Source organism: Ixodes scapularis, unplaced genomic scaffold, assembly GCF_016920785.2.
Source record: "Ixodes scapularis isolate PalLabHiFi unplaced genomic scaffold, ASM1692078v2 PGA_scaffold10__122_contigs__length_95168666, whole genome shotgun sequence".
NCBI lineage: Eukaryota > Metazoa > Arthropoda > Arachnida > Ixodida > Ixodidae > Ixodes > Ixodes scapularis.
In genome coordinates this window covers 20171382-20315560 of record NW_024609836.1, presented here as the reverse complement: position 1 = coordinate 20315560, position 144179 = coordinate 20171382, and the positions used below count along the sequence as shown (strand labels likewise).

The 144179-nt window shown below is 47.3% G+C and overlaps 1 protein-coding gene and 1 non-coding gene across 2 annotated transcripts; both read right to left on the bottom strand.

Moving 5' to 3' along the window:
• Positions 1-46951: 46951 nt before the first annotated feature.
• On the bottom strand, positions 46952-142643 carry LOC8035819 (exportin-5). The gene is made up of 33 exons (XM_040218121.2): positions 142349-142643; positions 141937-142058; positions 141756-141828; positions 130949-131086; positions 128886-129068; positions 123903-123938; positions 122186-122371; positions 108747-108823; positions 107440-107542; positions 107284-107355; positions 105592-105717; positions 104012-104102; positions 102877-102999; positions 100003-100115; positions 85172-85228; positions 78489-78584; positions 77230-77361; positions 74903-75009; positions 70994-71086; positions 69788-69887; positions 69571-69636; positions 65601-65710; positions 63974-64074; positions 63797-63890; positions 63181-63317; positions 62489-62586; positions 60475-60521; positions 57073-57164; positions 55164-55294; positions 52604-52708; positions 51447-51659; positions 47710-47808; positions 46952-47147 (listed from the first exon to the last, which is right to left on the bottom strand). Exons 1-33 carry the CDS (start codon positions 142448-142450, stop codon positions 47004-47006), a joined length of 3567 nt encoding a protein of 1188 aa, XP_040074055.2. The 5' UTR covers positions 142451-142643; the 3' UTR covers positions 46952-47003.
• On the bottom strand, positions 123392-123473 carry Trnas-aga. Its single transcript has one exon. It is a non-coding gene; the product is annotated as a tRNA-Ser (tRNA).
• Positions 142644-144179: the final 1536 nt, after the last annotated feature.

Genomic DNA, 144179 nt, shown 5'->3' with positions numbered 1-144179 from the left:
AGTCTTTTACCTGCTTTAGAGCAGTTTGTACCTGTTAGTAGGTATGTCTACTGAAACTGCAACTTGAAACTTGGGGCAGTGCCAGAGGGAAAAGAGAAAAATTCGGGCCTCTTCCCAATGTAAAGAAAACCCACTATGTTCTCTACGTAAAAAATTGGTCTCAGTTCATGCATCTGTGGGCAGGTAGAAAATCTTGCCCTAGTTTATTCACACCGCATGATGAGCGCAACAAACTCACACGAGTCACACGAGATTTACAGGAAAACATCGGTGGTGACTTAAGTTTCCCTGAAATTCTGTATAACCGGTCGTTTGCGGGACCGAATCATCTACTCGAGCGGTGTGCGTCGCTGTGCGAACACGTCGCTGTGCAAATGCAGTCTAACGACACGAAGCATAGAAACGGCAGATTTAGGGAAACTATCCGAAGTCCCTTGTTCAATTAAAACGACGTAATTTTGTTGAAAACGTCCGCAGCATTTTACTCACGGTATGCGTCGGGACCTTCCACATTTTTAAACGGAACGAAGGAAGATTTACTTTTAAGAACGCTCGCTGCGTCCTCCCCGACCAACTGGACCGGATCAGCTGACGACGACGGGGCTAAACCCGTCAAACGCAACCCCACAACAACCAATATGAGCTCCGCGTTAGTGCGGGTTTCTACCTACAAGCACTGCACCACACACCACGAACGTTTCGGCCCTTTCTCGCATCGCCGTGTTGCCCCAAACAGAACGAGATCGCCGAAGAACGCAGCGCTGTCGTGAACCTGGGCTTGTGGTTGCGCACTCGTGGACCCTGTGACTCCCCTCGCTTTCAAAGCACACACGACGAATGGTACTTTCCGTCTTCCGGGAACATCACAGGGGCACTTCTCCGGTCACGTCTTCACTATGTGCTCGCAAACTGCGAAGCTCTATGCGAAGCTTCTCGCGTCCCGTGAAACCAAAACAATAGCGGCTGCCAGAAATTTCTCCGGTCAAACAAAAAGAACGAAAGCCAACCGGCTCTTGCTTCCACCGTACATCGACGTTGCGCGTGCGCCATGGCCAGATCGGCCAGATCGCTTGCAGTTGAAGCAGTTGAAGGTTGAAGCAAAAACGAAACCAACTGCAATGTCACGTGTTCACATCGAAGACACGCTTTTTATATCCATTTTAACTGTATTGAACGAATAATTGGACCCACGACTTTATTTGTGGTGTGTAAGAAACTATTATCAAGAGCCCTAAACTAAATGCAAACATGGGCGACATGAGGGAAGCCGCATTGCCATCGACCAGAAAATGGCGGCGAGCCACGGTAAGCGCGGGTTTCGCCAACGTCCCGCGACATGGCGTAATTGCTTTTGGTGCATATCTGTTTCCGAGACATGTTTCTTTCCGCGGCATTTGTCTCGACGGTCCTTTCTAAGTGTGTCCCCAAGCATTCCGGTGCTTCGATAGCCGGCAATGCCGCGGTCGTCGCCGGAGGCGATGCGTGTTATCGAGGTCGGCTACACGGTTATGCGTGTATGACCGAACCAAAACACGTTTTTTACAACCTCGCATGATATCTGAACGTATTATCCGTTACTCATCGTGTAAATTTCTGGTAATTTGTGTAAATAGCGTGTTTTTCACCCCAAATATTCACCAAATACACGGCACTTGCTAACAGTGTAGATAAAGAGCTGCGCGGGGCCTTGTCGAGTCAGTCTCGCTCTCGCTTGCTTGCTGTTACGCCGCCAAATCGAGGCCCGCCTTTCCTGCTCTCTGGACGCTCGTTCTTTATTTTGTTTGGCACACGTTCGCCGAATAAACTTTTATTTGTAGTTCGCCGTTCATCCTCTCGCCGTCTTCAGTTGTGACACTATTAGGCACGGTCATCGGGAATGAATGGTGCAGCAGGCTTTAGATTTCCTTACCTCGCTTTAAAGGGGCCATGAAACTATTTTTCTACTTTTGCTAAAAACTACTCAGAATCACTCCCTAATGTTAACAGTAGAATAAACTTGCTTTAGTTTTTGTTTCTGAGCAACGGCAGACGTCAAATAAATTCGAAAATACGAGCATCGCTCAAACTCTCAGCTCAGAGACAGAAAAAGCGGCCACGGGGCCTGGTGCCTATGCTATGCCGCCAACGTTAATCTTAGCCACGCGCTCTCATTCGTGACAATATGTTGTTTTGGCGCATGTCCATGTGTCACCTTGCTGTCTTGAGCGTGCCCTGCTGTCCACGTGGTGTTTTGGCAAGTGTATTTTGACGGCTTGCCTTTTTGACTGTGCTACTTGCCCGTGTGTTCCTGAATCCTATTCGCCTCACACAAGCAAACACAAACGAGTAATGAAAGCAATAAAATAATTTTGTTTGTTTAAATTGCGGGAAGTACGTCAATCCCAGGTGGCGCTTAAAGGAGCAATGCAACAATATTTGTCCTTTGCGCAAATACCGCTTAAAACGGATCCCCAACGTTAACGACCTATGAAACACGCGTTCGTTTTTCACCCCACGCAATAGAAGTGCCAGAAAAAAAATTAAAGAAAAACGAGCAGCGTTCACCCCCTCAACTCGCAGCCAGAACAAGCGGCCACGTGATCTGGAGCCGATTATACGCCGCCAGTGTTGATCATAGCCACGCGCTGGGATTGGCAAAGCGCAGGACACGCGCTGAGTTCCAGACATTGTTATGGCTCGGCTGTTGTCGTCGTTGCAGCGATTGGGCACGGGTCACTACCCGGATGCTTCTCGAGCTAGCAATTATCACGAGCCTAAGTCGAGTGCCCACGCAATGCTCGGGTACAATCTATGAACCGCATTCAAATATCGTCACTTGGGTGTACTGCGATCCCCACGTTACGTCATCAAATTTTGCAAAGGAGAGATTGAATGAAAATGATCGCTTTTGTCCTTGAAATTACACCGCAACAAGGGAGTTTCTTGGCCAGCGGCGTTGCGTGTGGGTATCCTTGAGTCCCAGTTGTGCCAGTAAGCGCTAGTCAAGTGAAAAACATTCCAATTGAATATGGTTGCACTGCTCCTTTGAAGTCTCCGCTGCAAATGCGAGCCAGTGCAGTACTAAAAACTGGACTTAAAAACAGACTTGTGCCTAAGTCAAATACTCTACTCAAGATACAGTATTTAAAATACTTTTTGAAGTATCTTGGCATCTTGCAAACACTTTTAATCGAGTGTATTTGATACAGTATTTTAACTACATTTCTGAGTATGTTGTACTCATTATCTCAAATACATTTTTGACATTCCGCCATTTTTCGAGTTTTTCGGTATCAAGCGGCGTGAGCGTGGCACAAGCAAACATGAACATTCTTTCGAGCAACCAAATCCTGTTGCTAGCTCTGATAAGCTACGGTGACTTAGATTGAGCTCGTTAAAACATCGCTTTTGTGCCCATTTTGACTCATATTTCACGCCAACGTTCGTAGAATCAGGGTTAACCCCTCGCCTTCCCAAAGGCGCCTTTTGTTTCCCAGAGTTTTCCCTAAAAATGCTCGAACAAAGGGGTTGGTTTTACGGAAGTAAAACCAACCTCTTTGTTAAACAACACGTTCAGCAGCACCATTTGATGCTGGGTGCCTTGATGCCCCGGATGTGATTCCTTCTGTGGAACTCGAAGAATATCTCTCTTGTAAAAGCTGTTCCGTTGTCGGATACGATGATGTCTGGAAAGCATCATTTCAACCCACTTGGAGTAGGCATCCATGACGACCAAGAAGTAATTACCTTAAAAAGGTCCACCGAAATCAATATGCCGTCTTGACCATGATTTTCCGGAAATGGCCAAGGTGTTACTGCACTGTGGTCGTAAGTATTCCCAGGACTTCACGTTGTCGGCAGTGTCTTCCTCAATGTGCGGCCACCATACGTGGCTTCGGGCAATAGTTTTCATATTTTCGATGTCCGGCTGACTTTTGTGAAGAAGTTTCAAGACTTCCTGTTGAAGGGACGCGGGAATCACGACTCTTTTTCACCAAAGACCACAGTCTTTTCGTGAACTGAGCTCGTGCTCTCGAACTCTGAAAGAGTAAATTCGGCCTCATGGGGCCGAATTTACTGATTTTGATGGCAGGTTGCCACCTTCCATCAAGAGTTCACGAAGCCTTGACAAGCGAGGGTCCCTTTCGAGGCCTGAGTTACCACGGCTGATGAAAACACTCAAGGATAGCACCCCTCCAACATCAAGGTGTCGGTTGGGGGCTCTACGGTGCTGTGTGTGCTCTTTAAAGCAATCTCTTCAGTCCATCTACGTGTCCAATTGTCTTGCCTGGACGGTAGACTAAGCCGTAATTGTACGCCGATGATCCCACCCTTCTTGACCATGAACTTGTGCTCTCGAACTTGAATAATGGCATGCTCTGGAGCTCCAATTTCCGCCTTGCATATAATACGTGTTGTATTTATCCCTCTGTGTTTGACTCTGTTCCTCCTAGTTATCAAAACCTTGTCCTCAAACAATAGCGCACGTCCTCTGGAGTTTCCAAATGTTCCCTCAGTTTTATTATTCGTTTTCTTTGCCCCGTACCTTCCTAACGCTGGTTTCATCTGCATTCTCGTTTCCCACATTTCTCTCCCCCAGGCCTTCGAATCCCAAAGGCCGGCGACGCGATGCTGCCATCAGCGGGCAAGCCGGTGCTGGTCGCCTGCCTGGCCGTGCTCGTGTGGCCGTCCCAGCCACTGCCCGTTGGCCCCGGCCGCCGGCGGCAGCAGTCCTCGTCCCCGGTTGAGCGGGTGCTCCGCTCGGACGGCGGGCCCGGTATCGTGCTGGGCCGCGCCGTGGTCGTGCGCGACCATCGGAGGTCTCCGCCGCCCCGCCGGGACTGGTGCCGCACCGGCAGCCTTGTGCAGCGGGTCCGGGAGCCCGGTTGCCGGACGGCGCTTCTCAGGAACCGCTACTGCTATGGGCAGTGCAAGTCCTTCTACGTTCCGCGAGAACACGCGGCCAACGGCAGCGCGGCCGGCGGGGCCTTCGAGTCGTGCGCCGCCTGCCGGCCGGTCAAGTTCCGCTCAGTCCGCCTCACCTTCGTCTGTCCGGGACAGGTGCCGCCCATGCGCAAGAGGACGCTCCACAGGGTGCACCGGTGCCGCTGCCTCGCTGTGGCTGCGGCCGTCCAGAGCTGATGACGTCGCGCTGGGCCAAATCCCTCTAGGCCGCAGTACTTCGGAAGCTACGGGCGAGAGAAAGAGACTCTTTTGTACAAATTCTGAGGGTCCGAGGGAGAGAAAAGCGATGTGGGACTCACGATTCGTGCGTTGTGCGACGCTTGCGGCGATGCTGACGCGGCGCTGCGTGGGTCCACAGTGATGTCGTCTTCTAGGTGGCCAACACTGGCCTGGCCTTGTGCGCGGAGCAATCTTCCAAGGGCTTGTCCACGTGGAACAGGGACTTTGTCTTAGCGCGATCAAATGTGTCGCTGGCAAGGTCAGTTCCGCTGACTTTGACGTGGAGCGGTGCCGGCGTGCACGTGTGTAGTGACTTGCGTTGTGCGCGTTCACGCCCCCCGTGTCAACAGCTCTCTGGACCTGGCCAAATTATCTCTCTACAGCGATTACAGAAAATGTATCGAGGAAATTCGTAAGAATTTTCATTATTCATATCCCCACGAACGTCGCGAGAGAACGTGATACTTTTCTAGGACGCATTTGATTTCAATATTGAAAAAGTGATCGTTTACACATTTGGCTGTTGCGGACTGTATTTTTGCGATGACAGTCTGACTTGAAAAAAGCAAAAGGTGCGCGTATGCTTTGACTCTTCTTGTGGAAGTGACCAGCTGAACAAAATAGAAAAAATACACACAAAAAAAAACGCTGGACTACACCCCCTATCACAAATGTCTGCAGTAAACACGAATGTATGGTGGGCTAAAAGGGGAGATGTGACAATCACTCGCTTCCTCCAGCGGGAGAAAATGACAAGGCTGTTCAGCGCGCAGCACTAGCATTGATATGTAAAGCCCCTCGATACAATTCACGCTTGCCACTGTTGTCGAAACGCGCCAGACACGTGACACGTGGGTGTGCTCCGCCGAGATTCGCTTCCAAGGGCCGCTCATTTTAGTGATGCGCCGCCATTTGCTTGCAAGGGCCGCTCGAGACACGGGTATCGTGCGCTTGCTTATTTCACGCTACTTGAAAGAAAAACGCAAACGCATCGAGGGGTTTTAGTGATATGCCCGCGTCAGGGCCACAACGGCACTCTGCCCCACTGTGAACACCAAAGAAGAAAATGTCTTAACGGTTGATAACACTTGTGAAGTGCCGGATAATGAATCTTTCCTCGAAATGCAGCTCACTTACTTGCGACCTTGTTTCTTAAGATTTGCCGGCGCCAAGTATAGCCTCTCCCATGTCAGGAATCTTTCGAGTTCTTTCGGAACAGCAAACAACCTCTCATTTTTTGCCCCCAACAACCTTGGACGGAACAGTGGTTTCGTCGCTGCCTGTTAGCCAGTACGAAATTGGGCACGGGCCATTGAGCTTGACACAATGAAGAGAGGCTGCAGTCTCTTCATTGTGTCTCTTATGGTGGGCTTGTGAAGCCTCTGAATGTACTTCTTTTTTTTTCACTTTTTATATCCTGCAGTGAAAGATGGCGCTGCCATCGACCTATCGATGGCTCTCCGCCCCGCTATAACCCACCACAACTCAGCATGCTGAACCACTGAGTCACTCTCGCAAGCGCCATCGTCACAACTCCCCCTTCTAGCTTACCACAACGAAGGTACACCTCAGCTCAGCAGGGTGCTTTTGTTTGTACGAGAACCCGTGCATATAAGATACTTCCAAAGCCAAACACTCGTGCCCAGGCCTTTGTCTGGACTGCAGATGTTTGTGAGATGGAGTATAGCAACTGTTTAATACCTCTTTTCACTTATTTTTCCTTCTTTAGGTACTCTTCCTTTTCATTTTTATTTATCGACATTCGCCCAAGCTGTTGAAATGAAGGAGCTTGTCACTGTTGTTCATTTATCGGAGTTCTGAACATCTATGGCCCCCCGCAGGAACATTCTCTCTTTCTGGTGGAGTGCAACAGAAGGGGCACTGACGCAATCCTCTCCCTTCTCATGAAGAGATTGCAGCAATTCTCGCCCAAGTTGGTTTCGATGTTAGCCCAAAATGCCAATTCCGAACCGTCTTGCCTCACATTGGCATTTACCACATACCAAGGGTTTGTCATAGACAACCTCTTTCTGGCAATGAGCATGCCTGGTTTTCTGTGCTGTGTTACTATTTTTTTTTTCGTTGGTCCTTTCGCCTTTATTTACCCTGCCGCACATTTTCTATTCTGTTCAGCTGGCCACTTTCATAAGTAAAGAACCAACTTTCTCAACTTAAGCTTTTGACTCTTGGATAGTGCAGCATAGTCCAAACGTCTAAAGCCCTGTTCAGATCTGGCCAAGCGTATGGTGTAACACGCAAGACCAGAGGTAAAAAGATAGCAAAATGAAGACTCGTACATTTCTAGAATAAGTGCTGAACTTTGACAAAAACAATAACAGAAGAGGAGCAGGACTAAAGTGGAGAAACACCCGCCCTACTGTGTTAGTGCCAGATGTACATATTTTCTCAAAAAAAGTGCACATTTATGCGAACAATGATGTGACATTCCTTTGCGTGAGTTCTAGTCTGTATCGAAGATCCCAACCGAAATAAACGTATCAACTTCGTGCTCACTGAGGTCTCTTAAGCCGCGATCAAAGTGTTAATACAAAAGACTGAAGTTGTCAAGTTTATTATCAAGTCTCCGGCACGGCGTTCCAGCAGATCACTGGCCGCGCTTTCATGGCTCAGCCAAGGCAAGAAATGTCGCACCAGTCATCGCATGCAGGACAGTTGCATACCAGCCGCAGAAAAACGGACTGACTACGTAGACGTGGAGCACAAAACGTAGTACCAAGTGCTGTCGTATGTATGCCTTCGCATACTTACGACAGCCTGTGTGCCTTCGCGTACAAACTGGGATCACGTCGTTCGAGCTAGCACACGGCAAAGAGTTACCACCAAGCTGGACGCCATGCTGCATCACGAGCCAATCGACAATGGCAACGATAACACTAAAATAACATCTCAGCGCGTGGAGGAGGCTCGTCGACTGGCAAGGGTCAGGGTTCGAGACCAGCGGCGGTTCGACACACACCGGTGCAACCTTCGCCGTCTCGGTGAGACGCTCATGAAATGCTACTTTAGACTCAACAAGGTTCTTCGCCGCCTTGGAGATTTCAGCTACGACGGAAAGCGCCCCGCATCACGCTGCCCGCCGAGAGCCGAGGTTGTCCACGTCGTTCGCCTCAAGCCGTACTAATAGGACTCTGCATGACGCGTTGTTTTATGCATTCTTGTTGTTTACTATTATTGTTAGTGTTGTTATTTTTGTTTGCTTAACATCAAAACAAAGCGTATTTATGATTTTTTTTTTTATTTATTTAAGTGGGGAGAAATGCCGCGTGCGTGGCCAGGGACTCTTTTTCGGGCACTCACCAAGTCGCAGAATGGCTGGCTCCAACGGGACTGCAATAACGGCCCTTGGTTGGAACTATGTTTGTCTCTTTCGTCCGCCCTGCTGAGCGAGCGCGCGAGTGCGCATGGGCAGAACGCTCAGGCGGGAGGCTCCTTGCATTGACGTCACATCGCACACATTTGCACACCAAGTAAAAGAAGGAGAGGGAAGCTGCTTTTGTAAGAATTTTGAGTGACGGGTTAATCTTCTATAATCTTCTGGGAGGAGAATAGCGACGCCTGTGCAAATCCGGAAGGCACAAAGGAGGGTCCTGATAAGAGGGGAGCTCCTTCTCCCCCTCTTCTCTGGAGGGTATCGGAAATGACGTCATGTGCAAGGAGCCCTTCCGGTCTGCTTTCGTGCGAGGGGTCTCCAAACCAAAAACAGAAAGAAGAAAGCGTGCACTTTCAGCGGTGAGTATTCCCGACGCGTTCCGCTTTATCCCGTTTCTTGACGGGGGAACCCGGGTAGAGCCTTGGAATGCGTGCGTGTCGAAACCACTGGGCGCAAACTACCACAGGGACAAGGGAAGTGGAGAGGAGGTAAAGGCAAAACAGCAGGTGGACAGAGACCTTCTCATCGGTACTGATCGGTATGTCATGAGTGACACGTTTTTGACGACTCACTCGACGTCACGCGCACCCTCTCTCCCCAATCTCTCCGTCCTGCTCCTACAATAATCATGTCCAAACCGAGAAACGGAACGAAGCGTTCCTGCTTTCCGCTAAAAGTGCACGCTTCCCGCTTTCCGTTTTTGGTTTTAATTAAGCGGAGCACGGAGCGGCGTATGCTTGTCTTACGTTTTGAGCCAGTCCAAGATTGCTGTCGCCAGCACTCCCCGCACGCCTGCGAGCACCATGCAGCGTGTCTTCGACCGAGTTTACTTGGAGCAAAGACCTCGAAAGCGGTTTACGGTTGACAAAGACTCGTGCTTGCTTAAAAAAGTTAAAGCAAACTCGTTCCAGCACCCGGACATGCGGCCGCAAGTGTTGAAGAATGTTCCGCTCGCAGTGACGGGAGAAATCCAAAACCATGTCCAGCCCTGTAATGGCTAGTTCCAAGCCAAGCCGCTGTTGTTTTTTTACAGCGGTGCTGTTGAGGGCTATAGTTAGGGGTGTCGCGAACCGGCCGAGGTTCGAGTTCGACCTGGTTCGACTTTTTCGAACTTTTCGTGGAAATTTCGACGAACCTTGTATTGAGGTTCGACTCGTGTGCGCATGCGCGACAGGCTGGCCAGTTGGCTTCAGATTGGATGGTAATGGCTAATGGATGAATTAAGGGCACCGCTGGTTGGTTATTTCAGTTAATACAGTACAAAAAAAATTAAGTTATTAACGTCTTTAGTGAATAGAAGTGGTTTCTTTTAATTCCAACTGTTCATAAAATAAAATAACCATTTGCATAAAAATAAATTCTCCAAACCTAGACATGCATCTATCAAGGTCTGGCCACACTGTCCGCAAAGTCGAACCGGTCGAATCTGGTGAAAAGTTTCGAAGGTTCGTCGAACCGGTTCGACCCAGTCGAACCCCGAAAGTTCGACCTAAAAATCCGGTTCGACAAAAGTTCGCGACACCCCTAGCTATAGTTTCCGTAGGATCGTGTCCCCCACAAAGATATGAAGACACCGAACTCTGGACACCTACCGCCATCTATGAGCGACGGCGGCAAGCCCCGTATGTGGTTGCCGCCGTCGCTCATAGATGACGGCAGCCTTTCCACTCTGGCTTGCCGACTTGCGGCCGGCCATTACTTGCCATTGTACAGCTCCGCTGGTCTTCCTTCTTCACCAGAGTGGAAAGGCTGAACGTTTTTTACATCCAAGGTTCATATTTAAACGATACACTGCACATAGGCAGTTATCACATCAGGTAGTATAAATCCATAAATTTAGCAATACAGTGAGTGAAAAGAAAATCTGATACAAAGTTTTCTGCGTTTTATATTAGTTTCGTTTAATACTTTTAATACAAGCAACTGGCGCCACAAGCGGCACAAAGGCGTTTTTGTTCGACTGCACCAGGGAAACGACTAGCTAAACATATTTTGAACGCGCCGTTCCGGTAAGGCTGAGCGGGTAACCATAAGCGGAGCGGACCGCATGAACGACCAGCTAAAACCATCAAGTGTTGCCGCCCATTCCAATGGGAGCAACAGTTTTAGGGCTGCTTCACACAGCACTGTTTTCTTACGTTCTCTTATGTTGCGTACAAGTCCCCGAAACACATCCGTGTCTCGAATTTCGCGTGCCAGGTTACCTCCATGAACTGGAAGCCACGCTTAATGGGAAGCAAAGATGTCCCGGTGACTTCCGTGTAAGGTTTCATAACTTAACGTAAAAAAAGAAAGCCGTTTACAACTCCCTGTAACGCCGAATTAGAGCGCAGCTCTTGAGGAGGAGGATGGAAGGGTACTGAGGGATGGGATGGTAGGGCACTGAGGGATAGGTCACGTGACCTCGGCGGGGGAGGGGTCACGTGACCTGAGGGGGGTCACGTGACCTGAGGGGGGTCACGTGACTTCAGCGGAGGGTCACGCGACCTCAGGGGGCAACCCTCATGACCCTCGTGAGGGTAACCCTCGTGACCATCGTGAGGGTAACCCTCGTGAGGGTAACTCTCATAACCCTAGTAACCCTTGTGAGGGTAACCCTCGTGAGGGTAACTCTCGTAACCCTCGTGACCCTCGTGAGGGTAACCCTCGTAACCCTCATGAGAGTAACCCTCGTTACCCTCGTGTGGGTTACGAGGGTTACTCTCACGTGAGGGTAACTCTCATAACCCTAGTAACCCTTGGGAGGGTAACCCTCGTGAGGGTAACTCATAACCCTCGTGACCCTCGTGAGGGTAACCCTCGTAACTCTCGTGAGAATAACCCTCGTAACCCTCGTGAGGGTTACGAGGGTTACGAGGGTTGCTACCCTCACGAGGATCGCAAGGGTTACCCTCGTAACCCTCGCGAGAGTAACCCTTGTAACTTTCGCGAGAGTAACCCTCGTAACCCTCGTGAGAGTAACCCTCGTAACCCCCACGAGGGTTACGAGGGTTACGCGCGGTTACGCCGACGGCGACGGCGACGCCGACGCCGCTCAAGCCGGAAATGGGCGCCTAAGAGCTGCGCTCTAAAACAGGACCGTGTGAACCAGCGCCAGTGGCGTCACGAGGGTCAGTGGCACACAGGGCGCCGCCCTTCCCCCCTCCCCCCCCCCTCCCCCCCCCCCCCCCCCTCCTAGTAACGCCACTGATTATTGCACTTCGATTTGAAGGGGCGTCCGTATCGAAGATTTCGCCAGTAACTGAAGCGCTGCGCCATGTTGTCTGAGATTGTTTCGTTCGGCGCATTTCAAATGAATCACGTGTGGATGGCGACTCTGTGGACGCCGGAAGCCAAGCAGCGGCTCATGGAGGCCAAGGAACTAAAGGGTAAAGAAATCCGTTGCGTCGCCTTCGACCCCTGCTGCACGGAGGTACCCGTGCGTCTGTACCGAGCTCCGTTCCACGTGCCGGACGACGACGTGCGCAAGCTGCTCGATCCTTATGGCAAGGCCGGCGGTGTAGAACAAGAGAAGTTACGTGTCGAGGGGTTCGAAGGCGTGGAGTCGAAGGCGGTGCATACTGGAAAGGGTAGTGGGATCAGGAACCGACGAGCGGCGAGCGTAGGAAGGTCTCGGATGTACGCAGCGGCGCTGCGGTCGTATACGGGCTCGAGGATCCAACCGGTTCCGAGCGTTCCGAAGGCCTTCGGCGAGCAGGTTTGGCTTGCGGTTTGGCCGTTTGGCGGTATGGCAAAAGTGGTTCCCGTTCTGAACTGATCCTTACCCCGTGTTTGCTTTCGTTTGTGGCCAATGAAGTGTCATGCCGAATTAGTGTTCAATCGCGCAGCAAATGCAATGCGAGCCACCCTGGCTGCCCGCTTCATATATCCTATCCAGAACATGCTTTAGTGGTGCCCTCTCGAGCCGTCGACACGGAGTGCAGCAGCCGTAAGCGCTCGCTTAGCTCACTACCCCTCCTCTAGTTCACGGCCGCTCAAGCGACCAAGGACGTCATGAAGGAGGTTATTTTTTGCTTGTTTCTTGTAATTTTAGTTTGCCTATATAACTTTTAAAATAAAGCGAAATTCTAGAAAAGAAAAGTTTCATTAAGTTACTACGTTCAGTACGCTCAGGTTCGGTGAAAATTAAAGACCAGTCAAAAAGTCCTAGCAGGGCTCCTTTAAATTACGGTACAGAAACTTGATAATTAATTTCGAGCTCCTCGATCGCGATTTAGGATTGCTGCGATTCGAAAAGTTAAACTTTGTCGCCCGTAATTTATTCTTATATTAGGTACTCTGCGTTTCGGACGCCGCATGTGATTGTTCGTTTAATCATTTGATGTCAGGTAGGATTTATTTCTATGGATTAATTGCAGCAGTTTGAAATAAAAAGGCTCGAGGTACACTTAAGCACTTCTTATGAGTTGTGAATGCGAAAGCATGCAAGACGCTCTTTCGCTTCCTTATTTTGTCTGCTGCGTACTTTTCGTCGCCGGCCAGCGCGCGCGCCTTGGAGCGCTGACCTTGGAGACAGAGAGAAAGAGAGAGAGGGAAGTGTTGAAAAGAAAGGAAGCCTGACCTTGGACGCTCCGTGTTAACGGCGTGCCGACGGACACGCAGCGCCATGGGGTGAGCGGTCGTTGAAACTGACGCGCAGCAACCAATGGGACTCGTCCACGCGCTCCAACCAGCACCACCACCCCCATGAATTTACAATGGTAGGCATAGGCAACTAAAGAAAAACAACTTAAGCCTCATGAAAACAAGACATTTTCACTGTTTAACAACCCAAATCGCACGTTCCATAAGTTACAAACAAAACCATTTCAAGCTGCAATAGTAAGGTATGAAATAAAGTCCAATATTGACTACAGTTTATCATTAGGAAATACAAATGTTTCAAGTCCCTGTTTAGCAAACAAAAATATTCCAATAATCTGAACAGAGTACAAATCAAAAGTATTCCGACACTCAACAGAGTACAAATCTACTCTATCTGATAAAAGTACAAATGCAAAATATTGAAAACTTCAAGATACCACCTATACCATTCCTGCTCATACATACGCACTTAGTTAACCCCCACTAAAACAGGAATGACTGACTAAAAAGGAAAAAAAAAGCTTGTTTAGGAGTTTAATAAAAAAAAGTGACTGACAAAACTAGCAAGTAATACCATAAAACGGAAGGTTTTCCTTAAAGGGGCACTGACACCCCAAAGGTCGTGTTTTTTTTTGTTTTTTTTTTATGGTCTAAAACGGTGCAAGTTGTAGTCATAACAAAAAAATAAAACGCATCGCGAAAAAACAATTTTCCGGGCGCGCGCGCGCGCCTTTTTATTTTTGGTCGGTCACGTCAAAAATCAGGAAATTTAGAAGCTTTGTAGGCGACATTTCTATAACATGTAATAACGGCAATAGTAAAACATGTTTTTTTAACGCAATTGCGAACGCACCACGGCCCCTCTTTTTGAAATACCAAAAATCAGAGTTCGGTGAGACGTCGCTTCGTGGATATGTATCCTCCCTCGGAAAACTTGGCTGCGCTCGAGCAGAGGATGATCGGCGAGTCGGGTACGAAACCGTTTTTTTTTCCCGTGCCGGCGCCCTTCTCCTCGCTTCGGGTCGCGGTGGCAATGGCGCTTTGCTTCGTAGCGTGGAGCGGAGGTCCGAAAGAAAGTCAGTCGCAGGAGATCACAAAATTTGACTCACTGCACTGGCGCGGATCGCGCGGGAACTTTAAATTTAGCATTTGGAAATTGTTTTTTTTTTTTTTTTTTTTTTTTTTCAATTTAGAATTACTGAATTCCTAAGTTTTGAATTTTGAGGGTAATGTCTCGGCATCGTCTTCAATCGTTTCGGATAATAAAAAAAAATATGATTTTGATCTGTCAGTGCGATTTCGCCGCTCATTTTTCGGTCTATATGTGTTTAAAGGAGCAGCATCACATCGAACATACCAATATCTTGTTAAAAAAAAGTCTCGAAAAGGAATTTTAAAACGAATTAAACGATTAGCAAAGAGCACCTGGTGGATGTCGCTAACGCCTCGTTTGTAATGCTCGCCTATGAACCTTGACAGCTAGTGACGGAGGTTGTCTCGCCTCCGGCCACGACGAAAGAAGAGGGGAAGGAGGAACTCGCCTCTTTCCGAGAATGCCTTTTGTTTGTCGCAGAAGTAGCTATTGTCCCACAAGATTATAGAAGATTAACCCGTCACTCAAAATTCGTACAAAAGCAGCCGCTTCGGTGGCTGGAACGACTAGGCCATCCTCTCGACGTCAGCCTCGCCGTAGCTTTGCTCGTCCTGAGACGACCTACGTCACGATTGCGTTGGATGTCACGTGGTCTCCGCTGGGCCTTCTCCGAGCGCTTGTCAGAGTGGGCCGTTTATACACCAACTCATGTTTACAAACAAACCGGAGCGCCCCTAGCTGACGCCACCGGCGCCGCGCGTGCGCGCTGGGGGTGTGGGCAAGAAGCTCGCCGTCGCCCATAAACAAACTATTGAAATGCGATGTTATCGGCGTCTGTGTGAGTCCCCTGCCCTTTTTCGCGTTCGAATTGTTGATACGTCTTCCGGGGAATGTCTGACTACTTGAGCGGCCTCAGCGAAATTAACAAGGCTCGTTACACCGCAAAACTCCGCGTCAATAATGTAACCATAGAGTTATTATAATGTACGTTAGAGGTTCAAGTGGCGAGTGTGCTGACGCAAATTGAAGCAGACAGCAACCAGTCCAAAATAGACTTCCGGTAATGCATTTCAATGGGAAAAAGTGAGTGCATTTTCTCCCTGCGCTCGATCATAAGAAGAAATATCCCGAATAATTCGTACGTACTAGGTAGCTTGGAACATTTCTCAGTCAGGCCGACGAAATAATTGGTCAGTTACGGCGTTTTTCTTTAAAATTCATCGCATTAAAAACGGCGCTAAAACGGCTTCGTACGTGTATTTATGTGCACTGTCGGACACTCTTAACGCGAACGCGACGTCGACGCTTTTTAGCATGAGGGATATGGGTGTCAAACGAACGAAGGACATCTGGAAATTAAAGGAGACGGCAAGAACTACGCAGTAACACTGGATCAGTAACTACCCACACATGTACGATAAAAATAATTGGAAGGCCACGTAATATATTCCGATTTAAAATAAGTAAATACCGCCTTTTCCTTTCTGCTCTGTGTGAACTTCTATGTTCAAAATATCGCCAGCTCGATCGAAATCTTTGAGAACAAGTGCGCGATAAAAGCTGTCCGGCAGAGAAAACAATACGAAGAGACACCTTTCTTAGCCCACGTGCTTTATTATTTACGTTTTGAATGTTTTTATCCGCTCATGCACGACGGTGTCATTTTCATGTAGTGACAGGACTGGCATATTAGCAATATATAAGCGACACCGGAATGCTGGCGAGCATTGAACACACTCCATATTCCTTTCGATTGCAATTTCGCTCTGGATCGTCGCTTGTTTTTACATACGTGCTGCGTAACACACGTTTGGGATTGAAATGTAGCGAAGTTAAACATCGCTCACTAATGAAGAAAAATGCGCTAACTAAATCAATTACACTTTTACAATGTTAATCAAGGTACATACTATTCGATACGACCCAAATAACAAAAACTATTCGTGCTATCTTCCGGCGAAGAGACAAAATGCACGCGCGTTTTCCCATAGGAATGCACAGGAGCACCGCCAAAGTAGACTGGTTGCTGTCTGCTTCAATTTGCGTCACGGAAGTCGCATAGACACTAGCGCCAGTTGAACCTCTAGCGTACATCATAATAACCCTATGAATGTAACATGCGGCGATTCATTCCGCGTGGACGCCGCAAAATGTACGCTAAAGCCTGATTCGTATGATGAGATTTCGCTCGCAATTTTCAGTCGCAACGTCGCTCGGGCTGCAAGAGCGTGAACCGTAGCTGAGAAAGTCGACGTCGATATTGAAAATCTAAAGCAGAATCGGACCATGCCAATCAGGCCTAGCAAGTGGGTGATGGTCACTGGTAACAATGATCAACATCTCCTTGTATCTGCTGTTTACATCGAGCCTGCTTACCAACCTTCAAATTTAAGCCTTTTGAGGCGTGCACTTACTTCTTATCCCAACGGGTCAAGATTTGGTCTACGGGCCGGCGTCGTCTAAGAGAGCAGGCGACAAGCAGAAACGTTTGAAAGAGCAGACGACAATTCGAACGATCAAGTGGCCGTTTGAACTTGAAGACGCACTAAACGTAGTCGGCAGGTGATCCGCACAACTTGACGGTTTTCTGGCGTTCTTGTTGGAACAAAACAAATACATCGGATGACCACAAGTATCCGTGAATTCAACCCAAAGTGCTTCCCGCCCAAGCAATCGTTGTCCGACGGCGTCTGCTTTTCCCTCTTCACGGCACATTCTCGGACGAACCGAGCACGTAAAAACTGACCTTCAAACCTTTCTCGACACTTTTGGTACGGCCCTAGTTGCGGCCTTGTGACGAGAAGGCAAGTTTTTGTCTTGTTCCTTTCAAAGCAACGCAGGAACAGGGTTGCCAGGTAGTTTCTAGCTTAAACCGCCAAATGCCAGACGGTGTCGCCCAAAAGTAGCCAAATGCAAGATATTTATGTAGCCCAAAAGTAGCCATATTCTGTAGAGCCCAAAATATCGTGCGCTGGAATGTACGAGCTCAATTCGAAGGCACTGCGTCTGCATAGGAGCAGGTTGCAAGATCTACGACTTCTTGAAATGTATTGAACGTTTTATTTCAAACAGAAAAGTACAAAAACTTTCCACACGCGTTTTTACAGTCGCATAGTTATGAAGCACTCTCTCGTGCCCGGCTAACTCGCCTCATATATGATTTCCGTGTTAAAACGGGCAAAAACTTCTTCAGTATGGTTTATGTCCTTACAGCACTCGTTCTTCCTAAGGAAAGCAACCTTTACATAGAGGATGTTTTGAAGAGTTGGAAGAAACATATTCTTCCTTAGGCCTGACTTTGTGGGGGACACGTGACTCAATACCCTCTCCACGGCGGCATTCCACATAGGCAGTGTCGGGAGCGCGATGGCAAGCTCGGATAGCAAAGGAAACAGGGCTGCTCCTGCGCATCGATCTTGGCCTTGTTCGGAATATTCATTGTCCCAAATCTGTTGTCTTTTGTTATGGCTCATTGTGCTTTAAGAATCGTCAACGTTTGGCTGAAAAGCCTCCTCTGACACATGCGGTACAGCACGCGTTATCAGCCGACATCAAATTCTGCAGGATGTTTTGAGTTGCCTTTAGTGTCATTTTTCCTCGGATGAGGTGCCTCCTGTGGGAGGATGGTGGGAAACTCGAGAAAATAAGAGACGTCAGTAGGAAGCAGAAAGAACTCGGGAGCACAAAATAAGCCACAATTAATACAAAAGCGATGTCGTCGGAGCTGAATCTAGGCCACGGTAGCTCATGCCCACTCATCTTTACGCAGAAAATCCCCGAAAGCGGGAATCCAGAAAGGGTGGACTGTCGCCTTGTGTCCATGCTGAAGTGTCTTTTGTACATCTACACTAAACAAAGCAAAACAAAAATTGCCGCGTTAGGATGTGAAATAGCCCAAAAATGCCACATAGCCAACCGCCAAATTTCGACGCCAAATGCATGAAAAAGTAGCCCAATTTGGTTATTAATAGCCCAACCTGGCAACCCTGCGCAGGAATACACGTCTGGCATGGGGACTTCTGCCCACAGCTCCAGACCGGAAGTGCGACCAACGCGCCACCACCGCGCCGTGACGTAACAGAGATGAGTTCGTGTATAACGAAAAATACAGCCACCAGGATCTAAATACAAACGTACGATTGTCATGTACGGATATTGTGGATCATATTCAACCTATTTTTGAACACGACGGGAATATTTCAAATTTCGTTGAAGTATCCCTTTAAGTCAATGCGGAGCGCAAGTTCGTCTGCTTCTTGCACAAGGGTTGCGTGGCGTCAAAACGCTGAGCTCTTACTGACTGATTAAAAAAAATAGTGGGTATATCTCAAGGCCCCTAGCACTGAGGTCTACCCACTATCATTTCAATCAAAACCAATCGGAGCTCGGCGTCGTTCTGAAGTCACCGCATCTCCTGTGCAAGAAGCAGACGACTTGCTCTCCGCATTGCTTGGATGCGTTCTAGCACAACGGTTTAGAATTTGCTTCGCTCAGCAAAACATTCCCACTGTTCTCCTCGTCCTCCCGCCGGCTTGCTGTTTGGGTGCCAGCAGGTGTATTTGCCATGTACGTCACTTACAAGAAACTCTACAGATGATCGAGGCAAGGCAACCAATTATCGCTTTTATATGTTTCGTTTACGACACGAGTGAGAAACGCGGAAGCGGTCTCAGCAAAAGCACCCCAAACACGCGAAAATAAATATATATTATGCCGAATGTTTATTTTTAATAGAGTAGTCATTGCTTTCCCCAGAAATTAGATAATAGGTGAACAAATGGCAGCAAGCTCTTATGTACATTTATATACCATAAGGTCCTGAAAGAATGCCCACCCAAAATGAAAAGGTAAATTCTGTGTGTGTGTGTGTGTGTGTGCGTGTGCGCATGCGCGTGTGTGTGTGGGGAAGGGGGGGGGGGGGGGGGCACTACAAGCTACTTGAAACGGAAACTCTTCAACTTCAAAGTTTCTTAATGTTTCCCTCACCACAGTCTCGGGTTTTAAAAAACCTGATTAACAATCCCCAGCTCGCCTGCGCACTCACTGTCTTTTTGTTACTGATACATATCACAGACACGGCGAACTCGCGTGTGCAATAAGTGTGTGGGAATTCGCTAGGAACTCTCCATGTAGTCACGGGTACGGCAGCAGAACGCGGACGCAGCGCATTCGCGTTCCACAAAGCGATATAGACGCATGAACCCGGCCCCCTCAAACTCGGGTGTCACGGGAACCGATATCGCGCGCAAAAATCACAGACAAGAGAAAAAAAAAATGCGGGAACAAATTTGGAATATGCATGTCATGGGAAGGGGTACCCCGCATAGTACGGATGAAGCGCCGATACCGTAAATCACGCAACAAATAAAATTAAAAAAAAAAAAACGTGATGTGCGATTATTGGGGGGCGGCCGATCGTACGAGACTTCACGGCAATTTAATGCGTGTGTGTCGTATTTCGAATACGCTCGGTCACGCTCAGTGCCACCGTGCAAAAAAAAAAAAAAAAAGAAAAGATTAGGTGAATGACGAAACGATGCATCGAAGCATCGTCTTGCCGTTTGTCAGAGTTCTGATGAGTACTCTGAACAAAGCGACCTGTGCATGTGCCATTTTTGGAAATCAGGCTTACACGCCGTTGACACGACCACATCGGTATGGTGGTTTCATAGCAATAGGGCCTTTTAGCAAACCGTTATCGCGTACCGCGCACTACTGGAGCCTCTGAAGCATGCTTTTAAGCGCGCGCCCTGCGCTCACGGTATCACTCGGGCGCGCGCTTAAAAGCATGCTTCAAAGGCTCCGGTTAGTGCGCGGTACACGGCAATGGTTTGCTAAAAGTCCCTATTTTTGTAGCGTGAGCTACACTTGCGGAGGTTGAGCAGTTTCGCGTGGCTCGCATAATGAACCGTGCTCTGTGCGAAGAGCAGTGACGTCACACAGCGCACAGCTGGCGCGCCTCGCCGGTCTCCGCATTTCCATGACGCCGGTCTCCGCGTCTCCGTGACGTCATCAAGCATGTAAAGCTTCTCTTTTTTTTTTTTTTTCAATTTTGTTTTCTTTCCCAGGGAGAGCACGGGTGGCGCCAGCGCTGTGAGAGACGTGAGTGACGCGCTCGGCCGGCCCGGCGCTCGACTATTGATACTACCATCGCCTCGTTGAGCGCGGCTTGTGTGTTCAGTGCGCATACTTTTGAACACCAAGTAAAAGGAGGAGAGGAAAGCTGCTTTTGTAAGAATTTTGAGTGACAGGTTAATCTTCTATAATCTTCTGGGAGGAGAATAGCGACGCCTGTGCTAATCCAGGAGGTACAAAGGAGGGTCCTGATAAGAGGGGAGCTCCTTCTTCCCCTTGTATATCGCGTGGGTGTACATGCTTAGTGATGCCGAATATACAATGTTGTCCGGCTTTGCCACCGTTTCGGTCTCGGTTTGTGATCATGGCTAGAGTAAAATTACACGAAAAATATTTTATTTTTTGCGAAACAAAGAATTGGGGATTGTTTTTGAGTGCTCCAAAAAGCAAAATCGGCCACTATCTCAAATTTTTTTTTAAATTAAGCGGAGTTGCCCTTTAAGCTTTTTGGCTCAGAGGAAGCGAAAACACGATGGGAGCGAAGAGACCTGCCACGTACAGCAATGAATACGGATGAGGTATAGCTCTATGAAACCGCGAAGACATTTGTGTAAAAATAAAAAGTCTCGTGCCTGCCTCCTTTCGAAGAGCCAATGCAGGTTTAGAATTTGACAAACTTCTTAAAACCGGGAACACTATTGCCGAGTCCAATAGCTTTTCTATACACATGGTTTGGTCAAATTGGTCTTTTTGTTCTAATATATACTGGCCCATATATATATATATATATATATATATAAAGTGCCGGTTCATTCTATCTGCAGCTTGTTGTCCTCGTACTAAATTTCCTTTAGATTACTGCACTTTTGTTTTCTTTTTGATATTTCGTTCACCATCCCCCACAACTTTATATAGTCTTCATAAACGCTTGCAACCTTTTCTGGATAATACGCACGTTTTGCTTTTTTTTTTTTTAAATCCGAGCTTAGTTTGTTTCTCTTCTTGAATTCAAGAAGTATGTTAGTATCTCTCTTCTGAATATGCATGATACATTATATTCTTTTTTTTTTATACTTTTATACAGTTCAGCGGTAACCCATGGCTTATTTCCTCTGCTTTTTCTTTCTAGCTTTTGTTGTCTGCATGGGATGGGAAAGGCCTCATTATAGCACTTTCTGCATTTTTCAAAGAACAATGAAAAGGCTATATCCCCATTTTCCTCGAAACACACAGCACTGCAGTCTGTATTTTCAAATATGCTTTTAAAATATGTTCAAGTCGCAGTATTTATGGCTCAATGAAAAACACTTAGCTAGTGATAATTTTTTTAAGTAGCACTTAAACAAAATTATTAATGTCTTCAAAAAAGATGCTTGATGCAGTATCATTTGCGTCTAAATTAGTAAGGCAGATCTGAAGCGAGGTCGACGTGTCAGTGGTTACTCTTGTAGGTAGTGTAATCAAGTTACGGCAGGCAGATCGGCTTATCAGGTCATGATATTTCATCCTGTTTGTATCTTGAGAGATGGTGCTTATATTAATATCTTCAAGTATCATAAAATAATAATTTTTTGAATCCATAAAAAAAAGCAGTTTGTTTAGAAATTCTAGAAATGCTAAAACATTGCCCGGTGGTGGTCGGTAAACTACAGCAATACAAATATATGGTTAGTTCTTATCGCCATGCATTCAACGTTTGTATCGGTTGTGTTTATATTGTCGATAACGTCGCGCGATAAACTTTGTTTCGTATAGATTGTTACTCCTTCTCCTTATCTCTAATCAGGCCCATCATAGCTATAATTTTCTATATTTGGAGCGACGTCAATATTTCTCAACCATGTTTATGTGAACAAAGGCACATCGAAATTTAAACAATGAGAACAAAATTAAAACACGTTAAGTTGTTTACGTGTAACGTAAACAAATTACGTGTAACGTAAACAATAACGTGTAAACACGTTATTTCAAATGCTTCTCACATTTATCTGCATAACGGAAAACTTTATTTCACGGCGTTTGAATTCTTCGCTGAAGGTTAAACGGTCAGCATATTTACACTCAGGCAGTCCATTAGCCATTGATACGTCAAGGGACATTGCCAATGAGTATCAGAAACAAGTTCTCCTAGTTCGCAATTTTTGCAATGTCATCCAGGCTTGTAATTCGGAACGGGTCTGTAGTCTCGTTTCTGCGTGCGAAAATCTTGCCGCCGGTCGTCCACACAATTCGCCATCCCGCTGTACGCTTCCGTGCGATAGCGGCACCATTTTTTTGTCGAGACTCGTCAAATGTTTATTAACATACGCGGGACAGGGAGGCCCCCCATAGTTGAGTGACGCAGTAGTCAGCCTGTTTTTTCTTGTATATTCAAGAGCTCTGTTTCTCTTTGCTCAGTTTGAGAAGCGGACAATGAGGTTTTGTTATGTCTGGTTTGAAAGTTTGGACACGATGGCATATGTCAATCTCAGAGTCATCAATTGGCACGTCGATAAGGCTACCGATTCGCTTCACTACGTCAGTTGGGTCGCCCTGAACTGGCACCACCTTGATTTCTGAATTGTTCAATCGCTGGCACTGTTCCAGGTCTTCCACCATTGCATGCGCTGAGTCTACGGTTTTATGCGTCGAGTACTTCGTTCCTCTTGGTTAGTTGCTTTATTAGGGGCGAAGCTCCTTGGGGTCTAGCCTTGTCCGTCCGGCGTCCGTGCTCACATCGATTGCCATCCCATCTGTCTTCTTAAAAATAAGAAAAAAAATGTTTACAGAGTCGACAGACTTCGAACCTGTGCGAGGAGATCCCAATGGATTTCTAGTCCATCGCCTTAAAGGTGCACTGACACATCAAAATCATATTTTTTATTATTATCCGAAACGATTGAAAACGATGCCGGGACATTACCCTCAAAATTGGAAATTTAAGAATTCAGTATTTGTGAATTAAAAAAACAATTTCCAAATGCCGAATTCGAAGTTCCCGCGCAATCCGCGCCGGTGCATTGACGTCAAATATTGCGGATTCTTGAAAGTCCCCTTTCTTTCACGACTCCCTGCTGTTGCCATGGCGACCCAAAGCAAGGAGGAAAGGAGCCAGCGCCGGCGGACCGGTTTTGAGAGGTGTCGCCTGTTTTCCGTGGGAGGATACAAATCCAGGAGACGGCACCACAACGAACTCCCGATTTTTGGTATTTCAAAAAGAAGGGCCGTAGTGCGTTCGCAATTGCGTTAAAAAACATGTTTTAGGATTGCCGTTATTAAATGTTATAGAGATGTCGCCTACAAAGCTGCTAAATTTCATGATTCTTGACGTCACGAATCAAAAGAAGCGAGGAGGCGAGAGGCGGGAGAATCAAACGCAAAAAAAGGGAAAATTTTTTTTCGCAATGCGGCTTTTTTTGCGAGGTTATGACTGCAAATTGCATCGTTTTAGACAATAAAAAAAATACGACTTTTGGGGTGTCAGTGCCCCTTTAACCACTCGGCTATACGACTGCGGGACAAGTAGGGGGCTCTGAGATGTGGTAGTAACTCAAGAGCTGGGGATGTCATGGATGAAACGTTGAATGTAGCCGCTCAACGTCTATACAGGAAAGGGCGCTGCGGTCAAATGCGTATATAATCGCGTTAAACATTGCATGCATTGGCTCAACGTTTGTGGACGAGAAGGCGCTACGGTCAAATGCTCAAATGCGTATATAACCACATTCCATACCACACATTCTCTTTCTGACATGGACCGTTGACTTAAACGGTGGAGATGCGTTCCCACGGCTTCTAGCGGATCCAAGCTGATCCGCTAGAACCACTGGCTCTGCATTTCACCGACCATAAAGCAGTAATAATGAAGTCAAAACGCAACCCGGAACTCAGCACTACCTATGAGCAATAAAAAAATCAGCACCATCAGCACTACCTATGAACAAAATCAGTATCATCAGCACCACCAGAGCTTCGCCCCAATCAACATCATTCACCACGTGGAGATGCGGTCATTTTTTCTTTCCGTAGTTCTTTCATTTCATCTTGAATAAGTCTCCTGCCATCACAGAATTTGAAACTTTCCTAAGGCTTCGCAAATCCGCCCCGACCTCTCGGTGGAACTCATGAAACGCCTTTGCAAGACCTCCCCGCTCGTCCTTGCCCATAACTAAGCTTCAACATATACAAACAGAGCACAACAGCAGGCAACAGCTACAGCGAAAAATATCAGTTTGGAAAACAAATGCAACGGTTTTTCCCCCTATAAAAACGACTGCCGCCATTCTACGGACATCTGACCAACATTCCATCGCCCTTATAGCCATTCTATCGCCCTCGCTTGAATTTTAAGGAAGCGCTATCGCTCCTTCATCGGCGTTTGGCACTGATGCGGTAGGCGCTAAAATGGCGAAAGAACCCTTTAGCGTCTTTTTATAGACAAGTGTACTCCCAAAACTCGGGTATCGTCTTTTATAGCTATCCTCTTGTCAATCTAGCGCCCGAGTTACGTGCCGGAAGGCAGTGCTATATCGGCCAATTTCTGCAGTAAGTGAAGCAAAGTTTAAGAGCAAACTTTGCAAACAGCGGCTAAGGGCCGGTTGCATCAACGTCGCTTACCTTAACCCAAAGCGGAACTTTCCTAAGCCGGCTTAGTGCCCTAAACCGAGCTCAAGCTCGGGTTTAAATTCCGGTTGCACCAATGTACACTCGGGTTTACAGACGCGCCCGTAGCTAAACGCTGGATTTGCGTAGGGACTCTAGGGACAAAGAGAGCGAACTAGGGAATGCTCAGAGGGACGAATACGATTGGCGGAGAGAAATCACGTGATGTAAACAACTTTTTTGCCGCGTTCGGCGGCGGCGGCGGTTGTTCTTCGCTGTTTTTCTCCGGCAAGTAGCAGATGAAACATTGATTGAACAACTCTGACACCGACTTTTGTAAACTAGACAAAAACATATTTGAAAACTTTAAATAAATACGAAAGATCTGTACATTTGTCTACGTGTGGTTTCTTATGGATGCTAGCAGAAGACTGCCACTGAGAATCGTTTTCACTTCTGCTTTCCAACTCGAAATGAAGGAAACGACGCGTAACCGACCTCCAAATTTCACTGAACGCGAGAAGCATTGTTAGACCTAGTGGAAGAATTTAAGAACATTGTACATAGCAAAACAACCGATAAGATTACAACGAAAACCAAAAACCATGTATGGGACCGAATTACGCTAAAATTCAATGCCGTCATGGGTGCTAGGCGAAAGGCGCATCAACTAAGAAAATGTTACGAAAATATAAAGAAGGCCCGGAAAGACTTGGCCGCTAACAGGCTGGCCGTCAGGGCCACTGGTGGGGGGCCCTGCCCAACGCCTCTAAGCAGAACAACCGAAAGGTTGACAGCCTTCATCGGGCCGCTGCTGGAGCCTCTACCAAAGCGCCTCGACTCCGACACTGTGCCCTCTGAAGTTAATTCAACCTTGGTCATTTCTAGCTTTTATGCCCTTCCGTAGGCACGTATCTAGTAGTATAGAGGTTTTTTGCGCGACACAGGGGACAATTACAAGCGAGTAGACACGGACAAGCGCTTGCGCTTGTCCGTGTCTACTCGCTTGTAATTGTCCCCTGTGTCGCGCAAAAAACCTCTATACTGCATCATTGCGCTTGTCCGTGTCTACTCGCTTGTAATTGTCCCCTGTGTCGCGCAAAAAACCTCTATACTGCATCATGAACCAACTAGGCCAACAACAAGTTTTAATTGACGTATCTAGTAGTTTTTCTATTATTTTCCGTTCAGTGCACGAAGACACTCAGAGCATCACAACAGAGCAATATTACCTGCCGTGGGACCCTGAGTTCGAAGTCTCGAACCCCAGTTCACAGGTAAACATATACTCGAGAACACACGACAACGAGGCCGTATTTTTTTCCCCTAAAGTAATTAAGTTTGAAATAACACCTGTACCTCCCCCTTTCCCTTTTATTTTTTTCTAATAATCAGAGTTGCTTTAGCAAGCTCCATAGCATGGCTGTGGAGTTTAGAAAGTAAGCTAGAGCAACCCAAATAATGATATCCTAGGCTCACAATTTCTAAGCAAAATGTATTTTTATACAATGACTTAATATGGTGGCTACACACAGAATTAATTAAGACATGTGGTTAAATATGTGCAGAAGTAGCAGGGACAAAAGCACACAGTGTTTGTTTCCTTTATCACTAATATTCTGTGTCATAAGCTCCATCTGTGCTGCTTTTTCTTTACAGTGTTGACATTTTTCAAACATGTTGAGACATGAAATAGAGATCTTCAGGAAGGCATCACTGAAGGGCCCAAATAAATGTTTGTCCCTGGCTTTATTTCTGTCAAGGTAACCATTTGGTTAAAATTAACACTAGGTAGTTGTGCATAACTAAAAATTGGGAAGTAATGAAAACATGCCTGTCATTATATATCTTCTTTTTCTTTTATTTGCCCCCTGTGGGATTTTCTCCTGCTTTATATTTTTGTCTTCAAGACATAATGATCACCTTCTATGCTTTTTGTTACATAATGATTGCATAAAATATGTTCCATTTGTTTGGTTTTACTGAGTGTTATACTGCTTAAAATTATCTTAGAAAAACTTTTCCTTGTTAATGAATGGGGTCTTCATAACTGTTTCCTTGGTTTATTATCAGCATTACTTTTACACAAAGTTCAACACCCTCAAATCACTGTGCGAATAGACCGTTCCAACAAAATCATTATAACCAAGTAATTAAAGCCAAAATTTCTTAAAGGACACATGCAATGGAAAAAAAACACATTTTTTTTAGACAGCTTAGATGGAAAAAGGATGTCATAAAACGATTTTACAACGAAGAAAAAAAATTTTAGAGCTATTTTTACGGCGCTATACGAATTTGTAGTTGACGCTCGCGGAGCCGCCGCTGGTCACGTGGTAGGCCCGCGCGCCGCCGCGCTGCGTCGCCGCCGCACGCTGAGCGCTGTGCGAACGCCGCTTCAACACGTTTCTCCACGCCACCGTCGCCGCCGCCGCACAAGTTCGTCTGCTTCGGGGCGCCGCCGCCGTCGTCTGACCGGCGCACAGGTCTATCACGTCTGCTTGCGCTTTTTCAGGAGTTTCCTTTGGGCTCTGAAAGTTACTTATTCATCTTAGTTTTTTGTTATACTTCAAACAAAGATGAATAAGTTACTTTTAGAAGCTTCCGAAAGAACGCAAGCACCACGTGATAAATAAAGACCAGTCACGTGATAAATACGGGCCACTTTTCCGCGGTGCCCGCGGGTGCCGACTACAAATTCGTCTTGCGCCGTAAATATAGCTCTAAAAATTTTTTTTCTTCGTTGTAAAATCGTTTTATGGCGTCGTTTTTCCATCTAAGCCGTCTAATAGCGAGTTCGTTTCACACGCACTGGCACCGTTCGAGTTCTCTCCCAGAATGCATCGCACTCACAGAGTGTTGCACGGAAAACTGGACTCAAACGAACTCGCCAAATGCACCGAGTGCACAAGACTGACGCTGCCGCCATCTATGTTGTGGAAAAGGTACCGACTTCAAACCGAAACTAGCGCCTTTCTGCTCGGAGTGATGCGTGGGAATGCGAGAATGCAGTCGCTACCAACGTTTATCTACAAACGTTGGTCGCTGCAAACTGTAGTTTATCGTTGCGATGACTTCAAGCAGCTAGGCTGCCGTAGAGATAATTACAGACGGCGTAAATTTCCGCAACCAGCTGTCTACAAAGCAGCTGGTTGCCATCTTTCAATTCTTATAACCGTTTACACTGAAGAAAACTGATGATGCTGTCCGAGCAGAAGCTTGATCCGTTTGAGCATGGTATTATTCGTGAACCACTGAAAGGGTACGGCTTAAAACCATTCTGTTGGAATATCCAGCAAAACTAAGACTTTCGATTTGGATCGTCAGGATTAGATATTAGCCTTGGCGAGGGCGTCGAGAATGAGAGCTTTCTCGAACAAAATACGACGGGGTACGTTAGCTGACGTAGGTAAATGTTAAACATGATGATGTTGCCCAATCCTCGGATAAAGTCTCCATCTTTAGCTTTCTCTGATGCTCATTGGGCAGTCAGAGGTTTCTGCTGGGGGAGTTTTGTCGAAAATTGTTAAATTTTTCACCCGCACACGGATGGTGATAGACATCTCGGGGGCCGCTGTTGCGTTTGTTCTGAGCATTTCTTTACACACTGGTATATTTCAGCGTTTGTGCGGCAACATAGCGATTTAAAACCTGCAAATAAATCACGGGTTGTCAATTGCTTCCTTCGGGAAATAGCAGACGCTCACAATTCAAGCTCGCGTTTGATTTCATGGCCCGCGGGACGCGATATCTATGAGAAAATCTACTTTTTTTCCCGTTCGGTTCCGCGACACATCGTAGCAGTCGAACCCTCGTCGTCTGCTCCCGCTCCTCGCCGGCCCCACCGGAGCGAGGCATGATGGGATTGCATTTTGGCGCACTCCCGATTTTCTCGGTGCAGTGAGTGTGCATGCACGCGTGGGGTGTCAGCGCTGAAACGAACTCGGAGAGTGCAACCACTCGTGGAGTGCCGGCCGAAACGAACCCGTTCCACGCTGCGAGTGGGCACGCGTGGGCACGAGTGCCGTGAAACGAACTCGCTATAAAAAAAGTGTTTTTTTCCTTTGCATGTGTCCTTTAAAGGGGTAGTGAAACGAAATTTTAGCGCCGATCTTGTTGCATAAATATGGGCTAGGGACAGGCACCACCTCGGAAATATAAATATTGCGCTGTAAAACACAGGAGAACTAACTTTAAACATAATTAAACGATTTCAAATTCTCATCTGGTGGATGGGGGGAAGTTCTCGTGACATCACTTGTGCCCAGAGCCGCTTGTGCCATAATAGCAGCGCCGTTCTGCGGCAATACGGCGTGCCGGCAGAATTCGCCTAGGCCTGAACGCGTTTGCAAAGCCTTGGCGGAGAAAGCCAAAGCGTAGTTGGCCACAGTGAGCTCGTTCTCGTTGCGGCTCTTTGCACGACACGACCCGAGCATACTTCTGGCACGGCCGGTATTAGTTGCTGCGAGTCGCGAGCTGCGAGCCGACGTTAAGGATATGTTTGAACTACGAGGGTGTCAGCAAGAGCCACGCAAATACCTGTTCACACCCGGAGCGGACACGCGCGTTTGATCGAAGTGCTGGATTCGCTCTGTTAGACCGCGTTTCGGTAAGCGCTTCTGGACCGATCTTTTACGATTGCAACTCGATATTGACATGACACTCGGCAAAGAAAGGTTAGACCGACAGTGACGTAGCGTCGAGTAAGAATAAAAATGGCATACTAATAACAGAGTGTACATACCGAGTTGCGAAGGTAATCCGTATGGCGTTTATTTGAGCTCTATATCACACAAAACAAGAGGATAGAATCAATGAGAGCCCCTTTTCGACGACAGCGTGCGTCACCGCTGTCTCGGAAAACAAGGAGATCGAGATGACAAGGGGAAAATATTGACCTCTGAAATTTAGTTCAGGGATCAAACTACTCGTCCGGTAAGGGTCCACAAGGGTCGCGCGAGCATATTCCATTCAGCAGGCCAGCCGGTCATAGACAGACGGTCTTGGCCAAGGACCGCCGGAGCAACGGTGCGCCGAGTCGATGTTGCTGCTAGGCCTACTATATTCTGCCGAGCTCGCTCGGTCGGCAGAATCGTGGCCGTTGTAGCTCTTCTCGTGTGTTTGTGGATCCTGCGTTCTTGATCGTCGTGGTCTGTTTTAAGTGCTCCTTCCTTTTTTCTTGCTGGTTGAAGTCGGGACGCACGAGAAGAGCACGTAGAAAAATAAATGTCCGTTGGTGGCCGATACCAAGTAACTGAGCGACGCTGTCGGCCTTGTTGATTTGATCGTAAAAAGTGCGTAAGACAACTTCGGAGCTGTCGTAGGATTCTGTCGTAACCTGCGTAAAGGTTACGACAATTTCGTTTCGAAAGTACGGGTTTTCTCTCAAATTTGTATTACGCACTTTTTTCGTCGTGAGTTCGCTTTGAGAATCCGGCCTCAGAGCTGGTTTTGTCAGTGCTGCCGTGGTTGCCGACTTGCCGTGGTGCAGCGTGCCTGCAGCCCTTGCACATCTCAAACGGCCACGTTGTCACAGGTGGTAAATCGTCGACGCGCCACCAAGTGGCAACGCTCGTAACCACAACATTCACGCCGTAGCCTTTCCCGTCTGGCACAAGTGACGTCACGAATGCGCCCAATATCCCAAGACGCATCGCGCTCTCCGATGGCCGATTTTTGAGCGCGCGCCCAATCGGGCCCATTAGGGTGAAAAATATAGCCATCCGTTCAAAATACAAACGCGCGATTATGATTTATGAATATCATTGATCATATTGAACCTATTTCTGACCATAATAGGTGTATTTCAAGTTTCGCTTCAGTACCCCTTTAAAACAACTGTATGTCTGCAACTGCAGCACATATTTGAGCACCTGGTAGTGAAGCACCGAGTCGTGAAAATAGGTGCTCTCCTAATGCTTATTACCCATGTTCCACTTAAAGGGGTCATGAAACGCTCTTCCAATTTTTTCCTCTTTATCTTTCCTCCTCAACTCATAAATCGCGTATTCCACCAAACAGTTCAAGAAGACGAAAAGAGGGGAGGCCCCTCTTGCTCGGAATCAGGTTTGTGTACCTGGACAGAGCCATTGTCCCCCTAGAATAGCCCGTCGCTCAAAATTCAGACAAAAGTTGCTTTCCCCGACCCGTTCACCCCGAAGCTGACAGTGTTGTGGAAGCTACGTGCTCGTTGGGCCAGCCAGACTTGCCACGTGATTACGCTCCTTCGCGCATACCCACGCGGAGAATGAGGTCAAGTGATGAAAGGGAGGCGGCTGACTGGTACGGCAAGCGCGTAGCTTTTACCACAATGTCAGCTTAGGGGTAAAGGGAATAAGTGGGGTCTGGTTTCGTGTGACGTGCGTTTGGACCCGATGATGCGCTTTTGGGACGGCGGATGTATCACAGTGAAAATGCAGAGAGCATACGAAGGGGAGGAGGTACGAAATAGTCCGCTGTGTTTTCAAATTTTCGCAAAGTCGGGCTTTTGACTTCCTTTTTTCTTTTGGCCCACTGAACCGATGTGCTATTAGTAAAATCCCAATCTAAAATGATTTATCCCAACCCAAAACTCGTTTCATGGGCCCTTTAAATAACAAGCCTGGCTTTCTTTGGTCTGGCCTATCAATTCTTGTCAGCACCAGATTTCACCAATATCTATTATTTCAAATTGGCCAAGTACCACTGTTTTTATAATACGAATGATCATTCTGGCACTTGCCTGTTTATAGTGTTCTAAGCACATTGCATCATGGCTGGTGCCCCAAGTGTGCAAGCACATGCAGCATATATGCACGTGAAGATAAATCTGACAGGCTTGCAATTGTGTGTACCTGCTCGCATGAGAAACACGGTGGCAGCATGCTGGCCTGCTCGCTATTGTACAAAAATATAAATTATTCTCGCTTTGCCTAAGCAATATTTCTGCTATTTTATAATCCCTCAGTTGGCACCATCCCTTAACCTGGGTTTTTCGATAGAATATTCTGTTGCAGTACCATTGTGCAAAAGCATCTATGATTTCAGGACAGTGAACAGCAGGACCAGACACCAATGACTCCAGCTCCTTCTGGGAGCAGTCCAGGGCCCTCTGGAGCGATGCCCTGCAGGCAGACCCAGCCTCGACAGGGACCCAACAGGCCCGTGAAGAGGAGCTCCGCTGCTGCCGATGCCACGGCCATCTACAACCGTGTAGCTGAGGCAAAAGTTTGCTTGCTAAGGGGCCCAGACAAAGGCAGTTGAGAAAAGACGAATGCTAGACATGGATAGACAAAGATTAGAAATTGGTGTCCGTACACCGTGCCACGATTGCAACTCCCGTGCTTTATTGAGCGAGAAACTGGTTCATTGCTCCGTGCCATGTTCTTCGAATGCAAGCCACAAAGGAAGCAAGATGTTCTGGTCCCCGTGGAACTAAGCGCGGAAGCAGTGGTGGGCTGTCGCTGTTAAGCGAACGACCCAGCGATGTGGCCTGTGGCAGGCAAGTGTCAGAGTCTGTTTCTGTGAGGCCCACTAAAATGCCTCACGACTTCGTCATACACGAGCGTGTTTTCAAACTCGTTGTAAGGGAGACTGACTTGATGCAAGCTCGCAGCCAGAGTTTAGCGAGTACACGAAATGTGTTGTGCTTCAAAATGTCGCACCGTGTCTCTTTTGGCGGTCATATTTAGTTGATTGGTCGATTTTGGCTCAGGCAGCGCTTCACCTCCTCAGCCTGACAGTGTCCAGTGTTAATATTGAGTGGTTATTTTCGAAGCTCAGGGTCATTAACAGGAAAGAAAGAGTGCAGATTAACGAGGAGAACTTGGGAAAGTACATGAGTGTTTAATACAATAAGATCACGTAATCCTGATGTACAGAAGGTCAAGTTCCATGTTTTTTGGGCATAGGCTTCACATCTGACTTGTTTGTACTTGCTTTTAGAGCGCAGCTCTTAGGGGCCCGTTTCCAGCCTGAGCGGCGTCGCCGTTGGCGTCGGCGTCGCCGTCGCCGTCGGCGTCGGCGTCGCCGTCGCCGTCGGCGTCGGCGTAACCGCGCCCCTCCCTCTCCTCCTCCTCCCTCTCCTTCTCCCCCTCCTCCTCCCCTCCTCCTCCTCCCCCTTCTCACCTCCCCTCCTCCTCCGTCGCCGTCGGCGGCGTAACCGCGCCCCTCCCTCTCCTCCTCCTCCCTCTCCTTCTCCCCCTCCTCCTCCCCTCCTCCTCCTCCCCCTCTTCCTCCTCCCCCTCCTCCCCCTCCTTCTCCTCCTCCTCCCCTCATTGTCCGGCTTGAGCGGCAAGGAGGAAAGCAGTGCGAAGGTGGAGGAGGGGGGAGGAGAGACGAGGAACCGGAGGCGAGGGGGGGGAGGAGCTTGAAGGACGAGGAGGTGGTAAAGGAGAGGGAGTGGGAGCGGGAGGCGAGGAGGACTAGCAGGCATGATCACGAGGGAGGAGGAGGAATATACCCTCCACTCCTCCTCCTCAAGAGCTGCGCTCCAATTCGGCGTTACAGGAAGTTGTAAACGGCTTTCACTTTTTTTCTTGTTTGTTTTACAGTTGCACACATTGCCTAGATAAAGTGTTGATTTTTTTTTCAATGTATCTATGTCGTTATTTTTTGAGTGATAACAAATATCAGGGCTACAAAGATCATCCGATCCGGTGTCCAATGGTGTTTCTTTCATATTCACCGAAAAAAAAACGTTTGAACTTTTATAAGCATAAATATAAACCAAAAACGAAAATCGAATCTTAAAATAAACACCAAAAAAAGTATGCCGAATTTTGAAAAGAGAAAAACCGAAAACGATTCATAAGCCTCCCCCGTGGTTATGCTACTGCGATGCCAGCATATGGCTCAAGACCTAAATGCCAGTGTAATAGGCGACAATAAAGCTTAGAGGCTGGCCATCTTTCAAGTATCTGAGTCAAATATCAGACATCTGGCGTCGCCCATGGATTTGAAGACAAATGAAAAGGAATAACAGAATAGGGAAAGAAAAAGAAACAAGCTGACTACTCTAACTCCTGCCTCAGAAATCCACTTTAGTCTTGGATAACCTAAGGGAAGGTGAGGCAAAAGTTTAAACCATCACCGATCATCTGATGGGACTCAACAGTTTCTTAAAGAGTCTATCCACGTGTTCCCCAATAACTCGGTTTGCATGGAAGTGCGGCTCACCAGTTCAAACAAAAGCGGATTGCTCCCAGTGGCGGATCCAAGGAGGGGGGGGGGGGGGGCGATGGGGCGGCCACCCCCCTCCCTCCCCTCTTCTCGGAGGGCAATTTGACATGGGTGGACCCCCCTTGCACAAGAATGGGAGAATAGTATCCTTACAAATTTTCTGCCCTCTCCCCCCCCCCCCAAGAAAAAAAAGTGAAAGCCGTTTACAACTCCCTGTAACGCCGAATTAGAGCGCAGCTCTTGAGGAGGAGGAGTGAAGGGTACTGAGGGGAGGGTAGACCCCTCCTCCTCCTCCTCCTCCTCCCCTCATTCTTTAATATGCTCCGGGGGGGTCACGTGACCTCGGGGCGGGTGTCACGTGACTTCAGGGAGGGGGGGTCACGTGACCTCGGGGAGGCGTGACCTTGGGGGGTCACCTTGGGGGTCACGTGACCTTGATGTGACCTTGGGAGGGGTCACGTGACCTCGAGGAGGGGACCACGTGACCTCAGGGGTCACGTGACCTTCAGGGGGTCACGTGGGGGTCAGCTTGGGGGTCACGTGACCTTGGGATGACCTTGGTTACGCCGACGGCGACGGCGACGCCGCTCAAGCCGGAAACGGGCGCCTAAGAGCTGCGCTCTAAAAAAGAAAAAAGTGAAAGCCGTTTACAACTTCCTGTAACGCCGAATTGGAGCGCAGCTCTTGAGGAGGAGGAGTGGAGGGTATATTCCTCCTCCTCCCTCGTGATCATGCCTGCTAGTCCTCCTCCCCTCCCTCTCCTTTACCACCTTTACCGGGCAAGGGAGGAGGGGGGAGGAGGAGGAGCGGACGGGGAGGAGGGGGAGGGGCGACGCCGACGCCGCACAGGCTGGAAACGGGTCATGTGACCCCCTCCCCCCGAGGTCACGTGACCCGCCCGGACCATACTACACAACGAGGGGAGGAGGAGGAGGGGAGGTGGAGGAGGGGGAGGAGGAGGAGAGGGAGGGGCGCGGTTACGCCGACGGCGACGGCGACGCCGACGGCGACGCCAACGGCGACGCCGACGCCGCTCAGGCTGGAAACGGGCCCCTAAGAGCTGCGCTCTAAAAACAACGGAGTTTTGGATCCGCCCCTGTTTGCTCCGCAATTAGCCCCGAGAAGTTCGCGTGGCGCCCCCTTACGGCAAGCCGGGGTGACGTCACGGCGAGGAGAGAATTTTTCCCCGACTCGCCCCGCTCGTCCTTTGGAGGCTGTCACGACGCTAGCTGTCGGCGCGCTCATTTCTTTTTAATTTTTTTTTTTTTTTTTGGGGGGGGGGTGAAAAACACGCAAAAAAAAAAAAGAAGTTTAAATTTTTATATGTGCCTTTATTGAGGTATGGCCTGTAGCTACAGGCGAAACTTCAACCAACATTTTAAGTATGGTTGACAGGGCAGGCAACGCAAGAAATCGCAGCTGGTACATGAAAATAAAGAAATATGGCCACAATTGCAGGAGCATCACTATAGATTTACATCTCGCACAATAAATGCTGCTGATGGTCTGAATGAATTGGCAGGTTATGTATACTATTTTTTGTATCTGTTTTTAAACAGATCACCGAAGCAGAAGAGCTGCATGCTGCTCGAGCAACATGCTAAATACAGTCTGGGCCATGAGGAGAGAATCACAAGTAAGGCAGGCCAAGTGCAGGGGCAAACTAACAAAACAAGGAACATTTCTTATATACATTGCTCGCATTTGACCTTTGCTGGATTCGGATAGTATTTCAATGGACTACACGGGTGGTATCTGTGGACTTGTTTATATCAACCCTCAAGTAACGTATAACAAACGCAAGCGAAGGTGTCTAGCTCGTTATTAGTCCCTTAAGCCCTAAAATTGAGATTTTATTTAAATCGAATTGTCCTGAAGCTAAAATACCAGAAGCTTTCCTCACGCAGACTGTCGCCCTTCACAGGTTCCACCTTTTCTGCTACTATAGTGCTGCATCTACCACTGTACAGACGTTCGAATGCTTGCTTTTACTTCTGTTTTCCCTTGTTGTGAGAGAGTCTAGCTGTAGGGAGTTTGGAGGCTGAGGGAGCTTTCGGAGACCTGCAGCAGTGTCTCTTTTAATTGGACATGACAATTCAGACTAAACGGTGTATTTTCCGAATACCCAAGCCTGGAATAAAAATGCCAGGAAAAAGTATAAGCGTTCCAAATTACGGCACTATTGCTTCCGCTGTGGACACTGCGGACACACCCCCCGAGGGACCCGAGGCTTTCTCGGAGCTTGCAGGCAGTGCCTGCGGCTCCGTATCTCCGAACGTCATGACGTTAATGCAGAAGATGGCAACTCAGATAGACGCTCTGACGTTTGAAGTGCGACAGCTACGGGCCGAAAATGTGACCCTCCGTGTGGAAATACGCGATTTGCGCGAGTGTGTGGTGGGGCAAACGGATTTTCCGCCGCTCCGCTACGCCAAACAGCCGGCAGCGCTGGCACCGCCAGCGCAAAGCTTCGCCTTCGTCGCTGCGACGGGTCCGGGTTTCTCGGGTGACGGGACGCGGTCCCAGCCATCTACTGCTCGTCCTCTGCGCAAGGTCACCCACCCCTCAGCAAATCCGGTGAGCAATCCAGCGAGGCCCCCAGCCACGTTCGGTACTGCTAAACATTGCACGCTCCAGGTCGCGCCAAAATCGCTGGCGGCCAGAGGCCTTTTCATTTCTCGTCTGGCTCCCAGCACCAAGGCGTCCGACGTGCAGGAACTGCTGTCGGGGCTCGTTGGGGACAGAACGGTGACGTGTACGAGACTGAAGACAAGGCATCACTCGTACAATTCATTCCACGTTGCCCTAGACGAAGGACTGCTTGATATTGTTAACACACCCGAGGTGTGGCCTTCCGGCTGCGTCTTCCGTCCCTTTTACGGTATACCCTCTCGCCCTCGCGGTTTTTCGAAGAGTCTGACGTCACCCTAATCACTACCAATTATGTCGCGGAAAACTAACCTTTATTACCAAAGCACGAGGGGCCTCAGAACGAAAAGTGAGGCGTTCTTTGCTAATGTTTGCGAATCCGAATATGATGTAATCTGCTTGACTGAAACCTGGTTAAATGCCTCCTGCACCAATCAGTCATACTTCTCAAATCAGTATTCCGTTTTCAGGAAGGACCGGAGTTACACAGAGAAGATTAAAAATGGAGGCGGTGTCCTCATAGCGTGTAAATCTTCATTTCGGGCGGTCAGAAGGGGAGACCTTGAAACGTATGAAGAGTGTGTCTGGGTTGAGGTTCCAGCGTCTGATGGCTGGAATTGCCTTCTTGGCTGTTACTACTTCCCACCTAATTCTGATACTCGCGTTTTTGTAGAGCATTTCACAGATCTTGACAGCAAGGTTGGCTTTTCTAACTACAAGGTACATATTTATGGCGACTTCAATCTTCCGAAGGTCGATTGGTCAGCTGACTTAATCCAGAGTGACTGGCACTCATGATAAGGCACAACGCCTATTTGAGTTTATCAATTTCAATCAACTCTTTCAGCATAATACGATAAAAAAAGGTGTCCGGAAACATTTTAGATTTGATAATAACAAATGTGTTCGATATCGATCAGGCATGCGACACGCTTATGCCAGTCGACAAGTTTCACCCACCGTTTTCCCTACATTTTTTCCTGTCATTCCAAGTGCACAACACACAACCAGTGGCGAAGTTCAGATATGCTCTTGGTGATTACGAGGGGTTATACGGTCGTCTGCTCAGCCATGACTGGTCTGGCTTCTTCAGCACTACGAACGTCGACTCTTGCGCCGACATGCTGACCGCGATTGTCCAAGATGCTATGAATGAATTTATACCCAAAAGTTGCCCAAAAAGGTCAAAATTTCCTAATTGGTTTTCTGCAGATTTGAAATATTACATAAGCAAGAAGCGACGTTACCATAATCTCTATAAGAAACTAAATTGCGAGCATTGGTACTACAGATTCTCAATCTGTAGAGCAATAGTTAAAAAACTTCTTGCTCGAGACGAAAGGCTTTACCAGGATCGTCTGGAACACGACTTCAAAGGACAACCGCATCGTTTTTGGCGTTACGTGCGAACAAGTAAAGACAATGTCAGCGCATCGGTGCTAAAAGCGGACGGCAAGCTTTGTTGCACACCGCAAGTATCCGGGATGTTCGCTCGGCATTTCAGTTCCACTTTTCTGCAGTCGGATAGCACGCCTCCGGTTTTTAACATCGAAGAAAGTTTTGATGGTTTAGCTTATGAAAGTATAACAGAAGATGAGGTATTACTTTCTGTACGTAGGCTCAAGTCAAAACTTTCCACAGGCTGTGATGGTATTCCAAATTTTATTATCAAGGGATGCGCTGAATACCTTGTTCCCGCTTTAACTCATGTGTACAATTTGTCGCTACGGCGCGCGGAGTTTCCTTCTCGATGGAAAATGTCTGTGGTCGTACCAATATTCAAATATGGCGACCCCTGCGATGTCAACAACTTTCGCCCAGTGTCACTGTTGTGTGGTTTTTCAAAAGTTTTCGAAATGGTTATTTATGAACGTCTCTATTTTTATTTTAAACGAAAAATATCACAATTACAGCATGGCTTCCTGAAAGGTAGATCGATCGAGACTAATATGAGTGTCTTCCTTGGATATACCGGCCCTTTAGTAGCCAACCGTGGTCAAGTAGACACTATTTATTTTGACATGTCAAAGGCTTTCGACAGGGTTTCGCACAACATACTTTAGCAGAAAATTTCCGCGCTAAATTTAGCGGGAAAAAGTTCCCCGCTAAATTTAGCATAAAAACTTCCCCGCTAAATACGGAGGGGCATGGCCTTTTCTCCGTACCTTCCCCTCCTCCTCAGGAGCTGCGCTCCAATTCGGTGTTACAGGGGATTGTAAACATCTTTCATTTTTTTCATTCATTGGAGCTTGAACATAATTTTATATTTATAATATATAAAAAAAGGAGTGGAACTATTGTCGCGGATGGAAACGGATCGACAAGCGTAAAACTAAAAATATAGGTTTAATCGGCGAACTTATGCCGGACACAAAATAAAGAATGAGCGTCGAAAGAGTAACTCAACGTCTTGTACACCGGGTAAACGAAGTCCAGCTCCTCGAAGAGCTTGCGGGACACAACGCCAAACCAGGAAACCGGTGCTGGGAAGCCAGCCGATACGAGATCGCGGAGCGGAGTCATCCCCCTGACGTCACGGTACACCTCACCCAATCAGGGCGCGGCGACCGCAGCGACGCTCGTGTTCGCTCTCTGGGGAGAGAGTCACTAGATGCTCGGGTTACTCTGACTACCTGAGGCGAGTGTTGAGGCATCTGGCAAATGGACTTATTTCCACAGGACACTGACAGGGTATTTATGCTCGCCGAGGTTTTTACTTAAACATGACCTGTAAGAGCCCAACTACCCAGAAGACAATTTGCAGCTTCAAATTCGTTTTCTTTCCGCCCGAAAACAGACGGTCGAGAATTGGCCGGTTTCAGTTGCGCTCACTCTCTTTTCTATTAGGGGTGTCGCGAACTTTTGTCGAACCAGATTTTTTGGTCGAACTTTCAGGGTTCGACTGGGTCGAACCGGTTCGACGAACCTTCGAACTTTTCACCAGATTCGACCGGTTCGACTTTGTGGACAGTGTGGCCAGACCTTGATACAAGCATGTCTAGGTTTGGAGAATTTTTTTTTATGCAAAGGGTTATTTTATTGTGTGAACAACTGCAATTAAAAGAAACTAATTCTATTCACTGAAGAAGTTAATAACTTAAATTTTAGTACTGTATTGACTGAAATAGCCGATCAGCGCTGCACGTAATTCATCTCTTAGCCATTACCATCCAATCCGAAGCCAACTGGCCAGCCTGTCGCGCATGCGCACACGAGTCGAACCTCAATACAAGGTTCGACGAACTTTCCACTAAAAGTTAAAAAAAGTCGAACCTGGTCGAACTCGAACCGCGGCCGGTTCGCGACACCCTATTTTCTATGGTCACGTGGAGTTCAAACTAAAGCGCACCAAATATATTTAAAGTTGAGGGTCATCTAAAGCACACATTAAATATTAAAAGTAGAAGAGATTATGAACCCCATTTTTGTGGCCTCTAAAAATATTGAAATATGTTGATTGAAAAAGAAATGTTGCACAGATCACAGGAAGTACATGTTTTACGTGATTCTCAAAAAGCCGGTGCACCACGGGCTGGATGACGCGATGGCGGCGCACGACGGACCAACGTTGCAATGGACGTGGGGACACAACTTCGGAACTGTCGTTCGTGGTAGTACCAGCCAATCGACCTTCAAGCGCAGAACATCGAGCAGAAGGAATATGCAAGTGCAAAACAATCGCACGACCAACGATGTACCCAACTCCGTCATTTTCCTCCTCTGCCTCACACCCGAGAACTGGAGTGAAAAAAAAAAAAAAAAAAAAAAAATGCTGTGGTGTGTAGCCACGTGACTTCCGGCAACTTTTTCCTCCCCTACATTTCTTCCTCCTTTTCCTGAGTACACATTGTCCACATGTTGCGGCCATGAACTTCCGCGCTCATGTTTCAGTTTCGAGCAGTTGAGTTTTTTTGGCTATATTAGTAATATACGCGACTCTGTAGAAAAATATTGATCGGATAGCCTCCCGATGCCACAGTAAATCGCCTGGCAAAAAATTAAAAAAAAAAAATATTTTGGGAACGAAGTACACCATTTGCTTTTTGCAGGGGACAAGTGGGTTGGCATGTTGGATGGAACAACCTTTCGGGGCACTATTGTTGTTGACATCTTTGCAAAGTTGTTTGAGGTGCACTTTGCACGAGAAAACGACTGAAGTACCAAAACGTGCTGAGACGGCCATTAAATGGTGAGCGGAGTTCTGGACAGAAGGGATGGTGACTAGAGTTTTCTCCTTTTTCCGAGAGGTTTTGGGGCCAGGGAAGGGGCAACGCATCGAGGGTGGCATCATTAAATGTCAGTTGCCAAAATAACTACTGTCTAAGTCCCTACATGTTTTTATTCTTTTGTGTTTCTCAAATCTGTTAACCTTTTTTTTTTTTTTTTTTTTTTTTTTTTTTTTAAGGGCAACTCCGCTCAATTCCGAAAAATTTAGGCTTCCATGTGATTCAAATTCACAAAGCACTACTAAACAACTCTACGTCTTCGGATTCGCGAAATGGGGAATATTATTTGTGTAATCCTAATTTAAACATCAGCTGATACCGAAACCGAAACTTCAATTGCGTCAGGCAACATTGATCTCGGGTCGTCAGAGTCATGGCCACGTCACGTCGAACCACGTGGTCTTGTGACGTTCGGGAGGGAGCGAGAAACAGGACACGCGACGCGCGGAAGGTCACTTCGCATGGCGTGGACGGTGATGGCCCAGGAGAGAGGGGGAAGGGGAGACGACGAAAGAGGAGAAGGGGAGCGGAGAAACAGACCGATAAGCGCGCAGGGCAGCGCAAACTAGCGCATCCGCATTGCGGTGATCACGTGAACGTCCGGTCAGCCAACACCGGGAGGAGAAACTCATGACGTCATCGTTCAATTTCGCTCCGAGAAGTAAAAACAAACAAAACGTGAGAATGACATAGACATGCCTCTGACGTATGGCTCATTGTCGGCTGCTCCAACTCCGTGGCATTGACTGCGCCGATGATGGCGCCTCGCGCCGCACGCTAGAGTTGGCAGATTTCGGCGACTTGGCTCGCTTGAAGGTTTGCTGGCCAGCGTATTAAATATACAAACGGAATTAGATCGTAATATTTGACATGGGGTCTTCCTATATGATTTTGAAGAGGGCTACATAGTTTTCTAAATATCAAAAATGAAGCGGAGTTGCCTTTCAAGTCTACGCGAAGTTATGAAAGGTCATGCAAGCAAAGGGGTTTTATTTAATTGAGAGCTCTCACACACACCCGCAACTTCACATTCCATTCCACACTGCACAAAATGAACTCACATAGTCCAATGGATGACACTATGTTACTACGATCCCGAGTTTGAAATAAATCTTGCTGCCTCGCAAATCTCACAAAACCTAAACATTTATAACAAAAATTGTCTGCTCAACCTTACGTGCTAATGCCTCCGCATTGTTGCAGTGCCTTTTATGCAGATCACAGGAGCGGCCAGGGACATGCAAAAGGAAACAGTGGTGGTAGCGTCAACAATAGGGTTACAATTAAAAAAGGCATACTTTCTTTGTGTTCAGCAATATTCGTTGTATCCTATGCCTGCACATTCGGTGCCTCATTCCACTGACTGGAGTGTGACAAATGCTTTTTGACACAACCAGGACATCAGACAATGACATGTAATTAGCCACCATGAGAGAAGTCTTAACACTGTCTGCCTTCTAACGTGGGGTAATACCTGTCAGACGGGCACCTAAAAGGACCTTTAGTGGAAATGTCATTTAAGCAGTGCCACACGGCAACTCGCATGGCATTTAGCGCAAAGGTCCTTTTCGTGAACTCTCTTCAGCAGCGGTCTACACGGCAGTCTAGTAAGCAGTGTTGACCGCTGCTTACTGTCGTCAGCAGCGGTCTACACTAGAGAAGTGAATTAAAATAAAGATTGTACTGATATTTTAAATCAATGTTTCGGTATGTTTATTATTGAAAAAGAGTGTCTTTCACATATACTCTGTACAGACCCCCCTCTACCAATGTGGAGGGCAAGTTCGTCTGCTCCTTGCGCAGGGGGTATCGGTGACGTCAGAACGCCGAACCCTGATTGGCTGATCGCGACGCCCTATCTGAGCGTCGTCTTCTCCTTTGCAGCGTCGTCTGCTCCTTTGCAACGTCGTCTGCTCGCAACGTCGTTTGTGTCTGTCTTACCTTTCCTGCGACTTTCGAAAGTGCAGAGGCCAGGTTCACAAAACGATCTTACGCCAAAAATATGCGCAAGACAAAACTTGAGAACAAATTCGTATTCACGAAACGAAATTTTCGTAAGTTTTGCGCAGGTTACGATAAAATCCTACGACAGCTCCGAAGCTGTCTTACGCACTTCTTACGATCAAATCAGCATGGCCGACAGCGTCGCGGTCGCGACAACTAACGGACATTTATTTTCCTACGTGCGCTTCTCACGCGTCCCGACTTCAAGCAGCAAGAAAAAAGTAAAAAGTACTTGAAACAGACCACGACGAACAAGAACGCTGGATCCACAAACACCCAGGAAAAGCTCCAACAACCACGATTCCACAGACAACGACCAAGCGAGCACGGCAGATAGGCCTAGCACGCACTCCGACTCGGCGACCGTCTGCCCACGACCGGCTGGCGTGCTGAATGGAATATGCCCGAGCGACCCTTGTGAACCCTTCCCGTCTTATACTTTGATCGCTGACCTCAATTTTAGATTAAGAGGCCAATCTCTTCCTCTTGTCATCTCCTTGTTTTCCGAGGCAACAATGACTCTCGCTGGTAAAAAAAGCGGTGAATCTCCGACAGACGCAGGAAAGGTAAAGCAGCCATCGCTTTGACTAGCAGACGTAAAGCAGACGACGTTAACTGCGTCAACCTGCCGACGCCGTTAAAGAGTGAGGAGTCTCGCCGCACACGAAAGGAAGGGAAAAGTATTTGGGAGGGAACTTCCGGACACTAACCACCCTCACCTCTCGGTTCTTAGCAAACAAACCTCGGCGCCTCGGGACACCTCGCCAGTGAGTCCTTTGACTTCCCTTCTTGATGCGAGTTTGCTAGTTGTTAGACAAAAACAACGTACCGCTCGGGTTATTTCGTCTGCCCTCTCTTGAAAGTTGCAGGGAAGTTAAGAGAGACGCAGACGACGTTGCAAAGGAGCAGACGACGCTGAGATAGGGGGTCACGATCAGCCAATCAGGGCTCGGCGTTCTGACGTCACTGCTACTTCCTTTCTCATGCGCAGAAGACGAAAATGTGCCCACTTGCGAGGCGTATAGTTTTCTGTACTCAAGGCCCCAGCTATCTAGTAGGCCTCGTTGTCCAGCTGCTCACACTGTCCACTTCGGCACCTCGGTTTTCTTCCTCTTGATTTTTTTCTTACAACCGTAGCTATCTAGCTTTTATCTCTCTACTTTATATTTTATCATCCTTTAATAGTGTATTGTTAACTGTTTTTTAAACATATATATTTCTGTATCTCACTCTCGCGTCAAGCGATATGTCGAACGACGGAGGAGCGTCCATGACTAGGAAGGGGTTGCTACGCTTCCATTGGAGAGTTGAGGCGACCTGAGCGCCGATATGACTTTGGGAGGATCGGCTGGAGGACCTCCGACGCGTGCGATGAAACTCAAGCGTGAGCACGACACCGAACCGAACAGGGCCGAGCGAAAGCGTAGCAGAAGCACAGAAAGGAGCGGGAGCACTGAACAACGTCAGGACTGAGTGAGCGGGAGATGCTCAGGGTTGCCGCTAATTGACAAAAAAACACTTTGCATGAAAGTGGACTTTGTTGTAATCAATCGAGTGAACTCATTATTTTGTCTTTTTCAATATTTTTTTTTCTTAAGAAAAACTTAAAAAATATTTACATCGCCAAAATATTGTTTTTTTCGCGTGAATGTGATTTATGCGTTTGAACGAGCTGAGAGACTTCAATCGCTGTAAACACTGTCTAAGTGACATTCACTTGCACTGTCAGCCAAGGCAGAGCTTAAAGGTTATTTGAAAATCCTAAAGGCCTTTGGCGTAAAGCTCCGTTTAGGTGCCTGTCCCACAGAGGTATAACTCGACCGTCTAAAATTCAGCCTCCCATTTTCTCCTCTACCTCACAATCAATTATTTATGGACATTGCCTTACGATTGTTTTGTAATCCATATTGAGGTGAGCTACCATAAAGAAATTACATACATCGAGGTAGCGTATATCTCAAGCTCATAATTCAAAAACACACACACACACTTAAGTTTTTTACACTGAAATTGCAATGTTATCTCATAGATGCAAGGCTTTGCTTTTGTACGAATTAAACCCAATCTTGGGTTTAATTCGTTTGGGAAACACTAATGGCACGTTCACACTAGCAGTTGAGCTGCCTTTCCTAAGTGCTTGTAAATGAGGTTCACAAGCGACCCCGTTCGAATGCACCAAGATGCGATTGGCGGTTTCTTGGCGATAATGTGTGATCTTTCTGGACCAGCGTTTGGCAACCTTGTTTTACAATCCAAAACTAGTTTACTCTATGATCAAAAGACAAAATTTCGCTATTTTGGTGCTCTTTGCACGCATCCCGAGTTTGGGCAGCGGCAGAAGAGACATGGGCACACAAAACCGCACTGGTACTTCCTCCGAGCTCACCCAGAAGCAAAGCCCAGGTAGGCACGTCCTGCTGAATCATGGCCTCCGTGTACAGAATAGAGGAGGATGCCCCTTTTCTTTCAAATGGACCCTTCCCTAATGAATAGCTGACCTCCTTTTCAGAAAAAAAGGGCCAGTTTTTCCCCCTCGTCATTCGCTTTTCCATTTTCGGGGTAGTGAGCAGCATTGGTGGTGCGGGTTCGGTGCTAGCTGATCGTGGTTTGGTCGCTGGACTTACCTCTTGTCCGCTGTCTGTTTGACATTAAGCTAAAATAAATGCCGTACGGATCACCTGTATATCATGTGGTAGGTATGTTTTATTATTTGAGTAGGTGCCCTTTAGTCCTTTTGGTGGCAGAAACGTCAAGAGTCAAGCTATCGCAGCTGTTTTGGGCACCATGCCCGCTCCGCGATAGTGTGGTACAGTGGCATACCGCAATATCCCGATAGGTATCACCGCATTTACACCGAGGCCATCATTGATTCGAACACTACGATTACTATGAGTGGGCCATCTTTTGGTGTTTAACCTTTTAACCGTTCTGGACAAGCCTAGCTCGTCTACCTAAAGCTGTCCCAAAACCATTTAGGACAAATGTATCTCGTCCGCGCACCCTACCTTACCCCTTGGCTGTTTTGAACAGCTCAGGCTCGTTCAGTTTAGTTTGCGGCACTGCATAGAGATGGCAGCACACGTTTTTATAGGACACATTTTCTAAAGATGACGACCGGCTTTAAGCTTTGCCTTTAAGAGTGGAATGTGATAGCGTTATCGGGTCCCATTTGTAAAGCCTTCTCATATAAATGCATGCTCGTTGCCAAGCCATCCAAGAGTGTGCGTGTGGCCTGGTCGGTAGCGTCTTGTGTCATGTGATGTCACACGTGGCTGCAAGCGTTGCATTATGGAATTTACCTGCTAAATATGGCGGAAAAATTTTCTCGAGATTTAGCTACAAAATTTCCCACCGAAGCTAGCAAAAAAATTACTCCCCACAAATATAGCGAGAAATTTTGCGCTAAATTTGGCAGGAACATTTTCCTGCTAAATTTGGCGGGAAAATTTTCTCGCCAAATTAATGGGTAAATCCCATAATGCAACCCGTGCAGCCTCGTGTAACACACGTGGCTGCGGGCATTGAATTATGGGATCTTTTGGTCCCACCTACGTCAGATTTTCTGCGACACAAGCTCCTATAGCAAATTGAGCCAAAAATAGGGGTGGGTTATCTTTCGTGGGTGGGGCATCTTTCGCGATATTGCTGTGCGCGGCATGAGCGGCTTATGGAGCTTCGGCCCTCACTTCAGAAATCCAGCCGACCCAAGAACATACGCATGCACTTCGCACATACCCTGACACACAGGCATTTCGCACCGCCCACACGCCGCGGACGTCCCAGTCATCTCAGCCCTCCCTCCCTACCTTCCCCCCCCCCCCCCCCCCCCCCCTTCCCCTTCGCGGTTGCACGTCTGCTTCGCTTCATGTGCACTTCGCGGTTGCAGATCCGTTTCCAGTGTGAGCGGGCCATCAGACTGGAGCGAAACGCACAATTAATAAAAACCCGAATGATGCAACTCCACTCACTTGCACATGTGCAGTTGAGCCGGAACAAACTTTTCACTGACAAACGAAAGAAAGGTAATCTTATACAGAACTAAGAATGTGTTCCCTTCAGAGGCGAGAAGGCAGGCCCGTCACGTCTCATCGCGAGCAAAGAGTGCGGGCAGGCTGTCCACGGCTGAGCTGTCGTCGATCTCCACCATCATCTTGAGTGGCTTGAAGATGGGAGGCAGGTTCATGATCTCGATAGCTGCCTTGAACTGCTGCCCTATGTTTTTCTGCAGCGACACAAGCACAAAAAGGACCCGTTTGAGGAGACACATAGTGTAAGCACCTCGAGCAGTCCTCACACCAAGTTCTAATCCTAAGATCACTTGACCCATTAGTGATTCCAAACGGTCAATCGGCCAATCTGACTGGCGGCAAACTAAAAGGCACACCGTCTCTTGTGGGCCAAGTCCGAGCACGACATTGCATCTCTCGCGCTTGGGGTTAGAAGCTCCAGTTTTGATGGCTTTTAGGAGCATTTGTGAAATTTTTCGTGAAAATATATTAATTGAAATATTTTGGGAAAAGAGTAGAGAAAGCATCGTGCTAGGAAAAACAGAGAAGTCATACCTGGCCTTCCTTACATTCTCGGCGGAAGTTTTGATTTCAGTGGTTGACGCCTTTGCGTTTTGTATTTCGCGAAGGAACACTCGCTCAAATGATCCAGAAGAAACGATGCAATTTTTTTCGCCCCCCAAGAATTGGAGAACATTTTTTTTTTAAAAAAGCGGGGTGCTCGATAAGAACGTGACCGAGGTTAGAGCATCTCCAGTTTGAAAGAAGTCCCCTCACCCCGATGATGGGGGAGATGAGCTTGCGGAAGAGCTCCTTCTTCTTCTTCTCCGTCACCTGCTTGCCGTCCGGTCCAGGCCCCAGCTTCTCCTCAAACGCCTGCACATCAGAGCCCCAGGCAGTCATGGACCACTGTCACCAGTGTTGGCTCTCGCTTACGCATGCATTACAATCGGAGAGAAAACAACAAAAGAGACTCTGAGCCAGCTTTGGTTGTGTTGCCTTCCTCGAAATTGTCACACCTCTGCTCAGAGCCTAAATTTTCCAAAATATTTTCTTCACATTTCTTGTCTTTTTTGTAGGTATGGTCGCCAAGCGATTTTTCGGAATTCACAGGGACCGGAAAAACGTCCCGAATAATAGATCCAGCAAATGGACCCCAATAAAAGTATGTAGAAATGGGAACAGATGAGTGCAGTTGGCAGCACTAACCTCTATGGCAGAGATGGATATCTTACTCGAGTAGATGTGAATTAGCTATTTCCACGGGTCTCCCGAACCCCCCTCCCCCCCCGAGCACAAAGACAGGGAGACTGGCACATCGTGAAATCACGGAGCGCCACACCTTTTAGATGCTGGCTCTGAGCTCTGGCGTAAGCTCCCTCTCCTGGGGAAATTAATATTTGTAAATTGGAAGGGGTGGAGGAGACCTTTATGTGCCAAAAATCTCGGAGGCCATGGTTGCATTATGCCCTATGTGAGAAGTTTGCCACAGTGCTGTGGAGGCCACGAGCGGGAGAGGAAAAAACAGGAGTGCGTTTACGCTAACGCACAATGTGTGTTGCAGCAAAAGCAGCGTCCCGCAACTGAGAGTCACATTCTTCGGACCCGCACTGGTTTTTCCGAGGTTTATCCACACAGCGTTCAAGTTTCGTCTGTTCTTTAAGCACCTCGAGCACTCATTTACCCGCCAAATGCAACCACACGCTATTGTTTCCCCCGACCTCAACAGCGAGCGCCGGAGGAGGAGAGTAGTTTTGGATGGTCGTGCGCATGCCCCGGCACAACAGGGTGCCGACTACAGCGACGGCGGTGGCGAGTGCAGCAGCGAGTCCCAAGTGCAACGGCTGGCAGTGATCACGCGATTGATGATGTAGCTGACGACATCACCGGGAGTTTTTGCGGAGGAGAACCCCGGAATTCCCCAGGGAGATTCCCAAAAGCAGCTATTGCTCTAAAAATCCTGGGGAAATTTTGAGTGCCCGAGGGGGACCAAAGCGACTGATCGTTAAGCCTCTCTTTGTCCTTCGTAGGGTTTTAGCAGAGGCCATAAAACCTTAAAAACTGACACTGGAGCGAAAGCTCGCACTGCACAACCCAGGGATCCTGGGTTCGATCCACACCCCTGCCCGTTTCAATCTGGATGAGCATCGTACCGGCGTGCGGTCGCGTATCACTACTGCGTGATGCACGTTAAAGACCCCCGGCTAGCCGTTGTACTGCACAGGCTAAATTGCTCACCTAGAGCTGGGCGACAAGTTGCCCGTTGAGGCAGACTAAGTTCTTGGCTGTATAAACATACACATAACCCAATTTCTTTTTTTTTTTTTTTAAACTGACATATTAGCATTTGTTGTTGAAGCAATTCAAGATATATCTTTTTGCTTCATACTTAGTATCATTGCACTGCCAGTGTAACATCTATGAAATCGATTTTGAGCCTGCCTAATCTTGCACCACATGGAGAACTTTCTAGTTTGTGTTTGTTTCACAAAATCTATCATAATCCTCCATTACGTAAAAAGCTACTAATACCCCATTTCTATACACATCCTCGCATCTTGCTCACCAACACAAGGTAAGGATACAATCGTATAAATATACAACTTTTCACAGTTCATTCATACCCTGAACCCAGCCTTCACGAAACCACTTTCTAGCATCTGCAAAAACTTTGTGTGATGGCGCCGCATTTAAAACTGTCTTAAAAGGCAACTGCGGTTTACTTTCAATATTAAGAAAACAATGCGATTCTCTTTGGTATCGCCTAAAAGATCATGGGCCAAATATCTCAATATAATCAAAAGATTTTGTGGTAATGTTTTCAAAACAAGCCCTTGGGAAAACTTGCCCTTTTCTGTGCTAAAACACAAGCTGCGGAAGCGATAGTGCATGCGTAGTCGGGAGAAGCAGACTGCCGATTGTAGCAGACGACACTTTCGCCCTTGCGCCGAGCTGCTCCCGGCCACCCGGTACGTCACGTCACAATTTGTACCATATGGTTAGAGCATGTAGATGACGACGCCGGCGCAATGTTGCCCACCGCAGACATTGTTTTGGTTTGTGGTAAACTTTAAATAAAGATTGTGCAAAAAATATTCCTGCCTTGGAAAAAAAAAAGACGTAGGAGCGTTTATTACTACCTAGGGGTATATCAACCATGCATTAACTCAAATTTCTTGGAATACGCCTCGCAAGTGGGCTCATTTTCGTCTTCTGCGCATGAGAAAGGAAGTAGTGGTGACGTCAGAACGCCGAGCCCTGATTGGCTGATCGCGACCCCCTATCTGAGCGTCGTCTGCTCCTTTGCAACGTCGTCTGCTCGCAACGTCGTCTGCGTCTGTCTTAAAGTTCCTGCGACTTTACAAGCGAGCTCGACTTCACCTTTCAGAGAGGGCAGACGAAATAACTCGAGCGGTACATTGTTTTTGTCTAACAACTAGAAGACGCGCACCAAGGAGGGAAGTCAAAGGTGGCGAGGTGTCTTGAGGCGCCGAGGGTTGTTTGCTAAGAACCGAGAATGAGCGTGTTAGTGTCCGCAAGTTCCCTCCCAAATACTTTTTCCCTCCTTTCGTGTGCGGCGAGACTCCTTACTCTTTAACGGCGTCGGAGGGTTGGCGCAGTTAACGTCGTCTGCTTTACGTCTGCTAGTCAAAGCGATGGCTGCTTTACCTTTCCTCCGTCTGTCGGAGATGCACCGCTTTTTCACCGGCGAGAGTCACCGTTGCCTCGGGAAACAAGGAGATAGCAAGAGGAAGAAATTGACCTCTTAATCTAAAATTGAGGTCAGCGATGAAAGTATAATACGGGAAGGGTTCACAACGGTCGCGCGGGCATATTCCATTCAGCACGCCAGCCGGTCGTGGGCAGACGGTCGCCGAGTCGCGGAGTGCCTGCTAGGCCTAACTGCAGAAGCTCGCTTGGTCGCGTTCGGTGGAATCGTGGCCATTGGAGCTTTTCCTGGGCGTTTGTAGATCCAGCGTTCTTGTTCGTCGTGGTCTGTTTCAAGTACTTTTTACTTTTTTCTTGCTGCTTGAAGTCGGGACGCGTGAGAAGCGCACGTAGAAAAATAAACGTCCGTGGGTCGTCGCGACCGCGACGCTGTCGGCCATGCGAGCTTCGGAGCTGTCGTAGGATTTCGTCGTAACCTGCGCAAAACTTTTGAAAATTTAGTTTCCTGAATACGAATTCGTTCTTAAGTTCTGTCTTACGCACATCTTTGGCGTAAGATTGTTTCGTGAATCTGGCCTTCCGAAAGTCGCAGGAAAGGTAAGACAGACGCGGACGACGTTGCGAACAGATGAAGTTGCAAAGGAGCAGACGACGCTCAGATAGGGGGTCGCGATCAGCCAATCAGGGATCGGCGTTCTGACGTCACCGCTACCCCCTGCGCAAGAAGCAGACGAACTTGCCCTCCGCATTGACTGGAGTTTTCCTTTAACAATGTCCCTGCTTTAGTATTTTAATCCCATCCAATTAGTTGCATTCTTAGAATTAGTCTTTTGTCTGAGACCCACCTTGAGGGCGTCGGGAGTGCAGCCCGGCACGGCGAGCAGCAAGGTGGCCACCCCCGGGAAAAGTGGCCGGGTGGTCAGGTACAGGGCCAGGGCGAGGCTTAGCAGCAGTCCCTGGTGGATGTCGTGCTCCCCCAGCACCTGCAGCCCCTGAAGCACGCAGCGCAGCAGGTAGCAGGCCCCCCCTTCGTCCCGGATCAGTCCCTCCTGCTGCATCTGCACAGGGACAAGTCGAAGACAGAACAAATAAAACAAGTCGAAAGCCTCTGTCGTCTGTTTGTCTTCTATGTCCCTTTTTCGTTACCGTAATTAAGAACAGGTAGAAGACTGAATTTTTTAAACATTACAAAAATGGGCACAAGGACAAGTAGAAGGACAAGTAGTGGACAGAATAAATAAAATGGCACTGTCTGTGCTGCACTTACCCTCGTGTAATTTTTTAGTTTTATTTCTTACGATCAGCAACAGGAAGCAGACGAAAGGTTGGGCGTGTTAGTCTCTCCACGCTGCATTCGAGTTCTCCGACTACTCACTGACTTTCCCCGCACAACGCGGCTGCTTTCTCGCAAATCGGGCTAGGAAGGATGGGGTGGCGACATTGCGAGCAATGTTTTGCCCACTCTTTGTACTTTCTTAGTCCTTTGGCGGTCACCACCGTACACGTACGGCAGTGAATACACATTTGAAAGTGCCTGGCTAAACGCAAACCTGCACTCACCGCAAGAGATGTTGCTTTTTGTTTTGTCTTTGGCAAATATAAACATTTGCAAGGTGTTTCGCTTTGCTGGGCTCTTCATGGTTCTCAAATTAGACGCGCCTGCGAGGCTGGCATTACATGCCGGGACGTCAGGATTCGACTGAAAGGCTACGCAGGCAGTCGGGCATGACCCTAAAACCGTTTTTATCAACCCACTGGCTAAGTTTATTTGACTGCAGCTGGCACTTGCACCCGTTACAAGAAGATACTGATTATCTCCATCAACTGGACTTGGTTAGAAAGAATCTGCAGCTGTAAGGACCGTGCCGGTTAGGCCATCGGGCCACCAGGTGCCAACCAAAAACGGGTCTCGATCGACGTGCCAGTTTAGGAAGTCAATTTCTCCGCAATTAAGGGCACTGCATTTGCGACGGTTCCTGGCGGGACTCGACGGGTGGCTTACCTGTCTCAGCAGAGGGGTGGCCAGCGTGATGGCCTTGAAGGACACCGAGGTGTCGCACCAGTGCAGGGCATTGAACACCGTCAGCACCACCGATGCACATAGATCCTGCAGGAAATCCATTAACTATTCAAGCTCCTTTCCAAAATTTCATTCTCGGTCAGTCACAGGCCTTACCTTTCCTTAGAACAAATGGTATATTTTGCGCTAAGATATTCAATACCTGATTAAAATCAGAAGTATTTAAAAAAAATTACCACTCAATTCATTTTCCATTAATTCGCGCAACTAATCTCACATACCGTAAACAACTTTATTTTGACAGGCTCCCACAAATCCTGCGAGTGCATTAGGCCTAACTACTTAGCTTCCAGTGCTGTTAACTTAGCAAAAAGTCGCTAAATTTAGCATGTTTTCAGTTATCCTAACGACATCTCTATTTTTGTGGAGTCTTAGCAACTATTTTGGGGACTTCTTTTTTTTCCAGTTAGGGGAATTGTTGTTGCTAAAGCTACGTAGTAGACAGGTAGTTGCTAAGACTCATAAATGCATAATCCTTGTCTTAAAAAGAGGAAAATAGGTCAGTAGGTTAGCTCCTTGGCAGCTTCCAGTGGACAGCTTTCAACTTCATTGTTTCTCTCCAGTGGAGAGGGGGAGGGAGAGAAAAAGCAGACAGTTACTGCTGTTGAAGGCGAGTGTGATGCAAGGTAACGTTGGTTGACGCGAATACAAAGACATTCTCAACCCATGAACCACTTCCTTTTACAGGGATTATCTAGCAGGTTTTGTCGAAATCATTCATGAACATAGTGAAAAAACAAAAAAAAAAAACTGTATTTTAAAGCGAGCAGCTTTGTTCGATAAGGACGAAGCACATTTGTTCTACTAAGGGTGGAGATGTATACAAAAGGAGTATGATTTCAATGCATTCTTCTGTCCTTTTGTTCCTGGACCAGGATCTTCTCGCCAACGTCTCGAGTCACTCAAGGTTAACTCAAGGTGCTGACGAGCACCTTGGGAATGGGACGACCGGCTACGACTCTTCACTTGGCCCGTCTCCACAGAAAGTAATCTAAAATATTGTTTCAAATAATAAAAACCTTTACATATCTTGTTTAAACAAAGAATGAAAAAAAAAAAAAAATTGAAAGCCGTTTACAACTCCCTGTAACGCCAAATTAGAGCGCAGCTCTTGAGGAGAAGGAGAGAAGGGTACTGGGGGGGGGGGGGGGGGTCACGAGACGTCGAGGGGGGGCCACATCAGTGACGATCATGATGTGGATACCGATGACATCATCAGTGACGTCACTGATGACGTAATCAGTGATGATGATGATGACGATGCGGATGCCGGTGACGTCATCAGTGACGATGACGTCGTAGGGGGGGGGGGGCTTTAGTGACCTCAAGGGGGCAGAGTCACGTGACCCCCCCCCCCCCCCCCGAAGTCACGTGACCCCGGAGGGGGGGGGGGCTCGCACGGTGCATTATGGGACATTTCCCATAATGCACCACACGGTTACGCCGACGCCGCTCAAGCCGGAGACGGGCCCTTAAAAGCTGCGCTCTAATAACGAATTCAGAAAAATGCCATCATCATCCTCATCATCACTTAGCAACTTTTCGCTAAAAGTGGCGACTTTTAAGCCGCATCCTGGCGACTTTGCTTAAAAATAAGTTAACAGCACTGCTAACTTCTCATTCCTTTCTTTCATGCGGGCTGTTCCACATTAGCAAGTTGCGCATATTCCTTGCAAGGTGTGACAATGCAACCGGGGCTCACCACAGGAAGCTGGATGACAATGAATCGTTCACCCTGCAGCGTTTGTGCTGCACCAACCAGAAGGAGATTTCGAATTTCCTCCATTAACTGTGCTGTGTGTGCAGTGTTCAATTAAGTGGGAGGTGCCAGTGTCACCATCAATGTCGGATCCTTCTACCCACCTGGTTCTTTCTGTAGTAGCATTTGTGCTGGACCTTTTCTTTCAATAAATAAGTAATGTTCAACCACGTGTAGCTTTTTTTTTTTGGATAACATCTGAGCGTTTGGATATTCCTATTGCAAAGGTTCGTTATTTTAGCTCAGATTTAATTACAGTTATATGAGTTTTTCACTATAACAATATTTCAGAAAACAAAGGATTTTCGTGTGTCCGATGAAATTCGTTATGTCGAGATTTGACTGTATTAGAAAAGAACTGGTTTATTGAAACTTATGAAGTTTAAAAGGTAGCGATATTTTATTCAGCTGTACCGATGACCATCATTACTGTGTCCTTTGGGTCATACAAAGCTCGCCACGCTCCGAGCACAATGACAGCAATTAGCGAAATGGATGCCACTGCTACCAAACCAAAGCCGCATAATGTCGGCAATAATGATTGCTGTCAAAGAGTTTGCTATAATGGAATGGTGAACTACTTACAAACTCTCTAATTTAGTCCATTATATCAGAATCTGTAATAAGCAAAGTTGGCTCTGTGGCATGAATAGGAAGGCCAACCAAACTTAACAAATCAGTATGTTATAACCAAACGTACGCTGCAACGAGATTAAACTGTACCTCCGTCCCGAGCACCAGTGCTCCCAGCTCGGAGATGGCAGCCGACCCTGGGGGAACGTGAGGCGCCTCCGACTCCTCGTCCATCGTATCCGATGGCACCGTCTCCTGGCGCCTGGACAGGAGCACCACCGCTGAAAGGCAATCCGTGGCAAGGCACTCAGCAAACAACCCATCTCATTTCTCCATATGGACATACTAGCCTAATTTTGAACCTATTATCCACTCCGAAAATCCAGTTAGGCTGAAGATGTGAATTGAGCTAGTGGCTTCATGATTTCAATGGTATTCAAAAAAGGGCAAAGAAGACACAAAAGACCTTCAACCGTCACTTTAAAGAGGAGTCCACCCGCCTACTCTGCCCCCATTGCTACATAATCCCAACATGTTCACGCCCTGGAGGGAGTAGTTCTCTCGAGCGACGTCAATGAGGCCAATTCCTAGAGTACACAGCTCAGTATGACCCAAGTTCCTTGAACTTTAAAAACGTCGTGCAACGCTCCTAGCATGTCGCTCATTCATTGCGCCTGTTCATGTCCATCGTTCCTCACCATTTGCTCATAAAACACATTCTGTGTTTGAAGATCTCAGACATGTCACTACCCAGATAGGAGATGCGCACCCTAGCGGTGGTGGCATCCCGCACTTTTGATTGTTTTACACCACATAGAATCTATAGTCAAGGACAGGTTAAGGGTAAAGTGGAAGCTCCTCTAACCTCTTTCCACTTTAGCAGAACAAACGGTGGAGAGGAGGTCACCTCCTCTCTAGCGTTACCTTTGCTAAAGTGCTGTTAAAGGACGACTACAGTGCTTTTTGAGATCCTCGTTTTATTATCATAACTTAATCTACGAACTCTAATCGTCCTAAAAACCCCAAAATTACATTCATGTGCGGCCGATTTGCGTATTAAAAGAGTGATTGAAATTCCCGAAACTTATCGTCGGCGCAGAATGACAGATGGTGCTCCCAACCTTGCTGAATAGGGTCGAACGATGGACGGCGCATGTCAGCCATTCGAGAGCGAAGGGTTCCCGCGTGGACGAGCGGGACTGGTTGGCCGCTCGTCCGTGTGGGGACCAGTCGCTTGCAAGTGGCTGACAAGCGCTGCCCGTCGTTCGACCATATTCAGAGAGGTTTGATAGCACCATCTGTCATTCTGCGCCGGTGGTAAGTGTTGGGAACTTTGATCACTTGCTGCCCGAGCGAGTGTTTTCCTCTTCTGCTACGCATGCGCCGCGCACGCGCCTCTGTGAATTCTGGCACAGGTAGCGCCAACTCATGGTCCAGTTTTGAACCGTGGGTTTTGGTACCTTTCGTGTCGTCGACATGTATCTGCTCAAGGACTTTGAAGGTCGACTGAACGATGAGACATATAAGACTTTCACCTTAATAATATACAAGCTTGACCATGCTGACAAAGGCTGGTAAGTATGGATGTGTGACAGGCCTTCTAGGGAAGAAGAGAAGGGCGTCTGAATAACACCGCCTACCGAAGATTCGCTCGTATTTCTGACACACATCGTGAGATGGCACAGCATAATAGGAATCACTTTTGTGTGCTTTCACTACTGACCCTAGATAGCTCAGTTGGCAAAGCACTTGGCTCACAATCTCAAGGTAGCAAGTTCAAATCCTCGAGGAACTGAAGTCTTTTCCCTAAGGGCGTAACGCCTTTCGGTGTCGGTTTGTCGTTACAGCTGGCCGTTACAGAAATCCACGAAAATCGGTTAATAAAACAAATTGTGCGTTAGAACCAGTTTGTCCCACGTTATGAGGGGCCCGATGACGTTGCAGTAATTGTGATGAGCGTACAGCAAAGGGCAAGCCTTCATTCTCTTTGCACATCCGGTTTTATGATGGACACCATTGAAAACGTGGCCGGAGTGATTTCCTCGCTATCCGCCCTCACCCAAGAGGTCCAGGAACTCCCTCGAGAGCAGCCTGTTCAGCTGGTCGTCCAGCAGCTCCTGTTCCTCCGTCATCTCGTCCTCGTAGTCAGCACTGAAACACAGCAACTCTCTAATCAGTCTGGAACAAGTGTAAAAAGTGCAACACAACTTCTCCACTAAAATTAGCGGGGAAGGTGTATTTGCCTACAATGGCCACGTGACCGAAACTACTTAACCCTTTGCGGTCAGATACTCTGACCACCTTAATGGTGATTCCGGTCAGGAACTATTTTGGATGCAATTCCCCGGAAAAGTAAATTTATTACAGTGTACAAAGGTAACGTCCCACGTAAGAACAGGAAGGTTTGGGAGATTGTTTGTGGCGGGGTGGCTTCGCGGCCGCTGTCTTGCGCAGTCGTTTCATACTTATCACTACTTTTACTCAAGTAACAGAGGTCACCTCTTCAGCATCTGATGGAGGGATACAGTCGTCCTCTTCACCGAAATCGTTGTCACTTTCAATTACATCATGCAGATAGTCACATAAAACAAGCGTGGCTGGAACGTGGCTATAACCGTCGTGACAGCGAAGTTGAAATTTGCGCACGTCTCCGCTGCGCAAAAAGACACACAACATAGAACATGTTTTTTTTTTTATGACTAGTCCTGCCCTCCAGGAGAAGCTAGAACCCTTTCAAAAGTGATGTGATTGAAGTGTTTTCCAAGAGATGGCACCACCAACCCAGCAAAAAGAGCAAAGGATCATCTTTTAAAGGATGCGGGAACGCGTGTCGGGCGATGCCTGACTCCTGATTGGGAGCACGTTTCTCCGATGTCGGGCCTGACCCGACACATGACCGCAAAGAATTAATCCCAGCAAGACAGCCGCTACTCCAAGCTGCAGGAAATCTCGCTACAAATTGTGCATTGAGTCGCGTCTGTCTTCAACTGCATTTTTGTGGCGATTTCACACGCAGCAAACATCAATGGAACAAGCACAGCTGTCACCCCTCCGGAACAAAAATATTTGAGAGTCATTATTGCGCTCAAGAAGTACACAATCTTGGAATTGACGAAATGGTTGTTTGGTAACAAGTCACCCATCGAGGTCTTCAAAGCGGTGACCAGAAGTGCTGCACAAGCGTTTGGGGTGCAAATGCTACTTCTGAACGAAACTTATGTTAAGGAAACAATGACATCTGTTGCAGCTTTAATGAGAGAAAAATAATGGAACTCTTAGCAGCCCAGTGTTTTTTACTCTTTCCGTGACCAGAAATTGCCTCTTCCTCGGATAAATAAGTTGTCAAGAGCTTATTTAAATTCACCTGATTTCTCCTTGATGACTTTCGTGTTTCGAATATTTGGTTTTGTTGCACTTGTTAATGCAACGAGTTGTGGAAAGAGTATCTATATATCTGGAGTTTTTCATATTTCATATTACTTAACACTGTTATATTTAAAGTACTGACAGTTCCCTTGTTACCATTGTTGTATATATATGTACAGTATTTTCCGTACTATAGTCCGTGGACAATACTTGTTTAGGAGTTGAATTTTTACATGGTACAGACTATCTACAGGTGCCTTCCTATACAAGGTTTTGTATTTTTCTAGAACGTTCACTGGGAGAAGACGTGAAGGATTTCATGAATAACTGAGTATATTACTGGTGACTTATGTATCATATAAGCTTCTTTGCGAGCCAATACAGCAGGCATTAGTCAAAGTGTGCTGTGTATGATCATTTTCACATTCATACTAGGCGCTAAGTGCGGACCATGCACCGAATGCGGACTATCTAAGCAATTTCTTTTTAGCCAAATTTGGTTTTGTAGACTATACACCGGGTGCGGACTATAGTCCGGAAAATATGGTATGTATAAAGGGTGTTTTCAAACAAATTTATTGAAGAGATTCCCTGAAGGGTACACTTATGTAGCCTGTGAGGCGAGTCATATGGCCAGGGGGACGTAATAAAAGGGGATAATCGTCATGATTAGTAGAATAATTAACTAACATTTGTTAATAAACTTTCTAGTTAGTAAAAATAAACACGTGGTTTCAATTAGATACTTGCCGAGAGTCATCTAAAATCACTAAATCACTCAGTTGTAGAAAAGTGAAGTTGCACTCGCGCAACAGGCACAAAGCTGGTGGTCTGAAATCGCGGATGGTAATCTCTTCACCTGCATTTTCAGATCGCCAGCATTACACCAGTTGCACAAGTGAAAACTTTAGAGCACCCACACATGTATTTCAAATGTTTCTAAAAATGGCTCATTTAGTGGTTTTAGATGACACTCAGGAAGTTTCTAATTGGAACCCCATGTTTATTTTCACAAATTAAAAATTTGTTTAACAATATTTAGTACATTCTCCGACTGATTGCGACAATTAGCCACCCATATTATGTTTCTCTAGCCATAAAACTCACCTTCACAAACTGCATTAATCTATTTTTCGCTGATCTTTTTTAATAGAAATCTGTTTGAATTAAAATGAAACACCCGGTATATCACAACATCTATCATTTGTTATAATTTTGTTTAGATGAATGTATATATATCACTTCACCAATTTTCTTGTTCCTAATGTAATGCGTTGCTAGATGCCTTTGAGGTAAAATACCTAAATGAAACTTCCTGCAGTACAATGTACAGCGAGTGCTGTCCGACACGTTTGGAACAGGCCGAATCCAGCCCATGTTTTCAAATTTGACCCAGTCCAGACAAAAAGAGCACTTCTTCGACAGCGATATCCTCATTCACATATTTCAGGCCGGCCAGGCCAAGCCAAGCCAAGCATAGCAGTACACGCAAGCGTAACGGCTGTAAGTGCTAGTTGCGGAACTGATCAACATTTAAACTAAGTGGCGTGCACACCTAACAAAACTGGGGTTGAGTAATTGCCCAGCCCCGGACATGTTTTGCCCGTCGGATACATTGATGTCAACAAACACGTCGTCTGTGGTCCGCTTTCGGACTGAAACCGTGAAAGTTGTTAGGCCTAAGAACGACCGCGTTGCTCTCTGTGCCGAGTGAGCTTCGTAGGGCGCTTTTCTCTCGGCAAAAAGCACGCTAAAAGCGCCCTAAAGGTTCACAGTTTATAAAGCATCATGCATGGTCACTGTGGCGCACCCACAACCAGCCACGGGTGTGCCTTCGTCAGTGGAGACGTGCCACAGTAGTCTGCCGATGACATTTGCGCAAAGTGTGTAAATGCAAAAACTTTTACCTCGCGTAATGAATGCACCCCCCAAATATGGGTAAATTTTTCAGGAAAATAAGTGCGTTCATTATGCAAGTAAATATGGCGTGAAGATATTTAATATTACTGGAAGCAAATTTTCTGCACTAGACATTCATATTCTAAAATTCTCATACTAGTTTCAGTCTTAAAAAGTACAAAAATCATTGACATACCAGTTACCATACTTGAGCCTGAAGTTCTCCCATTTGGAGTTGAGTTTCTGCAAAAGAACCAGCAAATGACCAAATGAAAAGAGCACATTCGATGTGCTGATGGGTGAATGGATGTTAAGCCGATAATTTAGTCCCTGTAGGTAAGCACACTGTATAGAATTTAATGCCTCTCTCACTTTTAGCTTTTAAAAAAAGCTTCCTGGATATGCCAGGTGAGCAGCTTCCGCAAATTTAGCGGGATATTGTAACATAATAAAATTTCAGGTGTGTTACAAGTCGAGGATGCGATCACACAGCAGCAAACACAGGAAGTTGAATACTGATAGAATCACCCCTTGCTTGGAGATCAGAGCAAGCTCACAAAACGCAAATATGCGCATGACGGTTTGATCAATATATCAAAATACTGCAAATTTGTTCTTTTCCACAACACCAAATTCGATGCTAATTTAGCACTACCGTATTTACTCGCACAATAAACGCACTCGCGTAATGAACGCACCCCCCAAGTCGGCTCTCAAAATTTTGACTTTTTTTTTCACTCGCGTAATAAACGCACCCCCAACTCGGAGGTCAAAATTTTGACCCCCTCCCCCCACGAGCGCGAAATGAACGCACTTTTCTATCCTGGTGCAGCGAGGTCGCGAATGCATGGGCAGCGTGGGCGAACAAAACGCCTTGCAAAACGCGTTAAAAGATAAAAAAAGACCCAATTGAAACAAAAAAGAAACAAAAAAACATAAAAAAAGCTTTTTTTTTCTTTTTTTTTTTTTCTTTTTTTTTGCACAGCGCAGTCTGGAAGACAAACGGAGAAGCCCTCTGGGCAAACAAAATGCCTTGCAAAAGGCGTTAAAAAAAATAAAAAAAGATTTAACAGAAGCAAGAAAAAAAAAAAACATGGAGAGGAGCTTTTTATTCTTTTTTGCACAGCGCAGTCTGGAAGAAAGAGAAGCGGAGAAGCCCTCTGGGCAAACAAAACGCCTCGCAAAAGGCGTTAAAAAAATTTCGATATTTCGGGATAACAGGTCCCTTCATTATGCGAGTAAATACTTTGCATAGATTTTTCGGGGAAAAAAAAGTGCTTTAATTCTGCGAGTAAATACGGTATTAGAGGATTTGAAAAGTATAAAATCAGTGGTAACCTTTTGAGACATTTTTTGATATCGAAGGATGTTTGATACTTTTGAAGATTCGGTGTTTGACACTTTCTGTCACAAGTTAGGAATAGAACTTACAAAAGAAAAATATATTAATTAGATATAATTTATCTCAAATTTTTCTACATAATTTTAACACTCACATAAATAAACTTTTTGGGCAAGTGCACCTACCACACAAAGTTTTGAAATCTCAACGTTCCTAGTGTCGACTTTGGGCAGAGTTGCAATATTCTGTGCAGCATGGCTCACTTGTGTGACAAGAAAAACTTGTTAGTGTATACTTGGACGTGGCCAGTTGCTCAATGTTTCAGGTTTCTTGGGTGCTAGGCAGCAGCCCTAGTCGTCTCAAAATATGGTGGCACTCATCGCAAAGCCTGACCCTTTCTCGTACCATCCAACAAAAGACATGGTAACGGAGAACCTATTAGGTGGTTTCGCATAAAGTTGCACAGACAAGCCCTGCCAAAGCTAGAGCTCGAACAAAACAAAGTCTGCACCTCACGCGATCACGCCGTCTTGGCTTTGACCCTGCCATTTCGCATTTGCCCGTCTCCTCCAAAATGCATGCTCGTTCCCTTCCTCCTCGCTATGTGCGCGAGCGCACTCGCTCAACACCGCCTCGATAGCTGCAGGGCTTTCTACGCCGTGTGTGGAAGCTAGCGAGGGACAAGAGTGCTGCATCTGCATTTGACTGCAAGAGGCATTGGTGGGGACACGAGTTCAAGCCAAGCTGTGGACAACAAGCATGTGTCAGACGCATTCCAGAGAGATCTCGAGCTCTTGGTGACCACAGGAGCCAGCCACCCATTCTGCGTTCAAGAGATCTTGGGAATTGAGAAACCGGCCACACTCACCTGGAACACGAAGGGGAAGAGGGCCTTTAGAAGGGGCAGCACCACCGTGCCCCGCAGCTCGCAGGGGCAGTGCAGCACAAAGGGCTTCACGAAGCTACGTGCAGTACGGTCAGGGGAAACGCAGCTGGCAGAAAACGACCGCCCTTCCATCCGTCCATCCACCGCAAATATGTGGGCAGCAAACACTCTACCAAACGGTCAAGAGCTGGCTCGATGCCGCCGCGGAATGACCGCTTACCCGCTTAGCTAAGACGGACACTAAGACACTCGCATCCGAGAGCAGTCGATGACAGATTCACATGTTGTGATATGTCGTGGGCAAGACCCAATAGCAACCGTCAAACGCTCGGCTCGTGTTTTTTTTAATCGTGGCATCCCGAATTCCCGAATCCCACCCTTTTCTAACCGCGTGCTCTCACCATGTCCCACCTATCTCTAGCATAAGCAGATGCATCACACGTAGAATGCCAAAACTCCTTTCTTCTCCAAAATACTTCAATGTCCAGCGTAGGCCGATTTGCTCTAGTGTTTCCCAGACCGGTATTACTCGGGTGGACGACCAACTGCAAGGTTAGACTTTCTCCGCGTCTCCCGTGGTTACCGCACAATTCTTTTTTTGCGTTCTATGCCTCTCTTACCGTCTATTCTTGCATCAAGGCAGCCACCTCGCGAAATAACTAAATGGAGGATATGCACGATGGGGCGCAGCCGGTAGTCGGGCAGCTGGTCCAGGCCGGCCAGGGCCGAACTGGCCAGGGCCTCGCACAGGCCTGGGCAGCGGTAGAACTCCGGGCCGAGGCACTGGCCCGCATTGCCCAGGATCTGCAGGCTGCCACAGGCACACGGGTCTCGGGTAAGCGCAAATGGAGAAAGGAACCCTACTGGGTTTTCTTACGATCTTCACCCCGGGCTTTTCTCACGCATTGGTTCTATGGCTAGTAACTCGGCAACTTTTATGTGTCTCGCTTTTCTGTCTTTCTCTTTTTTTTTTTTAATTATCTAGTGTTTTGTTGTTTATGCTGCGTGGAGGTACCAGCAAGGTGCACCCGTAAGCGCGGAGTTGTTTGCAACCTCCACCAACTACACTCAACTGCATTTAGCAGCTCTTGGATGCTCTACTTGGTAAGCTCCCGATCAGTTCCTAGGCTAGAAACTGGACATTTTTAGTCTATAAACTCTATAAACTGATCGTTATAAGCGGTATATTGTTATAACTGGATTGCATGCTATAGTGAAGCAGTTATTGCATAAAACCAAAGAGTCTGCGCCAGAGCCACGCACTGCAAGCAGAGTAGGTTTCCGACTCACCCGTAGTCCTGGATGTTGAACATAAAGCTCTTGACCCTGTCCAAAGGCTGCTTGCAGTTGAAAGGCTCCGAGAAATCCACGTCGCTTCGGAGTCCTTGGTCAGAAAGCAGAAAGCGTGCTTGAGCAAAAGGGCACCTGGCAGAAGAGCGGCTGGCAGAAGAGCAGCGCAGAGCTCACCCAGTGCTGCGTTCCGCTCGCTGTCGTGAATGTCGTAGGCCGAGGCGAACGCCGGGTGCACCTTGGCTCGGGCCTCTCTGGTCCACAGAAGGTTGTACGTCCTTCGCAACGAGGCACACTCAACGTCAGAGGCTCGCAGACTGCTGCTACCACAATGTGCACTGTGGCCCACCCAACATCACTAGCCACAGTCAGCTGTAGACCTACTCCATTACACCCCATGCTTCTAGACTGAATCACATAATTTTTTAGGATTAGCTTTTATTCCTCTAATTACACATAAACAACTAGTTTTCCCAAAACCGAAAAAGGGGGCGGCATGATGGTGCAATAACAGTTCAGCCAAATCTTTTCCAAAAAATGTCAAAATGTAAAGGGAAAAAAAAACATGCGCAAAAAAAAATGAAAGTGCACGAGGAAAACAGCTAAAGAGTATACGCAACTATTCTTCTCGTAACAATTTGTATATATTCGATTGCACGTCTGAATGAAATAGCAGTATTGCAGATAGTTATGACCCTCTGTTGAGTGTGGAACAATGGCACGCTGGGCTCGTTGGTAAACATGGTTAAAATCAGCAAAAAAAAGGGGAAGCGCCGTCTGAGAGAGCCTTCTGTAGCACTATCTGAAAAAGAAGTATCATTTTCAAACGCATCGATGAACTCGAGTAATCAACTCAACTCGTGCCCTTGAGTTCTTGCGCCATGAGCACGTGCCTGTTTGATATATGTCATGTTCTTTGTTCTTCTCTTCAGGATGATCTATTGAGTAGTGCACGGGTTCTCAAACTGGGTTCCGGGGAACACAGGGGTTCCACGAGCTGGTCTCATGGGTTCCGCGAACACCCTAATTGCCACCCCCCCCCTCCCCCCAATCCCCTACCCCCCACGCCGCAGACTGCGCGGTAGGACCATGCAAAGTGCCTTCATTTCACTTTGTACCGACATTGTGATTGATATGGTGGGGATATATGGGAAGCAACACAAGCGAAACTGCCTACAATTGTGCATCTGCTGCTTCTCGGTCGGCAAATATAGAGGAAATGGGGGGAGCAGTGTACCGTGGCAGTTTTTGAGGCTTCCTGGGGTTCCGTGAGATTAAAAAGTTTGAGAACCCCTGGAGTAGTGAGTTCAGCATCTGTCCTGTATTCTTCTACAGTTTCCTACTGATTTTAACGTTTTTTCTTGAGTCTGCTTTTACCGTATAACAGCAAGGTGCCTAGGAAAGCTTCCTTTGGGTGGCTTCAGAAGCTCAGCATATTCACACGTGTCTAGAACTTTTTTCTATCAGTAGAAAAAGTAAAAGAATGAACATGCTTCACATGACGCAATAAACTAAAGACGGTATGTGTGCTTGTCCATTTTCTCATCTGCTCCCAGTCTTGCCTGCATTTTTTTTTTCAATTTCATCCATAAACTGCATTTAGTGATAAACTAAATCAGGTCAAGAAAGCAGGGGAAGCTCATCCACTTTAGCAGAACAAACGCTAAAGGGAGGAGGGACCTTTGAAGCGGTCGTTCTGCTAAAGAGGCTTTGCGGGAGAGCTCGTGCCGCTTTCTTCACCTGCAGCAGACTATAGCGATGCAAAATGCCCCCCCTCAGAAGATGACAAACTGCCGAGGCTCACCGCATTATGAGGGAAATGGAGGGCAGCAGGGACAGCATGTACGCGGTGGCAGGGTGGCGACAGTAGGCGACACCATCTCGCTCACAGTAGAAGCCACCCTTCTTGGCCACCTGCCTCCAGAGAATTGTGGAGAATAGAAGGGGACGTCAACCCTGGCTCTCAACTCGGGAGTAGGAGCTTGCACTTTAGCTTCATTGCGACCAAGTAGCACCGGGAGTAAAAATGTGTTTGCTATGCCCAACATAAGTTGCAAAAGTAAACACGGAAATCGGCACCAACAAAGCCACAATGGGGCTCGTGCAGGGGTCACTAGGATTTGCTCAACATCTATCTAAAATCCACCTTTGCTGCTTGGGATGGACATACCTAGTTACAAAAAAAAAAGTGAAAGCCGTTTACAAATCCCTGTAACGCCGAATTGGAGCGCAGCTCTTGAGGAGGAGGAGTGAAGAGTACTGAGGGGAGGGTAGACCCCTCCTCCTCCCCTCATTCTTTAATATGCTCCGGGGGGGGGGGGCGGTCACGTGACCTCGGGGGGGGGGGGGGTGTCACGTGACTTCGGGGAGGGGGGTCACGTGACCTGGGGGTCACGTGGGGGTCACCTTGGGGTCACGTGACCTTGAGTTGACCTTGGGAGGGGTCACGTGACCTTGGGGGTCACGTGACCTTGGGGAGGAGACCACGTGACCTCGGGGGTCACGTGACTTGGGGGTCACGTGACCTTCAAAGGGTCACGTGACCTTGAGATGACCTTGGGAGGGGTCACGTGGGGTCACGTGACCTTGAGATAACCTTGGGAGGGGTCACGTGACCTTGGGGGTCACGTGACCTTGGGATGACCTTGGTTACGCCGACGGCGACGCCGCTCAAGCCGGGAACGGGCCCCTAAGAGCTGCGCTCTAAAAGAGTGTGGATAGGATTGTGTATTGCACCTGTACTCAGTGACCTCTATATCGCACACCTCGATAGGATTTTACACCACGAGTTAGATGCCACAAAAGTAGTGCAAGTGTCTCGATACATGGAAGATTTTACAGCGAAGCTGTTATGTGCTAAGATCTGGAAAAAAATGCGTCCATGGATGTTAACAAAAAAAAACTCCCGTTTAAATGGCGCTCCTTTGTTCCGATAGGTCGTGGCAAGTATGAATAAAAAGAAGGGACAAAAAGAGTCAGCCTTTCTAGGCATTACTAGCCAGTGAGGTCCTGATCCCTTATCATCTACGATCACCGACTTATCTCAGCTAAGAGTACGCTGTGACGAGGATGAGGCTGAGGGCAGAACGCGCCAATCTAACCTTCCTTTGTTTCCCTTCCGCGATGCTGATGAAGAGTTGGGCTCAATCAGAAAACGTTCAGCCTTTCCACTCTTGTGAAGAAGGAAGACCAGCGGAGCTGTTCTAGATACACAGCCGCAATGCGCACGCGCCCGATTCTCGCTTCTTCTCGTCCGACATGCCGCCGATCGTGGATACGCCTTCGGCGAACCAGAGTTGGTCGCACACGGCGTACGTGACAACAAACGGGTTCTCCACAAACTTCCTCCGGAACCTCGCCGTCGCACCCGGGAACTGTCCAGCCGGCGTGGAGTGCAGTCGTCGCCAGGCCTCGCGCTTGCGCTTGGCCTCCGTGGCACGATCGTCGTGCATGGCATTGGCCCGCCGGCGCCCTTTACATCGCTGGTTCTGTTCTCGGCGGCTTTCCAGGCGAGCGATGTGCTCTTTGGCAAGGGAGTCTGAAGCGCTGAATACAGTGGAAGTCGAGGCGACAGCAGCTTTGCGGCGGTTATGGACCCATTCGCGCAGCTGCGTACGTCGCCGCTCCTTTTGCCGCCTGTCTCCTTTCCCCGAAAGGGCGCGCGACCGACCCATCGTGAGTCCGAACCGAAACAGATAAGAGCGTAGGAGCGTAGGAAACAGCGCGCGAAACAGACGAGGACAAAGAAACAAACATGACGAGCGCTGCGCTCGTCACGTGTACTTTTTCTTCGTCCTGGTCTGTTTTTCGCGCTGTTTCCTACAATGAATTCCCACCAATGCGCCCAACTATCAATTCTTCTATGATAGCTGGAAAGGTTGCCGCCATCTACGAGCGACGGCGGAAACCATACTGGTTGTGTGCTTGCTGCCATCTCTTATAAATGGCAGTAGCTGTCCAGGTAGGTTTGTGTCGACATGCCGGACACGATCCTGGGGAACCTAGCCCTTATCAGCTCCGCTGTAAAAACTGTCCTTGAGGCGTGCCTCAAAAAATTGGGTTTAGAACTTGCCCATAAGTAACCATGACGCAATGATCACTTTTGTCACTAAGAATTAAATAAAGTCAATTTAACAACGAAGTCGTGTAGTATGTGTCTTCATTGCAATCGTATGTAAATCGTATAGATGTCGTATAGTTATAAAGTTATCATAAAATTAACAGCTTCGCTGGTCCTCCATCTTCACGTGAAATGAATGGGCTCTACAAAAAAAAATGTTTTTATGGGCTAATATTGTTACATTTATTGCTCCCTCCAGATCATGAAAAAATTAGATGCACCTCCCGTAAATTCCTGTAAGGACGCATACCCAAAATAAAGAGATAAATAGTGAAAAACGTGGAGCAGGCTATCATTGAAGGTGTGACAGCAAAACTTTATAAAAAGAAAATGTGATAAAAGCACTTGGCCGTTGGCTACAAACCACATGGAGTGGGAACCTATACCGCCGATCATGGACACGGTAAATTTGTGTTTCACAATGTGATAAACACGCGGGAATTTCCTATGAGCTCCTGTGTCACGGTAAAAGATTTTGCGGACGCAGCAGATTCACTTTGTACGGTGCGGAGGACATGTGAGAACCCGCCGCGAACTCGCATGTGATGGGAAGCGACATCGCAGATCGCGGATGCAGCAGATTCGTGTTTCACGGTGCAATAAACATACGGTGACAAGTCGTACCTCACGGGAACTGATATCGCGTGCGCAGATCGTGGACTAAAATTGCCAAAACCCACTACGAACTTGCATGTCACAGGAACGAATACCGCAGATTGCAGATGCAGCAGACTTGCATTTCACGATGCAATAAACATGCAAGATCAACTCGCTCGTCACATAAACCAATATCGCACGTGCACATCGCAGACAAAAACACGTGACCCACTATGAACTCCTTTGTCACTCGTACCAATACTGCAGTTCACGCGGTTGATGCAATTCCTGTCGGACATTGCGTGATGCCGAACGGGAATGCTGCTGTTGTTGGTAATATTTTTATTTTCAGCTGTTTGAAGTTTATCGTGTTCTCCCCTAACTGCACTTTTTTGTTGTTTATGTGCGCATTTGTATAACCCCGGTTACAAAGCGTTGTTTAAGTTGTGTGATAAGTTGTATTAGGCAGACTTATATACGTATGTGTTGTGCTCCTGTGTTTTGCTGTGTGCATTATTACTGTATTTATTATGTGCGCTATCCCTCCTGCTTGGGACCGTGTGGGGTCTGCAGTATTTGTAAATAAATAAATTAATAAATAAAACAAAATTTTTATGTCAGATATTTGGTTAGAAAAACGGGATGGGAGATCTCTCGGGGGAGGGTGCTCTTAAGGGATTTTACGGTAATCTCATCAGACGCAAGGCAGGTTAGTGCGAAATCCCGCTAATCTGTTTAGGCTGTAACCTTAGCTCAAGCTTTTTTTTCTTCTTTGCAGCTGGAAGAAACCCCGTTGGACATTGCATGAATAAGACGGAATGGGCGACGGTTAGTTTTTAGCACCATGAAGATTTAAAAAAAATATGGGATAGGTGCCCTTTTAGGGGAAGGCATTCATACGCAATTTTGAGGTAGTCATTAACACTTACAATTCTCTATAACCTCGCTAGCCATCGGTCGACAATTTACAAAACAGAAAGTTAACTCAAATAAAGAATGGTTTCAGCTAGTGTTAAACAACCGTGACTTTTAGGGCAGACGAGAAAGCCGCACTTGCCTCGAGGTCAGTTGGCCAATGACAGCGCTTGATCAGGGCCATCAGCATGGAGAAGCAGCACACCAACTGCACGGCACAGGCGTGGGAAAGGATCAACAGGGCTCGAGTCAAAGGCACGACAGCTAGGAGAGCTTCCAAGCACACTTGGAGCTTCGAAGCTTCTAGGCACATTTGGAGCTTCCAAGCTTCCAAATGCCAATGCCAAACGGTGCCTCACCTGTGAACGGTTGTAGCCTTTGTCATCGTCCGTGCTTGAGTCGACGGGCGCATCCGTCATGCCCACAAAGGCCAGGAATGTGTCCGTAGAAGAGAGTGCTCTGGTGCCGGAAAAACATTTACATTGAAATTGTCGGGTGCAATTGGTTCTCGCACTCAACGTCCCTCCAACGTCGCAGGCAAACCTAAAGAGTTGCAGTCTAGATGTGCTAAGGTATATACACGCCAAATTTGATTGATAGAGCAATATTAAGAACAGAAATTCTTGTGCACAAAACTGTGAAGACGTCCGAAAGTTACGTAAAGAGAAAAACACATTTGAATGTTACCACAGATGTTTAGCTACTCTTTTGCGGCGTGGTAAATAATATTTTGTTAATAAATTTCCGCGACTGTAATGAAGAGGAGACAGATAGGCCTACTTGTCAACGTAAATGTGATTGCGGGCTACGTCACAACTTGAAGAACCACGCGGAGAAAATTGGCTCAAATTCATGCCGTTCTGGGTTGCCTTGAGGTCTTCAAATGCATATTTTACTAATTTTGCAATCATAATCAGCACTAAAGATTTCAATACATCAAATATATAGATTCAAAGATAATAAAACACCATAAAAAGCTAAAATTACAATTTTTCCTAAATATTGCCATTTTTCGATTCACATCTCCACATTAAAAAAACTGAAAAAAACAACAAAAAGAAAACGATTTTTAAAACAGTTTTTAAGGTTACAAATAAAACAAAAAGAATTTTCCACAAAAGAATCTTTTTTTGTAAAAATCTTTAAAGTGCTAGACTTATTTTATTTTACAGTTTTCAAATGCCCAAGCCCAAAGACACCAAGGCAAGCCAAGGACAGCGTTCTCCTCCTCTCCTTACCTCCCCTCACTGTTGCAGAATTACGCGTGAGAGAGAAAAGTGGAAAGAAGGAGTGCTGAGGAGAGGCTGCCAATGAAAATGCTGCTCTTGGTGTGTACATGTCGTGACTTTATCTACCTATTTTTGAAGCACAGGTTTGTAAGCTGTAAACTAGAACAAGTCTCGTGCTGTAAATAATATTACAAAAAAATATACATCCTTTTGCGGAAAATTCGATTAGTAATATTTGTAATTTTTTCTGGTTGTTTAAAAAAAACTTTTTTTTTTCCTTTTCAGCATTCTTTTAAAGGGCAGTTGAAAGAAACGAGAACACTAAAAGCGACTCACTGCTTCAGCTCTTCTTTCGTCAGGATGGCAACAGCGGGAGAAACCACTCGAACCACAAACTCCGACTGACGCTCGAAGTTGTGCATTTCGTTGCTGGTCATGCCCAGAAAAAGAAATGCCAGATGAATTTCCATAATGAAAAATAGAGAAGCGAGAAAGTTAGATTTCCACCATTATCCCCCATGAAAAACCTGCAAGTTGCTAGCAGAAACAAAAAACCGAGAAAATAAAATGTTCCTGCTAACAAGTCTAGAGCCCTAAGGCTGTATAATTCTGTGTACGGGCCATACTCGTGTAAGGGCCCCCAATACTTTGACCAAACTAATCTTAAAATGACACTAAAGAGGATTCTGCGATCGTCTGTTCTTGGTCTTAACTGATTTTACAGGCCCTAAGCATTTTAAAAATAAAAAAATGACAATCGCGAGTAGCCAACTTTTTTTTTAAAAACGTAATGAAAGGTTGGAACACGCTAGTTTCTGAATGAATTTCTTCACTCAGGAAAGGCGGGCAGAAAAAGCGGTGTCAGCGCAGTGACACTGCTGCGGGGGTATGCCCCGCCTTTAGATCTGCTCAGAAAGGGGTGTGTCCCGGCCTTTAATCACGTTTTAATAAAGAAATCAATGTCACGCGATTCTAATTTTTGGATTTTCAGGGTGCTTAGGGCCTGTAGAATCAGTTATGACCAAGAACAGACTATCGCAGAACCCTCTTTAGTGCCCCTTTAAAAAAAGACTTAAAAAATTATATCTTTATTAGCCCCCCCCACTCAGTCTAGTCCCCAAATCCATTCCCATATTTTTCTGTGTTTTGTCGCGCAGGTAAATCTTTGGAAAGTCGTCCTTTTTGTGCCTTCCATATCGGCCTCGGTCGCCTTTGGCCCACACGACAATAGCCGCTATGAAATCGGGCACTCCACTTTCCCAGTGCCGCCTTTAGCCTTTGTCAAGCTTTCCTTCTGCTAAGTTGGTTTATGTATTTGCCGCAACCCGAGAGGCCATTAATGTCCGTAAAAATAAGTTTGTTGACACTCCTCTTAGGGGGCGTGCAAAGCCACTCTCAATGGGGAAGCAACAAGTTTATCCATTACCGTTTTCTTTTTATCCGTGGGTGGGCTGTACCGCAACACAATTCTCCCAGTCCCGGCTCCCCATCCGGAAGCCCTCGGCCAGCTTGCGTGCCTCATTAGCTAAGCATTAATATTTTGACGGTTATAAGTGTAGTCCGGTTTAACGAGCCCACTGGTAGAGAAATAGTAGTTTCAACAAAGAGAATTTGATTTTCCGCTACATTCGGAAAGCGACTGGCAGCAAGTTTTGATGAGGTAAATAAAAAAGCCTCAGCAGATATCGCAAAAAAGAACTTTGGACAGAGAGAAAAAATTGCACGAACAATCAAGCGACGCAATGCGAAATGAATGGTGCCAGCTGGTACAATGCGAAATTTTGACGATACCGCGTCATAATTGACTGGAAATTCCGGCAAGGTTGCGTCGCACGACGTGTCGAGTAAAACGCAACCGATCGCACGCAGAACAGCTAACAGGAGATTCTTGGTCGCACCAGTGTGTCCATTTTTCGCTCGGTATTGTTCGCTTCTACGTGTCCCTTGAAGTTCATGCACAGCATGAACTTGACGTCGAATGCGTTACATCCCCAGGGCATAAATGTGGTGTAAATGTCGGCGCATAAACGCATTCTCTCTCATGGGCACGTTGATGGCTAAGAGCAGCCACTGCTTGCTCTGGCGTATGCTTTAGCTGCCCCATTCTTGCGCGCAAAGGTTTAGAGCATCGAGGGAACTAGTGACCGAAGGCGAGAAAGAGCAGGTGGCAGGGAGCGCAATCAGACAACCCCCAGCACAATCGCGATTGGCCGAACGTGCTGCGTCTCAACCGCAACTGCAGTCGAACCCGCATATAACAAACTCACAAAAAAAACGGGAATTAGTTCGATGTATTGTGCGATTCGATATAATAGTTTTAATGATTTTGACTCTAAAAAATCCACTTTCTGCTGACATATTACGCAAGAAAATAGTCATGCATCTTCTGTTGCTTTTTCTTCATTGCATCTGCGATAACAATATTTTTCTACGATACGACGGACCCCAAAATGCTGAAGCCGCTGCCTTATATATTCGCGCATTAGAGCCGAACTATGCCGAGAGCACTGAGCACGTCCGAACAGGAGCACCTTCTCCTGCAGAGCGCCGTTTTGCTCTGCAAGTTGGCTTTCCCCTAAGATGAACGGCTGCATTGGGGGAAAGCCAGCTAGCTGAGCAAGCTGGTTTTTTTTTCCTTCCGGGAGGCCGTGTCAACTGCCCGGAAGAAAAAATAATATTCTCTTCTGCGGGCAGAGCGGGGAGAGGGAGCACGGAGCACCCTCTCCCCGCTCCCTCCGCAAAAGATACTTTTTTTTTTTTTTCTCCAAGCAATCGACGCGGCTGCTTGGAAAAAAAAAAAAGAAAGGCCAGCGTGCTTTGCAAGTTGGTCTTTTCCCAATGCGGCCGCTTGCAGAGCAAAACGGCACTCTTGGCAGTTTGACATATCGGTAGCGGCTGCTATTTTTGTTTGATGTAACCATAGTTTTTGTCATATATTATCACTGTAACATTACTGTGCACAAAAATTGTTCAATATAAGAGATAATTCGATGTAAACGGGTTCGATATAGTCGGGTTTGACTGTATTATCGGCAAAAGGGTGAGGGTATCACTCCCGTACTCGCCCTCCCCCGACGCCAAAGCCCAGTGCAACGAGCCTGGCACAGCTGATGCTGTAAAATATTCTATTAGTCTAGACAGTTTCCGAGCTCTTGGAAAAGTTTTAAGCAGAAAAACAGGCTCGGTTGCAGGCAGCCTCCGTCGTCTGCTCTCCGGCTCATGTAGCTCCTAGCCAAAGACCTGGTGTCACGTGACCACCTCCACCCACAACGTCACGTGAGTGCCTTCCCAGTCTCTGATGCGTTGACTTCCCCACCCACGTGTGCAATATCGCATCCTTGCAGCAGACGAGGGCGAGGGGTTGTCAACAGCGTAGTCGGGGCTCTGCCAGGTTTGTGAACACTACCCTCCTCAATGGTTGCTGCATTTGCTAACCAACAGGACCGCTACGACAGAAGGGCAACAAGCCAGCATTTTGAGGTGGCGGGCCTTTCATTTTAAACTCTTTTAACATAGCTGTCTTTTTTGGATTGAACCAGACTGTCACATGGTCATATTTTACGACGCTTGGCAGACTGGCCCAGTCCCCGCAACTTGAATTTTTTTGGCAGATGCTCAGTTGCTAGCTTAGCTTTGCCTGTAAAGTACAGTCAAGGGGCCTAGAATGTTTGCGGAGGCCCATTTTACAAAAAGTTCTTTCTAAACAGCGCCCAGATAGCAGAGTTCTTTGGTACAAAATGTGGTTTTTGTCTGGAAATCTAGTGCCTTAAAAATAAAAACCAAGGTAGAGCGAAAATTGACCTTCTTTGGCCAAAGTCGGTATCTCGGTTCACCAAAAGTGTCAAAATTAGGCTCCACTATTTTAGTTTGGCTCTCATCTGGCGCTTTTCAGGATACATTACCAACCATGTGCCAGATGTAGGCTTCACTTCTGCTTCTTCGGTTCATGCCTGGCATCTTTGGCTCAAGTCCGGAGCTTGGGCAATTACGTGTAGGAGAAAAGTCGGAGAAATGCCAAAGAAAATAACTCTGGCAACAACTAATGCCCCAGAAAAAAACTGTACGAGGCCCAAGTTAGGTCCCCGAGATTGCCGAGTTTGTGCCGAGTTCCTCTGGTGAGCTACCTGGGCAGGTAGCAGAACATGCACTTCTCCCAAGTTGTCCCATAACGGAAACAGACGCAGCTTGAGAAGAGTGCTGAGGGAACGAGACCGGGTTGCAGCGTCATGCTGGAGCGAGGCTCACCTGAGCACCAGCAGGGCCTCCATGAGGGTGCAGTTCTCCAGCTGCGACAGCTGGTCCTCCTCCCCCTGCAGGCGCTTCACCGAGTTGCAGATCTGGTCGAAGCACGGCTGGGGGAAACAACCCAGGCGGGCTTCGGTGCCAGACTCAGCATTCAGCTGCCTCCCCCGGTCACACACTTTGCCTCCGTTTACTACCAAATCCATCTCTTAACGCACTAAAGCCATCTACGAAGCGACTGTGGAACTTGGTTAGAGCGAAGTTTTTGCGGCATATGCGAGATCAGATGTACCCACTACCTATCAGGTCCTTTATAGCATTGCCACAAGTTTTCCGAGCAAAAAAAAAAAAAAAAAAGAAATGATGCACGAAGGAAAAAAAAGAAGAAAATATATAGAAATAGTAATAGTATTTTAATCGACTATTTTTTTTTTTGTTTGAGGAGCACTAATCAAGGTAGAGTCATTATTGTTTTCAAATGTATTCTGAAATTACTTCTCTCGCTTTGGTTTGAAACGTTAACAAAGATGGCTGCTGGCATTTGTACACTGCTGAACGAGCGAAGCTCATTGAGCTTGTCAATTTTTATGAGTGTGAGTGGCTTTGAGTTTGCAGAGGTGTTTAGAGGAAGATCTCGTCAACCGACGTAGTTTGCGCCAAACAACTGTCGCAAGTACCTATGTGCATTCAGAAGCGCTGTGCGGATACCTGTTCTCGTAACGGGTCTGGCCTAAGCCTAGCACCCCAGATCAACTATCTTGATTGATCAGGCTTGATTTCTTTCTTTATGCATGTTGATGCTGAATAAAGATGTTGGTTCCCATAACAGCAACCCCACCGCTCTGTGAATTGTGACATCGTCGTAACTGGAACTATGGTTTTAATACCAAGAAGAAACCTACACAGCTAAGATTTTGGGGGCCGTTGGCTGGAGGAAATTGGGCGTTCGGCTCGCATCAAGTTTCTCTAGGTATGCTTTTGTCATTGCGCCTCGAAAGGCAATGCTTTCAAGTTTTGCAGTGCACCTGGCCTACCAAAGCAAATATTTTTACGTCGCATTTTAATGGTGCGTCATGGCGCTCCCCCATCTTGCTCGCGGACGCCACGTGGAGAAAATAACAAGAACTGTAAAGCTGTAAAAACTGCATATTTATTTTGTTGATTTTTTCTAGTTTTCTCGGTCGCTTTACACCCATCGGTAATGCTGACAGGCGCTTGTATTGGGCTGTGGCTCGTGCATGACGGAACATTAGAACACCGCTTTCCTGGTCGCGTCTTAAGAGCGTTGTAGAAGTTTTTAGACGGGGGATGAACAGCAGACGGACGGAGGCGAAAACGGACGCCGACACGCAGCGTTCGTGTCCGCGCCCCACGGCATTGCAGATGATGACAGGCAGTGGTGAAATAGGACACCACGCCGGAGGCTGCAGCTCGTCTGCTTGCACCACTAGCAGGCCGCGTTAGGCTTCCAAACTAGACACACCGGATGACGCGAAAGGGAGACACTACACTTGCTAGCCTGCTCAGTCGAGCAGCCAATCCAGTCGAGTAGTAATGGGGGGGCCACTGATCTGTAGGTGGGACTTCGAGCGGGCTGTGACCTCCACCTAAAGTGCATCCAACAACATCAATATTGCGGAAAAAAAATCTAGCCGAAAAATTATGAAAATAAATATGTGTCCCATTTATGCCCTTTAAAAAAAATAAAAGCTGTTTACAATTCCCTGTGACGCCGGATTAGAGCTCAGCTCTTGAGGAGGAGGGTGGAAGCGTACTCAGGGATAGATGACTCCTTGAGGTCACTGACCTCAGGCGGGGTCGTGTGGCCTTAGGGGGGTCACGTGACCTCGGGGGGGGGGTCACGTGACCTTTAGGGGCGGTCACGTGGCATCAGGAATGTCACGTGACCTGGGGAAGTCATGTGATGCAGGGGTGTCACGTGACCTTGGGGGGGTCACGTGACCTCGCGGTTACGCCGACGGCGACGTTGGCGCCACTCAAGCCGGAAACGGGCCCCTAAGAGCTGCGCTTAAAAGAACTTTCTTTTTCCTCACAGTGTCTTTTTAAGTCCAGACGCAGCCGACGCTACGAGGAAGAGGGAGCAATCAAGCAGCACCAAAAGCGCAAGGGATTGGGTCTTTTCTGTTTATGACTGGTTCAGGGATGATAGAACACCATGATGATACGCTTCTGATTGGTCCCATCAGCTCGTGGCAAAACGAACACGCCTAACCTAACATCTGTTTTCCTACTCTCAGAACCAGCGATGTGAAGGCTTCTGCCTGCACAGGAGGCCACCGGTCGCGAGATTGCCCAGAGGGGGAGCCTACCATGAGGAGGCGCGGGTGGAGCTTGCAGAGCTTGACCAGGCCCGAGCAGGCGTGGCGCCGGAGGTTGCGCACGGCTCGGCTCCTCGTGTTCTTGCTCTGGCCGGGCAGCGAGAACGCCGCCGACGTGAAGATCTGCCGGGGGGGGAACGCAAGACGATCGCACTCTGTCCCAAGTTCCCACTAGTCTTTACTACCCTGCCCAAATATTTCTGCAAAAAAATTTTTATATTGAAAAATGCCAGATCTACCAACATCTAGAGGGTATTCCCAGAAAGATTTATTTGTTTACGCTGAATAGTTTTTTTGCTTTTTTTTATAAATATTTTTTTCTTTATTGGTGCTAAAGAAAAGGTAAAGGGTTGAGCACTTTGAACATTTTTTTCTCCATTTCCACGTTTTATAATCAATTTCACTTTAGTAAAACTGTCGTTTCGTAACGGGACAAAAGAAAAAGCTCGCTGAGCTTTTTCTTTTGTCCCGTTACAGCCCCTGTTAACAATAAACGGTACTCGTAAATATAAAAAAAAAAATGATAATTCATTATATACGAGGAGAGAACCGTCCTGCCAAGAAAACTAAAGCCACACCCTCTCGGGTTGCATCCCCACGCTCCCCCTTTGCACCAGCTGAACGACACGGACCAGACAGCCGGCAGCTGCCAAGCACGAGGCTGCCGGGGCGGTTACGTCGCACAATCGTGCAACTGCACCGGGATGTCGTAGACTCTCGAATAAGCTATGCTACTTTCAGCATGTCGAGATGGCTCCCGAGAGACAATCCGACGTGGACCATTCGAGGACATGTCGCCGATGCAATTAAGCAATTGCACAAACACCCACAAGTTGGGACCATCGGTCCCCAAGTCACGCGAGCTCTTAGTAGGTGCCCGCGTGTTGACTGCTGTACGATTCTCCCGTCGCATCCCTATAGACTCTTTTCACGAGGGTGTCACCCTTGAATTGTCGTCACTTCCAGTATGGGCGAGAATTTTTTTTTTCCGTTGCCACACCGATAGAAGACATTTAGGATATAAGTGCCACCGTCGCATGTTCTCGTTTCCCCTCCCCTCCATTTGTTTTGACGGGTTGAAATGTTTCATTATTTTCTCGTCGCCCATACCGGATACACCTGTTAGGTGGCTGGGGGAAGGTAACAAGAGCACACGAAAAAGGTCTATAGATTGCCCACCCCATATTTTTCTCCATCTTGATCGTGGATGGTCGTTCACTCAGGATGTGTGTATGTAGGGAGGAACTTGCCTTGTTGAGCACCTTGGGCATGACCCCCGGAGCCAGTGTGAGGAACACTCCCAGGGTGGAGATGCAAGAGAGGGCGTACGACAGGATCGTCGGATCCTGCATTCCCGAAGAGCCACAGAACGATTAGAGGAGTCCCTTTCGCAGCTTAATTGTACACTTGTATCGACGCAATAGAAGTACTCCACAGTGTTTCCATGTCGGATTGCACAATGACTGTCTGCATCATAATTTTGATATTTCTGTAAGAAATATATGTGTAAGTCATGTTCTTGGAAGGAACATTCGGCTATATGTGAACACCGTAGCTAAAATTTTCCCAGAGATATCAAATTGAGAAGCTCGAGGCATGGACATTGCCCAGATTTCACCATGGTAATTGGCACAGGAGCCAATATTGCACCAAAGCAGGCACATAGTTAACCTTTTTTTCATTTATTTTGGACTATTTACAACGTGCGCACCAAATATGAAAAATTACAATTGTATATTTACGTACAGTTGAACCTCCATGTAACGAAGTCGGTAAAATTCGCAATTTACTTCGTTACATTGAAATTTCGCTAAATCAAAATTTGGCTTTAGCATGCGAAAAAAAAAATTCCGAAACATTTTACGGGTATGAAAACTCACCGAAAATGACATTTATTTAGGGGCAAAGTAGTTCGCGAGTTTTGCTTGCGCCTCGTCTGACAGTAGCAGCGGCGTCGGCGGCGTCATACGGCGTTTGAGCGCCCAGAGCGCTTGCACGGCATCTTGCTGCCCATGCGACGCCGTGTACTATCGCGGACAATATGAGCTGAAACAGCGCTCCGGCCTGTGCACGGTACTACCTGCGCCGCCTGTCGCATCGCTCCCTAAACACGGCTCACCCTGAGGCCGAGATAAATTATCACTTGCGCTCGCTGCGCCACTGCGCTTTTCCGGCCGTCTGCTAGCCCAATGTTCACGTTTCCATCTAACATGCATTTCATTGCATTTCAAGAAAGCGCCGAAGTGGAAAATGCGCTGTCACGCTCGTACCTCCTCGAGGAGCGCTGCCTGACGAAGCTGCCTTGGCCCCTAAAAGGAGCCGATCTGAATATCATCTACAACATTTGAAGGCGCATCAAGGTAGCTATGTCGCGGCGTCCCCTCCACCGCGCCACTGCCTACAAATTGTGGAAAGCAGTGGGAGGTGAATGGGATTGGCTTCGGGGCTGAGCCAGACTTCGTGGCCGCGCTCTGTGATTTCTTACCAGACAGGATGAGAGCCGTGGAAGCGGGTCAGGGAAAAATTGACGCGGTATTAAATTATTTTGCAATTTTTACTGCGCCTCAGGATTCCCTGAACTGGACTTCTGCCGATTGGAACAAAGCTTGATGCCACGGTTGCGACACACTGTTTGACGCCGTTAACCACGCATATTTTTGAGAGGTGCCTCCTTCATCCCGATCTTCTTGTATTGTGCAGTTGGATTTCCACGCCGACTATTATACTTTTGTGTCTGACAATGTCCTCTGCAAATATTCTTTCGATTAAGCTTCAATCTCCTTCTCTTGACAGATATATGACTGTTTGTCCCACCTTATTAAGACTAGGAATTCGTAAACAAAAAAGCTGGTGTCTTGTCAGCAACTTGTTTTGCTCAAACAAACACATGCGCTCAGTAATAAAGAAACAATATTTTTGAACCTTTTCATACTAATCAAGGTTACAAAACCTTCTCAATAACATGTATGCTTACCGCTTTTTGAACAGCTGTGATCAGTGAAACAGAAAAAAAAAAAATAAACACGATGTCCCACTTTGTGCATGCGCCTATAATCAAACAAAAACAACCTGCAACGTATTTTGATATGACTTTCAAAAACGGTAATCGCAGTTGAAATTTAAGACACTTCAATGCTTTTTCTTCACCAGTCAGCGTTTTTTCTAAGGGATATTGCGCGATAGAGTAAAGTAAATCAATACGAAAAAAGAAGCGACAAGTGTATGATTATAATGCAATTAAATGCAAAGGTGCAAGCGAGCTGGACCAGGCGGATTTTTTCGGTCGCGCACCAGTCACCTAGCTGTGTTTGGAGGTTTATGTTAGTCCTTTGTCCCCCTTGTTCCCCTTCTCCAGGGATTATTTTCGTCAGACAAGTGTAATCTTTTCTTCCCCCGCCGCCCTACCACACATGCCCGTTGTCGCACCCACCGACTCGCTTGCAGACGGCCGGAAGAGCGCAGTGGCGCAGCGAGCGCAAGTGAGAAAATATCTCGGACTCAGGGTGCGCCATGTGTGCGGAGCAAGGCGACAGGCGGCGCAGGTAGTACCGTGTGCCGGCCGGAGCGCTGTTTCAGCTCATATTGTCCGCGATAGTACCTCCTCAGTACGTCCATTGCGTCGAGCACTTCCCGAGTGCTCGTGATCTCGGCAGTTTCTTCAAGATGGCGTCCAAAACGTTTGCTTTCTCATCCAAAGAAAGAACTTTACGTTTCCTTATGGCAGCAAGCACGTAAGTGAACCGCCCGGTTAAAAAATAAAGCTGTTTAGTTTAGGCGGTGCCACTGTTTCCAACCTACACAGCACTCTTGACCGCACAGTTTATTTGCCCCCTTGCGCCCACAGTGTGCTTGCGCCTTTGCTTTACATCACGCTCGCAAGACGATAATCGGTCTTTTCGGTCTTCTCCTAGATGGCACTGCCTGTGCGGTCGCGCGGTCGTGCTGGTCGTGCCATCACGTCGCTCCCCCGCTGAAGTTGGCTCCCGCGCTACCCGCGGTACAGTGGACTATGATGATCAGTGAATGTCAGTGGTGATGCTGTTATGCCGTGTTAACTTTTTGCTCGGCAATTTCTGGCCAGCCTCGCGGAATCCGCTTTGCCGCATGCCTCGCCGGCACTACCGGCGCCGCATCCTCGGGCAGCCTAGGAACGTTGGAAGGCCTGTCCCCGTGAAGTAACCTATCAACGCTCGCGTTTGCGCATAATTTTTAGAGCGCAGCTCTTAGGGGCCCGTTCCCGGCTTGAGCGGCGTCGCCGTCGGCGTCGCCGTTGGCGTCGTTGTCGCCGTCGGCGTAACCAAGGTCATCCCAAGGTCACGTGACCCCTCCCAAGGTCATCTCAAGGTCATGTGACCCCCTGAAGGTCACGTGACCCCTAAGGTAACGTGACCTTGGGGGTCACGTGGGGTCATCTTGGGATCACGTGACCCCCAACGTCACGTGACCTCTCGAGGTCACGTGACCCCTTCCAAGGTCATCTCAAGGTCACGTGACCCCAAGTGACCCTTTGAAGGTCACGTGACCCCCAAGTCATGTGACCGCTCTGAGGTCACGTGACCACTCTGAGGTCACGTGACCTTCGAGGTCACGTGGTCTCCTCCCCAAGGTCACGTGACCTTCCAAGGTCATCTCAAGGTCACGTGACCCCAAGGTGACCCCCCAAGTCACGTGACCCCTCTGAGGTCACGTGACCCCTCCAGGTCACGTGACCCCCCGTGGGGGTCACCTTGGGGGTCAAGTGACCTTGAGGAGACCCCCAGGTCACGCCTCCCCGAGGTCACGTGACCCCCTCCCCGAAGTCACGTGACCCCCCCCCCCCCCCCCCGAGGTCACGTGACCCCCCCCCCCCCCCCCCGGAGCATATTAAAGAATGAGGGGAGGAGGAGGAGAAGGGGGAGGGGTCTACCCTCCCCTCAGTACCCTTCACTCCTCCTCAAGAGCTGCGCTCCAATTCGGCGTTACAGGGATTTGTAAACGGCTTTCACTTTTTTTTTTTTAACCACAATTTTTTTGCGAAGTTGTTTTTTAGAGTTGATTTATTTATTGCCTTCTATGGCAATGGCGCTTCGTTATATTGAAATAGCAGCAAAATAGACTTCGTTATATAGAGACTAAAAATACATGGGGTCTATGGGCAAGAAATTATGAAAAATAAAATACTTCGTTAAATCGAGGATTTCGTTACATTGAAGTTCGTTATATCGAGGTTCGACTGTATATGCCAAAATAATTACGAAACACGCAAAAAAAAAAATTGTTTTAGAAAGCTTCACAAATTATTTACCAACAATCAAGTTTATGCAAAACGTCGCAAAATATATCAAAATGTGCGTCTTGAAACGCAGCGTGCCAATACACAAAAAAAAATATTTGATTAGTCATCAATGTAGTTTTGTTATTAATGCAGAAACTTAAATAATTTCTCTAAAAGTAAAAAAATTTAGCATCAATATTCAAAAAACATTATCTCTTATTTCGTCTAAACTCTCCTTTAACTTGTCGCAGTGACTTTTACATTTGTGATGGTAGAATATTGAGTAGCATATAGCCTCCAATTGAGAAAAGCAACACCAAACATTCACTCAAATTGAGCTGGCTTGTCTTCGTTAGAGGGGCTTTGCCACACGACGTCCACTCCAAAGGAAGATTTTCTTGAACCGACCAAATTTGTAAAACGATGCTGCTCTATTGCAGAGCGTAAAAAGTCTTCACAACTTAAAATCAAGTGACTAGAAAGAATAGAAAACGGACAACACAAAATCTCAAAAACAGCCGTGTTTATATGACTACATCAAAAGAATAAAAGATAAAAAAAAAAAAAAAAACAGAACATGACGTCGCAAAGATTTGACCAGAAGTCCCTAAGGAGGCTAAACTTTTTGCTTCTTAGCCTTTTAGAGAAATTACACAAGTTTCTGCATTAATAACGAAACTACAATGATTGCTAAACAAATTTCTTTTATGTAGTATTCAAATGCTGCGTTTCAAGATGCACGTTTTGATATATTTTGTGACGTTTGCATAAAGTAGTTTGTTGATAAATAATTTGTGAAAGTTATGGCGCACCGTGCATTTACGGGGGCGCCTATCAAACCACTCTGGCACAGTTGCCGCGAGGCAGCTAAGTAGCTGCCTCACCTCAGACACGATCACATGGTCGTGTCGCCGCGGGGTCGATCGAGATCTCGAATTCGGCTCCAGACGTGCCGCTTTCTCTCCTAGCCACTGGATGGCGCTGCAGGCACCCCTGTGGCGGGCGAGGAGAAACCTCATCGCCCATCGATCGAGATATATACTCGGTGGGCCAGGGGGCGAGAGGCCTCTTAGAACTCCGGACGAGACCGAGACGCAGGCACTAGCAGGCAAGTGGGCGGCGACCGGATCTAGGCAGAGCCGTGTATTGAGAGAGTTTGGTCAATGGGAGGCCCGGGCAGAGTCAGGGCGTGCGGCAGAGTCGGAAAGAGGGCTTGGCATGCTCTCTTGACCAACCAGAAGCCGAAAAGAATCCCCTAGCGGTGGTAGCGGCAAACAGTTCTGATCAAAAGTCTATGTTCGTATATGGTTTTAATAAACGCGTAAGAGCGAAGTGTAGTAACTCTTTGTGGTTGAAAATAGGGTGCACGTGTTGTTTTGATCATGATCATGCAGAAAGATGTAAGAAACGAATGCGCCGCGCAACTCTGTTTGCACGGACAGAGTGTGACCGTTCGGACGGCAGATTCCCGGCCCTGGGCGCTTGGCGTACTGATCATGTCGATCGTTCCGCTAGTCGCACCCTTCCACCATCATTTTGGATTAACGTGATTGAAACATCACGTGTACCATATTTTCAGCCATTGAGAGTTACTCCAATGCAGTTATCAGGTTTGTTTCTCGCGACCACCACCAGGGTATTATTTCCGGCTTCTGGTTGGTCACATTCGAATTTCTGAAGACGCCCTGGAACATGCCCAGCCCGCTTTTGGCCAATGGCGCCTCCCCATTCGTCTCCTATGCTTCCCAACGAATGGCCAAACTCTCTACATTTACGGCTCTGGATCTAGGGTAATCGCAGGATACGAGGCCTGGGGGCCCTCTTTGTGTTTAGCTTTGGGCTTAATGTGCGTTTGTAAATATTTGTGTCTTGTACCTTGTATTTGTAGTTTAGATTGAGTGTTTTGTAGCGTTGTGTGCTATTGTACCAATAAACTGGGAGCGGAATCCCGCTCCCGTGAAAGAACCAGGCTGGACTCGGGTTGTTGACGGACCACGTGGGAAACGGCGAATCGGCGGCGGTACGCGATTTCCTAGAAAGTGTCTCTAAAATGTATTTATGTGTTTCGTAATTATTTTTGCATATAAATATATAATTGTAATTTTTAATATTTGGTGCGCGTGTTGTAAATTGTCTATAAAATAAATTTGAAAATGTCTATGTGCCTCCTTTGGTGCGACATTGGCATTTGTGCGAATTCCAATAGTGAAATCTGGGAAATGGCTACGCCTCGAGCTTCTCAATATTATATCTTTGGGAAAAATTTAGCTATGGCATTTACATATAGCTAAACTTTCCTTGCAAGACCATGGATTTCATATATATTTCTTTCAGAAATATCAAAGATATGACCCGGGCAGTCATTGCACTGTCCAGCATAAAAACAGCCTCCAGACAAAGATTCACCAAGTTTTAATCTAAATAAGGATTCACCATCAAATCAATAACAAAACAAATGAAAAACCGAAAAGTGTCATTTTTAGAAAAATCTCGACATGTACGTTAGTGTCCCTTCGATTAAACACAAAACTATGTCCTTCGCATAATTGTGTCACCCACAAAACTTTTTAATTGAGTCTCTCTTTGGATGTATTGTGCGTGGACCTGGAAGAATATGCAGTAGTACTAATAGAAAGAAACTAAAATGTGGTTAAATAGAGAGACAGATTGGTGGCAGACCTGCGTCTCAAAGTTGAGCAGGGCCTCCATCAGAAAGATTCCTTCCTCTGCACTGGGCTGAAAAAAAGGGTGGGCAGCATGAGGAGCACTCCAAAATTTACCCTCTCATGAGAGTTGTCACACACAATTTGGGGGTTTTACGTGCCAAACCTACGACGGGCATCTGGCACGCCCCAGCGGAGGACTGAGGATTAATTTCGACCACCTGGGGATCTTTTGACGTGCAACCGAAAGCTCGGTTACACGGCGCCTTCTCCGCAATAAGCCTCTGTCAAATTGCGGGCACCTCGGTCGGGATTCGAACCCGCCACCTGGGGATCCGTAGGCCGGCGCTCTCGCCTCGGAGCCACCGAGGCGGCGAGAGTTGTCAAACAAAAAGGCTCCCACAATAAAAAGTCGTGAAACCAGGAGCTTTTTTTCAGATACAATCACGTCCGGGGCACCAAATCTGTACAGACGTCCGACCAGTCCCATGTCCGCTCATGAACCGATTTATTTTGAAAAGCACGGGACGAGAATCCGGCACTTCGACTTTCTCTTCCACTCCGTGGCGTGCCGCCACGCACACTTTTACTGTCGAGACCGGTTATAATGAAGTCGGTTAAAACGAAATAGCATCTACAGCGAAGCGATCACGATTTCCCATTCCATTTAGCACTTTCGTTAGCCAAAGTCGGTTCTTGTACCATCCGTCCATAGCGGAGGACAAGCGGATGTAGTCTACTTTGATATAAGCAAAGCTTTCGACAAAGTTAATCACCGATTACTGTTGAGTAAACTCTGTAGTTACGGTCTGTCCCTTAAGTACTGTCGTCTCCTCGATAGTTACTTATCTCATCGGCTGAACTTTGTGCGAGTATCCGGCCGATTATCTGCTCCTTTTTTATCTACTTCTGGGGTTCATCAAGACAGTAACCTCGGTCCTTTGCTGTTTTTAGTTTTTGTAAATGATCTAACTTCCTGTATTAAACACACGCGGTTTTTGTTATTTGCTGATGATATTAAGTTGTTTACAGCGGTTAAAACGGTTGACGATTGTGAATGTCTTCAGTGCGATATAGATTCTATTTCGGCGTGGTGTTTTTCAAATGATCTACTCTTAAACGAGTCAAAGACGAAAGTTATGTCCTTTTCTAGGAAACGTAAAATTCTGAGTTTTCCCTCTGTATTAGATTCCACCAATATTACTCGCGTTGAGGTCATCCGTGATCTAGGCGTTTTTATGGATCCTGCAATTAATTTCAACCATCACGTGACCACAATTACGAATGCTTCCTTTCGAGTGCTGGAAGCCATTACACGAGTGACACGCGATTTTTCTAAACCACTTTGTATTTTACGTTTGTTTTCTTCACTGGTGCGTAGTCGTGTTGAATATGCCTCAGTTGTCTGGAACTTTATTGGAGTGACAAATTCAGGTTTATTTGAGAGCGTTCAACGTAGGTTTGTTCGTGTTTTGTTTGATCGTTATTTTCAACCAAATTATTTCTATAGTTATGAGAGGATTTGTGAACTCGTGAAGTTAGACTCGTTACACAACAGGAGAACAATTCGTGAACTGACATATTTGTATAAGATTGTAAATGGTATAATTGATTCCCCAGAACTACTCAGTCACATCTATTCGCACGTTCCTCGTCAGTCTTGTAGACTTTATACTTTGTTTTATCCTATCGACTTTTACCATGCTGCACCCATGACACGCCTACAACTGACTTATAACCATTTAGAACAGATTTGTGCGAATGCTACCCTTGATATTGTGAGGGATAGCGCGGCACCGAACGGGCCCGTCCCGCGGATGCGCAGGGGAACGAGAGAAAAGAGGAAGAAGCGGCAGTAAAGAGCGAGCGTAAGTGGGACTGGTCGCAGGTGACTGGAACGGTTTCGGAAGTGGATACTGTGCATTGATACATGATATTGTGAGGGATAGCGCGGCACCGAACGGGCCCGTCCCGCGGATGCGCAGGGGAACGAGAGAAAAGAGGAAGAAGCGGCAGTAAAGAGCGAGCGTAAGTGGGACTGGTCGCAGGTGACTGGAACGGTTTCGGAAGTGGATACTGTGCATTGATACATGATATTGTGAGGGATAGCGCGGCACCGAACGGGCCCGTCCCGCGGATGCGCAGGGGAACGAGAGAAAAGAGGAAGAAGCGGCAGTAAAGAGCGAGCGTAAGTGGGACTGGTCGCAGGTGACTGGAACGGTTTCGGAAGTGGATACTGTGCATTGATACATGATATTGTGAGGGATAGCGCGGCACCGAACGGGCCCGTCCCGCGGATGCGCAGGGGAACGAGAGAAAAGAGGAAGAAGCGGCAGTAAAGAGCGAGCGTAAGTGGGACTGGTCGCAGGTGACTGGAACGGTTTCGGAAGTGGATACTGTGCATTGATACATGATATTGTGAGGGATAGCGCGGCACCGAACGGGCCCGTCCCGCGGATGCGCAGGGGAACGAGAGAAAAGAGGAAGAAGCGGCAGTAAAGAGCGAGCGTAAGTGGGACTGGTCGCAGGTGACTGGAACGGTTTCGGAAGTGGATACTGTGCATTGATACATGATATTGTGAGGGATAGCGCGGCACCGAACGGGCCCGTCCCGCGGATGCGCAGGGGAACGAGAGAAAAGAGGAAGAAGCGGCAGTAAAGAGCGAGCGTAAGTGGGACTGGTCGCAGGTGACTGGAACGGTTTCGGAAGTGGATACTGTGCATTGATACATGATATTGTGAGGGATAGCGCGGCACCGAACGGGCCCGTCCCGCGGATGCGCAGGGGAACGAGAGAAAAGAGGAAGAAGCGGCAGTAAAGAGCGAGCGTAAGTGGGACTGGTCGCAGGTGACTGGAACGGTTTCGGAAGTGGATACTGTGCATTGATACATGATATTGTGAGGGATAGCGCGGCACCGAACGGGCCCGTCCCGCGGATGCGCAGGGGAACGAGAGAAAAGAGGAAGAAGCGGCAGTAAAGAGCGAGCGTAAGTGGGACTGGTCGCAGGTGACTGGAACGGTTTCGGAAGTGGATACTGTGCATTGATACATGATATTGTGAGGGATAGCGCGGCACCGAACGGGCCCGTCCCGCGGATGCGCAGGGGAACGAGAGAAAAGAGGAAGAAGCGGCAGTAAAGAGCGAGCGTAAGTGGGACTGGTCGCAGGTGACTGGAACGGTTTCGGAAGTGGATACTGTGCATTGATACATGATATTGTGAGGGATAGCGCGGCACCGAACGGGCCCGTCCCGCGGATGCGCAGGGGAACGAGAGAAAAGAGGAAGAAGCGGCAGTAAAGAGCGAGCGTAAGTGGGACTGGTCGCAGGTGACTGGAACGGTTTCGGAAGTGGATACTGTGCATTGATACATGATATTGTGAGGGATAGCGCGGCACCGAACGGGCCCGTCCCGCGGATGCGCAGGGGAACGAGAGAAAAGAGGAAGAAGCGGCAGTAAAGAGCGAGCGTAAGTGGGACTGGTCGCAGGTGACTGGAACGGTTTCGGAAGTGGATACTGTGCATTGATACATGATATTGTGAGGGATAGCGCGGCACCGAACGGGCCCGTCCCGCGGATGCGCAGGGGAACGAGAGAAAAGAGGAAGAAGCGGCAGTAAAGAGCGAGCGTAAGTGGGACTGGTCGCAGGTGACTGGAACGGTTTCGGAAGTGGATACTGTGCATTGATACATGATATTGTGAGGGATAGCGCGGCACCGAACGGGCCCGTCCCGCGGATGCGCAGGGGAACGAGAGAAAAGAGGAAGAAGCGGCAGTAAAGAGCGAGCGTAAGTGGGACTGGTCGCAGGTGACTGGAACGGTTTCGGAAGTGGATACTGTGCATTGATACATGATATTGTGAGGGATAGCGCGGCACCGAACGGGCCCGTCCCGCGGATGCGCAGGGGAACGAGAGAAAAGAGGAAGAAGCGGCAGTAAAGAGCGAGCGTAAGTGGGACTGGTCGCAGGTGACTGGAACGGTTTCGGGAGTGGATACTGTGCATTGATACATACAGGGGTGGAAGCGGGCTAGAGCTTTTTGTATCAGGGCTGGGAGCAGCAAAAGTCCCACTTTGGAGCAGTTTTGAAGCAGTAAAACGCTCGCTTTAGAGCAGCTCGGGAGCAGCAAAAATAAGTTTTGCAGCCGTAGAAGTAGGTTTTGGAGCAGGTCACGGAGGTCAAACAAATGTCTAAAAGTGATTTGTTGTTTCTAAATGTGAAAATATAGCAAAAATATATGCATGCACATCCCAGAATAATTTTCAAGCAACATACATACACATTTTTCTATTTCTATTGCATTGAAATATGGAATATTGGAAATTTATGCAAAGGAAAGGTTTTGAGAACCATTCCGGCACCAGGCAGAGTCATGATAGACTTTATATGGGAGGCCCCGACAACAAAAACCTAACTTGAGCCACGCCAGTACAAAACCGTCTACTTAAAGGGACCATGAAATGATTTTAAAATCTAATTTCATCCACCGCACGTCGTAAAAGGTGTGAAAAGAAACACAAAAACACAAAACTAGGGAGCCAAAAAAAAATATTTGCTATAGAACTTTTAAAAGAAAACTGGACTCTTTTGCGACTTCTTTCCTTCGAAAGCTCTGCCTTTTCACTACGATGCATCCGCAGAAATGGAGCACGTCAGCCGAATCCACGTCGCCTATTGGGTAAGAGCCTACCTCACGAGCACCGCGATCGTAAACAATCAATAGCCGGCGAATGTTTCCTAAAAGTTTTGTTAAATAATATTCAGACCCACATTTTGTAGCATAATTAGAGATGTGTGGCGAAAATTGCCAAATTTGATAATGCTGAGAGCCAAGCGCCATCTATCGTGTGGTAAACGAAGCAACTACTGCGCGTGCGCAGTAGGGCAGGGCTGGCAGGGCCGACTTTTCCTTCCTCTCAAAACTCTTGACTGACTGAACGTTTATTTTTCTACGTGTTCATCTCGCGCGTGCCGACTTCAAACAGCAAGAAAAAAAATTTACTTAAAACAGACCACGACGAACAAGAACGCTGGATCCACAAACACCCGAGAAGAGCGACAACAGCCGCGAATCGCGCTCCGACGAAGCTCTCAGAATATAGGCCTAGCAGGCACTCCGACTCGGCGCAGCGTTGCTTCGTCGCAAGACCGTCTGTCTGCCTGCGACCGGCTGGCGTGCTGAATGGAATATGCCCGCGCTACCCTTGTGGGGTATACCCTTGTGGACCCTTCCCGTATAATAGTTTGATCGCTGACCTCAATTTTACGTTAAGAGGTGAGGTCAATCTCTTCCCCTTGTTTTCCGAGGCAGTGTTGACGAACAGTCGTCGAAAAGGGACCCTCGTCGATTCTCTCTTCTTGTTTTGTGTGATATAGAGCTGAAATAAACGCTGTATGGATTACCTTCGTAACACGGTATGTACACTTTGTTATTGGTATGCCATTTTTATCCTGACAAACTGCACGTCACTGTCGAGCTGTAACTGTTCGTGAGAGGTATACGTGCAATACCGGTCCAACCTTTCTTTGCCGAGTGTCGCGTCAGTATCGAGTTGCAATAGTAAAAAATCGGTCCCGAAGCGCTTACCAACAGCGCGAATACAGCACTTCCATCAAACGCGCGCGTCCGCTCCGAGTGTTAACAGGTATTTACGTGGCTCTTGCTGACACTCGTAGTTCAAACGTATCTTTTTCAACGTCGGCTCGCTCCTGCATCTCCGAGACTGCGAAAAACGGCGCGGCAATTTGTTTCCATCTACGTCGCTTTGCAAACGACTGACACTGGCCGCCTTTTGCCAACAATGACAGTTGGGTTGACTTCTGGAGTCTTCACCGGAAGACTCGCTGCACTTCCCAACAGGCATACCGGTGTATGGGACTAGTCCCATGCTGTCGCTGTAGCGCAACATATCTCGTTGAATTTCGCTCAGCTGCGATGCGGCGATGAGAGGCGCCGATTCAGAAAATACATCGGTGACATCGGCGCAGTAAAACCTACCGGCGCACCCCAACTCGTCGCCGCTAAGGCTCCCATCTCCTACTGCCGAGAGAAGTTCCGGTTCCGGAAATAGCGTACGTCACGGCTTGTTTTGCGGTCAAGAAAAAGTCGATATTTCATTAATTTTTTGTGTAGAAGTTAATAAACCGAGACGAAAACGGATGCCTGTTCGGCATTCAGTGAACATTGACGGTTTAATGTAAAAGTTATCTGGAAAAAGTAAAAAAGTCATTTCATGGTCCCTTTAATAGACCAATTGTAAACATGTATCCAGAAAACTAAACCACTGCAAGGTGTCAGATAAACTACCTTCGCTGACTACAGTTTTTGTTTAATAAAGAATACACATGTTCAATCACTACTTAAAAAGCCCTATATCAAGTTTAGTAACAAAATACAAGGCTACTGACATTTGACAAAAATTCAGATGCAAAATAAAATGTGTATTTTATATCTTTAGACTACCACAGTCACTCGTACATATGCAGCTTTAAGCATCGACTAGAAGAGCAACGCAACCTTATGTACTCCATAAAATGCTGTGCATTGCGTGTCTCCATAAAAAAAAATTAAGGTACCACAACATGTTTCAGAATAAAGCAGTCCTTGCTGACCTGTTTTCATTAAATACAACTGTTCTTAATCCCTGTTCATAAAATACAGTAATCCCTACACCCAAGTTAACATACAAAGCTATATCTAATTACTTTAGATGGAAAAATATATTGTCTTAAAAATATCACAGCCACTAATACATATGCAGCATAAACACTGACTAGAAGAGCCCATAGGCTCCATGTTAAAAAAAAAAGGGTTGTGACTAAGCTGAATCTGTGTAATTTAGATACAACTGAAGTTCACCTTTATTTTCACAGTTTGAAGAGCAGAGTCAATTTCTTTTATGCGCTCGAGTACTTTGGGCAGTTTAGAGTTCACATCTCTTAGCAGGAGGTGTCCACTCCCCACCTTGTCCATGTCCTTAACTGCCTCACCCTTGCTTATGAGTTCTTGTGCACTCAGTAGAAGTGCTTTAAGAGAAGACAGTTTGAACGAGACTGAAAATGAGATGTAGCTGATCAGGCGCTGATCCCTGCGGGGCAGGCTGCCTTCTTACGTGACAAAAAGCCCACCAACTTCTCCCTACCCTACCCTACCCAACCCCCCTCCCCCCCCCCCCCCCCCCACCAGAAACTTATACGAGTAGAGTGGCTATAGCAAGTTAAGGTGCGTTCTTGACAGGAATCGGCAGCGCGGGAGTGTTGTACGGCATTTGTGATGTAACCCCCACTCCTCCACGCTAAAGGAAAGAAACAAAAAAGTGTGTAGCACTGCCAATTAACCAACTCGCTTAAGATCGCGGGTATTGTTTTCGCCAGTGGTTTGACGGCGGTAGACAACACACGACAGCGTGCACATTCGCGCACACAATGATGGTTTTGGTTTCGTTTTGACAAGACAAATTGAGCTCGAGAACGCATGTGCCTGTGCTCGCGATTCTTCACGGCTAAGCGTCCAAATATGGTAGGCTACCAAATAACAGGTAAAGCTAGTAAAGACCACTTACTTCTGCTCATGTTAATGGCCAAGGTAGCCCACCGGTGCCGAGGCACCAACTCCCACGATCACGGCAAATCGGGACCACGGGTAACTGCATGCGCGCTCCAACCGCGCCAACCAACTATGCCCGAAACCAAACCGATGTGTTCGTATATAAACTCTTTGTAGTAAAAAACGACATCGCACTCTCGATGAACTAAAATCGACGCCTCGCCCTGAGGTTAGACATGGTTCGGAGCCCCAGTCGAGTTGGTACGAGTCACCCGCAGTGACACCTAAGCAAAAGTACACACCTCATGGTGGCCCGTGGCCAACCGTTTTCCGCTAAATTTAGAGAAAACACACAAAAAAAAAGTTAAAATTGGCGTTTTGGAGCAGGCTGGCGCAGGGAAGCGAATTGGCGCAGGGTGGCGCAATTGGCGCAGCGCTTCCACCCCTGTACATAACAAGTGGGGGCTCGTTCGTTGCTTAAAATGAACCAACCGTCGGTGTTCGTGCCACCGGAGCTTCTTCAGACACTGCTGCAACAAACAGACGGGACACCGCTACAGCGGGAGAAGATCGCGGCCCATGTTCGTGAGCTTTTGTTTGCTACTCCGATACGAGCCACAGAAGAGGGAGCGGCGCCCTTCGTTGCGGCGGCTGTCACTGAGGGCAGCACAACGGATGACCAAGACTCGACGCGCCCACGACTGGTCCCCGTTCAGCCCCCGAAATTCATAGGTTTCGGAGATTTGCAGTCGCCAGATGAGCTCCTGGACCACCTGGAGAACTTTTACCTCGTTCACGGCGTGAAACTCGAGGACCGGCTTAGGCGGGTCGTACCTGCAGCCCTCCAGGGGAGCGCGAAACAGTGGTTTCGGTTCACAGAGGACTTCGCCGACTGGTCAATGTTTGCTACCGCTTTCCGAAAGGAGTTCGCACCCGTCGACAAAAAGAAACGCCTAAAACAAGAGCTGAGGCTCTGAACTTAACACCCGGAGGAGAACCTTAAACAGTTCATCTATGTTATAGCCTCATACTATGACAGGATCGGCGACATGTGACTGAGGCCGAAAAAGTCGAGCGGGTGTTGGAGCAAATGCACCCTCAGTTCCAAGACTTCTGTGCAGGTAAGACCTTTGCAAGCCTGAAAGAGCTTGCGCAGGCAGCGGATGGGCTAATGGAAAGAGTATGGCGGCGGGTGCAGTATGTTCCCCCGCCACAGCCCACCAACCAAGTTGCACGGGACCTTGCCTTCTACAGCAAGAGTGCAACGACTCATGCACCAGCTCAAAGTGCTGCGGTGGCAGCGGCACCAGTGCCACCACCAGTTTCTAGCCAGGCCCGGCCCCTGCATCCGGCATCCCTCCAGCCATCATACTATCGAGACCAGCTGAGTGCAGTCAGAGCAGTGAGAATGATCCACCAGACGGGCCTGCACAGCAGTCTTCACCAGTACCCAGCAACCAACCAGCCTCCACAGATCCAGTGCCATCGTTGTGGCGGCATCGGACATATGCAACGACAATGTCTCACAGCTAGATGTCAGGGCTCACCACGCTGTTTCAAGTGTGGCCAGCTTGGCCACATGCAAGCGAGGTGCCAGGGAAACTCTTGGCAGTAGAGGCCACTCCGGCGGGCCTCTACGACACCACAGTGCAGGTAGCTGCAACAGCCGGCGGCAAGGAGCCATTGTTAGAGCTTCGTATTGGGAAGTTCACATTCAAGGCGCTTTTGGACACGGGGTCTAGCGTCAGCTTAATGGGAGATGAAGCAATGGAGGCAGCCACAGCCACTGGTGTGGGCGTCAAGGAGAAACGACGAGGCCTACGTCTTGCAGCGGGCTGGCCCGAGATTACGCATTCAACTAGGTGCAGAATACACTGGCCCGGAGGATCCAGGAAGCAGCGATTCCTGCATATGCCAGGCCTCTGCCGAGACATTGTACTTGGTAGGGATTTTCTGAATGCCACTAACATCTCGGTTCATGTGTCTCTGAACTCTTGGACTCTGGGCAATGAACCACAGGCCCTAATCCCCTTTGTCCGGGACGTTGGCTCTAGGGCGCCAGTCCATCCCCGGCTGGGTGAGGAGGTGTACAGTCTGCAGGAGTTGTTTGCAGAGCCTCATCAAGTCGCACACCAGGAACCCGACCAGAATCAAGACGCCCAGCAGCCCTCAGAGGAGGACGCGGTTCAGCAACATGGCACTGAACATCAGGAAATTTCGGCCCTACTACGAAGATTTGATAAGATTTTTGACGCTCGCCCTGGTTGTACCGGACTGATGGAGCACAGTATCAACACGGGGAGTTCTCTGCCAACGCGCTGTAGGCTTCGCCCAGTCAACTCCCACAAAAGACAGATCATGGATGCCTGCCTGGAAGATTTGCTGCACCAGGACTTGATCCAACCAAGTACTAGTCAGTGGTCCTGTGCCCCAGTCCTGGTCGCAAAAAAGTCTGGAGGGTACCGGCTGGCAGTGGACTACCGTCCACTGAATGCCAAAACCAAGGTTCCGGTGTACCCGATGCCCAGGACAGACTGGGTACTTGCACAGCTGGGCGGAGCCCAATGGTTTACGAGCTTTGATTTGTCGCAGAGCTTCCTCCAGATCCCTGTTCGCCCCGAGGATGTCCCCAAGACTGCTTTTATATGCCACCAAGGTACGTTTGAGTTTAAGAGGATGCCCTTTGGTGTGGCTGGTGGACCAGCTACATTCCAAAACCTCATGGACAAAGTACTGGCGGGGATAAAGCACAAGTTTTGTATGGCCTTTTTGGACGATGTGCTAGTATACTCAAGTTCGTTCGAAGAGCATCTGAGGCATATTGAAGAGGTCTTGGGCAGGATCACCCATGCTGGATTGACCATCAACCCTAAGAAGACACAAACTTGCAGGCGATCACTAAAGTTCCTGGGGCACCTCATCTCGCCGGGAGAGTGCCGACCTGATCCTGATAAGGTTGCGGCCGTCAGGGACTTTCCAACCCCACGAACAGTCAAGGATCTTCAGGCCTTCCTAGGATTGGCGGGGTACTACCGCACCTTCCTGCCGAAGTTCTCCGAGGTGGCTCAGCCACTGTCATTCCTCCTGCAGAAGAAGGTCTCGTGGTGTTGGAGGAACCCTCAAGAGGAGGCATTTCGTAAGCTCAAGTCTATGCTGGCTGATGACGTGGTGGTTGCACTCCCAGATCTCAACCGGCCATTTGTGGTGGAAACGGATGCCAGTGGGAGGGGCATTGCGGCAGTTCTCTTACAGGAGACTGTAGGGAGGCTGAGACTGGTGTCGTTTATCAGCAGAGCCCTGAAGGAAGCGGAGAGGCACTACACGGCGCAAGAGTGGGAGTGTTTGGCGGTAGTGTGGGCTGTTGACAAATTCCGCCCATATTTGGAGCACACCAAGTTTGAGATCCACACTGACCACACCTCTCTTAGGTGGATGTTCACCACGGACCAAACTTCAAGCAGGGTGCGTCGATGGGCACTGCCCCTGCAGGGATTTGATTGCCTCATCAGGCATCGACGGGGAAAAGCCAACATCCCAGCGGACGCGCTGGGCCGTTTCCCCGCCCCAGCTACATTAGGCTCGGAGGCAAGAGCGACTGACAACGAATGGTTCCCCATTGACACCGTGGAAACAGAATACCGGGTCCGGTTCGAGGAGAATGCGATGGTCCAGGAGACTGACATCTCACCCCTCCTCAGTGCATCCGAGCTTGCTGACGAACAGCGAAACGACCCTGGGATCATCAAGCTGATTAGCTATCTCGAGGACGGCACCCTACCGACTGACTCTGCAGAAGCATGCCAGATTCGGAACATGGCTGAGGACAGCGAACTGGACCATGATGGACTGCTGCTGAAGATTGCAGGCGAAAGAAGACTCCTTTGGATGCCCAAACAACTATGCCAAACAGTGCTCCAATTGTCACATGATCACCCTCTAAGTGGCCACCTAGGTTATTTCAAGACACTGAGACGAGTGTCTGAAAGGTATTTTTGGCTAGGCACGAGATCCGATGTGTCTCGGTATGTAAGGTCTTGCCATTCATGCCAGACACTGAAGCCTCGCCGCCAGAAGCCAGGCGGACTGATGGACAGCACTTGGGCAGAGGAACCCATGGCAGAGCTGAGTGTGGACCTCATCGGACTATTGCCTACCTCAAAGCGCCAACACAAACACCTGCTGGTGATCATCGACAAATTTACCAAGTTTGTGGAGCTATTCCCGCTTCGAGCTCCGACCAGCAAGGCCATATTAGAAAGAATGCTGGAAGTGTTTTGTCGACATGGCTTCCCCAAGAGCATCTGTAGTAACAATGGGCGTGTCTTTGTGTCAAACCTGTGGAAAGCGGTAATGAAACACCTTGGCATCAGAGACCGCCACACGGTGCCATACCGCCCAGCAGGACAGCTGGTGGAGCGGAATAATGCGACAGTAAAGCAGTGCCTGATGGCATATTGCAGTGCCCACCGTGACTGGGATCAACATCTCCCAGAGGTCGCCTTTGCAATGCGAACCTGTGAGAGCGTCACCACAGGGTACTCACCTGCCCTTTTGTGTTATGGGCGCCAGCTCCGCTGCCCTTGGGAACAAAACCCCGGCCAACTCCCTTTACCAATCAGGGGTACGCCGGGCTTCGTGGCAGATTTGACGTCTAGACTACAGGACGCGTATGAGTTTGCTCTGGAGAACCAAAGAAAAGCGCAAGAGCAACAGCGGCGTTACTACAATCGAACCCGACAGCAGTCGGAGTTCCAAATAGGTGACACAGTACTACGCGACCTGCACACCCTCAGTGATGCCAGCAAAGGAGTGGCAGCAAAACTGGCTCCAAGACGTTCGAGACCTTTCGTGGTGGTGGGGAAAGTGGGGGCCAATGACTATCGTCTGAGGGACCAAAAAACTGGAAGACTGGCAGGACTGGCACATGTGGACCAGCTGTTGAAGTTCTGCGAAGACCGACCGAACTTCGCTTTCTAAGGGGGGAGGATTGTGAGGGATAGCGCGGCACCGAACGGGCCCGTCTCGCGGATGCGCAGGGGAACGAGAGAAAAGAGGAAGAAGTGGCAGTAAAGAGCGAGCGTACGCGGGACTGGCCGCAGGTGACTGGAGCGGTTTCGGAAGTGGATACTGTGCATTGATACATAACAATATATTTGATGAAAAGCGTAAATTTCGACAGTGTGTTGAGGCTATTGTTTTTTCCTAACGTTTCACTTTTATCCTGTTTAGCGTAGCATTTCTGAAGGAATAAGTGCACCACTAAGGAGGCGTCAAGCTGTTGGTAGGTCACTGAAAATAAGAAGAAACATAAACATAAACATAACGAAATCGCGGATATAGCAAAGTGGTTTCCGATTCCCGTTGAATTTGTTATAACCGGTCTTGACAGTATAGCAAGACCACGGGATTGGCAAAAATGTTTGTTCTACAAGAACTTCGTTCTAAGAACATAGCTCAAAAAATCAATGGCCGTTCCTGTGGTTCTGTCAGTCTCACCTGCTTTTTGGCGTCCTAGGAGGGAAGTTGCAAGTTAATCGGAACCAGGGGCAAACGCAGGTATTTCCAGAGGGGGGTGGGGTCAGGTGTTGGTTAGCGTACAGAACAATTGTTTACACTATATGCCGATCGGTGGTGTTCATCGCACGTATGCAAGCAACGGCCCATGAGCGTTTCTTGCAAACCAATGAAACTAATTTGAGTTTTAAGTTCAATATCTTTTGTGCAGCCACGCTAAGTATGTACAGCGCCAGTCCTGTCGTATGTGTGCCTTTTTTGTTCATTGTCAAGTTTGCGCTATTTTAGTCATGTCTAATACAAACAAACTAGCCCAACCAAAAATCGTGTATAAAAAAGTTTTACTTTTTTATTTTTTCTGCTTTTTCTACACTTTTTGTGCTTACCCATTGAGGCATGGCCCACCCCACTATTTTTATAAATTTCAGGCGGCAGGAGGGTGGGCGATGACTCAAGATATTACAGTAGATGACCGAGGTTAGTTTTTCTTCGTAAAAACTTTTTGGAAGTGAAGTGGAATTCTAGAGGTTATTCGTAGTGAAGATAACTTTTGTACACTATTTTTTTGTGCAAACTTCGAGGTGGTGAGTTGTGCAAGTTGGTATGCAATGAGCATGGTGATAAACAGTGCACAAGAGAAAGACACCATAGAAGAAAACAGACAGGACAAGTGCTGGCTCACAACTAAATATATAGGACACAAGAAAGGAAGATGATAAAAAAAATGACCGCATCTCCACATGGTGAGTGATGTTGATCGGGGCGAAGCTCTGGTGGTGCGGATGATACTGATTTTATTGTTCATAGGTAGTGCTGATCGTGCTGATTTTTTTATTGCTCATAGGTAGTGCTGAGTTCTGGGTTGCGTTTCAACTTCATTATTACTGCTTTATGGTCAGTGAAATGCAGAGCCAGTGGTTCTTTTAGCGGATCAGCTTGGATCCGCTAGAAGCTGGGGGAACGCATCTCCACCGCTTAAGTCAACGGTCCATGTCAGAAAGAGAATGTATGGCATGGATCATGGTTATATAGGCAGTTGAGCATTTGACCGCAGTGCCCTCTCGTCTATAAATGTTGAGCCAATGCATGCAAAGTTTAACGCGATTATATACGCATTTGACCGCAGCGCCCTCTCCTGTATAGACGTTGAGCGGCTACATGCAACGTTGGAGTGTAGCGTAGTGGTTAAGACGTCTGCCTCGTAAGCAAGCAGCCCTGAGTTCGAACCCCCGTGCAGGCGTACATTCCTTTTTTAAAAGTGGGCCAATCCCGGAGGCAGTGCAATCGATGTGAGCATGGACGCCGGACGGATGGACAAGGCTAGACCCTAAGGAGCTTTGCCCCTAAAATCAAAAGGGAAGGTGTCCATAGCACGAGAGGCGCATAACGCACCTAATGCAGAATACAGAAGGGAAGATGATAAAATTAAAGAGGGAATGCATCAATGGCATGACAGATGCATAACACCCGTAAAACAACCGTGCACAAACATCATTTCATATAGTATGCACGTAAAAATAAAACCTCTTTTTGAAATAGTGCCACGGATGGCTGACTCGTGCAACGGTACCCCAAACCGTATCGTCCGGCATTTATCTCAGCTGTTGGTGAAATTTCGTTGAAGTGAGAATCACTCTAGCAGGATACGAGAATAAAACCGCGAGAGTAGCACTTAGAGGGAATGTACTGAACCCAGCAAGTTCTGGGTCTCGGGGTCAATCCAGACTGCCAAGACCAAACTGGCAAGGAAGAGGGCCGACACGAGGAAGATGTGGGGAGGGCCTCACCGTCGGGTTGGGAGAGCTGAGGATGCGGCTGAAGACGCCCTCCATGAACTGCACCAGGGCATCCCAGCGAAGGCTCGACGGGGAGTTGGGGGAGCAGAAACCGCCGTCTGGCTCTGCAGACAACCGGACTTGGAGCCACAGTCCACAAATGCCAACAAACCAAGCGAGCTCAGTAAGTCTGCACCTACAGCCAGTTAGGAATATTCCATTCAAGCCACCAAAAAGGTCCTTCCAAGTCGACTTGTATTTTTACGGAAAATCTGACAAGCATGTAAGATCAGTTTATTAAAAAAGGACACTACCCAGAAAACATTTTTGCAAAACAAGTCGATCTTCAAAGATGACATATTTACATCCACCAAGATTTAGAGGATATTCCCAGAAAGTTTCTTTTGTTTATGCTGCATAGCTTTTTTTTTTTTTTATTTTTCGCTTTTTATTGATGCTAAAAAAAAACATGTTTTTACCCGTTCCACTTTTTGGCATAAATTTCACTTTAGGAAAACTATTGTTTGGTAGCGGGACAAAAGGAAAAGATCACTCATTGTTTTTCCTAACTAAAATTTTTTGTGGGCAATGCAACTGTGGCATTGCTTTTTTACTTCGTGGATGTCTTTTATAAAAGACGTTAAGATTTTGTCAACGACATAAGAGGCAAAATATTTATTTGATTTTTCAGCTTGATAGTAGCCTAATACAAACTACTTTTTTGGAAATTTTGTTTCCACAGTTGTACTCTCTAGGCATTCTGCTGCGTATCTAGTGAAGAAAATTGTTGGGTATTCCCTTAGCTTTCTGACGATTGTTTTCCTAAACAATGTCAGTCTGTTCCTAATAAAAACGACTAATTTCTTTCACAATCCATGCACACAGACGAAACTTTGCACTGCATTCTGCCTCGCACTGCCAGTATATACCATAAATTTCCTTCATATTAAGCCGAAAATTCAAAAGTTGACAATTAAAACAGAACAAAGGACAATGGACCAGATGAAGAAAGACACAAACACAGTGCTGACTCACAACTGATTTTTATTGATAGTAACAGTGCCATATATGTTAGCACAGTCACAAACTAACATCTATGGCACTGTTTTGATCAATAAAATTTAGTTGTGAGTCAGCGCCGTGTCTGTCTTTCTTCTTCTGGTCCCTCGCCCTTTGTGCTGTTTCAATTGTATGTTGTAGAACAGGGGTTCTCAAACAGCGTTCCGAAAAACACAGGGGTTCCACGAGCTGGTCTCCTGGGTTCCGCAAACACACAAATTGCCACCCCCCCTCCCCCCAACCCCCGTCCCTCTACCCCGCTGCAGGCTGCGTGGCAGGAACACGCAAAGCACCTTCATCTCACTTTGTACCGACATTGCGATTGATATGGTGGGGATATATGGGAAGCAACACAAGCAAAATTGCCTACAATTGTGCATCTGTCGCTTCTCGGTCGGCAAATATAGAGGGGGGGGGGAGGAGTGTTCCGCGGCAGTTTTTGAGGCTTCCTGGGGTTTCGTGAGACCAAAAAGTTTGAGAACCACTGCACTCGCCCAAGCTTCAACTTTGGCAACACTCGAAAGTTTACCCTTTTGGGCAAGGTCCTCCCTTAAAGACCGACGACCAGTTAGCGCTTTCCACTTTTCCCCTGCTTCCTCCTTTCCCTCCTTCTACCCTGTCCACCATAGCCTTAAAAGGTTAAAACAGCGCAAAAAACGACGGACAAGGTAAAGAAGGACACGGACAGAGCTCTGTCCGTGTCCTTCTTTATCTTGTCCGTCGTTTTTTACGCTGTTTTAACCTTTTAAGAATGTCATACCAACTCGCCCAGGCTTCAACTTTAGCACCATAGCCTGTCTTCTCCTTCCCCCATGCGAGGAGGATCTTCTGCCTTGCGGAATCTCGAGTCTGGTCGCCGGCCTTTAAAGCATTTCTCTGCGCTGCTGCCATCGTGTTTGCGGATCCCTGATCACATTGGCCTAAAAAAAGCAAGGCTGCATCACTGCAGTTGGACGAATATGTCTGCGATGGTGATCAGCCTGGTCCTTCACCAAACTCTTAGCACCATTCATACACCCTGACGCCGTTTGTTTCCTGTGCACGCAATGTTCTCAAAATAAAGCTGGATTAGCTTTTTCCTTCACCAGAAATCTCATTACGCGCCACCACTCCACAGATACAGACACAATGCTCTCAACCACGATCGCTGGAAACGCTTGCATCAAATAAGACAGGTGCCGGATGCTAGTGTGGACACAAAAGCACTAAGAGGCTGCACTAAAGGAAAGCTGAAGCATCTTTAAAAAAGGTAAGAGGAGACTTGTATAGCTTTTTGTCCCACGAATTCAATTATTGCGCTTAAATGGGGCACTACTACACGTCGAGGCACTACTACACGTCAATTGCTCCTATTTTGTAAAAAAGGTAGAGCAATCGAAGAGGCACATGCCGTGAGCTCTTCTGCCACCCGTCATCCCTCCAAAGCTTCGGAACGTGACCGTCGGCATCTCCGAGCCAGCACAGTGGCAAGCAAGGGTCACCCAATGCTGCCAAAAACGTCACCTTCGCTAGTTTTTTTGTTGTTTTTTTCTCTTCGCCCTTGCGCTTGGTGAGCGGCAACGGGCAGATCCGGGCCGAAATGGCAATAGGCAGTTAGGACGCTCCTAGCACTACTAAAGTAAAAAAAAACAACCTTATGTGAGTAACTTTTAAGGTGCCTACTTCGATCTTTCACCGTTCTTACAGAAACAGAAGCTTTGGCTTCCCTTTAGAAGTCCGAAACTCCCCTCCCCGCATTTGACAACTGGCACCGCGCGTAGAGTGGAACGACGGCCGTCAAGAACGGGCAACCGAGAATGCTTCTGTCGCGCGCAAGGCTGCACCCACCTGCGCCCACGTCGACCTTGGCGGCGAGCAGCGTCTGCAAACCCTGGCTCGCCGTCTGGAAGCCCGCAATCGGGTTGAGCAGGGTGGCCAGGCGCACCGCCTCTGTCACGTCCGTCCTGAACTCTGAAATGACCGGTCAGTCGGGTCGACCGTGAGTATGGTGTCTTCGACCGGCGCGTTTGGCGTCCACCCACGAGTCCCATGCAGTCCAGAAGTGGCAACAAATGACGTCGTGGAAGCCAGAGTGTCGTGCTTTTGGATGTCACCTTCCTGGCTGTTGGTCGTAGAAATGCCGGCAAAAAGCACGGGCGAGCGTCGCTGTCATCACGGCGTCCAAACTACCGAAGCTTCCGTGAACGCAAGAGAGCGACCCGCGGAAGAACGGGCATCAGCCTTGTCTACCGCCGCTGTTAAATGGGATCGCGACCGGCGATGACGCTTTTACGACGTCATCGGGCGGAAATCGAGGCGTTTTCAGACGCGGTAGACATGCCAGCCGGAGACGCCTTCCAGGCACCTTTTCTAAATTTCATCTCGCTAATACTGTAAAGCCTCACTCTATAGTTCTATGCAGTTTCAGGGCTACTGACTTGTACAATACTCATTACAAGTAATCAATTACTTTTTGTGCTACTTTTAAATCATTTGATTAGTTTTATTAGGTAATAATCATGAGAGTAAGTAATTTTATTACTTTTGAAATAAATAAAATTACTTGCAGCCACTACTAGTTTTCAGCCTCCTCCAACCCCCGGTTTTCGACAACTTAGTCACCACAGTTGGAACTAAAACTGCCACTCTACGTTTCCGTCACCAGTTTGTAAATCCTGCAAATGACAAGGAATGTAACGATCACTACCAATCTGTATGGAAGGAGGCCGGCCTCCTTGACTGGTCAGTTTATATATGCTTCTGTGGGCCCGAGTAATTTATGTACTTGTTCACTGCGCAATAACCATATGTACTGTTAACTGCTCTAATTAAAGAAAAAAGCAAGAAAGCAAACCTTTAGGTCTGCTGTAGCCCTAAATTTGGGCCAGAGTCAAAAAGGGGCAGGTGTACGCTTGAAGGGGCATAAACGGGGGGCATAAACAGGGGGTGTAGACCGGGGGCGTAAACAGGGGCGGCTACTCACTCCCGAGAAAAGGAGCAAAGTCCTCATCTCCGTCAAACTCCAGGCGAGCGTAGGCACAGGCAGGGCTGTCGTTCTTTGAGGGGAAGCCACACTGGAAGAAAGAAGGCAGGAAAAACAATTTTGATGCACCCATCATTGCGAGCAGAGGCAATTCACAAGATTTCTTTGCTACAGCAGCAGTAAAGGCCCCACCACCACAAGCGTATCGCTACTTTACTATACCATAGACACCTAGCACTAAGCTCCTAACGCTGTTATGTAGTCACTTCACACGGTGTATTTATTAGAATAGAGATCGACATCTTTTTCTGGGCATGGTTCCTAAAAATTAGGGGTTGACCCACGTCAGTAACAAAATATCCAGGTTTGATCATACTGACAAAGACAAAGGCTCACAAATCACATCCCGTGTGTCATTTGTGCTAGATTTTTTATTCTTTTATTATCCATTTTCTTTGTCATTAATTTTTAGTATTATTTTATTTTTATTTATTTACTTTATTATTTTTATTTACTTAATTATTTTTTATTTACTTTATTATTTTCATTAAAATGTGCAACTCTAGCCAGCACCGCTTGCTTTTTAATGAAATTATTTACCCTTCCAGAGCAGCTATGCCATGCAGCTCAGTGAAAAACCTAGGTTCGAGCCTTGCTGGCGACACTTTTCTTACATTGATTTTACATGGACCTTTGCAAGCTTTGTATAGTATTACCTTAAGGGGTACTTTGACGAAACTTAAATTTACTTGTCGTGTTCAGAAATAGGCTGAATATGAGCCACAATATCCGTAAATGACAATCGAACGTTTGTATTTTGAGCCTGATGGCTGTATTTTTCGCTGTAAACGGCCCCCTCTGGTATGCGCTCGAAGAGCAGCCAGCAGAGAGCACGTGACATCCAACGCAATTGTGACGTAGATCGTCTCGTGACGAGCAAAGATGCGGCGAGGCGGACATCGACACGATGCCATTCCAGCGGACCATGGTTCTAGCCAGCCAAGCGGCCGAAGCACGCCAGCAATCAAGCCAGCACAACTAACCACAAAGCTGCTTTCGTAGGAATTTTGAGTGATGGGTTAATCTTCTATAATCTTGTAGAGGGAGAATAGCGACATTTGGGACACACAAAAGAGAGTCCCAGTGAGAGGGGAGTTCCTCCTTCCCCTCTTCTCTCATCGTGGTTGAAGGCGAGACAGTTACATTCACTACCTCTCAAGATTCCTAGACCGGCATTAAAAACAAGGCCTTAGTGACATCTACCAGGTGCTCTTTGCTAATCGTTTAATTCGTTTTAAAATTTTTTTTCGTGTCTTTTGCAACAAGATACAGTCAAATCTCGTTAATTCGAACTCGAGAAGAACTGAAAATTTGTTCAAATTAAATGGAGTTCAAATTAAAGAAAGCAATACAGCAATCAAAACAACCAAGGATGCCGTAGACAAAACTACATTACTGTTACAAAGAAAGTACTATGCAAAAATAAAAATGCTTTTGTGATATCATCCTTTTCAACATTTATATACACATGTAAGGAAAGTGTATCAACAAAACAATCATTGCCCCGTTCCTCCACTTACCCTGACAAGCTTTTCGATGGCTAGCTTGAAGAACTTTGGCAGAAGGTTTCGGACAGGGTCCAGTGCCGAGATCTCGGGGTGCTTGAAGAAGGCGCACCACACAGGGAGGGTGATGTGGTTCACTGCCTGCGTGCACAGGGACACAGGTTTCCACAGATCGGCTCTGTGCAACTGGCTGCCCAAATAATCTTAGGCATGTGCAAATAGTACATTTTTAGTTTGAAGTGAATCGTTACTTTGGCCAGTCGCATCGAATTTTGAATAGTTGCTGCACCTTTCTTTGTGCTTCTCGGTACTGCCGCAACGAGCTTAAATAAAAAATAACAGTTGAACTTGCTAATGCTCTTCCCATGCTTCCATTTGCTTACTGACAAGCTGAGCTAATTTCAATCGATCAGTGGTAGAACCTTGTCATAGTGCCATTAACCTGAGACCGGGGCCCTAAAAAAGATAGCTAAAGTGCTAGAGAGAGAATTTTCGTAGAATATCGTGCAACTTGAATGCTTTTGCAAAGAGGATCAGTTTGGATAGAGTTTTTAGTCCCAATTTCTAGTTCTAAGATAACTCGTCCCCTTTCAGAGAGGACTGAGCGAAAAATCTGTCCCCCGCTAAAACGGTGCAGTACACGAAATACCTTTGGCTTGCTGCTTTACGAGAATATCATGCCAAATTTTCATCTTCAAGTAAAAAAAAAAAAAAAGGTAAAAGAAAATGTGTTTAGAAATTTAGCTAAAACACTGAGCAAGCACCCACTCAAAATTGGGAGATAATCGAGAAAAACTGGGGGATGGGCGTTTGCTAGGTTTGAAAGCAAGAATGCAGAAGGAGGTCGCGATCGGGCGGGCCCCTGCTTGATCCGACCACTGAACTCAGAATGGCCGCCGTTCGCCAAGCTAGTCCAGAGCCCCAACGTATAAAAACGCAACTTTGCCATTATTTTCATTCAAGCGACGCAACTGTTCCTAGGCCTAACCACTTTCGAACTTTCACTGCCCAGAAATGGTCCACAGACCATGGCATGTTCGTTGAGATCAATACAGTGCAACCCACTTAATAACGATAATGATTAAAACCCCAGATTTCCATCGTTATAACCGATCATCATTGCATCTGGAGTAGAAACTGATCATTATAAGCGGTACATCATTATATGTGGTATCGTTGTAAGTGGGTTGTACTGTATATCCGACAGACGAAACATGTCCAAGGGATCGACCCTAGTTTTACTGACTGTGCGCGCTGCATGTTTACAGTGATAATCGCTTCTGCAATTTCCCACTTGCAGCTGTAACTCGCGTGCGTGTGTTCCATTCAGCGCATCTGCTCCGATCTCGACGGACGCTGACTTGAACGCCATGCTAGAAATCTTTTTGCTTCAACGCATTTATAAATCTGCTCTAGCCGCTGCGGAAGCACGAAACTAGAGTCAATTACGAAGCTGAGTGTGAGCGACGTGAGTAGTGCAGGTGGCAAGTTCTACGTGACGCGACACACGCGAAAAACAATCTTAAAAACGAGCGTGTCTCCCATAGAGAAGTGGGGGAAACCACGACTATCGTCCAAGAGCCATCTGGTGGCAACGCTCGTGACCAAGGAGAACACTTTGTCTGGCAGCTGCAACCCATTCGCACCCATACACGCAATAACCGAGAGACCACGGACCCAGAAGCGGGGGTCCGCGGAAGCACGCACCTGGCTCGGATGCTGGAGCAGGGCAAACAGGGCGTCCAGGTAGAGCGGGAACAGCTCCGGCTTCCCAGAGCCCTGGCAGACGGGAGGAGCAAGCGGGAGATCAGACGGGAAAGGCGAGAGACCTCGGGAAGCGTCCATCAACGAATGCCGACATACCCAGAGGCTCGCCTGCAGCAGCCCCAGGTGAGCGGCAATGTGGCACAGCTTCTTGAGGAACACAAAGTGCCGCTCCTCCAGGGCCCCAGTAGCCGCAGCATCGCTGCACAGGGACGCAAGCTTAAACCGAGGTCGTTCACGTCTACCGCTAACCGAGTGGTGGTTCGCACATTCGCGCCAGAGAATGAAGGCCCGTCGCGCAGCTCCGTTTTCCTATGCTACGTTATGTCACGTTACATATGTTCTGCGAAACACTCGATTTGCTGCGAAACACTCGATTGCTCCGCCAAACAGAGCTGTGCAATGGGCATTTCACGAGAGTCAAAACAGCAAGTTGTTGCGCATCAAACGGAAAGTGTGAACTAGCCGATTGTGTGCGATACCAATGCATGGAAACGAAAAAATTCATTGTGTGAACCAGGACAAGGGGTGCGACTTATACAAAGGTGCATATACCGGAAAATATGGTATACGGTAAAGTTGCACCAATTCGACCCTTGCAGGAGCTTAAAATTTGGACTGAATCATCAAGGATCGCATTAAAAGGAAAAGCAGGAAAACGACAGCCCAAGACGGACTCACTTTTATTAAAGTACTAGTTGTGATGTTTTGTTGCCATTTACGCCTGAAACGCGCATCGAACGGCATGCTCCAAAGGGTGTCGATATAGTTGAATGCGCTTTCAGCCTTACTGAGCCACTCGATTGGGGTGCTTTCGACAGCCTCATCCTTTCCGCTTCCATCTCCTGCGTCCAAACTTTGGCAGGTCACACTGGCTACCGTATATCGCCGCAAATAAGTCGACCTTTTCAGAAACAGGTATCTCAACAAAAAAAAATAATCTAAAAAAAAATACCGTATTTACTCGCATAATGAACACATTTTTTTTTTCCCCGTAAAATTGACACATATTTGGGGGATGCGTTCATTACGCTAAGTAATATTTTTGCATTTGCACTCTTTGTGCAATTGTCACTTTAGGTGCCAATATGACATGGCAGGGAACTGTGGCACGTCTCCACTGACGGAGGCGCACCCACAGCTGGTTGTGGGAGCACTTCCGTGGTCTGCGTCTAGTCCTTTTTTAGCTTACTTTGCAGAAAAACACTGGACCTGGGTATCGTATAAAAATAAATAAAGTTGACAAGCACTCAAACAACTTCAACGACTCGCGGCAAAACAAACGAGCCTAAAATTTTGTCTGCCTTCTTTCTTTCTTTCTCTCAAGACCGGTGACGCAAGGATTGTCCGCATTATGCCCCAGTCTTCACCCCCCGCCCAGAGCAGAACAAAGAAGGTGGCCCCACCTGGCGGCCGAGAAGACGGCGTCCAGCGTCTCCCGACTGAACAGCGCCAAGAGGGGCTGGCGCTCTCCCGGCTTGCCCTGCAAAACATTACAACCGAAACAATGCAGCCAAGAACCAGATGGCGCAGCACACACCAGGACCAGACACACAGATTAAATTTTACGACTCAAAGTCCACGGAGCATGCACATCTAAAAGTGTATTCGCAAACCGTCTAGGGGTGAAGGCTATGGTAAATTGTTTCATTACCGGGCGTCGAAGAACCGAAGCACCGCCGCAACACTCGGCAAATTCTGCGAGAGGAAAAACCCCTCGTAACGATTTATTCTGCGTGTCTACAAAAACGGGGAAATAATGTAGCAACGCGCAAATGAGTGTAGCCCAGTGGTTCTCAGCCACCGAAGTTTTCGGACCCCTTGTAAGTCGGCGGAGATGACGGAGTACGTTGTTTGTGTTGAGGGGAGGGAAGGCATAGGTAATTATGATAGTGATTTAGTAAATGGATATAAGTAGGGGCTAGTGTAAAGTAGACTTCTGTTATAGACATGTGCACGAGAAAACTCACCCAAACGTTTCTTCTCAATCTGAGACAACTCTTAATGCTCGACTGATGAGTGGTCTTTGCGGACCCCAAAGGGGCCACAGGCCCCTATTTGAGAACCACCGGTGTAGCATATTGTGCCCGAGCGGTGTACAAATTAACACACCATTCACAGCCACTCACAATTAGGGATGTCGCAAACCACGCTAGGTTTGATTTCGAAATGTTTCGATATTAGCGAAGCGAACTGAGGTTCAATTTCGACAAATTTCGATATTTTCGTACCGACCGAGGTTCGAATTCGAAAAATTCGCAACTTTCGATCACAGTGGAGTTTCGAATTCGAAAAGTTAGAAGCTTTCACGGTTTCTAAAATTTCGGGTTCGAATATTTTTAATATTTTTTTACTTGAGGTTCGATAAATTCTGAGATTTCGAACTTTCCTAACTTGAAATTCGAGATATTCGAAAAATTTGAATTCCTTGGTATCTGAAGTTCAAAAAATTCGAAAATTTCGCAATTCTTTCGAAATAAAATTCGAAAACTTCGAACGCTTCGAATTTTTATAGACATAATGTTCGAAAAATTCGAAGATTTCGAATTTCTTTCTGCATGAAGTTCGAAGGTTTCGATTCTCTTTTAACCAGGGTGTCGAACCAGAACCGAACCGAAAACCGGAACCGAACCGGTATTTTTTCCGGAACTGAACCCGAACCCGAACCGTTATATTGTTATCGCGATGAACCCGAACCGGAACTGAACCGGAAAAAAAATAACGGTTACCGGCTCATGTCAAAACGGTCCGGCCACGCGCTGTTGACAATGAATGTGCTATCAATGCCATTTGTTTTTTAAGTGCCGTCAACTGACACACACCTCGCTTACATATTTTTCTTCTCCACTCAGTCTTAGGAATATAAACGCTGCATCCATAAATCTTGACAAACGCTGCATTCATGAATCTTGACATAGGAACCAGTATTGCGCTGGTCGCGGCTTGCACGGAAGAAAGAGAATTGGAAAACTGTGCAAAAAAAAAAAAAATCGCGTCACGGGATTTTATTTTCCTACAATCTCGTAAACCCTAAATGCTGCTGTGTGCTTTTTTCATAACACGTTTCTAGAACGCCGGAATGAGAAAAGAAAAGGCTGTGGAGTTTGATAATAATGTACCGTAAAATCCTGAATTAACGCCCCCCTTTTCGCCGTAGATAATTGGCAAAAAAAGTGGGGTGGGCGATCTTTCAGTATTTAATAACCAAAATCACAAACAAAAATCGAGTAACGCGTGCGCCAAAGCAGCGTGGGTTTCCCTAGCTCTCATCGCTGAAACCGTCAAACGACACATCGCTTTCGCTATCAAAGATTAAATCGCCTCGTCAATGAGACTCTCGGGATCCTCGGGTTCATTGGTTACCGAGGCCAAACAGTCGTTCAGCTCGCCGTCCTCGGAACCATCGAGCCTTGTGGATATTCCGCACCGTTTGAACCAACTCCGCACGGTATCCTCGGAGACGGAGGCCCACGCCTGAGCCACCAAGTCCACAACCTCTTGACGCGACGGCTTGCGAAGGTTGCCCTTTGGAGTCACCGAACCTTTCCGGAAGAACGATGCCCAATTTCCACGCAGCGCGTTCTTGAAGGGCTTCATCCATGAGACGTGCAACCGCCCGGTATCAAGACGACGTCGGTGTCTTTTGCGTCGAGCGCTTCTCGGGCCGCCTCTGTCTTGTGTATGGGTGCTTGGTCCAGTATGAGCAGTCTCCTCACGTCGTCGGCGTTCGGGCCCCAAACTCTCCTAGTCCACTCCAGTAGGACGGGAGAGGTCATCCAACCGTTTTTGGAAGAAGTAACTCACACATTTGCTGCAAGTACAACAAGTATAACATGAAATAACAGTTCGGGCCCCAAACGCACATTACACATGCTACGCCGATGAGTGAAGATATGCGAACTGCCCGATTTTATGGCCGAGCGCCGAAGCACGCGCAAGTGAGTAAGCTTCGGAAAGCCAGCAAGTCACGCGCCAACTGCTCGTGCGCTCAAGATGGCGCCGGCCAGAACGGCTACGCCATCTTTCGGAAATGGGGCGATACAAAACAAAACGGGCTGTGGCGTTTTGTCAATGGATGACGGAACAGTCGCTCTATTTAAAAAATAAAAAAAATGCTGTCAGCCTTATTTTTACGTATTTCTAAGGCTTTGTTTCGACATTTATACCCTGAATGGTGATTAATTACAACATACCTGGAATCCTTAGAGAAAAGAGTACTCTGGGGGGAATCCGGCCGGTTGGCTCCTTCAGTACGATCAAAGCAGGTAGCTTGATGCCCGCTGCCGTCGCGCACAAGGCCACCGTCATCCCTCGGTGTTGGCGATGCGAATACTCGACTCGCCGACAGCATTGTTGGTTCTCACAGCAGGGCAATCCATCCGGACCATAGTCTGATCCATGTTGGCTATGTTGTAGTCCGAGTAGTTGTGCTCCAGGCGCAGAGTTGACACAGCCTTTCGGAACGCCGTAATTGCTTCAACGTAGTCGGCAGGCAGCTTCTGACTTTCGTTGGTCTCCACCCGCATAGACACATTAAATCACTTCTTCCAGTTAGCTATGTACTGGCATTACGCTTGGAAGTTTCCTAGGCCCATCTGTTCTGCCAGTTTCCGCGCATGCTCTTGAAGCAGGCGATTGCTGACTGCTCGACCGGCGGATCTCTCAGTCTCCAGGAAGTCCATCAGTGCGTCGTCGATTTCTTCACTAAAAACGGGTCGTCCCCTACCTATTGCTCTCTTCAACTTGTTCGTTCCATGGCATTGTTGTAGAAGTACTTGGTAGCTCGTATTCCATTCCCGTACACGCTTCCGGTCAACTTCGAAATGGCGCGCAGTCTTGCTCACGTTAGCTCCGTTCTTGCGGTGCCATTCCACGACTTCCACTTTCTTCTGGATGGTATACCTGGACCTCATCCCGAGTATACACAAGAAACGTCTTCACAGTTTGCTGGTCGAAAGATTTTCTGGGGTTCTCGGGCGATCTGACGACAACCACTAAGTGACCTTCAACGCTTTCCTGATGTCATTCAATAAGTGACCTTGACCGCTTTCCGGGTTCCTTCCGTTATCTTATCTCCCTTATTGTGTGTGGCCTCTTCTTTTTGTGAAGGGAATCCTAGGCTTTCCAAACCTTCTCCCCTACCCTCCGGCACCTTTCTCAACCTTCGGGCATCGCTATTTTTGGAAGGTGGGCGACCTATCAGTATTCGAGGGAAACACGTGTTCGAACATAAAAGCAGAGTGGGCGATCTATCGAGTGTGGGCGCTATTTCAGGATTTTACGGTATCCGGTTTCGTATAGGCACTTAGAAGCTAACATATTTGTGAGACAGCGAACTCTTCTATTTTAATATTTATTTTATTACGTCCTTCTGGCGTTGCGTTCGGTGAAATGTTTTTCATATTCCGTATCTTGTTTAAAGAAAACTTCTTTAAGGGTCTAATTTGAGTTACCGAAGGCTAGTTCAAATAAAGAAAGCTGTATTTTCTCCCCACTGTTCCTTCAATTGCTTACACGCCGAGGTGGCGGGATAGTTAGCGAGTTCTGCTTGTAAGTGGGTTTGTAAGGAGGTCGCGGATTTTACAGCTTCTGCGTCGGACCCAATTAGATGAAGTCTGAATGCGTAAACGTCGGTGAGGTAACCTTTGAGTGCACATAAAGAAACCATTCCTGGTAGGAATCCCTGAGCCTTACACTACGATGTATCCCGTTTCGTATGTACTGATTTCAGATGTTTTATTTGTAATTCATTTTGATGTTGCAATTTGTCATTTATAAATTCCGAACCGGTTTGCGAACCGGTTCGCGGATCGAATTAATCGAACCGGAACTGAACCGGAACAAAATAAATTTACCTGAACCTGAACCGTAACCGAACCCATATTTTTTTCGGTTCGACACACTGCTTTTAACGCTAAATTCGAAAAAAAACAAAAAAACTTTGAAGATTTTGATATCCTTTCAAGTCCAAGTTTTCAAAGTTCGAAGTCCGGTTTTCAAGTTCCTAGACAGTTTCAGATTCAGATAACGTTTTCACGACTCACTGGTTTTCACGAAATCAAGTTTGGAAAAGTTAGGGTGTGATATCTAGACTCTGCGAAGTTGGACAGGCAATTAAATGAGACGACGAGTGTCCTGGATGTGCTGGAATATTTGCCAGTGCAGATTGACGTGTGACCCCATAGATCAGTAATTGTGACCGCCAGTCCGAGGGGGAAAGGGTCTTTAATCTGCTTCACAAAGTAGTGATCACACGAACACACTGTTTTACTATACACCTTTCCAAAAAACGCTTCTAGGCCGCCGCCATGTTGCTGATGCTGATGCGGCTGGTGCGACTCTCGCGCCCTCTATTAGCTAGAAATTTTCTGCCACTCTCTGGGACTGTGAAGACCCGCTCAGTGCGGTTCTCTACCTACGTTTTTGCGGTTTTGCATTCGACGTTTTCTCGCCCCTCTTGCAAGTTTCCACTTAATTTTTTTTAATGCGTGCTGCGTACCCTTTCTGTGTTATCTTCCATTGTGAGAAATAAAGCTGGTAAGTGCCTGCCATTCAAGCTTTTCTGCTCGGCATTCACGGGAAACAAAGGAGGTGAAGGACGTCGAACGACCCTCGACGCGATTTTGCGAACATTGTTCTCCCCCCTCCCAGAGATAATCCGCGTAGAATCCTCAGTCATATCCAAAAATAGTTGTCCGGGTTGGGGTGAGAAACGGGTCAGTCGCGTTCGTTTCTTTGCCTTGGTGCGGTTGTGAAAAAAAAAAGCTCTCCCCAAAACGCGCCCCAAAACGAAGTCATCTCGGATTCCGTCCGATCGTCGACTGTGACTGTGTTATTTGAGATCTTTCTCAAATAAATTCTTTTCGGATAACGCTGCATCGTGTGGTACGTACTACATATTGTTCTAATGTTAAAACTTCCTCAATTGTATGTCAGTGTCCTCTCCATCGGTAAACACGTTATTTGTGAGCGTGAAAAATGCATGCCTTTCGGCTATCTTCAGTTGTAATTTATTTTTGACAGCAAAGTGCTTTGTCGTTTCACATGCAGCGAATCCCGCGGCGCCGTCAACACTTATCCTAAGAAAAAAAAAAACAACAAATAACTAGAACTATACATTCCAGTCGCATTCGCTCTGTCGCGCGCGTACCCAACAAAAATAGTTAACAGTTTTTTTTTGTTGCTTTTTTTCCAATGAGGCACAATGCTTTCTTAATGTCCTTGGGAGAATACATGTACATACCATGAAACACAAAATATAGCGGGAAAAGACGAGAAGTTAGCCGCCAGCAGCGTTTGAAAGTGCGCCTACACAGGCTGCGCCTATTGAAGTCACAGTCCACTCGGTTAGGGTTAGAAGGGACGCCGGTGACAGTCTAGCCTCAAACTCAGTGACTGGGCTCGAAAACGGTTTGTTGCCCCTGGGGTCGAGTGTTTTTTGGAAAGGTGTATAGTCATCCAGTTCGAAACGGCCAGGGGCGAGCAGGAGGTTGAGGCTCAGAAAAACCTTGAAGCGACCTGGCAAACTACCTCCCCACCTCCATGCACGCTGGTAGTAATCCGATCGAACGCCGCCCGAGTGATACTGGCCTATAGTAAGTAAAGTTTATAATTGTCCCAGAGGTTTATTTTCTGGGACGGAGGAATCGCCTCGCAAAAAGCTCAGAAGCCGACACAACTCGAGGTCGAGGAGCGTTCTACCATACAAGTGGCGTCGGAAGAGGAATAACTGGGGGCAAGAGGGGAGGGGGGGAGGGCTTCAGCCCCCCTTCCCCCCTTCCAGATATTTCGGACTGTTAAAGAAACAATACGGGGAAAGAGGTCGAGCTTATTTTAATCTGAAATTATTTATGCATATGTATAGGTACTGTCGCTCTTCACTGCATAAAATATTGCGTAGATGGTCATTGTTAGAAACTCGTTGTCCGAAGGCACTACTCGTCACATGCTTAGTGGTTCGGAAGTTCAAAGCTATGTCTTTTCGACCTAAATACCTGTGCCAATAGTAAAAAAAAAATATAAAAAAAAATAAAAATAACATATTAATAAATGCGGGGATAAAAGCTGGAGAAAAAAAAAAACTATCAAGAATTCGTCGGAAGTGTTGTATTCTTGCATATTCAGAGGTTCAGAACTTTGAAACAAGTATCTCCTACCAAAATGTGTACAGGCTGAAAGAAACACGTCCCAGGAACGTGAAGCGAAAAAATAAAAAAAAGTTTTCTTTTAATGACGTGCTGAACTTGAACAATATTAGGAATCTTATCCCATGAGTTCATTTATCCCTTAACGTGAAAAAACAATAAATACATTATTTTGTATTCTGCAGATGGCAATGATATGTACTGTCTGTGGTGTTAATTTAAATGCGATACCTCAGTTTAGGGCATAATTGCATGTTGATACATGTTTGGACATTTCTTCGAAACTTATCTTGAATAACAATAATCACGTCCTAAGACGACACTTACCTAGGCTATACATAGATCATTCTTAAAAAGTTTAACATCTCTACCATAAATAGCTTTGGCTACAGCGCGCTACAAATCTGGCACAAACGATAATCGTCAAAAACCCACTGTCCTTCCTCGCCCCTTCGGGAATTTATTTCTTTAAAACTAAGCAGGCCAGAACATTGAAATAAACGGCATTGTATTTCGTAAGGAACGCAGCACCGCGTGTAAAAGTTAGAAAAAAAAAATTATGAATGTACCTCACTATTTGAATACAAATGAAACCGTCCGCCAGTCTCTCGAAGTTCGACGAACGTCAAACTTTTACCCTAAAAGTTCGAAGTTCGTCGAACTTCTGACTTTTCAGGATTCGAAAGTTCGCAAGTTTTTGAATTCTCTTGATAAATAAGGTTGAAAATTATTAAATTTTCTAGCATAGGAAATTCAAAAGTTTGTAAACCTTCAAACTTTTTAGTGCGAGAAGTTCGAAAGTTCGAAAATCATTGAATTTTTTGGTCAGTCAAGTTCGGAAGTTCGACAAGTATAGAATTTTGCAGCGTGATAAGTTCAAAAGTTCGAAAAGGATCGGATTTTTTGTCGTAATAAGTTCGACGTTTCGAAAAGGGTCAAACTTCTTAGCTTAACAAGTTCGAAAATTCGACTTCGGTCGAATTTTACGATATAGAAAATTCGAAAAATCGAAATCTTTCGAACCTTTCGAACCACTTAACCTGATCATCGAAACTTCGATTCGAAAAAAGTTTGCGACATCCCTACTCACAATTGTCTCGGTTCAGGCCTCAAGCCACAAGTGCGGTGCGCACTTTTACCAGCAAAAAGAAAACGAAACTGATGGGCTACTCCGTCAAGGTATTCTGCTCCCATTCTGCAATCACGCCGTGCAGTTATCCCTTCGCCGCAGTCTTCCCCCGAGATCGCCAATCCCATTTTTCTGGCTAAGTATCCGCAACATAAAAATTCGGAAACATCGTCCACCTTCCGATTCCCGTAGGACATCACGCGATGTGATGCCCTATGGGTACCGCAGATGTCACAGATACTGGTACTGCAGATTGCACAATGGCAACAGCGGTACCGGTATGTGCGACAAGCGAGTTCAGAGTGGGCTAACGCAATTTTTCCCGCGATCTGCGCGCGCAATATTGGTTCCTACAACATGTGAGTTTGTAGCAAGTTCCCACATGTTTTGTCCGCAATTTGTGTGCACGATATCAGTTCCCGTAGCACTTAAGTTTGTAGCCAGTTTCAGCGCGTTTATTGGACCGTGAAACACGAATCTGCTACATTCGCATTATGCAGTATCCTTTCTGGTGACACAGGAGTTAGTGGTGAACTTTTGCATGTTTATTGCGTTGTGAAACGCAAATTTTCCGTGTCCCCGCGATCTGTGGTATCACGTGTCATGTTTGTGGTGGGTGCCCCTGTGCTTATCATTAGTTTTACAGCGAAGCTGTTATGCACTAGGATCTGAGAAAAAAATGCCTCCGCGGATGTTGACAGGAAACTCCCCATTGGTTTGTGGCAAGTATGAATAAATAAAAATAAAAAAGGGGGCAACCAGCATGAGTCAGCCTTCCTTGGCATTATTAGATAGTGAGGTCCTGATCCCTTGTTATCATCTCTCGGCATCGTCCTTGAATTCGTCCCAGACGTCATCCTCTAGGTCATCCTAGAAGTCGTCCTCAAGGTCGTCCTAGAAGTCGTCCTAGACGTTGTCCTCTAGGCATCGTCCTAGACGTCATAAAAATAACAGCTTCGCTAGTCCTCCATCTTCACGAGAAGTGGAAGGGCTCTAAAATCTTATAAAAAAGTTTTGTTGTCACATGACAACAAAACTTTATCCATTGCAGAACGTCTGGTCATTCCAGGACAAACTTGCTGTCTATGAGGGCATCCTCTTCAAGGGCAACTGCATAATCATTCCCAAAACCTGGAGGAAACGACTGCTTTAGCAGATGCATGAGGGACACCGTGGAATTGGAAGTTGCATCGAGAGAGCCAAAGAAACAGTCTACTGGCCTGCAATGTCACAGCACATAAAAGAGTTTGTTGAACGCTGAGCAATATGCCAAGCAAGCCAGAAGAAGGCACCGAAGGAGCCAGTGCTACCAAATGAAGTACCAAGTCTCCTGTGAGAAATAGTCGCAGTGGATCTCTTCGACCACGCAAGAAAGACAAACCTGGCAATAGTGGACACCTACTCAGGCTACATCGACTTTAACCCTTTGCGGTCATGTGTCGGGCCAGTCCCTACATCGGAGAAACACGCTTCCGGTCAAGAGTCGGGCAACGCCCGAAACGCGTTCCTGCGTCCTTCTAAACATGCTCCTTTGCCCTCTTTGCTGGATTGGTGGTGCCAGCTCTTGGAAAACACTTCGATCACATCACTATTGAAAGGGTTCGAGTTTCTTTTCATGAAGGGCAGGACTAGTCAAAAAAAAAAAAAGAGATGTTCTATGTCGTATGTTTTTTTGCGCAACAGAGGAGTGCGCAAATTTTAACTTCACTGGCACGACAGTTGTAGCCACGTTCCAGCCATACTCGTTTTATGCAACTCTCTGCGTGATGCAATTGAAAGTGACGACGATTTCAGTGAAGAGGACGACTATATCGTTCCATCAGATGATGGAGAGGTGACCTCTGTGACTTGAGTGAAAGTAGTGATGAATATGAAACAAATGCGCAAGACAGCGGCCGCAGAGCAGCTCTGCCACAAACATCGTTCCGGTGTTCGTACACAAACAATCTCCCGGACTTTCCTGTCGTTACGTTCAGCGTGAGACGTTACCTTTGTACGCCAAAATAATTTTACTTTTCCGGGGCCCATGCATTCAAAATAATTCCTGACCGGAATGACCATTAAGTTGGTCAACATATCTGACCGCAAAGGGATAAATTGCTAACAAGTGGAACATCAGCAAACGTCACAAAACAAAGAAGTGCTGGTTCACAACACATGGTGTACCAACGCTACTCGAGTCGGACAATGGACCTTGCTTTTCAGCAAAGGAATTTTAAGAGTTCAAAAAGGAATTTGAATACCAAACATTGAGTCACAAGTACCAACAACCAAATGGACTAGCTAAAAGGGTGGTGCAAGTGGCCAAGAACATCATAAAAAATTGTAAGAGAGACAGAACAAACATAAATAAGGCATTACTAAACATAAGAAACGTGCAAAGAAACTAAGGGATTGGATCTCCAGCACAAAGGTTCTTCAGTCGTCAAACCAAGACAACACTAGCAGTCAGCACACAGCTCTCGAAACAATGTAAAAGAAAAGCTCAAAGCACTGCATAGAAAGCAGGTGTATCCAGACGTTCGTGCAGGACCCACTCCAAAAGTCAAGGAAGAATCCAAAGTGCAAGTCTTCGACAGTCACTGAAAATGGATCCCAGGAACAAATGTGAGAAAGACGCCTCAATCAAGGTCTTTATTGTGGAAATAACAAGGGGCAACTTCAGAAGAAATACAACTCTCATTAGACCTACCAAAGCAGACTTGTAAGACACAAAGAGTGCAATACCCACTCTCACATAGCCACACCCTACAGGACAGAGGGGAATTGACCATCCACCAGCCAGTGGGACAAGCTGCAGTGAAAGGGAAGTCATTTCTCTCTCAACGAATGGGCACGGTACAACAACCGTAACAAGAGCTGGAAGGCTAGTGAAGGCACCAGTTGGAATGAACCTCTAAAACAAACAAAAGAAGGAAGATGTAGCGAAAGCCGCATCACTATCGAGGGCACTTCCAACCTGCCTCCGAGGCCCAAGCATGACCCGTTCCTTGTCACCTCTTTTATAACCTTATTAAACAGTTCTCAAAACCATCACGAGCGCAGATGCGACACCACCGTAGTGTAGCCGCCCATTCTGACGCAGCGATGCACGCGGCTCTCAAACAAAGCTTCTGAGTTCTGCCACTCTAGGAACGTTCCGTCCGACGACTGCGCACGGGAGAGAAGCCGGTGGGACCCTAAATACCAGTTAACACGTTTGCAAAAGATCTTATTCAGATTTGCACGCCATCTGTTGATTGTTGCACCACCTCAAACATGGCGACCCATGTTTGAGGTGACGGGCAGAGCACTGCTGTGGGAAAGTGATACCACCCTATTAAAGTGTCTCGCTGCACAATCGACGGATAAATAAGAAACCAACTCAAGTAAATACGGTCAAACCTCATTATATCGAACACGGATATATAGAATTATTGCTTATATCAAATCGTTGTCGAACTGTCATAAGAATTACATGCATTTTAAATTTTTTATAGCAAACTCGGCCGGTTAAAAAATTAATATATCGAACTCCCCAGCGCCGGAAAGCTGTGCCCCGGAGACAGGCGGCAGGCTTACCCGCAGCACATCAGAGGATACGGCAGGCTTTCCCGCAACACATTGTAGGATAGCGGTGGCGCAGCAGGCGTTTGCGACTTTTATTCAGGCAATGGCGCTGGGAGAGCCATCCAGATTCGGCGGCATACGGGCTCAGTCAGCTCAAGCGTATCGCCAGCATCGCCAGTATGAAAAACTGTGTAAGGCACGAAAAGATCGCCAGCATCGCCAGTATCGCTCTTTTCGTGCCCTGTGCGTAGCTCCCGCAGTACTGATGGCAACAAACGTGAAGAAACATACGTCGCTGACATTTGCGACGAGGCTTGAAATCATCCGCCGCATTGAAAAAGGAGAAAAGAAGTCAAACATTGCCGAAGCGTGCAACATACCGCGACGCACTTTGAGCACGCTGCTGAAGATGAAAAGCGACATCAAATTGAAGGCTGAGCGAAGCAAGCACTCCAATGCACGCCGTGTTCGAACACCGGACTTCGATAAAGGAGAAAGATCACTTCACAAGTGGTTTATGGACGCAAGGGCTGGGAACATTCCGGCATCATGGCCGATGCTTTAACAGAAAGCAAAGGACTTCGCGTTCATCCAACAAGCACAAAACGTCGCTGCAAGTAGCGGGTGGCTACAACGTTTCAAAGCCTGTCACGACATTGTCGGGAAGACAGTCTTGCTTTTACAGCGCTACTGCAGTGCAATGGACTGTAGTGGTCTGGCGCTGCTGGACTGCTTGGAGACAGTGGAGCGGGCCGCAATAAGGCATGCGGTCAACTCTATAAAACAATCTACGCTGCGGCAGTTTTTTTCGCCGGAATAAATAGTTCACCTTAACGCTTCACATGAGTAGTCATTTTTGCCGCTAGCCTTTTGGAGATTAAATCGCGCTGTACTTCGACGCTTTTTTGGTGCGATTTTGTATATTGAATTTTGATTATATTGAATCATTTCAAAGTCATTGCATTGTTCAATATAATGAGGTTCGATTGTATTTGAATCGCATTTATTTTTATTTTAAATACGAATTTTTACGGCGAATCTTAAAATTATTGTAGCGTTTTACCGGGACCATCCGAACGGCGAACTCCCGCATCTACCTCGGCCTCCAATTAATTACCGTAATAATGGTCAATTAAGGCTGCTTCGCACGTTCGTGCCGGTTGCGCCCGCAGCAACCAAAACGAGGGTAACAATAAAAACAACAAGACAACCGCGGCACACAATTCTTTTAAGAGTCTTACCTCTTGCATCACTCGTCACACCGCGTGTGGCAAACAGTTTCCCCGGTGACTGGATTCTCGGTGTCGTTTCGGTAATTCTGAACGAAACCAACGCAACTTTCTGAAGTGGGCTTGTTAAGTTAATTAATTTCCAAGTACCTAACACCCGCAGCACATCCCAGAACAACAACATTGTAAGAACTAGCATGGAGAACGCTATGCAGGCAAAGCAGGGACGGCAAAGAAGCCTCAAAGACGACATGGAAGCTCATAGTTGGCGAGGTCGACGAGAGACGGCGCTAATAAAGAATCAGGTTCATCGAGCGCGACCGACCGCGCGACGACTCTCCGCGTTCCCCCGCAATGCGTCGAGTAGAGCCGAAACGAGGTGGTGTCGGCTCACAAAGAGCGCCGGAGCACTTCCAGTCCCAGACTAAATCGAAGGTTTTCCGGGATAAAATGTAAGCTCTATCTAGGAGAAGTGGTAGCTTATGACAGCACCACAATTGTTTCGAGTCCACGGGAAACGACGTGTCAAAAATTAAGAAGTGAACCAAACGTTACCCGAGTCGTAAAGAGACCCGGGCAGTCACGACACAGTTGGCCCCAATCCAGTGCGCAGCCCGGAAGGGTTCTTCGACGGTCCACGGAAACTTTGGCCATTCGGTAGTCGGGAAGCCATCACGACGACGACACTCGCGTTATACTTTTTATCGATACTCGTAGCACCGACTGCTGAAATCGTCTGACGACGTGATGGGCTCTGGCATTTCCTGCCACTACTTTGGACGCCGGTCACCTACCTTCCTGGCGAGCAGCTGGAGCAGGCACTCGGCGGCGCACAGGCGCAGCGCCTCGTCCCCCAGGAGGAAGCAGAAGATGCGGGGCAGCAGGCGCTCCCCGGCCATCGCCTGGCCCAGGGGCATCCAGTCCACAAAGCCAGAGAGCGTCTGCAGCGTCCTCTCCGTCAGCCGCCGGTGCAGCGCTAGCTGCGCACCAACGCGAGCTTGCTCAGACCCCGCCGGGCGACCCTCCGAGGTTCCGGAGAGCAGCCACGTCGGCTGCGCTCCGTAGTGACCGCTCTAGGGCCATAACTTCCAATTATCCTCGCCGGTAATCGAAAGCTCCGTCCCAAATCCCCCAAAAATGCGAAAACAGTCCGCAATAAATTCAAGCGCCACCGCCATGTTTCCCGACGCCACATCTAGGGAAGTCTTCATACCGTAACCATGGCCAAATTGCACCCGCCCTACACTAAGCACCGGCACGCAAGAAAATACGGGAAATTGAGTGCCAATAGTCCCAGCTTGTTTAGTGGCTCTAGCGAAACCGAGGATGTGCAGGCCAAGTTCTAATATGAAAGGCTGGAAAGAAAAGAGACGCACGCTCAATGTGCTTATCTCGTCCACCTGCACCAGGGTTAAATGCAACGTCCCCTCTTCTTTTCGTTCGATTTCCAGTGCCAGTTTGATACACATGCGGCAAGTTGCCAAGAAACATAGAAGAACCTCGTTGATATGTTCTCCATCGAAGCATTTTCTCGACTCTTACGCCCAGAAACGCCGGTGCTGTTGAACTCCGACGGTGGTGGGTATCTCAATTCCCATTTTTTCTCATATTTGCCTTTGCAGTTACCACGTCCAGAAAACTGCCAACCGTCACGCCCAATGCTTGGCCCGCCATTTAGGCTTTTGCCGTTCATTTTTTAACCTTTTACTGTCGTGCACACGTGTAGGCTGCTGTTGCACTTCACTTCTCCGGTTCCTCGTTTCCTCCGTGTCTCAAAGTTGAGATTATGACTCCTTACCAGCTTGCCTGCACACTTTTGCATCTAACGGTAGCAATGTTTTTTGCATGGAATATCAGAGTGGTAAGCTTAAAATGTCTCTCCTAGAAAGGGATAATAGATTTTTTAGGGGCGAAGCTCCTTAGGGTCTAGCCTTGTCCGGCGTCCATGCTCCCATCGATTGACATCCCATCTGTCTTTTTTAAAAAACAAAAAATGTTAGCGCAGTCAACAGGATTCGAACCTGTGCGGGGAGACCCCAATGGATTTCTAGTCCATCGCCTTAACCACTCGGCCACGACTGCGGTACGAGTAGGGGGCTCTGAGATGTGGTAGTAACTCAAGAGCTGGGGATGTCATGGATGAAACGTTGCATGTAGCCGCTCAACGTCTATACACGAGAGGGTGCTGCAGTCAAATGCTCAAATGCATATATAACCACGTTCCATACCACACATTCTCTTTCTGTGAAAAATGCACCATCAGATGGTGAAAAAAATCGGCACCATCAGCACTACCTATGAACAATAAAATCAGTATTATCAGCACCGCCAGAGCTTCGCCCCAATCAACATCATTCACCACGTGAAGATGCGGTCATCTTTTCACTGAGCAGATGCGTCCATGCCCTCACTTCTGTGGGACACCATCTTGTGCGAACAACACTGTCAGCATGTGCCTTCTAAGCTACTACTTGGCCTTCCTCCGTGACTAATGAAGAAATCCATACTTACCTCAGTCTTCTCTTCCTCAGTGCTTGCTCTCTCCTTCTGAATGAAAGAAAAGAAGCACCTTGAAAACTACACTGCACCTTTCAAAGACCAACTCTGCTCAATTCCAAATATTTCGGAATTATGAGTGATTTCACATTAAAAAGCACTAATAGAAGGCAATATGTCATTTACTTCATGAAAAATAGGATATATTTTGTGAAATCTTTCTTTTGACAGAAACCGAAACCTAAACTTTAAATTCGTCAAAAATGTGGCTGCCACATGGTTCAGGCAGTCAGGTGATCCTCTATGCAACGACGGGCAGGAAGCCCACTGTTGGGGTGGGCATATGCAAGGCAGTCTTCAGCACAATTTGGTGTCTCTGACATTCGACAACGTTTGCACAACTGCAGCATCAGTCTGCACACGTAGTGTGAAGGAAACTCGAGACAAGTAACCAAAGACAGTGAGACGACCACCTAAAGCATTTTAGGTAGTATGGCGAGCCCCATTTTGAGAGGAACATCGTTAGAACTTTAAAATGTGTTTTTCTCAATCTTGCATTTTTTAGCATATTTTTATTTTTTAACTTCTACCATTTCTTGGCATTTTTCTGGAGTGAAATTTCCTGGAGAATTCACCAAGGTACTTGGTAGTCATTGATTTTAATAGGTGACCGGCGTTTGGCAGCAGCCTCAAAGAACTCTGGGTAATATTCACTTCCGGTTCGTAGCTAGCAGCCGACGCAGCCCCATGACGGCTACGGAAGCGTGTGCGGGTGTTGAAACCCGATCAATCCGGGCCACCTTCCTCTGCTGCTGGGTGACTTACACACTTCTGAACGTCTCAAGTTACTTCTACGGATATGTTAAGTACTAATCGGTACGCAGAAGCATCGAGAACGACCACGAAAGCGCAGAGCGAGTGCGGCCGGCGGCAAGCTGCACTCGCACCGCGCTTTCCGGATCTTCGCATGAAAACTCAGGTTGGATGTTTTGTTTTCCTTTTGAGCCAGCGTTTTTTATTTGGGTTCTGTTTATTTTTTATGGTTACGTCAGATCACATCACCGACTGAAATAGGCGCGAATGTAAGCCGTAAGACACGGCCAGCTGAAATGCCCGGTCAGAGGTCTGGCATACTTTTCTCATTTTGTTAGAACACCTAAGCCTGGGTAAGAAAATCTTCAGGCAATCAAAAGTTTAAGACGGTTAAAGAAGTCGGTCAGACGGCGTTTCAAACTCAGATATTATGTTTTCTCGCGCGACTAAAACGCCACTTCCGTGCGAAAGTTAGTTTCGACGACATCTGACTACGTGACAATCCTTGCTTTTTAACACTCACGCGTTTTTGGTACTTCAACTAAGTTGTCCCCCGTGAACTACAATAACCCTCCGCCCCCCCCCCCCCCCCTCCCTTCCCCCTTCCTGCACGTTTTTTTTTTAATGATGTCGAGTAAGAAAGCATACACAAACGAGCACCGATTTTGATATGAGCTACGCAGGGTCGTATTACTGCTTTATTATCCGTCAATATGAAGGTGCTGCCCATTTGCTTTTGTTTCTTTATATTACAAAAAGCTGACCTGTCCTTTTGTTTATTTATATTATAGCAAGCCACCCATCCACGCCGCTTCCCGGGAACAGTCTGCGGCGGCTCATCACAAAAAATGTCAATCCGAGCTGTCGATGTAACGATTAAACGGCCTGGCAATGGCACTGTATGTTGACGAAACGTCGTGCCATGAACTGATTGCCTGCGAGATCGCATCCGGCGTTCTCGCAGATGCCTTGTACGACAAGCAGTGCTCACCCCTTCGTGAAATAATCGAGACGCTTTTGGTGGGTGCCAAGAGACTGTTATGGCGAATTCGGGTGGTCAGTCGCCGGCGAGAACGAGCCGGCGGAACCGGCAACCAGAAACGCGCCGGCGGCACACCACGTGACCCTCACCACCCGAACACGAAACTCCAGACGGTGGCAGTTTACTTCGCCTCTTGCCCGCGCGACACCGCTAGCGAGAGCCTGTCACCGCTGTCACCGCCATCACTTATGTCCCAACGACTTGGATTGACTTTCGTAGCGGCTGCTAAAGTTACTTCAGATCAGTTTCGTTCTTTCGTTCATTTTTTTCTCACTGACCTCTCTCATTTCGGAAGTGACGACACCGGATACAGTCTGGCACCTACTCGCCCGGCCGTTCGGAGCTCGGGCGGAAAAAGCGGCGGAAAGTTGCCGGTGCTTGCCGGAGAACCACCACCCGAACGGTGCGCGCCGGCCGGAAACTGACCACGCGAACAATATTGCCGGTTTTCCGGCAAAATAAGTTGCCGACGATTGACCACCCGAATTCGCCATTAGAGATCGTTATTTCCCGCTGGCCCTACCCGAAGAAAGAGAGAACACGTTGTACTGGCCTGTAACAATATTGGCCGCGCATAAACGGTCACCGACGTTTTTCTGTCACAGGTCATCTCGCTCTTTCACTCGCTTAACAGCGACGGCCCATTGTTGCTTCCATGCTTTGTTACACGGGAACTGGAACATCTTATGCCCTCTATGGCTTGCGTTAGAACAACGTACCGCGGAGCTGTAACCACCCCGCCTAGAAGGGCTCTTGATGCAGCTGGACGAACCGCGACCGGCACCGGACGAACCGGAAGCGTGAAGTCACGTGGTGCCTCGCTTCGGATGACGAAACTTCCGGCTCAAACGCCGGTCACCTATTTGTTCATCATGATAAGGTTAACTTTTGTGAAAGTCATATAAGAGAGAAATGAAACCCATTTTAAGTGTGTTTTTACGCTGAAATTTAGGCGAAAAAATATTGCTACACACCTTACTTTGTTCACCACTTACTCAACATCGCATACAAGCAAGGAAAACAGTACTTTTTCTTTGTATTCGAAAATGATTTTTTTTTTCTGTTTCCAACAGTGCCAGTCATTGTTTTTAATTAAATGGAACAGCGCGGAACATAGGACAGAAAGAACAGGACAACACGAGCGCTGACTTTCTTTCTTTCTGTTCTTTCTGTCCTATGTTCCGCGCTGTTCCATTTAGTCATGAACCAACTAGCCCATCAAAGCACACTGCATTGTTTTTAGTTTTGGACAAATTGGGCTGTAACTAAGCACAAATACATCCTTGTCAGCTGAAATCTGGTCAAGCCCCCCAAGTTTATGTGATTAGTGCACTGCGTAAAGTACAGTGTCCCTGAATTACAAGATATAATTCTTTGTTCTATATTGCGCATAGTTTTATAAATATCACGGCTCAAAGTTTGGTTTCGGGCATTTACAACAAAACCGAAACTATCTGCTAGACAAGGAATGGCAACACTGATCCTCAGCCCTACGGTCGCGATGTGACGTCACCGTGGTGCTGCGGTACAACAGGCAGAACCAACCACAGCTCCATTGCGACGTGATGTCACAGGGGTGCTGCAGTACGCATCCCCCAACTAACCGCCTTGCCACCCACTAAAGAGCATCTGGTCACATCTTTAAAATCAGTTTTATTGAAGTATGCAGCTTCACTTTGGTCTAATCATTCGGCTGCGATCGATCCACTAAACCAATACCAGTCATACATTTTGGTTTTGTTTTCGACGAGTTGCCCTTTATGCCCATCTTGGTGCAGGTGTGATGCAATTTTTAGCAAAAATGGTAATTTGGCGCAAACACGCAGCACTTGCATCACTGCCCCAGACATTGCGATCACGACAATCGGTCGTAGAAGTTCCGGTAAAAACCGAGCTGCGTCAAAAGTGTGTCGTGTCGTTTTTGTGCATTTGCTTCAACGGCTACACTAAACACGCACGGAAAAAACATGTTGAAGACGCCTAAAGGACACATGCAAAGCAAAGAAACATTTTTTTAAAACAACTTAGATGGGAAGAGGATATCATAAAACGATTTTACAACGAAGAAAAAAAATTTTTAGAGCTATATTTACGGCACTATACAAATTTGTAGTTGGCGCGCGCGGGAGCCGCCGCCGGTCACATGGTAGGCCTGTGCGCCGCCGCCCTGCATCGCCGCCGCCGCAAAGCCCCGCCGCCGCCGCACGCTGAGCATTGTACAATGCCGCTTCAATGCGTTTCTCCACGCCGCCGTCGCCGCCGCCGCACAAGTTCGTCTGCGTCGGGCGCCGCCGCCGTCATCTGACCAGCGCACAGGTCTATCGCGTCTGCTTGCGCTTTTTCAGGAGTTTCCTTTGGGCTCTAAAAGTTACTTATTCATCTTAGTTTTTTGTTATACTTCAAACAAAGATGAATAAGTTACTTTTAGAGGCCACAGGAAGCTTCCGAAAGAACGCAAGCACCACGTGACAAATATGGGCCCGTCACGTGATGAATAAGGGCCACTTTTCCGCGGCGCCCGCCTGCGCAAACTACAAATTCATATAGCGCCGTGAATATAGCTCTAAAATTTTTTTTTCTTCGTTGCAAAATCGTTTTATAATATCCTTTTTCCATCTAAGCTGTTTAAAAAAAATATTTTTTTCCTTTGCATGTGTCTTTTAGAACTGCTTACGTGTAGGAATGCAAAAGCATTCCTACATACAGTGTGCCACGTTTTCCTTTTGCACACAGTGCTTCGGCAGTGACATCACGCTCCCTCACTGCGCAAGTGCGCCGCCCCCGCCGGCATCACGGCTTACGTGACGAAGCATCTGTGTTGCTGTGCTTCTCTTTTGGGTTTTATTTCTGAGGCACGTCTGCTTTGACCTTGAGCGATGTATTTTTATGGCCAACTTTCAGGCACAATGCTGACGCCGCCTTTTCACGTAATGGGACATATAAGGCTTTCACCTTAAAAGCACGAGCAAACGCGAGCACTGCCGAAGGAGGGCCGTCAAGCCAGAGAGCGAGCCGCAGCAGAACAGGTGTTCGCCACATTTAGAATACCGCGGCACGCAATGGTTCTCCTTTCTAAGACAGTTGAACGACTTCATCAAGTGCAAATAGACTCTCGAGGACACGGCACGGGAGAGCCCTCTCACCAGGTCCCTGTAGCGGGTGTAGTGTGCGTCCAGGGTGGAGAGGAAGAAGGGGCACAGGGTGGGCAGGCTGGCCGTCAGAGCCTGGTGCAGGTCCCGCCTGCGCTGGCCCCCCACGCTCTGCAACTCCACCACGTCCTCCGCCAGACGCAGCAGTGCCAGCAGCACCAACTCCAGCTGCGTCTCCTGCGCCACACACCCCTCGCTTGGCATGCCACTTCCGCTGCTGGGGGCCGCCAGAGACTCTCGTATCCGGACACGCTACCAAGCGGCGAAGACTGCAATGCCGGCGACGTCTTCTGCCATTTTTCTGATTCGCGCGTATGTGACCGATTCTTCGTTAGTGTCGTCTTTGGCGTCGGTAAAATGCGGAAGCAAGCGGACGGCTCAGTCGAAGACGGAACACGAGAAGTACGAACAGGGGCACGTTTGAGCCATGTTCCTCAATCTGGAGCGCAGGTTTCGTACCTGGGCACTCGAAAATTTACCCGAGCTGGGCCCTAGGTGTCCTCGCACCATTAGACAGATCGGAGCAGCTCAAATTTGATCGTGTCCCCAGCGATTGCGGCGCTATACCAAACTTTTTTGTTTGTAGGAATACACTTCTGCGAGTGCTCGTCTCTTCGACGGCCTGGAAATTACTATTAATCGACCTTCACCAGTGTTGAAGGTCAATCAAATCTCGCGACAAGTATTCCCTTCTCGGATCACTGGCAAACCTACTAGGTTTGCCAAAACCAGACCACGTCTGGTTTCGGCACTGCGTGGAGGGAATTTTAATTTTTGTGTCTATAGTCCGTTGCAACTCAAGAAGGTAGAGCGAGGGTAAGACGGGCCAGGGAGGAGGAAGCAGGAGGAACGCTGGAGAAGAAAAGGCGAAACCTCCTCCTCCCTTTAGCGTTCCCGTCTGCTTCCTCCCCCACGGCCCGTCTTACCCTCGCCCTACCTTCTTGAGTTGCAACGGACTATAGCATAAAAGAAGTTAGTGCCAACTGCGGTGGCAAAACATTTTGCGCAGCGCAGTGCTCGGGGGGACCGGCATTGATTAGAATCTAGGACCGACGAAATGCTCGCTAGTCATTGGTTGCCTTGCACAATGTATGCAGAAAATGCTCATGCTAGGAACCGTACCATGCCACCATTGTGTCGTCGTACGCTTTCGGTAGCTACACTAGGGATGTGCTTATTTGGAGCAATTCAAAAAGTAGAATAAACGCTCGTCGATAATTGTTTGTTTTCAAAATAACACCTAGACAAAGTATAAAACTCTTTCTCTCCCTAAAATTGTAGCGTCAACAATTCCAACTTTTACTCCCCTACTCCCCCCTTGCTCAAAAGTTGCAAGAAAACATTACTGTTCCGTCTTGAACCATCACATATCCTCCGATTTGAGAACGGAGCTGTCTTATTGGGTGCTGCAATGACAAAGAGCCGCCTATGCAAGGTTTTAGACAGAAAAAACTTTTAGCCTTTCCATTCTGGTGAAAAAGGAAGACAAGCAAAGCTGTACTATGGTGGGAATGAAGTAATGGCCGGCCGCAAGTTGGCAAGCCAGAGTGGAAAGGGGACGAAAGGTTGCGCCATCTATGAGCGACGGCAGCAAGCGGACAACCGGCAAACTCAACACTCTGGAGAGCTACTACCATCTATGAGCGACACCGGCAACCAGAGTTTTGTGTCAACATTTCTTTGTGGGGGATATGATCTTGGGGAAACTAGCCCTTAAAAGCTCCTAGTATCTTTTAACAACAACAATCTGCTGCCTTTCGCTGTCTTTCGCTGTCTTTCGGGGGCGACCACTTCGATTCAAAGAAGTTTCGGTAAGACAAAATACTGAAACTACCAAAACCAAAGCGAGCACAGCCAGGCGGCGCTTGTGCCATAAGAAAGCGGCCGATAGAGGGGACAATAGGTTTCACTGCACGACACGCTTGCCGAACGCCTAGCTGGCCCCACCGCACGGAAACCACACAAACCCTGGCAACTGCTCGGAGCCGACTTGTGTAACTCTACGGTAGGCCTCTCACGTTGGCAGGCCATGGAGTAGCGCGAGAGAGGGCACTCACGCCCATGGTGCAGAGGGCGTGCAGCTCGTCCATGAGGGAAGGCCACTGCTGGGGCCACTCCCGCTTGACCATCTCCACCAGCAACCGAGAGAGGGCGTCCTTGATGTGCGCCTGCTCCACGAGCAGGGGCTCTGTGCCCTGCGGGGCAGATAGCCAATATAATAATCTACAGGGAAAGGTCCCCTTCCGGCCGCGTCAGAACAGAGGGGCATAGGTGGTCCCAGTAGGTGGCCCAACGGATCACTGGCAACGCCCTAATATATGTGAAGGAGCAGCAAAACATCGCCCGTAAAATCTAAGCCTAGTCTCACCTCGCAGGAAAACGCCGCCCATTGCACATTCTACAAAAATTAATACAGGGGACATGAGCTCAAACAACTCTGACTCACCGCGGCGAGAGAGGCTCGCCTAGTCTGCTTTGTTTCTCCACTTTTCATGGCTATCTTCCTTGCGGGACCAGCAATGTCTGCGCTCGGAATTTGTTGCGTTCTGCTCCCGTTTTTACTCCCCTGCTGCAGGGTCATCAAAGCTCAAGCAGGCTCCTCGCTGGGCTGGTGAGAGCACAAGGCTGAGGAAACTCGTGTACGTGCAAAGCGATAAGGGGACGAGGAGAAATGCTACTTTCAACCAGTTTTGTGGGGCGTGCATGTGTGAGGTGCGGCTTCTTGGGATTAAGGTATGAGTAGAAATACTACCGCAAAATTTTCGTAGTTATCCCATTTTCTTCTTCTCGCAGCAGCTGCGCAAGCTCCTTCAGATCTTTTCGCTTGCGTGTGGCCACGACTAAACTGGTTGAAAGTTGCACTTGCCCGTGTCCTCTTCGTGTTCTTTTCGGTTTGTGTTCACAAGTTTTCTCAGCATCCCCAAAGCCGTGGGGGATGAGGGGAAACCATTCTTTTTCTCTCACCCCCCCCCCCCCCTCCCATTCCCTTTTTTTTTTTTTTCAAAATTAAAGGAAGAAACAATTTGCACTGGCCCAAGACCAGCTCTCAGAAAGTGAGCGGGAGACAGTGTGGAATACTGTCACAAGGTGTGTAGTTGGGCTAGTTGGTTGATCATGTTGAAATGGTATTAAAACGGAGCAAAAAAGACAGAGAACCAGTGGAAGAACACAGACACAGCACTGACTTGCAACCGAAAAATTTACTTGTACACTTTACAGCAAGTAAACATAAAATGAACAGTATAGACACAAAAACAATCACACCCCTCCCCCATCATGCTGACACATCTACACGTATCTTGCCCGACTTCCTAATAAAATCAACCTCATCACCTGTTAGGGCTATGGATGGAGTGCTCTCACACCTGGCCGCGTCATAATGGTGCGGGCATGTGTGTGAGCAGAAGCGGGCACACCCCGCTTTCGCCTTAACTAATGATGTAGTGGAGGCGGAAGCGGGTTAGTTTTCTTGCTATATGAGAGTGGAAGCAGGGTAGATTAGGTTACACGTGGACCAAGTGCTGTACCATCGTAAATGGCGAAACAAATGGGTAGCATAAGTGGCGTTACAGTCAAACCCGTTCATAACGAACAGCAAGAAACGCTATGATCAGTTCGATATAGCAAGTAGTTTGATATAGCAATAACAATTTACATTGAACTTCCACAATGCGTTCGCTGTAAGGCGAGAGCCTTCTCTTTCTTTATCATCTCTTCACTTCCGCCTTGTAACAACACGCTGGAAAGCTTTTTTCTTTTTTTTTGCATACATGCAGTTTTTTTTTTTTTCTTTTAGCTGATCTCCTTTTCCGAATCCCTTCTCTTCGTGGGCAAACGCTTTGGGATGAGAAGTTTTTTTTTTCTGCGCATGCGTGCAGTGTGTATTTTTTCCAGCTTTCTCCCCTTCTGAATCACTTCTCTTCGCTCACTTGTGTTTGCATCTAGAGCTTTTGGAATTTTCTTTCTTTCCTACTCCTTTTTTGGGGGAAGGGAGAGGCTAGAAGACGATTGTTTGCGCGTTTTTGGAAGCCTTCCCGGGGGGAAAAAAGTTCAATATAACCAATATGTTGTTCGCTATAAAAAGTATGTTTTACATGCATTTTTATTTAAATTTTCTGTGAGTTCGATATTGACAATTCGCTGTACGTGGGTTCGTTTGAAACGGGTTTCACTGTAGTACGAACACGGGTAGAGCGACAAAGGTCGGGAAGGCTGCGGGGAAAGCAAGGAGGGTGACGGGCAAGCAGAGCAAGGATGAGCCGCTTATAAGACGTGACGGATGTGGTTGCTCGGGCTACTTAGATGAAATAGACTTCGACACGCTGCCAGAGGCAGAGCTGGGGTAGTTTCAGTGCCGGGTATGTGTCCTGATAAGAGAGGAGAGGGAGAAACGAGAGGCGATGGAAGAGACATGCGAAGATTGCATGTAATCTTCATGCAATCTTCGCATGAAGATTGCGAAGATTACATGGATGCGAAGATTGGAAGAGATGAGGGAGAAGATGCAGGATGACGAGGAAAGGCACGAGGAAGTGAAGCAGAAATTGGAAACGCAGGTAGAGCAAATGAGGGAGAAGGTGACGAAGGAAGGGGAAAGGCTGGAAGCTCTACAGGGGGAGTGGGAAGCCAAGCTGAAGGAGGCAGACGAGGGGGCAGAAAGGGAAGGGTCAGACTGTGAGGCGCTACGGGAAAAAGTTGCCCAAATGAAGAGGGGCAAGACTTCGCTCCATTACAGCCTGGTAGGGGAGGAGAAGGAGGCAACCTTGGTGGAGAACAACAGGGAAGTGGAGGCCAAGAGTGCGAGAGAGGAGAATGAGGCAAACCCGACGGGAAAGAACAGGGAAGTGGAGACCAGGGGTGCGGTAATAGAGGAGAAAAAGGCATAATTATAGTGGGTAGTTCCAACATTAGCAAGTGCATAGCAGGGATCAAGAGCAAGGTGGGAGGGGAAGAAAGAGTTAAGGTGAGGGTCCACCCAGGAAAGTGCATGAGCAAGGTCATGGAGAGCGCCAAGAACATGGTGTGGGACAACCATCAGGGGAAAAACCTGGTTGTCGTTCATGCAGGGCTGAACGACATACTCAGGGGGAGGGGGCATAACTTGGGGAACGCTAGAGGCGGGGGTCCGTAAACTTGGAGAAGCAGCCGAGAAGGTGCACATTGTGATGTGCACAATCCCGGAAGTCCAGAGGCACGTGTGGGGAACAGAGCAGGTGGTAGTGGAGGCAAACAAGGTAATTAAGCAGTTGACAGAGAAGTTAGGGTATGATTTTATGCAGGTGAACAGGGAGGTGTACCAGAGGGGGACAGCTAATTCCTTTGACCTGAGTAGGCAGCCCCACGGGACACGCACGGGGTGGTTCATTGGGTTGCAAATGGTAGGGAAAGCAAGGGCTTTTTTGGAAGCCAGCAGGGTCCTGGAATAGGTGAGGGCCCTGAGGTAGATTTAAGGGGGAGGGTCAGGGAGGATGGGAGGAAGCTTCGTAGGAATAGGAAAAAGAAGTATCGTAATGTAGGGTTCATAACATGCAGGGGGATAGAAATAGAATGAAGTGGGAGGAAATTTGGGGGGAAATTAGAAGGTGAAAACATTGCGGTATATGGACTAACAGAAACACATTTAAGAGATATGGAGGAACCACCACACGTATCAGGCTATTCTTGGATGGGATGCAATTGGAGTAAAGGGGAACAGAAGGGAGGGGCAATGGGGGTGTTGGTAAGAGGACAGGACTGGGAAAGGGTACAGGAAAGCTGCAGGGAACACATGTTGGTTCAAAGAAATATTGGGAGAGTGGACAGACTATTTGGTTTTGTGTTATCTGAAAACAGGGAACGATGCATGGGACAAAAATACACAACACCTAACGTGTATGTAAGCTTACATTAGAGAAATTTGCACCAAAAGAGAAATAATTATTTTAGTGGGCATGAATGCTCACTTGGAAGTCTTTGATGAGTATATAAATAGTACAACAGGGAGGATGTTAGTTGAGTTCTGTGAGAGAGAGAGAGAATGCACTTTAATATTGAGCACAAATTAAGTGTTCAAAACATCCATGGTTTGTAACACCAAGGCCATTTGGTCATCCGGTCCGTCTGATGCCAGCCAAGCACTCCAGGAAAGGGGAGGGGGGTTAGGGAGGAACGGTGTGGATAGTGCAATAGGGCACTGTACGAGACAATGTTCCAGGTTGGCGTATGGGGAGGGGCAGTTAGGGCATGAAGGATCAGAACGACGTCGAAGAATAAAAAACCTAGCGGGAGTAAGAACGGTGTTCGTTTGGATTTTTCGGAGGGCGCGAGTTTGTGCCACATTGAAATTCAGGTGGGGTCGAGGTAGTCATTGTTGAGAGTTACGGAGCTGCTTGTAATAGAAATTGATTGAGCGTTTGTAGATTAAGGCATCGTCACTGGTCAGGGGGCTAGGCCACGGGATCACAGGCGCTCGGATTTGCATTTTGCGAGCGAGTAGATGAACCAACTCATTACCTGTGATCCCGCTGTGACCAGGGACCCACCGAACGGTGACAGAGGATGGTTTTAGTGCATGTAGAGCTTCATCGAGGACCGATCTGAGATCTGATGGGATTTTGCGTTGCTGCAGAGCACGTATGGCTACCTGGGAGTCCGTATAGATTGTATAAGCTGATGTAAGAGGTAGCTGGGAGAAGGTTTGGATAGCATGTATAATGGGAACTATTTCTAGTGTGATGATATTTGGAGGGTTGCTATATGGACCGCAGGTGTGAACTGTGGAGGTTGGGGATTGTGGTGTGTAGATTGCATATGCCCCAGCTCCCGTATCTCCTATGTTGGAGATGGATGCATCAGAATATGCTATGGTGTGTGTCTGAAAGGGGGGATTGTGATGGATAACTTGTGCCCTCCTGCGGAGTTCTGTGAAGCCCTTGATCTGGTACTGGTTAACACTGAGGTAAAATGCGACGGAAAAATATTGTGGCAAAGAAACAACTCGCACTCAACAACTGACTACTGTTTAATGTCTTGCAAGCTATACAACAAATTAGGACGTATGGAAATAGATGAGGAGGGCACGAAGAGCTTATGAAGTGACCATAAGAGAACTAAGATCACAGTTGGCATATTAAAAGCAGAAATATTCACTCAAAATCAAAAGGATGTCACTACAGTAAAGTACCGATCAAGCGCGCACTCGAAATTTGAAGATCATTGCAAGAGAGTGGGGAATGGGCGCTTGTTAGGTTACAAATTCCATCTATATTTGTACTGCGCATATTTTTTCAGGTGTTACAACACTTAGGGATGGGCGCTTAGTGTGGAATGGACGGATGCTCTGTATTTTACAGTAATTTACGTGATGTGGTATTGCAAGAAGCATCTAACTGAATTGAGGATATAGTATCCAAGCAACCAGAAAAAGAATGTATGAACCAAGATTTACTTAGTATTTTCAAGAGAGAATTGGAGAAATGCCACATTAAGCAAGAAGGAAGGCTAAAACACAAACCGAAAAGTTGGTGGGACAAAGCAGTTAAGGCAGCCATAATGTGATGCCAGGAGGCATCTGAAGAACACAGGTGGGGAAAAAAAAGGGGGGGCTGCACTAGCAGAAGTAGCATCCACATGGAGGGACTTTCAGGAAAGAAAGAGGAAGGCATCAACATTAATCCAGGCCAAAATTGGGAAGGCAGGAGTGCAGTGGATGATAGAGATAAATTGGAATGATAGGAATGCTGCAAAAAGGTTCTGGGAACACATGAAAGCACACGGAAAAAGCATGCAGGGATGTCAACAGACACTGACCACAGCGGATGGGACAAGGGTAGAGGGGGAAGAGGTACGAGAAAACATTAAAAGTGCAATAGAAGCAGCTTTTTCGGAAATGGAACCGAATCAGGCTTTAGGGAACGGTAACACCAGCACAGCACAAGAGGAGGAGTATAGTGAAACAGCGAGATGACCACAGGGTAATGGGATAAAGCAGAAGGTAAGGCCCCAGCTGGAACCGCAACAAGCCCAGATGGCGTACCAACGAGACTGATTGAAATTTTAGGCAAAATAAGCAAACTGAAGCTAAGACAGGTGATTGACCAACAAACTATGGGAGTGGATGTTCCCAATGACTGGAAACTAAGCCGGATGATACTACTATATAAGGGCAAGGAAGACAAAGACAGTATCACATCGTACCGTCCAATCACAGTAACTTCAGTAATATACAGATAGCTATGCAGATTGTAAAAAGAAGAATGGAAGAATGGACAGAAAGCAAGTAGATACTGGGAGAGCTCCAAAATGTTTTCAGAAGGGATAGAAGGTTGGAGGATAACTTATTCGTAATCACGCACTGCATAGAAGTAGCAACGTCAATGCAAAGGTTGCTATGGCTAGCATTTTTGGACATCAAAGGGGCAAAACTCTGGGATCAACTAAAAAGGTATGAACTGAGTGAAAATTTGATTAAGTTTCTAGAGCAGATATATGCAGATAACAAGGTAGTTATAACTAGGGTTCCGTGTTTTCAGTATATACCGATAAACACCGAAAAATAACCCCCGAGGCGGTTTTTTCCGAATCGGTGAAAACCGAAAAACCCTGAATTTAAGCTGTCCTTGAAGAAAAGAAAAAAAAAAAATGATAGCTACACGGAAAATTTTTTAACCCTACTTTGTTTTTGTTTTTTCTCGCTGACCCGAAACACAGCCAAAACCCAACCGAAACACAGCCGCAAGCCCAGAAAACAAGCCCTTGGGCTTGTTCCTTTCTATCAAAGCCACATTCTTTGCCCCATTCCCTTCTCTTATCTTTACCAGCAATACTGGAGAAAATTTATAATTTATAAGTTATAAATTATAATATTTTCTTTAGTAACTATACAGTCGCTTGACAATAAAAGCCCGAAGAACACCGATTTCTCTTCGGCATTAAAATTAAACACCAAAAAACACCGTTTCAATAGTAAAAAAAATAAGCACCGATAAATAACCCCCGAATTTGAAGAAAAATAAATATTGAAAACACGGAACCCTAGTTATAACTTGGGAAGCCGAAACCACAAAACCAGCAGCAACAAAAACAGGACTTAGGGAGGGCTGCCCATCATGTCCCCCGCTCTTTATGATATAGCTTAGTGAAATGGAAAAAAAAATTAGAGCAATGCAATTTAGGATTTGATATGACTTACATGGAAAGAAAGAAAAAAGTAAATCAAGTTTTACCAGGGCTGATGTATGCAGATGACATTGTACTTGTAGCAGAAAGTCGAGACAATGCAGGGTCTAAACAGAATTTGTGGCGGGGAAGGAGACACTTTAGGGCCTAAACTTCAGTAGAGACAAGCTGGGATAACGACGAGAAAGGGAACCTCTGGAGATACAAGACACTGTGATAGAAGATGTAGAAAAGTACAAATATCTAGAACATGTAGAAAAGTACAAACATCTGGGTGTATGGTTAAATGAGGGAAGAAGATATTTGGATGACCACGAAGAAATTGTAACAAAGAAGGGGAAAAGAAATTTGGCTATTATGAAACACAAAGCACAGTGGAACTTTAATAAATATGAAGTTATGAGGGGGGTATGTAAAGGAGTAATGGTACCAGGGTTGAATTTCGGTAATGCAGTCTTGTGTATGAGATCTAAGTACAGTCAAGCTTAGAGGTAAACTCGAGCAAATAGGGAGAAGTAAATTAGTTGACTATAAATAGTAAGTTTAGTACCCCTGCCACACGGGAAAGTTAATATATTTTCATTAAATGATATGGGACTAAAAAGAAGTGTAGGCAGGTTAGCTTTAGGGGTACATGGTAGCACACCAAAGGGCTACAGGGGGATATGGGTTGGGCATCCTTTGAGAGCAGAGAGGCAACAAGTAAAGTGAAATTTGACCAAAGCTGATATGGAGCAGATAAGGTGAGCAGCTAAGGTATATAAGTTCCTATACACGAAAAGCCTGAACACAAATTGGACGAAATGGACTCAAAAGCTCGGAAATAAATTTTTAAAGGAGGGCAGTGAAACAAAATCAGAAGAAAAAAGAGTTAAAAGGATCATGAAATGACTTTTTTCTTTTTTCCAGATAACTTTTATATTAAACCTTCAACGTTCACTGAATGCCGAACAGGCATCTGTTTTCGTCTCGGTTTATTAACTTTTACACAAAAAATTAATTAAACGTCGACGTTTTCTTTTTCTCCAACTGACCACAAAACAAACTGCGGCGTAATTTTGACGGTCGTGACGTACTCTGGGACAGGAACCGGAAGTTCTCTCGGCTGTAGGAGAATGGGAGCGTTAGCAGCGGCGAGTTGGGGGTGTGCCGGTAGGTTTTACTGTGCTGATGGCACCGACGCATTTTCTGAATCGGCACCTCTCATCGCCACGGTAGCCATCGACACGTCGCAGCTGAGCGAAATTCAATGATATATGTTGCGCTACAGCGACAGCATGGGACTGGTCCCATACACCGGCATGCCTGTTGGGAAGTGCTGCGAGTCTTCCGGTGAAGACTCCAGAAGTCAACCCACCTGTTATTGTTAGTAAAAAGCGGCCCGTGTCATTCATTTGCAAAGCGACGTAGATGGAAACAAATTGCCGCGGCGTTTTTCGCGGCCTCGAAAATGCAGGAGCGAGCCGACGTTAAAAAATATATGTCTGAACTACGACAGTGTCACCAAGAGCCACATAAATACCTGTTCTCACTCGGAGCAGACGCGCGCGTTTGATGGAAGTGTTGTATTCGTGCTGTTAATAAGCGCTTCGGGACCGATCTTTTACGATTGCAACTCGATACTGACGTGACACTCGGCAAAGGAAGGTTGGACCGGCATTGCACGTAGCTCCCACGAACTGTTATAGCTCGACAGTGACGTGTAGTCGTGTCAGAATAAAAATGACATACTAATAACAGAGTGTACATACCGTGATACGAAGGTAATCCATACGGCATTTATTTGAGCTCTATATCACACAAAATCAGATAGAATCGACGAGAGTCCCTTTTCGACAACAGTGTTCGTCAACACTGCCTCGAAAAACAAGGGGAAGGGATTGACCTCACCTTTTAATCTAAAATTGAGGTCAGCAATCAAACTATAATACGGGAACGGTCCACAAGAGTCACGCGGAATATTCCATTCAGCACGCCAGCTGCTCATGGGCAGACGGTCTTAGCCAAGTACCATTGAAGCAACGCTGCGCCAAGTCGAAGTGCCTGCTAGGCCTATCTGCCGAGCTCGCTTGGTCGGCATCGGTAGATGCGTCGCCGTTGTAGCTTTACTTAGGTGTTTGTGGATCCAGCGTTTTTGTTCGTCGTGGTCTGTTTAAAGTACTTTTTTTTTTGCTGCTTGGAGTCGGGACGTGTGAGAAGAACACGTAGAAAAATAAACGTTCATTGGTCATCGCGGCCAAGTAACTGAACGACGCTGTCGGCCCTACTGTAGTTGCTTCGTTTACCACAATAGATGGCGCTTGGCTCTCAACATTATCAAATTTGGCAATTTTAGTCACATCTCTAATTATGCTACAAAATGTGGATCTGAATATCATTTAACAAAACTTTTAGGAAACATTTGCCGGCTATTTATAAATGCGGTGCTGGTGAGGTAGGCTCTCGCCCAATAGGCGACATGGATTCGGCTGACGATCTGCGGTTCTGCAGGTGCATCGCAGTGAAAAGGCAGAGAGCTTTCGAAGGAAAGAAGGCGGAAAAGAGTCCGGTTTTCTTTTAAAAGTTCTATAGCGAAGAATTCTTTTTTTCTCCCTATTTTTGCGTTTTTGTGATTCTTTAAACACCTTCTACAAAGTGCGGTGGATGAAATTCAATTTCACAATCGTTTCATGGTACCTTTAAGGATGCGGAGAGAGAGAGAGATGGTGGGAAGGACGTATGCAGTAGAAATCAGCTTTAGCTATGTATAGGTTCCAAAAACAGAAAATAAGGAAAGAAACTTTGTTTGAGAATTCTCAGGGGAGCTCTTTACTGTTTGAGGCCAGAACTAGGGTAATAAGAATGAGACTTATAGGGCAAAGTTTGAAGATAAAGATAGTTTGTTGCACATGTGGAATGGAGAGCAAATCTATGAAACACCTGGTTTTGAGGTGCAAAAGGCATAAACCTGCCCTCCCTGAGGGGAGAACAGACATAGAGGGGGCCCTGGGTTTCAGTGGAGAAGATGGAAGGATGGATTATATAAGGGCTGAAGTAATGAAAAGGAGGTTAGAGAATTGGTGGAAGGGGACTAGGAAAAACTGAAATTGGTAAAAGCAACTAGCACAACTGGAGACAGGGAGGACAGAGGAAAATTGGGACTCCCTCTCGCGTGGCTCCGGCCCAAAGACTCAACCCTGTCTCTCAGTGGGTCTGGGTTCGGAAAGAACCCCAACAAGGTTGACCAGGGGAAAATTGGCGGCTCCCTCGCTGGGGGGAGAACGAGGGGGTGTGTTTTCCCCCGGCCCGATGATAGGTGCCGGGATGTAGAGGGAAAGAAATTGGATGTTTAAGTGGGGGAGGAAAGCATTTTCCTAGGCTAAGTGGTGCAAGCTACCAATCGTAAAGGCATGGCCAATATCATCCATCCATCCATCGAGCATGATGGGGGAGGGGTGTGTTATTGGAGTGATTGTTTTTGTGTCTATCCTGTTCATTTTATGTTTACTTGCTGTACCGTGCACAAGTGAAGTTTTCAGTTATGTCTGTGTTTTCCTTCCACTGGTCTTCCATCCTTTTGCTCCGTTTTAATACCGTTTCAACGTGAAGCACTGTCACCAACCGGTGTGATGGCCTGCTGTGCCATACTTTCTCGCAGCTTCCTTCAGACTGCTTGTCGATCGATGGATTGCACCGAGGCTCCCCATGGAACACAAAAGGGGGTCATACCTCTGAAAACAATTTCATGACGCTTTCCTTGATGAACACCTTGTCCGCGGGGCACAGCACGTTCCAGCGTAACCTGAAAGGAAAACTTTCCTTTTTCCACCCCGGCACAGGTTTTTTTCCTCCTCGTCGATTTTACGTTGCATGGTTCGGGAAGGCGCGTAGCTTAGGGAGACCGGCTTACTTGATGCACTGCTCGACCAGTTGCAGCCCGATGTGTCGAACGACCGAATGATTGCCTTTCGTCGACAGCGCAAAGCCGCACTGGGCACACACCGGCGACTTTTCTTTGAAGTCTTCGAACGCCTGCAAGAAGAACAAAAGACCAAGGCTCGTCCATTTCAGGTTACAGCTGACGCTTTTTTTTAAGAGTCTGGTACGAAAATCAAAGGCGGTTCTTCCCGTCGTAGGCGCCGAGGCGGTTTTCGCGACAACCAGAAGACCGTGTCCTCGTGTATATTTTAGCGCCACAGAATTATAGACGCGGCACCGCGCGCTTCCACGCTACCCGGCTTTCCTAAGCCAATAAAGATTATTACTATCATTACTATTCCTCTAAGAAGCGAAAGGAGCGGACTCGTGGTTGAGAGACTTACGTTGTAAGCCTCCGCTCGCCGGTCGGGGCTCGTCGTCGGACTTACGGCGAGCTCGACCCAGCCGATCACCTGCTGGCAGGCTTCTTCCACCTCGGACGACATTTGGACGCACGGGAACGTCAGCTGAGCCACAGATATTACCGTCTACAGCATCACTCGGACCCGAAAAAAGCCCAAGAGCACTCAGTTTTTCTTTGCTTCAAATAGGACGCCATTAACGGGGTTGCTAGACGAGTTTGCCGAAGGGTTGCTGCGACCCAAAACTGCCAGAACGTTAATTTTACGTATAATTTTAATATTAAACTGTTTTAATGCCAACATGTTACGAATTCATTAAAAACCCATTAGTCAATTAATAAAAAAGATTAATTTGATGTAATATTTGGCTCGGCAGTGACTACAGGGTGTCACAAAAGAACATTTACACGGTCTTTTTTACCGCAAAAATAAACTAGACATCGCCGAACGCTCATTCTCCGCCCAAAGGTAGAGCTAAAGGTCGCAATCAGATGCCAAAGTTTCAGCCCGATCCGATAACTTAATCAAAAGTTATAAATGATTTCCTGAAAATTTCAATGGGAAAATGGCGGCCGACGGAGTTTTCAAACACATGGGGCTCTATGGCTATGGTGCCTGGAACGCGTCTCCGACTGGTGTGTTTACCGTGGCCAAAAAAGTGGTCCCTCGATTTCCGCCTGATGACGTCATAAAAGTGTCATGCTGTCGCCGGTCGCTACCCTGGCGGTGTCCCAACAGCCGTGGTGTATGTAGCAGATGCCTGTTCGGCTGCAGGTCGCTTTCCACTGTGACAGTTCACGGAAGCTCTAGCGGCCGGAGTTGGGACGTCTAAAGGGACGCCGTGACGACAGCGACACTCACATTCGCTCGTGCTTTTCGCCAGCATTTCTACGGCCAACCGCCAGGATCGCGACAGGCAACAGCATGACACTCGCGTCATTTGTTGCCACATCGGGACCACTTTTGATGTATGGGCGGGATAGGACGCTAAACACACCAGTCAAAGACGCGATCCAGGCACCATACTATGGCACCAGAAACCGAAAACGGGCAAAAATGGGCTCCATTTTCCCATTGAAATTTTCAGAAAATCACTTATAACTTTTGATTAAGTTAACGGATCGGGCTAAAACTTTGGCATCTGGTTGTGACCTCTAGCTCTACCTAGAGCACTATATAGCTCCTTCGGAGCAGAGTAGCGTAAAGCCCCTTGATAAAAGCGTTTTTTACAAGTACTGCCAACCATTGTTGTGGAAGCGCGCGAGACACGTGCCATTAGCGGGTGCTCCGCCGCCATTCGCTTCCAAGGCCCGCTCATTTCAGTGCTGCGCCGCCATTTGCTTCCAAGGGCCGCTCGAGACATGGGCCTCGTGCACTCGCGCATTTGACGCTACTTGCAAGACAAACGCAAACACATCGAGGGGCTTTAGAGTAGCGCAATCTAGAACGCCGTCTCTCGGCGACTAGCGGCGAACGCCCAGAGGTTCCAACTGCGGTCAGAAATGCATGGAGAACGTGAGAAAATCGTTGTTTCTTCAGTTTTGTGGGGATGTGCGGAATGGAAATCATTTTTGACATAATAATGAAACATTTTAGAATAATATGCGATAAGTTTTGTTCCATACAAGGACGTAACTTTTTTTTAAAAATTGCCTGAGCGGCATCATGCAGCAGACGACACGGCGACGTCACACCATTCACGTGACCCGCTCCGGCCAACCCGAAAAGCCCATCGCCGCTGCGAGCAAAAAGCGTCTGCTTCAAACGCCATTGCCTCGGAAATTGCCTTCTCAAAATTTGCACACGCATCCGA

Coding starts and splice junctions, on each gene's coding strand:
- LOC8035819 (XM_040218121.2), bottom strand. CDS start 142,450: ATGTCGTCCGAGGTGGAAGAAGCCTGCCAGCAGGTGATCGGCTGGGTC. Junction 107,356..107,439: donor TGCTGCAGGCGAGCCTCTGG/GTATGTCGGCAT, acceptor CCCGTCTGCCAG/GGCTCTGGGAAGCCGGAGCT. Junction 51,660..52,603: donor CCACCCCTCTGCTGAGACAG/GTAAGCCACCCG, acceptor GTCCCTGTGCAG/ATGCAGCAGGAGGGACTGAT.